Source organism: Trichosurus vulpecula, chromosome 4, assembly GCF_011100635.1.
Source record: "Trichosurus vulpecula isolate mTriVul1 chromosome 4, mTriVul1.pri, whole genome shotgun sequence".
NCBI lineage: Eukaryota > Metazoa > Chordata > Mammalia > Diprotodontia > Phalangeridae > Trichosurus > Trichosurus vulpecula.
Window position 1 is genome coordinate 253,131,195 of NC_050576.1, and position 121,896 is coordinate 253,253,090.

Genomic DNA, 121,896 nt, shown 5'->3' on the forward strand with positions numbered 1-121,896 from the left:
TTTCATAGCATCATTAAATCCATTGATTGTCAGGCGAAGAAAAAAATAACAAACTCCAAAATGCGTCTGCCAACATCTCCCAAAAAATATATAAATCTTAAAAATAAAAGCAACATATTCTGAAGCTGCCTTCCTCCTAACTTTCAGCCTGCCACACCTGGCAAGGGGGGGAAAATTCTGTCATTGGGAATCAAATTTTTGAAAAGTCAAAACATACTGTCAACCCCCATATTTCAAAAACTGACAGCAAGAAATGAGCCAAGACAAAACACCCTGGCCATGAGAGGTTCAGAAAGTCTTGGCACAGGTGAATACAAATACAGGCTGGAGGAATCCAAAATTAATTAGGAAAAATACATTTCCAGACTAAAAAGCAGGTGGCCTGGTAATGCCTCATCTAGCGAGCTTTGTGAGGGAAGAAGGTATTGCACACCAATGAATTTTCTAGATAACTGAAATTTCCTCTTTTAAGAAAGATAATATTATCTGGCATCTATATAACACTTTAAGGTTTTCGGAGCAATGGTACACATGTTATCCCAATTGATCTTCACAAGTATGATTTAGGCACTATTGCTATCATTCCCATTTTATAGATGAAGAAACTGAGGCTGAGGTATGTTACATGACTACCCAGGACACACAACTAGTAAGTATTTGGGGCAGAATTCAAACTCACATATTCATGACTCCAAATACTGTAGCCCCAACAGCTAAATGGGGATGTAGTTAATGTTTTCCACTTTCACTACACGATAGGAATCTAGTGTCTTATGTTTGATGCATGGGATCCCCCTTCAAGAGTGATAAACATCATTCAACCCTTTCCTAGTGAAAGGCAGCATCAGGTAGAAGCTGAAGCGCCAACTCCACCTTTGGCACTTTGTAGCTATGTGACCCTCCGCAAACTACTTCATTCCTCTGATCCCCAGCTTTTACAACTACAAAATAGGGATAATTCCCATAGTACTGACCTCACAGGATTGTTGTGAGGACCAAGTGAGTGAGGGCAGACAGGGCACTGTGCAAATCTTAAAGTTTTAAAGAAATAGCAGCAATGCTGATGATGATAATAAACACAAAAAATGACAATAGGAGGTTGATATTAAGAATCTCAATTATTCCCCCAATTGATAAACAGTCAAAGGATATGAACAGGCAGTTTTCAGATGAAAAAATTAAAGCTATCTATAGTCATATGAAGAAATGCTCTAAATCACTACTGATTAGAGAAATGCAAATCAAAACAACTCTGAGGTACCACCTCACACCTATCAGATTGGCTAGCATGACAAAACGAGAAAATCATAAATGTTGGAGAAGATGTGAAAAAATTGAACACTAATGCATTGTTGGTGGAGTTGTGAACTGATCCAACCATTCTGGAGAGCAATTTGGAACTATGCCCAAAGGGCTATAAAAATCCAAAGAGATCATAAAAATGGGAAAAGGACCCAAATGTACAAAAATATTTATAACAGCTCTTTTTGTGGTGGCCAAGAATTGGACATAGAAGAGATGCCCATCAATTGTGGAATGACTGAACAAGTTGTGGTATATGAATATAATGGATATGATTGTTCCATAGGAAATGATGAGCAGGCACACTTCAACTTACACGAACTGATGCTGAGTAAAGTGAGCAGAACCAGGAGAACATTGTACACAATAACAGCCACATTGTGCGATGACTAACTTTGATAGACACAACATTGCAAGGATCTAAGACAGATTCAAAAGACTTGTGCTGGAAAGTGCTATCCACATCCAGAGAAAGAGCTATGTAGTCTGAATGCAAATAGAAGCATACTATTTGCTCTCTTTTTTTGTTTTTTTGTTTCTTCTTTCTCCTGGTTTCTCCCATTGGTTCTAATTCTTCTTTACAACATGAATAATGTGAAAATATGTTTAATGTGAATGTATATGTAGAGCTTATATCTGATTGCATGCAATCTTGGGATAGAGAGAGGTGAGGGAGGGGGAGAAAATTTGGAAGTCAAAATCTTATGGAAGTGAATGTTGAAAACTAAAAATTAATATTTTTAAAAACAAGAAAAGATTATCAATTATTATATTGTGCTAAAATACATAACACATCTATATGTATATTATGGGATTGTGACTACATTGGAATAGGGAATTCCTGGAGGAGGGAACTGCCACTACCAATGCAGAACATCTCTCTGTAATCTATAGTCTTAGTAATCTGCCTGGTGAGGAAGGAAAGGAATAAGCATTTATATAGTATCTATTATGTGCCAGGCACTGCGTTAAGCACTTTTTACAAATATTATCTCAGTGCCTGGAACACTGAAAGGTTGTGGCTTTGCCCAGAGTTCCACAGCCAGTAAGCATAAGAAAAAGAATTCGAACCTACATTTCCCAACTCTGAAGGCCACTCTCTACTTACTAGGTCTACTTAATAGACCTTGAAATCATTGTTGACTTTCCTTTCTTCTACATTCAGTGAGTGATAAAATCCTATACCATCTTTCCTCTGTAATGGGTTTCACCCATCTCTCTTCATTCCCCCTATCTTTGGCATGACCCTAATCCATGACCTCATTACCTCACGGCCACTGCAATGGTCTTCTAACTGGGTCAGCTCCAGTCTCTCCAAACTCCAAATCACCCTCCACACCACTGAGCCAAATTAATCTTCCTAAAATACTATTTTGCACATACTAGCCATGCTCCAAAACTCTCCTCAGCTCCTCAGATGCCTACAGAAGAAAATAAAGTCATTGGCAGACATTCAAGGCCTTCTCTGCACAGTCAGACCCCTCTACAATAGCTTTGGCAATCACAACCAGCCAAAGCACAGAAAAGAACTTTGATGTATAAAAAGTCTTATTAGTGGTCAAAACCATGGTCACAAAGCCCAAATTCTTTACTCCACCAACACGCTAAAGGAAAGCTCCTTAGGCATTTTCCACAGTCAGGTAAGAGCCAGATTTGGATACTGCCTCTAATCCAGAGTTGTCCACAAACAAGTTACTTAAATTCTCTGAAGTCAGAATCCTCAGTTATGAACTGAATGGAATAATACCTGCCATCTTAACTTCTCAGAAGATCAAATGAGATAAAGTACCTTGTAAACCTTCAGGCACTATGGAATTGTTAGCCTTTTTAAAAAAAAACGATCTCCTACCTCATCAGCCATCACTACACACATCCTCAAGTCCAGTTACTCCTTGTTCCCCAAATGGGCCATGTTGCCTTTCTACTTCTGAAGATTCAGATCATCTTCCTTCCCGGAGGGCCCCATCTCCTTTCAGTGTGTCTAAGTCCCAATCTTTTACCTCTTCTCACAGGTGTCTGTGCCTACTTCTATCACTCTTTCAGCTATGCTGTATCACCTTCAATCGGCTACTTGCAATCTTCTACTGACCGGAAAACCAAATAACCAAGCATGTTAGTACTGTGAATCAACTAAATCTGAGTTAACATCTGAAAGACTTCCCTTCAGTACATGTATAGAGTAAAGTACCTGGCCTTTGTGGCCATTCGTAGGCCACTATTTCTTGGTCCAAAGCTCTTGTAAGAGAGACTACCTGGTGCAGTGGAAAGATGAATGGGTTTTAGTCAGAAGACCTGGGTTTGTACCTGCATTACCTAGGACAAATTATATAATCTCTCCAAGCCTTGGTTCCTCTGTTCCTAACCCTTTACAAATACTATCTCATTTAACCTTCATAACAACTCTGATATCCCCATTTTATGGATGAGAAAACTGAGGCAGACAGAGGTTAAGTGACTTGCCCAGAGTCACAAATTAGTTAGTGTCTAAGGTCAGAACTGAACTCAGGTCTTCCCAAATCCAAACCTGGCACTCCATCCACTCGGCCTTCTTAAGCTGCCACAATTAAATGACCTTTGAGATCCCTTTCAATTCTAGATCAATAAATTCTATGAGCACAGTGCAGCAGTTTCCATAGATAAGGCTGCCAAAATGGCTGCCCTCTAGATTCTTTTATTTAATAAATATTTAGTGTCTGCTTTGAGCAAGATCCTGGGCTCTGGATAAGTGAGGTCACAAATGCAGAGCTGGAAAGTGCTTCATTGACCACCTGATCTGACCTTCTCACTGAGGCCCAGATAGTGATTACTTTTCCAAGGTCCTACAATTAGTGAACAGAACTAAGCTCAGTACTCAGGTCTCTAGGCTCTCAGTTCTTTCCATTTACCTCAGTCTAAACCATCTTGGACACTTAACATCTGCTCAAGTTCAGAGATTCTCTCCCTCTTTTAACATCTTCATTAAAATTTAAACTAGGAACAATGCAATGTCCTTCTAGCTTTGAACTAGGTGGAAAACTCACTCTCCTTGTGCCAAGAAAGCACAAACTCATGTTATTTTCCCTCTAATTTGGGGAAAGTAAAAATTTTGGATGAACTCATGGGCCTTTGCTATTCCTCTGTGTCTCTAGGAGTCAAGAAACTTTGTTCCGCTCATTTCAAAATGTGCATTCTGACATTGAACACAAAGTTCTTTAGTCAAAATATACAAGAAAATGGAAGCCCAGGAGAGCAAAAATTAATTCAGGACTGGAAATCATAGAAGCATTCACATATTTGATAATATTTGTTCTGGCATGTGGAATTTGACATGAATCTCATAAAGAAATTGAGGGAAGCTCTATAATGTTCTTGGAAATCTTTAAAAGAACTGATAGGCATTTCTTTTAACTTATCACACCTTTTTTAAAAAGTAAAATATATCAGAATTTTTTTTTTTACTTCAAAATATTACAAGTGAAAGAGCCTTATATAACTTTAAGATAAAGTTCAAGGGCCACCTTCAAAAGGCATTTTCCAAAACCCTTAGTTATTAATTATCCTTCTTTCTATCACTGTATATTATATCATAATATTGTATAAGTAACCAGTATTTGCTTATCTGTGAATGTGTCATATTTCCCCCCACCCTACCCAGTAGAATGTAAACTACTCTAAGGGATGGTACTTATGGCCCCATGGCCACCACAGTGCCTAGCATGCAGTTGGCACTTAAGAAATGCTTATCAATTAATTTGTTGCTATAGTCCTTGAAGGTATCTGGTTAGACGATCCAGTGTTTAGCACAGTACCTGACACATCATAGGTGCTTAATAAATGCTTGTTGTCCCTCCTAGTTCTTAAATTCTATTACACTTCGATAGTCCAAAGACCAGTGATTTTGCTAGAGTCTTCTCTGCACTATACCTCTATGACTTAGCAGTTGGTCTTCAAGAGTCGCTGTGCTAGAAATTAAGGGGGTACCCACCAAATCATGATATGTGAATGGAATGGAATGCATTTGTATGATGAAGAAGGGGTTGCATCAGAGAAACCTGGGAAAACTTGTATAAACTGATTCACAGTGAAGTGAGTAGAAACAGAAGAGGAATTTATACATTAACAGCAACATTGTGAAGACAAACAGCTTTGAACAATTTAAGAGATGTGACAAAGGCAGTGACCAAATGTTATTCTATGGGACCAATGATGATGCATGCTACTCATCTCCTCACAGAGAAGTGATGGACTCACTTCTAAAACATAGAATTTCAGGTACTATTAATGTGTTGGTTTTATTTTTCCCAACTATCTATATTGGTTACAAGAGTTTTCTTTTTCTAATGGGAGGACACATATGGGAGAGAAAAAAATTAATGCTTTTTAATTTTAAAATAATATTTTAAATAAAATAAATTTTAGGTATTGTTGTGACTTTCTCACTGTATGGCTGATCTAATGGTGAGCTTCTCCAAATTTAGATAGGCTAGTCTTCAAATAGCAAACTCGGACTGTCATGCCAACTCATACTCTAATTTTCCCACTTGGTAGGATGTTCCTGAGTTCATCCTCAAGAACTCAAGATCATCTCCACTCCATGATGAGCCATCGGACAAGGACTTTAGTGGAAGAAATGTTGTGATGTTCTATGATAAATAAACGTGAGCAAAGAAAACCTAAATATATCTCTAATCTAAGAAATCCACCTTTCGTGTAATTTGTTTCAAGAAATATCATCTTATTAATGATTCATGTCCAAGGTGAGCTGTTACTCACTAAAGGTTAACAAGAATCATTTTGGTAAATTAGCAAAATCTCCAAAACAGGTCTGTTTATTTTGAGTGAAAGGAAATGGGACCCTAGCAATGCAGGCTATGCATAGGATAGGATTCATTTGATGAGTCATTTCCTGTATGCTTCATCATAAAATCCAACGAGGAGAAATTAAATCATCCTAATCTTGAAACTCTGCAAGCTGGACCCTCTAAGATATGAGTAGGCCATTGTTCAGCATCCTCCTGCCCTCTCTGACCTCTTAAACTCTACCCAAGCAAATCTACTCTCATTTGCTTTACTTCTAACTCATTCATCTCTTCCTGATTTATTAGTTCCTGGTCTGGTTTTCCACTCTTTACATGGTTAGCAGTCATGACATGAATGAAGAACTAGCAAAGGATATTTAAAAGAATCAGTCAGAAAGTAGAGCCAGAAGAGAACAGTCTACTAAAAACTCACAGAGGAGAAAGTGTTCAGGAGGAGATAAAGATCAGTATCAAATGCTACAGAGAGAACAAAAAAGTGAGGACTGAGAAAAGGTCAAAGGTTTTGGAAATTAAATAGATATTTATAACTCTGAAGAGGGTATTTTCCATTGAATGATGAGATAAGAAATCAGATAGCAAAGGACTTAGAAAAGGTTGTTGTTGTTGTTGTTCAGTCATTTTCCAGTCATGTCCAACTCTTTGTGACCCCTTTTGGGTTTTTCTAGGCAAAGATGTGGTTTGCCATTTCCTTCTCCGATTCATTTGACAGATGAGGAAACCGAGGTTAACATCGTTAAGTCATTTGCCCATGTCATATACCTAGTAAGTATCTGAGGCCAGATTTGAACTCAGAAGGATAAATCTTCCTGACTCCAGGCTCAGCATTCTATCTACTCTGCCCACTAGCCACACCGTAGCCCACCCAGCTGCCCAGAAAAGAACGAGAGAAAAGCAAATAGGGGTACCCTAGGTAAGTGGCTATCTCAAGGAATTTAGTTTTGTTGGGAAGGAGAGACGTAGAATAATAGATAGTGGGGATGGTTAGATCAAGTGAGGGTTTCTTTAAGGATAGGGAAAACAAGGACATATTTATAGGCACAAGGAAGCAGCCAGTAGACAGGCTGCTGAGAGAATGGGGTTGATAAAAGGGGCAATCTGTTGGAGACAGTAACAAGGGATAAGATCCAGGATGCATTGTCTTGGCAAGGAGGATCATCAGAGTAAAATCAAAAAATTATATAACTATCAAATGATTAAAAAATTGTTCAATGTTGTTATCTGAGAAGAGAGCAGTAATGGTGTGTTTTAATTTGGGATGTAGCATAGTTCCAAAATCAAGAGTTCCTAGGAGTTAACCTACCATCACTAACATCCGGTGAACTTTGACCTATCGAGGACATAATGGTAACACCATTCCACAGTTCCCCTTTTCTGTGTCTTCACTTGGTGTGTAGCCCAGAGCTTCTCTCTCTGTCTCTGCTTGTTCCCAAGGTTCTACTCGCCATGCTTTCCTTATTTCTTCCCCCTTTCCAGCTGCATAGCTGCTCAGAAACACTCTGGAACTCCCTTTTCCATCCTCCAACTCATCTCTTTTTCTTTCTTTTCCCAATATGACATCATCCCCACATTCCAGAAGTTCCACACCCTCCAAGGAGCCCAACATCCTAAAGCAATAGCTTCCTGCCTCAGTGCTTTAGGCACCTGAGGCTACCTTGGAGAGCTCCTATTGGGGACTAGCTTACCCTTATTACATCAGAAAGAACACCAAGATCTTTTTCTCCCCCAAAGACACTTATTTGGAAAGGAACGAATAAGATCAGAGTTAGAAAGGATTTTGAAATATCATCATATCCAGTCCTCTACCCTCAGTTAATTGACTACATAAACCATACTGGATATATCCCTGGCTCATACAAGGCCAAGGGAAAGAAAACCTGGATAAAATGAAGCTAATTTTGGATACCCGGAAAAGGTGCAGCAAAGAAAAGTGTGATGACGAACACAATGAGGGCACATCTAAAGAAATCCTGCTTTTTCTGAAGTTCTATGAGTAAGTTCAAAGATAAGAAAGTGAACTTACTATGCAAAATTCCAGCACAGTGAAAGTAGCTATTAAGCAGCTACAGTGTATGTTTGTGAATTGAACAGAGTTTGGGGCTTAACAAAATTGTGATTTCTGAGGGTCAAACTACCCAACCGCTGACAATTCTATTTGTGAAAGTTAGAGTCTAGCCACCTAGCTCAGAAAATCATTTTCAGACCACTGATTATCAAACCCCTTTCCTCTAAACCCATTCAACTCGAAAAGCAATTATTAAGCACATACTATGTGCCAGACCCCAGAATAGGTGCTGGGAATGCAAACTCAAAATGTAAAATGGCCCACTTGCCCTTGAGAAGCTTTGCATTCTACTGGGGTATGCTGGGAGTAGCTCAGTGCATGTACCTCTGTGACTAACATACCTAGGGCTATAAAAATGTTCATACCCTTTGACCCAGCAATACCACTGCTAGGGTTGTATCCCAAAGAGATCACACAAGCGGGAAAAGGACCCATATATACAAAAATATTTATAGTGGCTCTTTTTGTGGTAGCCAAGAATTGGAAATCAAAGGGATGCCCATCAATTGGGGAATGGCTGAACAAGCTGTGGTATATGAAGGTAATGGAATACTATTGTGCCATAAGAAATGGGGATGACATGGACTTCATAACAACCTGGGAAAACCTACATGACATAATGCTGAGTGAGCGGAGCAGAGCCAGGAGATTATTACACACAACCACAGATATATGGATTCTGTGAGGACCAACCCTGACAGACTTCGCTCTTCTCAGCAACACAAGGTGCAAAGACAACTCCAAAGGACTCACGATGGAGAATGCTATCTACATCCAGAGAAAGAACTATGAAGTATGAATGCAGATTGCGGCACACTTCATGCTAGCCTTTCCCCCCCTCCTTTTTTTCTTTTTCTCTCTTTTGTTTTTGTTTTTGGGTTGGGTTTTTTTGGTCCTGTTCCTTCTTTCTCATGATTCATTTCATTGATCACAATTCTTCTCCATAACTTGACTAGTGTGTAAATTAATTCAATGCGAAGTTATACGTGGAAGTTATATGGGATTCCATGCCGTCTTGGAGGGGGGGGGGAGGGAAGAAAATCTGGAACTCAAAATTATGTAGAACCAAGTGTTGTAAACTAAAAATAAAAAAAATTAATAAAAGAAAAAAAGAAAGTCAAAAAAAACAAAAAAAAATCCATCTATAAGTCTCTTAACCTCTCTGAGCAAACGTTTAATGTTCATTGATTCATTGAATGATTAAGCTTTCTGGAGTATTTGTAGATAAGCAAATGGCATAATTTGATGAGGGGAGAGCACTAACAAGTGGGACAGAGGGGAATCTAAGTCTTTGTAAACATGAAAAAAGAGAAACTAGAAGGTGAAACTAAACTACCTTGCATGTAGTTTACACTTATTCCAGAAATCTTTATGTAGGAGTGCTACACGGGTCCCAAAAGTCTCAGTGCAGTTTTAAGCTGCACTAAGATTTTTAATCTATTAAAGTTTAATTAATCTATTAAAATATAAGGGGGCCCTAAGACTTTTGGGACACTCTCTATGTACATTTCTCCCCTGAGAGAACATGAGCTTCTTGGGGGCAGAGCCCATCTTATTCTTTTATGTTTATCTCCACTACCTAGAAATAGTACCTGGCACATAGTAGATGCCTAAAAAGGCTTGGTAATCAACTGTTTTGATAGAAAGTAAAGGGAGATAATATTTGTCTTAAATGAAGACAAATTTAATCATTTAGTTTGGTGTCATGTCTGAGTCAGATACTAGATGTTTTTAAACCAATGATTTTGCGTTTAACCCAGCAGCCCCTGAGTGGGTTTTCCATCTGACCCTGGCTTTATTGGTGGCAAGGTGGAATCAGATGACAGGTGCATCAATGATGTGTCATTGGGCTAGGCCCCCTGGACAAGTAACAATTGAAAAACACCTCATTGTCAGGAAATAGCCCTTGGAATTTCTGTGGCTGAGCTAGGCTTGTACTAAGGGGAGCAATAGTACATGTTTGTGCTCAGTTTTATTTTTATGTAATTCAACAAATGTTTTTAAGCAGCTGCAATTTGGCAAGCCCTGTGCTAAGCTCTGATGAGACAAACAATAAACAGCCTCTGCCCTCAAGGAATTTCCATACTATTGTATATAATGCATGCAGAAAAAAGTACAAAGTATATTTTATTACTAATTTATACACACTAACTTCAAGAAGAAGAGAATTCTAACAAGATGGGGGCTGGGGAGAGCAGAAGTCTGGAAAGGCCTTGCATAGGCCATAGCACCTGAGCTGTGCTCTGAAGGAAGTCAGGATTTCCATCAAGTAAAGATAAGGAAGGATGACATTCCAGTCATGGGAGGCTAATAGTGCCAAGATCAGGGGACAGGAGTGGAATGTACTGGAAGTACTGAGAACAGCTAGGAGGCCAATAGAGAAGCAATGGAAAGTATATGTCTCATAGAAGCACTGTCTTTAACCTCTCACTTTCTAGGACTATAAATAGCAGAGTAGGTCTTGACCAACATTGGCTGAAAAGAGGAACAGGAAAAAGGGAAGAGAGAAGGAGGGAAGGTAAATTGAAAGAAAGAAGAGGTAGAAAGGGCAGTGGAGGGAAAGGGCTGTAAATATGGTCTAAATCCCTTTTGCTCTGATTAGACATTTGTGATACATGTTACTATGTTATCTTACTCATTTTAACTTTAAGCAAAGCATCCATCTAGACAACGTAGGGCATTCTCTTTCAGATTCAAACCACACTGCTTATAACAACAAGGCTGTTACTTTCAATTCAGTGCCATTCAAAAAGCATTTGTGAAACACCTTTGATGAGGTGACAGAGGTGTAGTGGATAGAGAGTCTGGCCTCTCACATAACTGGACCTGAGCCCTGAGTAACTGGCCCCCAGGTGACTTTGAGGCAGTAGCAGATAGAGCACCAGAGCAGCTCAGCCTGGAGTCAGCAAAATTTGACTTCCTCAACTATAAAGTAGAGATAATAATAGCACCTACCTCACAGGACTCGTTCGAGAAACAAATATTTTGAGGATCAAATGGGAAAATTTGGGGGGGAGCATGTAGCACTGTGCCTGGCACATAGTAAGGGCTATATAAATGCTTATTCCCTCCCTCCCCTCCCCTAAAGACTCTAAGACCTCCAGGTAACTCTCCAAGACTGTAGATTAAATGCTCTGTGTTAGGAGAAGTTTTCTCACTAGGAGCTTCCTACACCCCTGTACCCTACAGGCATAGGCCTGGACCAAATTTTATATATATATGCACACACGCATATACATATGTACATATATATGCACATATATACACACACATATGTATGTATATATACACATATATACAAATATGTATGTATAATGTGCATATACACACATACATCTATATACCTATATATACATTTACACATATACATATAAATCATATTTGTGTGCATGTATATATACATATGTATATGTATATATGTATGTATGTATATGTGTGTGTGTATATATAAAATATATGCAAAGTGTGAATGAGAGGTAGCCTGACATAGTGGACAAAGCCATAGCTGGACTGGAAGTCATAGGATCATAGATTCAGACCTGGAAGGAACGTTAAAGGTCATTGGGTCCAACCTACTAATTTTATGGATGAGGAAACTGAGGCCTAGAAAAGTGACATCCAAGGGAACAGTTGATAGATATCCAAGGCAAGATTTAAACCCAAGTCTTCCTGATTCCAAGTCCAGCACTCTATTCATTATACCACACTGCCCCTTTCTCTTAGGAAGACCTAAGTGTAAATCCTACCTTTGACACCACCTAGCCATGTGCCTATGGGTAAATGGCTTAACATCTTTGAATGGATGCTCAAAAAATGCTGCTTGGTTCACTAACTGACTGAGCTATAGGAATTCTATAAGACTATGAAACTTTAGATGGGTTGCAATCTATGTCAGTGGATAAAATTCATATACCACCGATATCATAGGTCCTGGACACTCATATGCATAAAGTAATGTGAGAGATACAGGAGAGACACAAAGTTAAAAGCAGATACAGTCCGTCATGAAAAATCTAGGATGGAGAAGGAAATGGCGAACCGCTCCAGTATGCCTGCAAGCACACTCCAAGTGGGGTCACAGACTCACCAGCAATGACTGATACAGCACAGACAACCATGACATACAGTAAGATACAATAAGGGCATTGGAGAAATATAAACCAAAGCATCATGTGTTATCTACAAGGCTATAGTCATTACTAACTGTGGACTGGAGGACTTCTTGGATGAGAAGACATTGGGCTTTAAAGGTCAGAAATTCAACAGGTAAAAAGGAAGAGGAAAGACATTAAGGAGTAGGGTGATCGTGGCCATAAAGGTGGGAAAGCAAAAGCCATGGCAGGGAGGACAGAACAGTCCAGTCGGGCTAGCACAGCAACACAAGAGAAGGTTAGAAAGGCCTCAAATGTGAGGAAAAATAATTTGAACTTTGCAGGACACATGAAGCCTCCAGGACACAGGATTTTTTTCCCCCAGGGTTGAAATCGTAACTCTACCCACTACAGCTAATTTTTTCTGTTTTACTGTTCAAAAAGGCAAATATCACCTGAATTCTAAAGAGGTAACCTGTTGTACCTCATGGTGTGTGACTTCCTGCAGCGAGTCCACAAACACTTTAGTAAACTTGATTATATTCCTACCACGTCCAAGGAGGGACTGTGCTAACTGAAAGGACTTGGCACATTGATGAGGGGCCGGAGAGAAAGCTGGCTAAGGGCCACACCTTAGAGGTCCATTCGGCCAAAATAATGATGTCTGGTATTTATACAGCACTGTAAGGATTGCCGAGTGCTTTATCAACCTCACATCATTTTATTCTCACAACAACCCTGGGAGGTAGATGTTATTATTGTCCTCAATTTATAGATGAAGAAATTGAGGCAGAAAGAGTTAAGGACTTGTCCAGGGTTACATAACTAGTCAATATCCAAATCAAGCTTTGAACCCACGTCTTTCCAACACCAATTTGAACACTCTATCCACTGTGTTACCTCTAGTTGAATGAATGAGAGCATAAAATTGAAAAAGCATTTATTCAGTACTGACTATATACCAAGCGCAGTACTAAGTAGTGGGTTGCAGATATAAAATTAAGATAATCCTTGCCCTCAAAGAACTTACCTTTTAATAGGAGAATTGCCATATATAGGAGAGTCCAGATGCAAAATGGATAGCAGAGCCTAGAAGCCCAGAGGGCCCACCTGCAGGGTAGAAGGCAAGATTAAGAATAACTGAATTATTCTGAATCATTTGAAGGACAATAACTGCCCCTCCTGTGCTCCTTGTAGGCTGGTTGTTAGTATCAAATGGGACAAATTAAAACACTGTGTGAATTGTAAAGCACTGTATAAATGTCAGCTATCATCATTATTTATTATTTTGACTCCATTAATATGGAGTCATAACATTAGCTAATTTCCACCCAACTAGACACCAGTCTCCTTACAGAAAGGACTGGGCAAACTATTAAGCAGGCAAGTTCATCTACAGCAACCTTCAACTCTACTATTTGTTTGACCTTGGGAAAGTCATTTAGCTGTCCTGAGCCTCAGTTTCCTTATTTGTAAAATGAGGGGGTTGGACTAGATGCTCTATGTTCCAGCTCTAGAAGGATGAACAAACAATCCTGTGAACCTCTCATTTTGAGAGTCACACTTCACATTCATACCATGTGAGGATCTATGGAAGAAATGGAGGATGTTTAGCCTGGAGAAGAAAGCTAATTGGCTTGCAACAGTGATCATTAATTACAGGGTGTCCCAAAAGTCTTAGTGTAATTTTTGCATGTTGTCTCAATCTTTAGATTATAAACTCTCATACAAATAAAGTCAGATCTAACTGGAGTAATATTAATTGCTTATGGGTAGGCCAACCCAATATAATAAAAATGACAATTCTAAATAAGTTAATTTACTCATTCAGTAATATACCAATCAAACTAACAAAAAAATTATTTTACATACCTAAATAAATAATAACAAAATTCATCTGGAAGAACAAAAAGTCAAGAATATCAAGGGAATCAATGAGGGGGAAACGTGAAGGAAGAGAGCCTAGTGGTACTAGTTCTTAAAGTGTATTACTAAGCCATAAATACCAAAACAATCTGGTATGGGCTAAGAAATAAAGTGATGGATCAATGGAATAGATTTAGGTACACAATACGCAGTAGTAAATGACCATAGTAATATAGTGTATGACAAACCCAAAGATTCAAGATTTGGAGATAAGATCTCACTATTTAACAAAAATTTCTAGGAAAACTGGAAAGTAGTTTAACAGAAGCTACGTATAGACCACCTCTCACACCATATACCAAGATAAGATCAAAATGGGTACATGGTTTAGACATAAAAGGTAATATCATAAGCAAATTAGGGAAGCATGCAATATTTTACCTGTCATGTCTATGGATTAGGGAAGAATTTATAAGCAGAGATAGAGAGCATTATGTGACATAAAATGGGAGATTTTTATTACATTAAATTTTAAAGTTTTGTGTAAAGAAAACCAATCCAGCCAAGATTAAAAGGAAAGCAGAAAACTGGGCAGGGGGATTTCACAGTAGATTTCTCTGATAAAAGCACTATTTCTCAAATATATAAAGAACTGAATCAAATTCATAAGAGTATGAGTCATTTCCCCAGTTGATAAATGGTTAAAGGATATAAATAGGAAGTTTTCAGAAGAAGAAATCAAAGCTATCTATAGTCACATAAAAATGCTCTAAATTAATATTGATTAGAGAAAAGCAAATTAAAACAACTCATACCTATCAGATTGGCTAATGTGACAGAAAAGGAAAATGAATGATGGTTGGAGAGGATATGGGAAAATTGGGAAATTGATGCACTGTTGGTAGAGTTGTGAACTGATCCAATCATTCTGGAGCGCAATTTATAACTATGCCTAAAGGGCAATCAAACTGTGCGTACCCTTTGACCCAGCAATACCACTACTAGGTCTGTATCCCAAAGAGGTCATAGAAAATGGAAAATATTTGTAACAGTTTTTTGTGATGGCCAATAACTGGAAATTGAGGGGAGATCCATCAATTGGGGAATGACTGAACAAATCGTGGCATATAATTGTGATGGAATACTGTTATGCTTTAAGAAAAGATGAGCAAGATGATTTCAGAAAAACCTGGGAAGATTTATATGAAATGATATGAAGTAAAGTGAGCAGAACCAGGAGAACATTGTACACAGTAACAGCAATATCATATGATGATCAACTGTGAATGACAGCTATTCTCAGCAATACAAAGATCCAAAACAATCCCGAAGGACTTATAATGAAAAAATTATATCCATCTGGAGAGAAGGAACTGTTGGAGTATGAATGAAGATGAAAGCATACTTTTATTTTTCTTTTTTGTTTGTGTTTTCTTTTACAACATGACTAACGTGGCTAATATATTTTGCATGACTACATATGTATGATCTATATCAAATTGTTTGTCTTCTCAAGGAGGGAGCAAGAGAATTTGGCACTCTTTTTTAAAAGGAATGTTGAAAATTTTTTTTATGTGTAATTGGAAAAAATAAAATATAAAAATTCTCCAAGAAGATTGTAAGCTCATTGAGGGCAGGGATTGTCTTTTTATTAATTGTATCCCCAGAGTTTCAACATAGTGCCTGGCACATTATAGGTGCTTAAAAAATATTTCATTGGATTATTGCATTGGATTGTCTAGACTTAAGATAGTGATAGGGAAAATGTTGATAATGCAGACAAAACTTAAAAGTATGTCATGCATTTGGAGGCAGCTAGTTCATAAACATTTACCAGCAGACTCCTGTATTTATTACCTACTTTGCAAGTTAGGAAACTGAGATCTAGAGAAGTTAAATGGCTTGTCAAATCACACAACAAGCATCAGAAGCAAGATTTGAATCCAAATCGTTGGCACTGTTTCCAGGTTCCTATACCACATTGCCTCTCCCTAGATATCCTCTAAGGCCCCTCCAAGCTCTATAACCCTATGAATTCTATCTTTCTCTCTTGTGATCTGATCATGATTCCAATGACACACAGAATGCATGCAAGGAGCCTCTCCCATGGCTCACAGTCTAAATTGTGCAGAGAAATGATATAACAGCTGTAAAAACTTGCTGAGAAATTCCTCTCTTGAGCTCCCCAAGCTATTCCTCTATTTACTAGGAAATGTCCCCAAAAGGTAGAGGGAAAACAAACTCTACTTGGAAACATGATGGAGTGGAAGGAGCACTAGATTTCAAGTCATAAAACTTGAGGTCAAAGCCTAGCTCTACCCCTTTCTATCTGTGCTACCTTGAACAGTCACTTTCCCTCCTGGATCCCCCATTTCTCCTTCTGTAAAATGAGGAGGATTGGATTAGACAGCCTCTGAGGGAAAGGGTTTTTACCTTTTTCGTCATGGACCATTTTGGCAGTCTGGTGATGCTCAGAAAGTCTTTCTGGAATAATGTTTATTACCTACATTCATAACTGAAGGAAATGCTAAATTCCAGTTTGAGATTAGTGAAAATAAAGAAGTCATTTTTTCCATCTAAGTTTATGAACCCCCTGAAATTAGGGAGGTGTGAGACTCAGTTTGAGTATTCCTGCTCTAAGATCTCTTTTAACTCCAAATCTATGATCCTTGATTCACCCTCTTTTTTTATTTTACCTTCTCCAAAAAGAGACCTTGTAAAATCACAGAAAACTTCAGGCTGGATATATTAAAATATTGCTGTTCTATAGATGCAGACAGATCCATCCACTTTCTACTAGAGAAAAAGTGAGCATCAGCAAAAAAAAAGGAGGAGGAAGGAAAAGGGCAGTTCTTAATTAGGAAAATATGTAGACAGTGAAATATTTACATGGGATCAGGACAGAGAATAAGGAATGGGAGTCAGTGAAAGGACTGACTTTTCCTGAATCAGATTTGCCAAATTAATCTTAACTCCTTATTTCTAACCTTCTGGGATGTTTTTAAAAATCTGCACTCTCCTTTATTATAAATCAATAGAGTATTATTGTCAGGACATAGAGCTCCCATCATTTTAACCAAGTACTTGTGGCATCCACCTGGAACAAGATTTGCTTTAGAGTGGAAACTCCATTAAAACAGGCACCTGTGCTATCTAATGCACTGCCAATATTTCATATCAAAATCTAGATGTGTGACCATACTAGCCAGCAAGACAGAGCACTGTTGTCATCTATGTGTTGGTCAAACAAATGATGGTGTGACCTGTTAATCATAGCCCATGTTTTGCAAAATACCTTTGCCGCCTACCCTGTATCAGCATTCATTTCCAGAAATGCTTTCCAAAGAAGAGGACAAAGCCAATCCAGCATGGCTCTCCACCAGCTTGAAACTCTTATAAATGCAGTCTCTGAGCCAGTAATAATCAGCCAGTCCCATGCAACTCTATAAGCCATGGATGGAAGCACAAAGAATTTTGGATTTGGGCCTAAGGGCTGGCAAGTGGTGGTAGCTCCTAGCTACAAGATTTTGGGAGATTAAAAAAAGGAAGAGCAAAAAAATAAATTTAACTCTTTGGATATCTTCTTCAATTTCTTAGTTTATATATAGTATGATGTATTTAAATCCTGATGCTTCCTAGCTTTGTGACCATGATCAAGTGACTTAACCCTTTTGATTCCATTTCCTTATCTTTGAAATATAGACGATAATGGGACCCATCTGACAGGGTTATTGTGAGGATTAAATGAGTCAGTATCTATAAAGTGTTTTGTAAAACTCAAAATGCTATGCAATGTCACATATTAATATTACTATTGCAGAAAAAACACTGGAGTTTCAGAATGAATAGGTGAATGGATGGATGGATGGATTAATGAATGAAAAACCTTTATTAAGTGGCAGTCGCTATGATAAACACTGAGCACAAAAATAAACTGGTCTCCTCCCTAGTGGAACTTACATTCTAATAAAGAGAGAAAACACATATAATGGTGTGCAGTTGAAGGCCAGATGGAAAGGTCCAAGAGTCCTTAGGGTGCATCAGCACAGGAAAAGGCCCTTTGGATGCTTAAATAAGCTCTGAGTGGCCTGGAGTAGACTGAGATCCAAGAAGTCTGCTCTAACATTGGTTCTGCTACTAACTATCTTTGTGACTCTGGGCAACTCATCTAACATCTCTAGGTCTTGTTATCCTCATCTGAAAAATGGGAGGATTGTATTCCACCTCTAACATCCCTTCTAGTTGTTAAGCTCTCTGAATATATAAATATTACTGCCCCATTAAGCTAAGCCTTCAAATACACATCAAAGATGTGATTTCATCACTTCATCATGAATTTCACCAATGAAAATCCAACACTAATTTATAGCCTAAAAGATTAGCCTGAGGCTTATAAACTTTAAGTGATGTCCCCTTAAACATTTAGCTCATAAGACTTAGAGACATGATTTGAATCTAGATCTTCCTGACACCAAGTCCAGGGCTCCGTGCACTATACCATTCAACTTAACCTTTTGAATTTAAATAATGCTGATGAAGATCCTTATTAGCTGAGCACCTGTGCTTATTAAACTATAGTCCAAACTGTGATCTGTGTTTGACCTCTGGTGTCAAACATTTTAATCAAAGACTGAAATGAAAATATAGACATCCTTACCAGATTTGCATATGGCCCAAAACTAGAAGGGAAAACTAATATACTGGATGGCAGAGTAAGGATCCAAAAATATCAAAAGGTTAAAAAACTGAATTGAATCTGATAAAAATGATATTTAACAGGAATAGATATATTCAGAGTTGGTTTTGAAAACTCAATTTCACAATAGTGGTGAAGCAAAAAGAACATGAGACTTAGAGTCAGGTAGAATCACTACCATGACAAAATGGTATATACAGCCTTGGACAAGTAACTTCACCTACTTAGATCTTGATTTCCTCGTCTGCAAAATAAAGAGACTATATAGACCAGTTGACCTCTAAGGATCTCCTCCAGCTCTAGTTCTATGACACTATGTTAATACACACAAGATGGGGAAGGCATAATTACAAAACAATTTGTCTGAAAAAGATCTGGAAGTCTCAGTAAACTGCAAGCTTAATGTGAGCTAGCAGTGTGATATAAAAGCAAAAAAAATGCTATTTGTGATTGCTCCAAGAGAGGCATAGCTTCCAGGACTAAGAGAATGACAGTCGCAGTGTCCTCTGCCCTAGTCAGATCATACATAGATCATTGTGTTCAGTTGTGGGTATCACCACTTAAGAAGGACATTGTTTTGATGTGGCTGCCAGTGCCAAGCAATAGAGTATTCCAAAGAGGATAACTAGAATGGTCATAGAAGCCCAGAACTTTAAGACTTGAAGAGACTCAGCAACCATTTAGTCCAATCTATACCTGAAAGGAATTCTCACTACAACATACCCAACAAATACTCATCCAGCCTTTGCTTAAAGACTTCCAGTAATAGGAATTTCACTACCTCCCAAGGCAGTCCATTCCATTATTGAACAATTCTAATTGCAAGGAAGTTTTTTCCTGAAAAAAAAAACTTCATAAAAACTCTAAACAGACAAGAGATGGATTGGCTGTTGTCCATTCATGAAGAGGACCAAAGTGACATCACCATGCTAGAATCAAGTTACGGTGTGTCCAACCGTGGCTGATCAGACCAATACAAACTCAGAATGTTCTACCGCAGGCCGGGCACAAATAGTTCATGTGAATATCTGGGGTGGATTCTCTAAACTTGCACATCTCAAGTTTCTTTTGAGCTACTTCAATTCCACTTTGCTCCTAGAGCACAGCACCTTCTCTGAGGTGCAGAAAAAGACATCCATTTTCAAACACAGCCAATGTGTGGCTGTAGCAACAATTCAGCTAGCAGCTACTGTGGGGGCGAAAAACCAACACAAGCCCAACAACAAGAACGCTGCAAGAACAGGTTCTTCTGATCTGGTTTACTAAGGAAAACTATAGTTAAGGGGTTAACAATCTTACTTTAATCCAACATACACATATCATTCACTTAGCTCAGGGGGAAAAGCCAATACCCTGAGCTTTAGAGCAAATACAAACAGAGCAAGTAAAAATGAATCAACAGACAGATTTCCGTCTGACAAAATCACAACATACAGCTACCAGAGAAGCATCAACATCTGAGTTTTCTCCAAAGCCAGGGAGCTCATAACAATGGCTGGCCCAGAGTCACACGCCACTCCTGCTGTGGCTCAGAGCTCCAAAGGAGAAAGCCAACCTCTGGGTTTATATATCTTGTCCAGGGTCAAAGATGAGTCACACATATGACTCACCCATGTGACCTAAAAGCATCACAAAAATGCGACTTAAACCCACATGGTCTAAAAGCCTCTGATGTCACAAACATGTCACTCAAACTCATGTAAACTAGGCTTTCCCTTGAGGCAAGGAGGTCATCAAGGACTCCTAATTTAATCAAGGAAACACAGGCCAAATTCTTCAAGGGCACATGGTTGAATAAGTGCTAAAAGCCCATCTTGATTGCCAATACAGCAGCTTGGTTTTACTTGATTATACTTATTTGTTAAAAGAGACAGGGCTTTATTTTAGGGGAAGTTATGGAGATGGGAAGGAGGAGTCATCATGATGATGCCAGAAATAAAAATCAAAGGAAGAATTTCAATGAACATTCTAAAAATACACAGAAGAGAGAAGGAAGTTCAGAAGGCAATACAAGCAAGTTGGTGGTGGAACCACCAAGATAAATATAGTATATACTTTAAAAAACCAAAACTATACATAATAGAGTTTAACAGCTAAATATGTAATCCTCCTTTTCTATTCTTTTGTTTCTATGGAAATAATTGTGATTGTTGTTTGCCAACTTCATAATAATTAAAAAGAAAAAAAATGTAAACTTGGTGAGGGTTCTTAATTCCATACTACCTAAGTTCACTTGAAGGAATTGGTTTATCCTGGAGCAGAGGGGGAGAACAGAATAGCTAACTTCAAGCAATTAATAGGCTGCCACATAGAAGCAAGATTAGACTTGTAATGCCTGGTCCCATGGGTCAGAACTAAGAGCAAAGGGTGAAAGTTGCAAAAAGGCAAAATTCCTAACAGAGCTATTCAAAAGTGGAATGGGTTGACTTCCCTGAAAGACTCTCTCATTGGAAATCATCCAGCAAAAAGTGGATTCCATTTGTCAGGTATGTTAAAGCAAGGATTCACTTGGGGTCAGGGCATGGGTCAAATACAGAGATGGTGAGGTCCCTTCTGAATCAAGTTTTGTGATACATGTACAGTATACTGACATGATGCTGTTTGTCTTTTATTCTCAGAGGGGACCAAGGTCATCACAAGGGTGGTGTCTTGACCTGCAGGTGAATTGGATTTAAGTGACACAAAGTCATCAGCCTCACTCTCTCCTCCAGAGTCGTTGGAATCCTGCAGAGAGACAAAAGTCTAAATGACTGACAATAGCAGTGGGTGACCTTAGCCTTTTTAAACTAAACTTTTTCTCGGGTCTCAGTTTGTCTGAAGCAACTTCCATTCAGTAATTAAGGGCTAAGTAGATTGTTGTTGAGAGGCAGAGGGAAGACCTGAAATCAGCAGAGACCTGGGTTCAAACTCCACCTCTGATATATAATCACTGTGTGACCCTGGGCAAACCAATTTATCTCTGTGACCCTGTTTCTTAATCTATAAAATGAAACAATGGTACGTACCTGGCTAAGTCTGGGTCAGCTCTGCCAAGTCTCATCCTGGGAGAGGCAGAACGTGCCTCCTCTGAGCTTCAATATGAAGCAGGACAGAAGGAGAGTCTTGGAGAACTGAAAAAAATCACACCTATTTACAGTAATGAAGACATTCATTGGTTTTAACAGGTAATACAGTACACTGGATCAGGGCCAGAGGATTAGGATCAAATCACAGCCCTGCCACTTACTACCTAGAGGATGTTAGATAAGTTGTTTCACTTTTCTGAGCTTCAGTTTCCTCTTCTGTACAATGAGGGGTTTGGACATAGATTCAATTCAAAAATTATTAATAATCATAGCTAGCACTGATATAGCACTTTGTCTTACAAAGTCCTTTAGCTGTGTTATCTCATCTGACTCTCACAACTACCCTGAGAGAAAGGTATCATGATTATATCCATTTTTAGAAGAGGAAATTGAGGCTGAGAATGTTTAAGTGACTTATCCAAGGTCACATAGCTAGTGTCTAAGGCAGAATTTGGACTCAAGTCTTCCTGCCATCAAGTCTGGTGCTTGCACTTAGGTGCAGAGCACTGGGGATACAAAGCTGGAAAAGAAATAGTCTCTTTTCATAAAGAGCTTACATCCCAAGGGTAGTTAATAGCTCTTGATGATAAATGATGAACACTAAAGAATGTGTTGAATGCTTACTTTGTGCCAGGGATAATTATTATCAACTACTGCCTTACCCTACCCATCCTTCTTGATTCCCCTCTTCCCCAAAAGTCCCTGCCCTAAAGAAGCCTACCTTCTACTACAGAATAAATGATCATTAATGTCAATCAGTCAATAAATAAACATTTCTTACGTGCCTTAGGCACTATGTTAAATGCCAGGGATACTATACATTTATTTTGTATACAACCCATATTTGCTCTTCTCTAAGCCACCCACTTAGAAAAGAATATAAACTCCTTGAGGTCAGGAATGGTTTTGGTTGTTGGAAGATTCACAGCACTTTTCACGGGACCTCCCACAGGATAAGCTGATCATCTGAAATCTTATCGTCCTGTAAAGTGACTCAGATTTTTACAGTTCAGCACATTCTCAATTCCTTCAGTTGCTTCTCCCCTCTGACTGCAGGGCTGAAGGACCAGGCCATAAACTCCTCCCGATGCCTTATTTATAGAGGGCTCAGACAGAGGTGGGAAACCTTTGGCCTCAAGGCCACAAGCGGCCTAGGTCCACGCTCAAGGACCTAGAGAGTCATTTGGGGACTCAAGGCCCCAGGTTCCCCACCCCGGCTCAGAACATTCCAGTAACTCACTACTTCCCATCAGTGGCTCTGCTTGGTATCCATCCAGGAACATTGATCATCCTCTCTGGTCTTCCTTTCTGTGCCCCATCCCACTTTTCAGCTTCTCTTTGTGTGTTGCGTCCCCCTATCCGCATTGGATTGTAAGCTCTTTGAAGGCACAAGCCATCTCTTTTGTATTTGCATCCTCAGCTCTTAGCATAGCACCTGGCACATAGTAAGCATTTAATAAATGTTTATTGAATTGAATTCCTGACCTTAGTCTGCTGAAAGTCTGTGCCGCGTGTTTGGGTTTTTCCTCCTTCGATATCAGTTGGGTCTTCTTGAAAGGAACAAAATTACTTCTAACAACCTTAACGGATGCTTCCCAATCTCCAAGGTCCTTTCTGGCTCTCACCCCAAGTTTGGATGTGATGATAGAGAGAAATGATCAATTATAGTAATGGAATGCTAATCAGTGTATTTAGCAATTGGATTCAAACACACACAGTGCCTGTGGAAATTATGTTAGCCGGATATCATCAGTGCTGCTACTTTGTCCAAAGGTTAAGTGAGTTTAAGTTGTCAAGAAAAGCATATAGATTCACTCTCTCCAAGTATCCAGGAGGCTTTAATGATTATTTATGTTCATTGTGCATTGTGTGGATGCAAAGTACTTGTTCAACATTTTCAGTGCCTGAGAATCCAAAGCCAGAATCTGGGATTTGAGCTCTAAAGATCCCGGGGCCAGCCAGCTCTAGTACATCTACATGGTTGGATTAGATACTCTCTGAGGGCTCTTCCAGCTCCAAAATTCTAGGAATCAGGTGGCTTTTTACCCAAGCCTCCTATTAAGCTTCTCCTTTCTAGGTAAAATTGAGAAAGAATAATCCCATCTTTTTTTGTCCTTTACATCCTTAGTGCCTATCACAATACCTCTGCTTGTAATATACTATATTGCCACAGAAACCTACTGCTTATGAAACCTTGGGTAAGTCATTTAACTTCCATGGGCCTCTGCTTCCTTGCCTCTAACATGAAGGCAATGGATTAGATGCCCTTTGAAATCTCTTCTCTATGATCTTATGAAGTTCCTACTAAGTGCCAAGCATTGTCCTGGGCACTCAAAGACAGTTAATCAGTTTCTGAAGGGCTTAATATGTGCCAAGCACTGTGATAAGCACTAGCAATACAAATAGAAGCTGAAAGACAGCTCTTACCCTCAAGGATCTTACATTCTAATGGGGGAAGATAACACAAAAGAGTTGAAAAGAGAGGCATGCTAGAGAAAATCCTGTGAAGATGAATCAGTAATGCATCGCAGAGAGAGCTGAAGATGACTAGGCCTCCTCTTTATATTAGAGGGTTTAGGAGAACCAGCCAATCAGAAGGTGAGACTTCATGGCCAGAGAGGCCTTCCAATGTGAGAAGTAGCCCAGAGGTAGAGTGAGTGTCCAGGGTGAAGCAGCTTCTATGACTTGGTAGAGAAAGGCAAAAACAAAACAGGACCTGCTCTCATGTTCACTGTTGTGTCCACTCTAAGCCTTGTCAAGTTGTAGCTTTGTTCCATGGACAAGATACTCCATCCCTCAGCTCTGAGCATTTTCTCTAGCTAACCGTCTTGCCTGGAATATTCTCCCTTCTGTTTGCCACATTCTGACAATCCTGGCTTCCTTTAAGTCACAACTAAAATGTCCACTTCTATTGGAAGTCTTTCCTAACTCCTTCTAATTCTAGTGCCTTCTCTCTGTTAATTACCTCCTAAAGATCCTGTATATACCTATCTAGTCCATCTTCTTAGCCATCTAGCTGTTTATTTATTTGGCAATCACCTACTCTGTGCAAGGCACTGTGCTGTATGCTGAAGATACAAATATAAATCAAAAAACCACCCATCCTCTCAAGGAAATTACATTATACTTGGGAGGATATCACACGTGGTTTGGTTTTCTTAATACTCTGTTATAAGAGAAAGTTAGAAAAGGGTCTCATTGGGGAATTGTAGCTCTAAAACTCAAATAACATCAGTAAGCCATTTTTAATATCAAATACCCCCAATGGATCTGTGATTTCATTAAATGAGTAATCCTATCAAGGGTATAAATCAAAACTCATCCATGCCTGCCCATTCCACTTGAATCCTGTCCATGTTCTCCCACAAGTCTCCACAGGCATTCTACCCAATCTACTGGGAGCTTCCTTGAATTCTCTTGACATCTCAAGGATACTAATGGAGGATGTCCACCTTTTGTCCTTTGCTTTGTTACCAACTCACTTTTTGGTTCAATCATTCATTTCTTTGATGGCATCCTTTACTCTCTTGTCTTTCCTGATTTCATATTATTTTTAATAATTTGGATTATTTTTAATAACTTTAAGTACTAATATTTCCCAATTGACTGGCACTTTGAGAAACTGCTAAAGCCCCATCTGATCCATATGTACAAACACATTAGTTTAAGCTTATTCTCTGTTTAAGCTATATTTTACATTATATTAAGTTGTAGTTCTCTTATTATCATTGTTTTGAGCACTTGATGACTGAGAAGAGTAAAATCTTTACCATGTTAAAAATCAATGATAAAAAGGCACAGTTATAAAACACCAGCTCACATTATAAACACATCTATTTCCAAAAATAACCACTTTGAATTCTTCCTCTAAAACTGTGTGTTTCCTCACAGCTGTGGATAAGCTGTCATGGACCACTGTCAGACAGTCCTTTATTGCTTGTGACAGCTTTCACTCTTGGAGGGTGGATTTGTAAGGCACATATTGTTGGCAGTGCTTTTTGCAATTTTGCCAAGATCCAAGTCCTATAACCCTCAATTTTTCTCCTTAATCCCCATCCCAGGCACTATTAGACCTAGGTGTGAGCCTGGATTCCAACAGGTGGTCTGGGTCATCTAGGGTTTTTTTTCCTTCAATCTTTTTTTTAATCTGTTTACTGTAGCCACAAATGGCCATCTATTTGGGTAGAGTGTGGTGAGGAGGGGGAAGTAATGAATGGAATTACATGCATTTCATTTCTATGTAGCCACATGTGTCCTATACAAGACCTCAAATAGGCTGAGAACTTTTTACCAAATTCTCTCCCTATGCTTCAGGGAACAATCATTTAAGTATTAAGTGCCAGGTCATTTAGTAAGTGCTGGGGATATGGATAAGAAACTGAGGTTTGGAGAGGTTAAGTGATTTGCCCATGGTCACACAGCTAGTGAGTACCTAGTGAAGACTTTGAACCTAGAGGTCTCCATTCTCAAAAGCCAACGCTCTATTCCCTAGGCTATATGCTCTCTTAGAGGTAAGCTCTCTTCTGCCCCCTCTTCTGTTCCTCAAAACTTAGACCCTTCCCCCTCTCCCCTTCTGCTCCTTCCCTCTATGTCCCAAAGTAAGGCCTGCCGCTAACCGACTAATCACTCTCACTGTGTTTCAGAGCATGGGCTTCATCCCCTACATCATCTCCAGGATCTTCACCAAGCCCTGAATATAAATGTGTCTCCACTCTACTGCTATGCCTTTCCATCCAACATGCTGTCACTCAATAGCCTCTGTGCAAAGGATCATTACTTTTATAAGCAGTTTAATTGGATAAAATAAGAGGGTAATAAAAATAAGCAATGAACACCTATATATCAAATATAGCAATAACATCAATTCCTCCCACCCCCAAAGGGTGTACTGGACTCCCTCACTGGCTCAAGCTTCAGGATGAAATAGACTGAAAGTTAATGTGCTTAATGCAAACCCTACCACTCTTCAGACACCAGAGGGGTGGGTTGAGTCACTCAAATAATCAGCATTGACTGGAAGCTTGACTTCTTGGTTACTCTCTAACAGCTGCTCAAACCTTTATATTTCCCTACCAGCTCTCCACAATGCACTTCTCTCAACTGCACTGAGCAGGAACTCAATCATGCTATAGACCATCAATATCATGTCAAGGTCAAGTCAATAAGCATTTATCAACTATCTACTTTGTGCCAAGCATGGTGCAAAATACTGGGGATACAAAGAGAGGTGTGGACTAAGGAGAGAGGTAATACGCAAACTATGTTCAAACAAGATATATGCAATATAAATTGGAGATAATCAACAGAGGGAAGGCACTAGAATTAGGGAGGATCAAGAAAGGCTTCTTGTAAAAGAACTGATTTTAGCCAGAATATAAAGGAAGCCAGGGAAGCCAAGAGACAGAGATGAGGAGAAAGAGAATTCCAGGCATGGGGGCAGCCAATGAAACTACCTACAGCTAAGATAGACAGTCCTGTGTGAGGAACAGCAAGGAGACCAGTGTCACTGGATCAGAGTACATGGGGAAAAGTAAGGTCCCCCAAAGCTGCTCACCCCAAAGCTGACAGTATGAGTGGCTATCTTCTACTGCTCAAGGAGTGTCCAGCACATGGGTGGACAAAGGTGGCATAAGAGTCTCCATGATGCTTCAATGTCTCCATGTCTCTTTCTCCAACCTTCCTGAAATGTCTCTCACCTGTATGGCTATGGTCAAGTCTCCAACCTCTCTGGGCTCTAGTGTCCTCATCTATAAAATGAGGGCATTGGACTACATGGCCTCTAAAGGCCCTTCTAACTCCTAATCAGTGATTCTTAACATGAGGTTAAATTTTCAGGGGGTCCAGGAACTTGGATAGGAAAAATAAATTACACCTCTTTTTCATCGACCTCTGGTTTCTTTTGTAATCCTACTTTATTTTATATATTTATTTGTAGGTTTCATGAAACTGCCAAAGGAGTCCTGGACACGAAAAAAAGGGTGAAGAATTCCTTCTCTGAATTCATAATAGTACAATCCTATTACTCCTGTGTCATCCAACAAGGGCCCTGGGAAATTACTTTCACATATTCTCATACTGCAAAAGCTTCTGTAGTCCAAGAAATCCCTAGAAAGTACACATCTGCTACATATATTAAAATAAAATATGTATATATGACAGAGTTGAGTTGGAGAAAGAAACCAGGTTAGATTTCATTTAGGAAACTGAATGATGTTTTCAATGACCTCAAACTCTTCAGTGGACAAAAAAATAATCTGTAACACCAACATTCTCCCAGTGATGCTATATAGCTATGAATAATGTAACATAATAATCATCTCAGTAAAATCAAGATTACAAGTAACTCAAAAGGTATTGGACAGACATAGGGTAGGTGTTAGGGAGGCTCCAATAAATCATTAATGATGGTAAGAGTGGAAAATGGCATAAAATACAACATCAAGATGTGTTATTTTCACTAAGAAGATAGAAACAAAAGACTAAAGGAAATTATCTCTGTGGCTTAAACTGAGAAAATGAGGGACTGGGCAGCCATGCTATAATATGGATCCACGAGAAACAGCAAGAAAGAGAGAAGAGAAAGAAAAATTCCCCTCCCAACCACAAGATCACAGATTTAGAGCTGGAAGAGACTTCAGAGACCATTTGGTCCAATCCCCTCATTTTGCAAATGAAGAAACTGAGGACTGGAGACCTAGCTCTAGAACTAGAAAGACTTTGGAGGCCATCTAGCACAATCCCCTCATTTTCTAGAAAATGGAATTGAAGCTCCTAGAGGTTAAGTGACTTAGGGTCAAAGGAGCATAGAGCTAGAAGGGATCTCAAAGGCTACTAGTCCAACTCCCTAATTTTACAGATTAGGAAATTGAGGCCCAAGAAGGTGAAGTGACCTAGGATCATACGTCTCAAGGTGGAAAGGACCTTAGAGGCCATCTAAGCCAATCCCCTGATTTTCCAGATGAGGAAACTGAAGCATTTCACTGAAGCGAAGTGACACATAATGACATACAATGTCACACAAGTGTTTAGGTGGCAGTCAGGATCTGACTCCAAAACCAATGCTCTTGCCATTGTACTCTCTGAGTGGCAGGGAGCAGCAGAAGAAAATACAACTTGTAGTGAAGGTTATCTGTAAAGGACCCACCATCTTCAAGACAAGTGACACTGGGGCTTCATAAATATCTGTGAGCCTAGAGGTGATTCATTCAAAGATTTCTCTTTTGTTTTCCTGATCCTTTGCCAGTGTTATGTCTCCCTGGGAGTCTTTCTCACAGTCCTATGCATCCACCATTTTGGATTGCATGGGTGGGAGATAAACCAAAAGGATGGAGAAAATTATCCAAAGCGTACCCTGACCTTTCACACCATAAAAGTTTCGAACAGAAGAATTACATAGAGTTCTCCTCCATGCAAGTCTAAAGCCTCTCAGATGCCCCATGGCTTCTTGCCAAGACTTGCCCAGCTCACACATTCACCCTTCTGTCCTTGAAACACCTCTCAATGTTGAGTGCACACACAATCCTAGATTAAGTGAAGCAAGTTTCTGAAACGTCAGCAAAATATCTCATTCATCTGTGGACACTGCCCTGCTCAATTCCACTAGCTAACTAATCGGAATTCTGAGAAATGAATTTCCTGCTGACACTTTCAATAAATAACAGCTAATCATTAGACTCAGTAACGAACTACACAAAAAACAAGCTAACGAAAAGAGAAAAGCCAATACTGCTTCCTTGAAAAAATAATGGATAATGGGTGACTGAACAGCACTTCCCAGACCACTACTGCCCCACTCAGGGTGCCAGACAAACACACTGGCAAAAGACTTGCAAGGGATATGAAGGGAAGTGAAGGCTAGAAAGAAAATCAGCTTGAGTTACTCTAATTAGGACCCCATTTCCAACAACTGACATTTGATTATCCACAGTAATGGCGGCAGACTTCATCTAAATAATTGAAATCCACATGTAATATGTTTCAGCCATTGGTTTGGACCTTTTCCACTAAACCATTTGCTAGAGATGTTCTCATAGCCTAGAGTTGTTATTACTGCTAGACTACATTTTCACCTTGTGGAACTAAAGGTTGTCCAGGTCTTTCCCCAAGACTTGATTTGTATATATAGGATCTTGGACTTCAGAGCTGAAAGGGAGATTAGGGACCAATTGGTCCAGCTTCCTCTGTTGATTATTACTAGGCAGTGTGGTTCAGTGGGAAGAATGCAGGATATAGAGTTAGAACCTCAGTTCAAATATTGGTCTGTTCAGTCTTGGGCAAGTCACTTACCTACCCTGGTCATTTTCCCCATCTGCAAAATTAGGGATTTGGGGCTAAATGACTTCCAAGGTCCTTTTTAGTTCTAAATCTATGATTCTATGATCTCTCCCCTCAGTTATAGCCTTCCTGGACTGGCAATAATATAGGGAAAACCTGGATTTTTCTAGTTACTTTATGAGCCTGTTACACATTTCTGTCCAGAAATAGGGGTTTATATTCAACAATGACTCATATTTATATAGCACTTTAAGGTTTGAAAGTGTTTTGCAGACATTAACACAATTGATACTAGGGCCATTTCTGTGATGGAGATGATATTTTCATCATTTTTACAGACAAGGAAGCTGAGGGTCAGAAAAGTCATGTGACCTTCCCAGGGTTAGATGGCCAGTAAGTCTCAGGTTGGATTCGAACTCAGATCATTCTGACTCCAATTCCAGCACTGTATCCACCATGCCACCTTCCTCTCCAGGATGTCACATTCCACACACATCCCAAAGTATATAGGCAACACTCCTCTAGTTCTCCTCCCCAAATGTCACTCAAGCAAAAGTCCCAGATATCCTGCCTCCGTTGCTGTTTAGCCTCATTTTAATATAATTTATATACATTAATATAACATTCCACATGTTTGATCCAAGTTAAAATGCATAGGCTATCATTTCCCCATAAAACGTAAGCTCCTCTAGTTTAGGGACCATTTCATTTTTGTCTTTGTGTCCTCGAGAGCTCAGCAAACAGTAGGTGTTTAATAAATGCTTGGTTATTGATTAAATAATATGATAATTTCTACTATTGCCTTTTCTGTATATATTCCTAATCTCTTGACTTTGTTGTCCAGTCCTATAGAGGATTGGTTCACAAGCAAAAAGGTAGACGTGAGGAAGTAATACATTTCAGCTCACCAATGAGCTTGGTAGTCAAATTGAAGAAGATTTAGAAGAAAATGAGAGAAAAGCAAGTGGAAGCACCAAATATATATGGCTTTAAAAGGAGTTTGGCTGAAATGGGGAGGAGAAATATAAGATAAGACCGAGAGGTTTTTTTTTTTAATTGGGGAGACTTTGGTGTGTTTGAAGGCAGTAATGAAGGAAAATGTGGCTAGAAGAAAATTAGAATTAGAGAGAGTGGGAATGACAGTTGCTGTTGTTCAGTTATTTCAGCTGTATCTAACTCCTCATGACCTCATTGGGGGTTTTCTTGACAAAGATACTGGAGTGGTTCACCATTTCCTTCTCCAGTTCATTTTAAAGATGAGGAACTAAGACAAACAGTTAAGTGACTTGCCCAGGGTCACACAGCTAGTAAGTATCTGAGGACAGAATTGACTCATGAAAATAGGTCTTCCCAAATCCAGGCCCAGCACTCTATCTACTGCACTGCCCTAGGAATGAGAGTGGGAACATTATAAAGGAGAAAACAGAGTGGGATAGAATCAAGGGTACATGTAAATGGGTTGGGTGACTCATGAAAATAGGTCTTCCCAAATCCAGGCCCAGCACTCTATCTACTGCACTGCCCTAGGAATGAGAGTGGGAACATTATAAAGGAGAAAACAGAGTGGGATAGAATCAAGCGTACATGTAAATGGGTTGGCCTGGGTAAGAAGACCTATTCTTCATCAAGACCCGGAGTGAAGGAGGAAATGGAGAGGGATACTATCAGAGAGGTGTGAGATAAGAAGAAAAAAGGTGAATGGCCTTGATTTTTTCAATAAAATATAAAGCAAGGTCCTCAGCTGAGCTAGAATCAATGGTATCATTTCTGGAGGAGTAAAAGGATTGCCTTGCTAGAGCAAAGTTCCAGTTAAATAAATTTGTAGTAGACTCAGTCAACATAGCTGCATCTCCCTCCAATGCCATTCAACTGCACAGAATGCAAGAGGAAGTGGAGGCAGTCCAAAGTTGGAGTTCAGCAAGCCAGGAATGGTAATAGGACAAGGGGCAAGAGATTCAAGAATAGAATATGATGTAGAGTTGAATCAGGTGACCAAATGATTGAGCTTGAGAAGGGTAGAGGATACAGCCAGACTAGACATGGTGGCTTGTAGAAGAATTGAGGACTACAGGGACAGAGATCACTGTGGGGACAAAGAATAGGTTTAAAATAAGTAGGACGCAGGGGTAGATGGAATAATCAAAGATTATGATTGGATAAGGAATTTCAGTATTCAATCATGGAAGTGGAACTCACATGTGTGATGACAAGAAAAAGGGTATGACCATCCATATAGACCTAAGGTAGAGTTGAGGAGTAAGCCACGGGAATTGAGCAAAGTGAGAAACTAGGAAGTTAAAGGATTTTTTCATCAAGGCCCATGGGATCAATGACTCTAAAATACATACATCCAGCCTTCATATCTCCCTCTGGAATTCCAGTCCCACATTGGACAAATGCCTGCTGGACAGCGCCATTTCAATGTCCAATCTGCAGTTCAAACTGTGCATGAAAAACAGAATTCCTCATCTTCCTTCCAAACCCACCTGTGTTCCAAACTTCCCTGTTTCTGCTGTGGGTACCACAATCTTCCCAGGAACTTGGATTTGCAATTTTGAAATTATCCTTCACTTCCTTCTCCATCAGGTCCCTCTTCAGTTACTTAGCAAATCCTGTCAATCTTACCTCCCCAACATCTTTTGCATCTATCCTTTTCTCTCCACTCACACAGCCACCCTCCTAGCTCACCTTTTGCCTAGACTATTATAATAGCCTCCTAATTAGTCTCCCAGTTTGCAGGATCTGCCCGTTCTAATCCATCATTCACATAGATAGAACATGGTACTTAAAATAAAAATGTAACTTCTATAAAAGTTTCCAAGTGGCTGCCACAGTCTATCTCTTCAGGAAGGGAATCCAAGATGAGGGCCAAGAATAAGTCCCTCCGGCCACTTAAAATAACATTTAAAAGCTTTACTTCTAAGTGAAAACAGGGTTTGGAGGATTGCCTATGAATCCCCATACACTTGGGTTGAAAATTAGCCTCACCAAAGAAAATGAATAGACCAGGCTCAAAAGGATACAGTTATTTTTAACAGAATAAAAGTTTTAATTTTTCAAGATTTCTCTACAGTGTTACATGCCCAACTAAGAAACAATCCCCTTAAATCAGGAAATGAAAACATCATTTTTGTGTCACAAAATCCTTTGGCATTCTGGTAAAACCTATGGATCCCTTTAAATACAAAAAATAAAATATATTGGATTACTAAAGAAATTAATTATATTAAAATAGTTGTCAAAATATTAAAAAACAAATTCACAGATACCCTGAAATCTAGTCCATGGACTTCAGGTTAAGAACCTTGTCTTAAATGGACTATATGGTCTATAAAGTATTTTGTACAGGACTTTTCTATCATACTATCATAGTTTCAATGGTTTTAGAGGCAGCAGGAGCTTTAGAAATCATTCCATCTATTTTACAGCTGGGCAAACTGAGGCCCACAGAGATGCTGAGATACATCCAAAGTCATACTGATAGTAATTAGCAAATTCAGAATTTGAATCCAGGTCCCCTGACCACAAATCCAGGGTTTTTCTTCCACTGTGCAGGGTCCTTGCTGTGTCTTATTCAATTTAATTCTATTCAATTTAATTCAATTATCACTTATTAAGCATCAAATATCAGTAAGGCATACTAGTTCTGTGACCCTGGACAAGTCACATTGTCTCAGTGTCTCAGGCAACTCTCTAACATTAGACATTACTAATGGTTAATCTGCCTCATCGGAGGAAGTTTCCATACCATGAGCTCTCTATGTCAGTGAAATCACAGACCTGTGATAATAAAGCATGCTCTCCATCTCCTGTCAGAACTGATGAATTCAGGGTGCAAAAGGAGATATACACTATATACACTATATATATATACACTTGTGTCCACATATGTATATTTTTATTAAAACAACCAAGGGGGGATTTATTTTGCTTAACAACATATATTTGTTACAATGGTTTTGTTTGTTTTTCCAATAAAGGTTGGGAGAGAGAGAAAAATCAGGTTTTGTTCATTAAAAATAATAAAATTTAGTTTAAAAAAAGAAATCATAGGTCTGGACCAACAAAATGAAAGGCATTGTGCTAATGCTTGAGACAGGAAATGATAATGAAATAATCCCTGCCACCAAGAAATTCACATTTTCAGAGACAAATATAAGACATGATAAGGAATGATTGACGCCATGGAGAGAAGGAATTCTGGAAATATTTAAGGAGAAAAGAAACACTATCACCTAGGGGATCAGAATAAATGAAAGGAGTAGTGTTGAAAGTGAACCTTGAAAGAAGATAAGAATTCTGAGAAGCTCAGATGAGGAAGGAGTGCATTCCAGGCATGAAGGACACGCACGGAGGAAAAAGATGGTAGGGTAAGTTCAGGACCAGTTGGACTGGAATGTCGAGTGTTTGAAAGAGAAGAATATAAAATGAGGCTGAAAAGACTAGTTGTCACTAGATAATAGAAGGCCTTAAATGCCAAGCTTTGTCCCAGAGACAATAGGGAGCTGCTGAAGGTTTTTGAGTAGAAAAGTAATAGGGTCAGAACTGTGCCTTTGGAAGATTATTTTGGCAGCTGAGTGAAGAAGGATGTAATCAAGGAAAGAAGACTACTTGGAAAGCTATTATCACAATTCAGACAAGCAGTGATGAGGACATGAACTAATGTTGTGGCCATGTGAGTGCGAAAGAGGCAACAGAGGTGAGAGATGCTTTGGAAATAAAATCTGCATGGCCTATTAACTGATTGGATATGGAAGTGAGGGGATAAGAGAAAGGAAAGAATCTCAGATTATAAACCTTTGTGACTGGAAGAATGGTCCTCTTGGAGGGACCTTAAAGACCATCTCAACTCACCTGTATATGAACAGAATGAAACCCTCTACAATAACTTCAATGAGTGATCATGCAGCTTTTGCTTGTACTCTCCCAGTAAGTAGGAAGCCACCATCTACCTAGTTTGGTACAACTAAAGCTATCAATCTATCAACAAGCGTTTGTAGTAGTTCTTGTCATTTACATTAGTTATGTTCTGTAAAGACAGTGTGAACACCAAATTTGTGAATAATGAACCATTGAACTTGTGACCAAGAGCACCATCACTCATGCCCAAACACAGCTTATCTAACATACGTATTTTCTCCTTAAGGCACATCACAACCCTCCTGCACTTACAAACTAGACAGCACTTCCGCACCATTCTTGGGGGGGGGGCATTTTAAACAGCAAAATCATCAACAAAAAGCACAAAAATTCAAAAAACATGGCACTAAACAGGCCCCCAAAATACACTTCTTTACAGTATGAGAGCTGAAACCAGAAGGCATAACATCATCTTGTTTGACTTCAGCTGGGACCATGCCTGTCAGGTGACTCACATTTTTCACCATTTTGTGTGCCCTAAAATGACCCCAAAAGCACTACAACTATGCATTTGGGGGTTACAAATAAAATTTAGCAAGTGGGCAAATTCACAAACATAGAATCCATGAATAATGAGGACTGACTATATTTAATGCATACTATGCAACAACCCCATGTCTGGAATTCTCTCTCTCCTCATCTCAACTCCCTGACTTCCCTGGGGTATCAGGCTACAATTATATCTATCTGCTCCCCAGAAATGGACATCTAGGTGGTTCTGTGAATAAAAATGGGCCCTGCACTCAGGAGAACCTGAGTTCAAATTTGGCCTCAGTGACCCTGGGCCATTCACTTAACCCTATTTGCCTCAGTCGCCTCATCTGTAAAATGAGATAGAAAAAAAAATTGCAAACCACTCCAGCATCTCTGCCAAGGAAACCCCAAAAGGGGTTGTGAAAAGTCAGATATGACTGAAAAATAAAAAGCTCCCATAAATATTAGTCTAGCTGAAATAGATTTTAGACTTAAGCTAAACTTCTGATTGCTGTTCCTTAATAGGAAAGGAGTGTGCCAAGCAATACATCCCAGGCATGGCTCCCTTCCCTCCAGATGCCAGTTCCACAATGAACACATATAGCAAAGAAACCCATTTATTCTAGGTGACAGCAAACAGAAATCATAAAAAGTATACATAGGAAAATACATATCATAAAATACAAAATGAATGAGCTCTCCCACTGGGAGCTAGATAACTCAGCTCAACTCAGAGAAAGTCTCAGATCTTACCCAAGGGGAAATTACTCAAAGTTTCTAGTGTAGCAAAGTAGGAATAAGGACATGTAGAGATTACTAACTTCTCTACATGTTACTTCTTCCCAGAATCTTTCTCTCCCTTTGACAATATGAAGAGAGGGTGGAATCATGATTTGTTTCCCTCAGCCTGAAAGCCAGAAGAACCTAGATCTCTCTTCTCTCCCACTTTCACCAACTCTCCTATGTGTTTTCATTGCTGTAGGGCATTGAGTAATCAGTCTCTCCTAGGGAGAAGAGACTCTCATGCAACTGATCCTTTGAACCAAGTGTTGCACTTGTGTATATCTTGTTACACATAGTTGCTTGCATATTGTCCCCCCCATTATACTATGAGTATCTTGAAAGCAGGGTTTATCTTTTGCCTTTCTTTGCCCAGTACTTAGCACAGTGCCTGCAACATAGTAATATTTAATAAATTCTTGTCTGAGTAACAGGCATTGTGTTAGGTGCTAGAGATTCAAAGGCAAAAATGAAATGGTGCCTGTCCTCAGAGAGCTTAACGTAAGAGAAAATACAATGTATACGTTTGTGTGTATACACACATTTTGCTTCTTCATGTTGCTGTATACACATACACACACACACACACACACACCTACACACAGAGTAATTTCAGGGAAATCAGGAACTTGTGACCCCCCAAAAAGAACATCCAAATTCTATGATGACTCCAGTACATTGGGCCAATTTAATTCTAAGGGGAAGCAAACATAAAGTTCCCTCCAGTCACCAAAAGAAAATTCAATTTATCCTTGAACTCCATTAATGGCTTGTTTGTCTCACCCCTGCAGCCTAAGTTATTAAAGATCCAAAGTTCAACATGTAACAATTTAAACATTGCCCAAGGATGTGATGAAGACTGTACATTTCATGTCCTCGAGTTGTTTACTCAGCCCCTGCACCAGAAAAATGCGATCATATTTGTTGCTCATTCCTCTTAAATTCATTTAATTAATTTCCTAGCATTCTCCAAAATCTCCTGTTGAGCAGATTAGTGCACACTCTCATTGACAAGGTTAAATGGAAAAGGTTTAAAAACATATATACAAAAATCATTCTCTCAGCCAGGTGATCTGAGGCTTTCAGAGAACCTTACAGAGAGACAGACAGACAGACAGAGGCAGAGAGACAGAGAGAGAGAGACCTTCCTTCCTTTCCAATAGTTGTGGAACCCTACTGATTGGCTTTTAAAATATCCAGAGACCATTTTTATCCTGACATGTATAAATCCATAAGCATTGACTTGCTATTATGTATAGTCTCCAAGACTTTCCTTTCTCTGAATGAGACTCTGAAGAGGGCAGCCAAATCCCAGGAGCCATTTCTATTTAGAATACTCCTAGTACAACTAGAGGTTAATCTAGAGAAGGTGACGTTAATGACCATTCAAGTACAAGGTAATGATAACCTAGCACCCATGCTCTCTTGCTCTTTAGGGTACCATACTCATCTATTCCAGAATGCCCTGGTTTCTTTGCCTTAAAACCTTACAAGTCTTTAAAGACCCAGGGATAGCAAGGGCTTGAAAGTTCGCACCGCACATTATCCATTTAAGTAGTAGTGACCCTTCCATTACCACCAAGAGCTATGCAAAATGATGGATGAGGGTAACAACTGAGCAGAGTTGAAGGTGGCAGACAATTGGCAGAACCTGGGGCAGGGTGTAGTGGAGGGTAAGCAGTTGTAACCAGGAAAAGGACAAGAAAAGCTCTGTCATGTTTTATTCCCTCAGCTTCCACCTGAGAGATGGCACAAAGAAATTAATGGACTTTATTGACTTTCTCACTTGGCAAAAGAAGTTGAGGAGGATTCATAGCCATGCTAAGGAGCCATGAGGAGCAACAGGAATTAGAATCTGGTGGTGTGTGGAGAGAAATCGAGACAGAGACAAAGAGATAAAGACAGACCACCCACTCCTTCCTCCTACTTTGAGCATCAGGAGCCTTAGAGTCAGGACTTATAAAAAAGGACTTCCACTTGAGTCAGAAATACTTGGGTTCAAATAGTTTCTTAGATATTTACTAGCTATGTGTCATTCTGGGCAAGTCCCTTAACCTCCCCCAGCCTCAGTTTCTTCATCTATAAAATGAGGGGATTGGGCTTAATGGATTCTAAGGTACCTTCCAGCTCTAAGATATAGAGTAACAGCTAGTAAAAATGTTAGGATCTGATGAGGATTTCTTTAAAGAATGGGGAGCTTTGGGTGTGTTTTAGGCAGAACAGAAAGAACTAGTAGATAAGGTGAAACAGCAGATTAGAGAGAGGATGAGGATAATAGCAGGGGCAATCTGCTAGAGAAAATGAAAAGAGACAGGATCTGGGGACATGTGGAGGAGCTTTTAATGGCATGGAGAAAGACCATGTCATCATCACAGAAAGATCCTGTCATCTAGGATACCTTGTATTAAACAACTAGAAGTGACTGGAAATCTATATGCATGTGGGAGAATAATTGGTGCTCATTCAAAAGTTCCTGTTATGTTTTCCTCATTTAAATAAAAGTTATTTCTGAATGTGAACTTCATTCTTGCAAGGGAAGAGTCAGTCTCAGCATAGTGGAGGGCATCATGCATACACTGGATGGAGTTTTTGGTAGGTGGGGCAGGAGAAAGAAAGCTATGAGCTAAAAGAGGAGAGCCCCTTGGAGGTACCTGGATACTTTGTGTCACTAACATACATATTACAGAAACAATTCAAGATTGCATTGGAGAGGGAGTGAAGAGGGTCCAAATCTGTGCTTTCGCTGGTGAAGAGAACTCCTAGTGAGAAAACTCCCTCCATCAATGCAGATGAATACCTGTTCTGCAACTTCTAGCCTTAGAGTGTTCCCTGGAGGTACCCTGAGGGATGAAGTGATTACCCTGAATCACACAACCAATATATATCAGACGCAAATCACACCCCTGATGCTAGCTCTGTATCTACTAACCCATGCTGCCCCTCAGGGGGGCATCAGAAACCATCTCAGTCCCATATACCATGAGAATACTGGCACTTTGTCTTCAAGAGCAGGAACTATTCTGGATCAGCTACACCTGAAAATCTATTTAGCAGCCTTGTATCACATGAATCTAGATAGCTAGCTGGTGCCTGGAACACAGCAGGTGATCAATAAAGGCTTGTAAGTTGATTGTTGTTTTGCATTAAAAAAAATAGCCAGAGTGGAAACCTGCACAACCCTTTAAGAACCAGAGGGTGTGGGGCCCTTCAAATCCACAGATTTGTATCTGTATCCACAGATTCCCGCTGAGACAATTGCCTCAAAGGAACTACTAGCCCACGGTCCATGTCCAGAACTAGCTCATTTCAAGCTGCCCCCCTTGTTTCCCCCCCTCATTGATATCTCCCAGTACCATTCCCCATCAAACTCTCTGACTTCCCAGCTCCCTTTCTCAAGACACTGACATCCAGGCTCCAATCTTCACTCCTCTCTGTTAGCACTCAATGCTATCTTCTGCTTAAATGATAGCTTTTCCCCGAAGACTCTAGAGACTAGAACTAGCTTTCCTCAGTACCATTTCCTGTAAAGTTCTTACTGAGAGTCATTAGACAATATTGTTGAGGTAAGTCATTTTTCAGTAGAGTTCAACTCTTCAGGACCCCATTGGGAGTTATTGGGTTTTTGGGGGGGAGGTTGGCAAAGATGTTGGAATGGTTTGCCATTTCCTTCTCCAGTTTATTTCACACACGAGAAAACTGAGGAAAACAGGATTAAGTGACTTGCCCAGGGCCACACAGCTAGAAATGTCAGAGGCTGGATTTGAACTCAGGTCTTGCTGACTCAAGGCCTGGCACTATATCATTAGGCCACCTAACTGCCCCAAACAATACTGTAATAACTTCATAATTGCTGCCCCTTCTTCCACTCTCTTCTATTTCTAATCAATCCTCCACACATCTACCAAAGTAATATTCTTAAAGCACAGATCAAACAATGTCATTTCACTGCTCAAGAGGCTCTAGTGGCTCCCTATTACCTCTAGAATTGAATTAAAATTCCTCTGGTTGGCATTGAAAACTCATTACAACTTTGCCTCATCTTACCTTTCCACATTTATTACTCATTTATTATCCTTACCACATTTTATGGTCCAGCCAAACTGGCCTTCATACGATTTCTCACACATGACATTCCATCTCCACTACCTAGCCATGTGACTTTCCTCAAGTCCATAGAACCATAGTACTTTAGAGTTAAAAAGGGTCCTTAACTAGCTAGAATCCAGTCTACCTCCTAAGTGCTTTGGATATCTCTGTTTCTGTATCCGTAAAAATGAGGATTATAAAACCACCTAGCTTATAGGGCTCTTATGAGAATCAAAGAAGATAATGTGGAGAGGATTATTTAGGGCTCTCAGACTCAGCCCTAGAGTTCTACTATTTTCTGGCACTGTGAAGTAAGCCAATATGATGTGAAAGGATATTTTGAAGAACTGGATTCATCCCCCAGCTTTGACACTGTCACCTCCCTACTGACTTTGGATGAGCCCCTCCACATTTTGGGGACCATTTCTTCATCTAAGAAATGGAGGGGTAGAACTAGATAAACTCTCAGGTACTCTTGAACTCCAAGTGCCACGATAATTTGAATTTCCCTAATTCTAAGAAGAGTGCTCTCATTCATTTTATGAGTACGAGATGGGAGAGGCATGGTGATGGTAGATTGTCTGCAAAAAAAGAGACCTAGGGAGGTTAGAAGACTGCAAACTCAATCTGATGCAATAGTGATATGGGAAAACTTCAAAAGCTAATATAATCTTAAGTTGTACTAATAGAAGCATTACATACAAGATTGGGATGGTGAAGGTGGAGTGTCCTCTGCACTAGTGAGAACAAAAGGGGAGTGCCATGTACAATTCTGAGTGTCACATCTTGGGAAGGATAGCAATAAGGTTAAGGGTGTCCAAAAGAGAAAAACTAGGGTGGTGAAGGGCTCTAGACCATGCCATACATGGGTCAGTTAAAGGAACTGAAGATGGAGCAAACTTGGGGAGATTGTGGGATGTGATTGTTGTCCTCAAATATTTGAATGGCTGTTACCTGAAAGAGGGATTGTGCTCATTTTATTTGGCTTCTGTGGAGAGAACTAAGCAATGGGTAGAAATTACAGAGGCAGATTCTGGATTTTTGCAAAGAAAAATTTCCTAACAATTAGAGCTGTCCAAAAGTGGGAGCAAGATAGGGAGAGGGAAAAGTTGAGTGAGCTGCCTCAGGAAGCAGTGGGTTGCCCCTCCCTAGATGTCTTGAAAAAAAGACTGGTTGTCCCTTTGGTAGTATGTTGTAGAAGAGATTCCCATTGGGTAGGTTGGACTAGCTGGTCTCATAAGAGCATTCCAACTCTCAAGATTTTGTGGTTGAATATGGGGAGATGAGGTCCTGAGATCAACCAAATTTGAAAACAATGGGTTCCAAGGTGAGTCTCAAATGTTTGAAGGAGACTGAACAATAAAAGAGGGGAAGGAAAATATAACAGGGAAATATGATAAACCAAGAAGGCAATAATTAGAGTTTCACAAGGGCAAAGGCAGCTGCCAAATACTAACAGACTTAAGGTACTCCACCATGGCACTATAGGAAAAAAAGGCCCAAGGTGAAATACATAGTTATACAGTATGGTGATTTGTCTTAATTGGTCCTGGATGTGTTCTGAGAGCTATTCTTTTATTAAGCATTTGTTAAGCACCTACTATGTACCAAGCATGGTTTTGACACTAAAGATACAAAGATATCAATAAAATAGTCCTTGCCTTATAAGAGCTTACATTTTCTTTTTTAATATTTAATTTATTTTCAGTTTTCAACATTCATTTCCATAAGTTTTAATTTTTCTCCCCATCTCTCCCCTCTCCCTCCACAAGATAGCATGCAATCCAATATGTGCTCTACACATACATTCCTATTAAACACATTTTCATTAGTCATGTTGCACAGAAGAATTATAATGAACGGGAGAAATTATGAGAAAGAGAACAAAACAAAAGAGAAAAAAAATCTGCTTCACTCTGCATTCTGACTTTCTTTCTCTGGATGTGGATGGAATTTTCCATCATGAATCCTTTGGAAAAGTTTTAGGTCCTTGAATTGCTGAGAAGGGCTAAGTATATCAAAATCAGTCTTCACACAGTGTGGCTGTTACCATGTAAAATATTCTCCTGGTTCTGCTCACTTTACTCAGCATCAGTTCATATAAGTCTTTCCAGGTTTTCCCGAAGTCCACCTGCTCATCATTTCTTATAGCACAATAATATTCCATTACATTCATATACCACAACTTGTTCAGCCATTCCCCAATTGATGGGCATCCCCTCGATTTCCAGTTCTTGGCCACCACAAACAGAGCTCCTATAAATATTTTTGTACATGTGGGACCTTTTCCCATTTTTATGATCTCTTTGGGATACAGCCCTAGAAGAACTATTGCTGGGTCAAAAAGTATGCAGATTTTTATAGCCCTTTGGGCATAGTTCCAAATTGCTCTCCAGAATGGTTGGATCAGCTCACAAGAGCTTGCATTTTCTTTAAAAAAAAACAAAACATGTACGTTATAGGCCTTTGGGACACATTCTACCTTGCCCAGCATCTAGCCCTAGCTGCCTTTCACAGGAGCATCTAATGGTTCCATGTACATGAGCATGTATAAATTATCTACAAATGAAATACAAAGAAATGAGGGGGCACTAGCTACTGGAATGATTGGGAAAAGCCTCTTATGAGAGCTGATATCTGAACTGAATTCAAAGGCAGTTAGATTTTCTAAAAGGAAAAAATGAAATTCTAAATGATGGGCAAAAAGATACAGATTAATTGAATATGAAAATAGGATTCTCACCCAAATCTCTGCCAAATGATTTGGGGGGGGGGGATCTTGTCCAAATGTTACCTTTTCTCAGCCTCAGTTTCCCCATCTGTAAAATGAGGAGGTCAGATTAGATTGTCTCTAAGGTCCCTTCTAGTTATGAATCTTAATGATGCAATATGGTGTAGTTGATAGACAACTGGACTTGGGGTCAGAAAGAGCTGGATTCAAATCCTATCTCAGTCACTTAGTAGCAGTGAGACCCTGAGCAAGTTGCATGACTTTTTATGAACCTCATTTTCCTTATCTGTGAAATGGAAGAGTAATAGAACCTACAGCACATGCTTGCTATGAGATTAAATGAGATAATATGCATAAAACAGTTTTCTATATGAAGTGAACCACTCTTCTCCCCTGAGGGGCAGGATGGCCTTACAACCAAGATTAGGTACTGAAATCCACCTCTGACACATACTGCGCAAATCACTTGGCCTCTCAGTGCCCTAGGCAACAAAATTGCAGAGAAGGTGCCAGCCTATCTTAGTAAAAGGAGTTCTCTTACCTGGAAATTCCCTATACCAATGAACTCACAGCCCCTGTTCCTATCTTTATTATTCTCTCAAAGGCTCTCTACTCCCTAGAAAAACTGTTCTTTACCTAGATCTGTTTGGGGCAGTTTGGTTTGGTTTTGGCTTATTAGTAGCCAAACAACTGTATTTTCTATTTAATTCATTTCTTTTCTAATCTTACGTATTTTATGTGTTTTTAAAAATGATTCCAAGAAGGGGTCCCACCAGAGGTTTCACCAGATGGCCAAAGGAGTCCATGACAAGCAAAAGGTTAAGGACTCCTGCTCTTCAGGACCTTAAGGAAATTCAAGGTGGAGGTGACCTGGTGGCAGGTACCTTTCTCAGGATAGGCTGCTAAAATCATAGATTTAAGATCTATCAGGGACCTTAGAGACTATCTAGTCCAAATTCCTCATTTTTGTGGTTGAAACTAAAGCCTACAGAGATTGTCAGGTGCTGAAAACCACCCAGGTAATTAGGAGCAGAGCCAGAATTTAAAACCAGATCTTCTGACTCCAACTTAAGCATTCATAACTTCAGCACCACACAGACTTACTGGAGGAACAAACTTTCCGTTTTAGGGGAGGATAACAACTTAACCTATCAATGAAAACTGAACATGTGGAATAGACCCATAGCAGGGACCATGGGTTAGATGGCTGAATTCCTGTAAGACAATTCACTGTGGCCAGGGATCTATGGGCACAGCTGGGGTTTGGAGGGCCTGTGCCCTATAGTAGTTATTTAGAGATACACAGAACTCAGCTAAGACACTGATTGAAGCAGGCCTCACTCCCAGCCCTCTCTTCCACCCAATTTTCATTAAATCCATTTCCTCTTACAGCTGGCATGCATTTATGAGCACTCACATCGTGCGGACATATTGGACAGGTTGGGGAAGAAAGTTTCAAAAGAGACAAGAAGGCATAATAACCCTGCCTTCAAAAGACCTCTCTGTACACATAAAATGACAAAATGTTATACAATAATATAGCTACAATAGCTAAATAAACATTTCAGTCTTGTCCTAAAGAACCCAAGGGAACATATTTATTTATTGAATTTATCATACTAAGTTTTTGTTGCACCAAACACTAATAAAAAGAATCAACCTTTGATTGGAAAGTGGACACCTTTTCAACATGCAGGTACATTTTAGTTTCTTTTTAATGGGATATTTCATAACCTGATGAGTAGTATGATTCAGTTCTACAATTCAATAAGTATTTATTAACCACCTACTATGTGCATTGAACTGTGGTTGGTGCTATAGCCCCAGCTCAACCTATACATGCTGCCAATTCGGAGAGTAAAGGACCAAGACAAATTGGAGATAATCAAAGAAGGCTTCCAGGGAAGGAGTGTTTTATAAAAGGGGCTTGGGGCTTTAACAATAGGGTAAAATGGGCCCTTAACACTTCAGTTAGTTTCCAGGACAGTAAACAAAGAAAGGTTTACCCATTTAGCATATCAATTGATATCTAAATATGCACAACCTTATTAATTTAATTTGATTTTTTCAAAATACATGCAAAAAAATTAAATCCATGAGGGTTTATCATCAGAACTCTCTGGAGTGCAAGATAATAATGCAAATAGTAACTCTGGAAATTTTTGCTCATTCACTTACCCCCCAAAAAATCATTTTATTTTAATATTTTCACTCACACAGCTGCAGTTTCCTTTTTATTCTGAAAACATCTACACACAAGGCACAGAGACAAGTGCCCTCTTCTGATTCTACAAGGTTAATGCAGGATTTAGATCTATTTTTTCTTAATCTAGAATTTTGGGGCATTTTCCTATCAAATCAAATTTTGAAAATGCCAGAGCACCTCTCCTGACACAGGATATGTGTGGATATGTGCCAATATGAATGATGTTCCTCTCACCAATTAAATGTTTCCCTCTTTTTCTATGTATAGGGATACAACCTATCCCTCTCTTAGACTAGAACAGGATTAATGTGGTACTGGCCATGGTCCTGATTTCTCTAGACAGCTGAGTGAACTCGCTCAACCCATATATGAATAGTAATGTGCTGAAGTCTCACGTGGGGTCAGTTTTTGAATACTCATTGCCTGGAAACCCCAAACAGGATTCCAGACTATTAATGTATTTAATAGAATCACTTGAGATTGATTCAAGTTTGCTGAATATCTTCAAGACTGCAGTTACCCCCAATAAATTTAAATGCCCTTTCCTCTTGCAGCAGAAACTTGATGTTCAACTTACATGAGCTAGCCAAAAGAGAAAAAATTAAAGGACTGGATATCCCATTCAACTTAATAGCACCCAATTTCTATATGATAATTTATTGTAACCACAGTTATACTGCTGCCAGGCACATGTGGTCAGGAAGAAAACACAAATTAAAAAGAGAAATTAGGCCACTTTATAGTAAAGCAGATTTTCAGCAAAGCCCTTAATGCTAACATAGAAGAATGAAGAGAGATTATTTGGTTGTAAATTGGAATGACTAATTTTTCACCTCAGTTACTTCAAACTGCCTCTTCATTCTTCTCCTCTGAGTCACTGAGGTATTTTGATAACACATCATTATTTCTATGGCCTCAGCGCTGATCTCTGTCATTTCACATAATCTCAATCCATCTTGTCTGCCCTCAGAAAGGAATTTTGACCTCCTGTAAGACCTATTAACTTTTCAAGAACTAAAATGGCTGTAACTTATAAAGAAGTTGAAATAAAAAGAAGTCCATGCAATTCACCTTCAAAGCAAAAGAACCTGACTCTAACACAAAAACATTTTTAATAATTGAAACAAAATCAAATGTCTAAAAAATATTAAGGCAATAAAAATCCACACTTTTCACTCTGTAGAAGGCTAGGATATAAAAGCCTAAGGAAAGATCAATCTATTGATTGAGAATCTTCTTGAACAAAAATAACAATAATGTTGATATCATTCAAAGGATGGTCTCCATCTGTCCTGTGGTCAGATCTCAATAATCTGTCCTAATTGGGGGATACAATTAGAGTACAGAATTGAACTCAGCAAGTGAGCTCATTTAAAAGGTGAATAGTTCTTATGTGAAGTTTTATGTCATGGCTTTATTTCTAAGGATGGAAGAGATGGCTTGAGATTGTGTGAAGTAACAGACAACAAAACTGAAGCCATAGAAATAATGATCTGTTATCAATTTCCTAGCCTTGTCTTTCTCCTTCAAGGAGAAGAAAGGAGACCATGAAACTTTCAGGAGCTTCCAAGGTGACTAATTGTTATGGTCCTGACCCTGGTGGGCATCAGGGACACCAAACAGGAAGTCCCATTGCCCAGCAGACAGAAAAAGCTCCCAGCCTCTGCGCAGCTGATCAGAAATGCTGTTCTCCATCCTATTCTGGGCCTCCTAAATCAGTAAGCATTCTACATAGTGGAAGATAAAAACACAATGTAGACATACTTGAATCTTTCCATGGTTCTATGATCTCATTAACAGATGCATCCCCCATAGGTGCAGATTGCAGCAGACAACAGAGAACACTGAAAACCACTGGAAAAAATTATGGGATATGATGCTGGCAGGAACTATTGTTAAGTTATGACTATAACTCAGACTGCACAGATCTTTGGTGAAAGAGTTGCCCATTGGAGTTTGTCTGTATTTTGTACAAACTCAGATAAGTTCTATTTCATTTTCTAAGTTCCATTCACTCCCTATTGCCTCTAGAACTAAATATAAACTTTTCTGGTTTGTAAAACCCTTTACAACCTGATTTCAAACTACCTTTCTAAGCTCACTATGTATTACTATCCTTCACATACTACAGTCAAGTCAAACTAATCCTCCTGCAGATTCTGATCAACACAACACTCCTGACACACAACATTCCCATCTCTGTGTCTTTGGACAAGCTGTGCTCTATACCTGGAATGCACTCCCTCCTTATCTTTGTCTCAGAACCATACCTTCATTCAAAGCCAAACTCGGATACCACTTCGTCCATAGCATCTTTCCTGCTCATACCCCAAGCTATTCCTGTCTCTCCCTCTCTCCAAAATTACCTTCCCATTGATTTTTCACTCATTTTATATGTATTTATATGAGTCCATGTTTCTCCTAATAGAATGTAATGCCTTCAAGGGCAGAAATTATTAAATTTCGATCTCTGTATCCCCAGTGCCTAGCTTAGTGCCCACATGGGAGGTATTTAATAACTGCATTTTGTGGATTAATTTTTTTCTTTAACTTGTCAATAAAACTTGCAAGGGGAGTTGGTGTCAGTACCTTGGGTGGTATCAGATGATGAGGTTCCAGAACTTTTGAATAAGGACTCAAAATCCTCAATGCCTCCCTAGGTGCCTTAGTGTTCTATGAAAATTTCTAACACAGGCATGCTTCAGTGCAAAAAGAATTGGATTTAGAACCGTTGGACCAATGTTCAAATTCTGGCCTAACTAGATGACCTCTGGAATAAGCCTTCTCTTCTTTTGACCTTCCTCATATCTAGAAGGCCCCTTCTAGCTCCAAATCATATGATAGTAACTTTAAACTTGCTCACTCCTACCTCTTAACTGGGCGACTTACTACCAAAAAGTAGCTTCTAGGTATTTTTTTCTCTTTTGTAAATGGAAATGCTTGTTTTGTTTAGTGTTTTTTAAAGTCAGAATAAAAAACAAAATAAAATAATTTACCTACTCATATAGCTACACCCTCAAAAACTCCTTGGTCTATTTCCTTTAATCTTCCAAGCTGTATAATGAATCAGAGTACCAAAGGATCCTAGAATTTGTGAGTTGGAAGGGGGCTTCAGTGGCCATCAAATCCAGCCCATACACAAAAGAAATCTCCACTATAATGTAAGCAACAAGTGGGTCATTCGACCTCTGCTTAAAGGCCTCCAAGGAAAGGAAACCCACTCCCTCTTGAGGATGCCCATTGCAGACAGCTCTAACTGCATGAAGGCTTTTTTTTTTTATTTAACATATTTAGTTTTCAGCATTGATTTTCACAAGAGTTTGAATTACAAATTTTCTCCCCATTTCTACCCTCCCACCCACTCCAAGATGGCGTATATTCTGGTTGCCCTGTTCCCCAGTCAGCGCTCCCCTCTGTCACCCCACTCCCCTCCCATCCCCTTTGCATGAAGGTTTTTACAAGCGGAGCACCAAACCTAAATTTGCCCATTTGCAACTTATCCCCGTGGCTTCTAGTCTTACACTCTGAGGCCAAGCAGAGCAAATCTCACCCCTAATGAAAGCATCTAAGTCTAATGGGGCCATCTTGGTTCCAAACACTCCTCAGTAGAGTCATATACCCTTCCATAATAATCTTTCTTTAAAGAGCCACAATTCCTTGGTATAATTTGCTAACTTCATTCATTATGGCTCCAAAACATCCCTAGGAGAGGAAACAACTAGAAATAAAAATTATCTCATTGGCAAGAAGCTTTTATAAAAAGTCTTTGTGGTGGTTATAAGAAGCACAATTAATGGGCCATGTCCCATTTTAAAAAGCCATTTGTCATGGTCGGGGTCAAAGGGTGGGACAGAAGATGCTGCATTTTCTGAGTCAAGTTCTAGTTAGGACATAAAAATCAACAAAGATAGTATGGGCCAATTTCTCCACAAAGAAAAGAGTGTGCAGATTCGGGGGGGGGGGTGGAAATGAGAGCAACAAAGAATACTAAGAATAAAAGCCAACAAGCTTACACCCAATTAGCAACCATCAGTGCTTAAGCAAAGGGGAAGGTACTAAATTAGTAGGCTAGAAGCAATGTAACACACAATTAAATCCAAAGTTTATCAGCAGATTAGACAAAGCTAAACTGAAAAATGAAAAGGCTATGTGCCTACCAAGGAAACTAATGGATCACAAACGCCAACTCATGAAAGAAAGGAATAATTCAATTCCCACTCTTTGAACAGCTATCCTAGGAGATGTAAATACTCAAACAGCTCCTGTCCTTCAAGGGCCTAAGGGGGGAAAAGAGGGTGCTTTAAGAGAACCAGAAAAGAGAAGGTACCATCAGAGTGTAGAAGTATTTACGGTTTTTAAAATAGGAGCCCTTTCTGGAAATCTTAGTTGGGGGCTCAGTTTTAAAAGCTTATGTATTTATTACTCCCTCTACCTGTTATCTCCTCCTTAGAAATTAGTTACATGTCAACCTGGGGCAATGTGTGGCTAACTGGCTTGTACAGATTCATATAACCAGTATGTATCCAAAATAGTATTTGAACCCCAATCTACCTGACTCAGGCCAGCTCTCTTGAGCACAAAGACCATGCTTTTGCCTTTGTTTGCATCCCTAGCATTTAGCAAATGGCTAGTACATCATTGCTATTCAGTCATGTCCAACTCTTTGTGGCCCCGTGGACCACAAATATGGAATTAAGCACCCATAATGTGCCAGGCACTGAGGATACAATTACAAAGAATGAAACATCTCTACTCTCCTGAAACCTGCCTTCTACCAGGAGAGACAACAAGTGCACATCTAAGTATAAAAAGGATAAACATAAAGAAAATATGTACAAAGTAATTAAATGCAAGGTAGCCAGAGAGAGAGGGCACTACCATGAAGGGTTTCTTGTGGAAGGTGCAGCTTAAGATGTGTCTTAAAGGAAAAAATAGATACTATGAAATAGAGATGAGAAGGGATTTTGTTTTATTTTGGGGGCCAGACCTATGACTTCACTAGAATAGGGAACTCCCAGTGAGGAAACCTCTATCCATGTAGGCAAGCACTCTGAGCTTTAGAGACTTGCCTGGGCCACTGAAAAGTTAAATGACTTGCCCAGGGTCATGCAGTCAGTTTGTGTGAGAGGTAGGACTGGAACCCAATGCTTCCTGACTCCAAGGCCAATTTGTAATCTACCAAACCATGCTGTCTGCCATAGAAATATGATCTATTCTGTCTGTTTTCTATTATTGCCAGCAGCCCACTTTCTCCCCTTTGCATAAAGAATCCGTACTACCATAGGTCCATTAGCTCCATCCTGTGACTTTTACTCTTTCCTTTTACAAGCAAACCCCAGGATTTAGTCATTATCAGTCCTTACTGGTTTCTAGCTGCTGCTGCCTCTTCTCACTGGACCAGATGCCACTTGTCATTCAGCAGAGGACATCAATGGTCTACTCTTCCTTAGGTTGCCATGGTGGGAGCCTGCAGGATTTAGAGTCCAAAAACCCTGGGTTCAAATGCCACCTCTGACTTGTTGTTGTTGTTCATCCTTCATTCCCAAAAAGGACCAAAAACATCATGAGAGTGATGCCTTGACTCATGTGTGAATTAGATTTAACTGAGGCAGAGCTGCACAAAGTCATCAGCCTCACTCTCTCCTCCAAAGTCATCAAAGTCCAGTGGCAAGACAAAAGTCAAGATGACTAGCAATGGCATAGAATGCAGTGGGTGACCTTGGCCTTTCTGAAGTTAGGTCTTTCCCAGACACTTAGTAGCTGAAATCATCCTCAGCAAGTCACTTCTGAGCATGTTTTCTCATCTGTAAATTAGAGAGCTGTAATACCTGTGGTCCCTACTTCCCAGAGCTGTTCTAGGGCTAAACACAGATAACAGAGATAAGCACTTTGCAAACTTCCAAGCATTATATAAAAGTCAGGCATTATGCTGACCTGCATTGCTAGAGGGAGTCTCCTCATCCAGGGGTCCCCCAAATCAATAAAATCACTCATCCAGTCCTTAACCTAATACCTTTATTATAATCAATTGCAAATCATGTCCCCTGAGAAAGGTACATGAGATCATTTGGATACTCAGCAGCAGATACATTCCCATGTTGTATACCAGCCCCTTCCAAAAACAGGTGGCAGAAACAGATGGAAGAATTAGAACTTGGACCACAGAAGGGGGATAATGCCAAATCCTTGACATCTTGAAAGCATAACCCTACACAACTGATCCTATGGGAGCTTAATAAAATGAAGAGATTGAAACCAACTGTCTCTTCTTCCTGGGTATGGTCTTTCCCTATCCCATCCCCAGTCAATCAAATTCAAATAGAAAAAAGTGGTATAGTAGGACTAATGTTTATTCACAGTCAGTCATTCAATTAACACTTATTAAGCATGTTTGGTGTGCCAGGCACTGTGCTAAGTACTAGGGTTACAAAGAAAGGCAGAAACATAATCCCTGTCCTCAAGCAGCTCACATTCCAATGAAGGACAGGACATTCAAATAACTATGTGTGCACACATATATATAATAAGCATTTTATACATGTAAGCATATACATAAATTTATGTTAAATATGATTACATGTAAATATATAAATATGTTTTATAAATGTAGGCATATATGTGAATTTGTATGTTTATATAAATTTATATATAATGGTACATAGATATTTGCAGGTCCTTTCCCTCATTAGAATGTTTAGATAGATGATAGATAGATAGATAGATAGATAGATAGATAGATAGATAGATAGATAGACAGATAGATAGATGATAGACATAGATGGTGTTTTATAGAGAGAACTATATATGTGTGTGAATTTTCACTCTGTGTGTGTATAAAGTCCAACATATATATATACATATATATATACATATATATGTTTATCCAGATAGGTATAGATATAGATCCACTATATATAGCTGTAGCCAGAATGGACTTTGTTTTCTTTGAATGACTCAGCTCGCCTCGTTGAGCTTCCCTGGACGCTGGGGCTTGCTCTTCTGGGGCAGGACCAGAGCTTCCTGTGTGATGAGTCGTGGCGCTGGCTGAGGAGAGGTGTGTTAACGTGGTCTACGCTGGGGGAGGGGCCAAGTCAAGAACCAATGGGCCCTGGTCGTTCAGGCAGCGCTTGATGATGTCAAAAACTCTATAAGAGGGGAGAGGACAGCTTGAAGATCCTCCTTTCCTTTTCCGGTTGGAGCCAGAGACACCTACAGCCGAAGCTGAGCTGCCGGTAGCAGAGCTGACTAGAGGCTAGTGGGTAATCTTCTTACCGTAGAGGGGAAGCATGTATACGATTTTGCCTTATACCATCTCGCTTCTCTGTGGCCTTCTGGTTACCCTTATAAGGAGGACTTATTGGTCCTGGAAGCTTTTGATGAAAATATCAAAATGGGGACGCTGGTTTGTGGGCTTGTTATTGTGGAGTGTAAATACATGCTTTAGTTCTCCTGCCTTCTGCCTAGAGAATTCCTTATATCTTGTGGTTCCGGACCTTTTAGGCACATATGAGATTCTCTTTAAAATCATAAATTCTGCCTTCCTAATATAATAGCCAAGGTGAAAGATCTTAGGATCATAGATTTAGAGATGAAAGGGAATTTAGAGGCCATTGAATCCAACCCCCACATCTCACAGGTGAAGAAACAGAGACATAACTAATCATCTTTCTACCTGGTAGGTGGCAGTGGGAGAAGAGGGCGGGCTCATCTGGAGCTCAGTCACCAGATAGAGTAAGCATGCCTAAAATGACCATGTGGACAGGGGAGGAAGTAGACCATGGGGCAATGCTATCAGCATCGTCTAGATTTCTTGCCCTGGAGCAAAGCCAAAGTGCTAGTTACTGCTCTGAGGAGGGCTCAGAAAGAATTGAAGAAGTCTCTGATGTTAGACTTGCCCTTAAAAGAAGAGGTAGGTCAAGTAAACACAAAGAAGAGGAATGATGGATCAATTCTCAAGTGCAGTCCCTGACGCCAAAGGAATTCTACCAGGCCCTATATTTATCCTTGCATTTGATATGCTCTGAGATGCTAGGGGTCTGCTCACTCTATTTGTAAAAGGATTCCATTTCCTTTGTACACCTCAATATAAAACCACTCAGCCCCTACCCACCTTGGGCCACTCAGAAGCTGTCTAATTCTGGACAGAGCCAATTTCCTGGGCCATGACTACACAGACAACTTCACTTCTTAGAACCAAAACAAAACCAGCCCCAAAGGGGGCAGTGAAGAAGAGCCACATCTTTCCTTGTATTCATTTTTGTGTGAGTGAGAATTTCAGCAGTGGTTTGACTGATATCAACCAACCCTGAATTTTGAGATAGCTATGGTTATATTTCTATTCCTAAAGATTCGGAATGAGACTGACAGTCTTCCTCTTTTATATGAGACTATAGAGCTAGGGCTGGAAACAACCTCAGGAAACTGAGGCCCAGAGACATAAAGTAATTTGTCCAAAGTCACACTGGCAAATCACAGAATTTGAAGCCAGAGCCTCTAATTCCAAATCTTCATATTGGCTGATCTTCACCCAAAGCTTTTCTTGAGCCTCTCTAGCTAGGTGACACATTAGACAGAGATCTGGGCCTGGAGTCAGAAAGACTTGAGTTCAAATCTGACCTCAGATACTTAATAGCTGTGTGACCTTGGGCAAGTCATTTAACTGCTGTTTGCCTCAGTTTCTTCATCTGAAAATGGGGAAAATAATAGCACCTATGTCCCAGGACTATTGTGAGGAACTGATAATTGTGAGGAAATAATGATCATAAAGTGCTTCGCATGGTGCCTGGGAGGTGGTGAGTGCTATATAAATGTTACCATCCTCATCCTCATTTAGCCCATAACAATGATAATAATGGCACGCCTTTCTATACCACTTTAAGGTTTGGGTTTACATCCTTACCACCTACTAACACATAGCAGGTACTTAAGAAACATTTCTTGATGGATTGATTGACAAAGGATTTTACTCACAAACAGCCAGTGAGGCAGGAGGTAGAAGCAATATGAAGCCCATTTTAGAGATTAAAAAAAAACTGAGTCTCAGTCAGAGAGGCTGAGTAATTTCACCAAAGCAACACAGCTAATGAGTGTCAACAGAAGGATTCCAACCCGGGTGTACTGGCTCCACATCCTGTCCACCCTCCCAGATGCTGCACTACCATGCTAGCCCAGGAGTCTCAGTCTGGGGCACCTGAAACAAACAAACCAGTAAGAAGGAAGAGAAGACGTTTTGCCAAGGAGCACCACCCCGCCACCCCCCACCCCGCCACCACCAGGTTCAGCAAAGACAAACAGGCAGGGCCTGCTTCAAAAAACAGGAGAAGAAGTCCTTGAGCCTGAAGGTAAATCCTAGCTCTTTTACCTGGGAGCCAGGTAAAAACAGCGGCATCTGCATGTGAAGAAACATTAAAGTTATTCTCACACTACCTGGTCCACTGAAAAGGATTCTGCTGGAGTGGCAAGCGGACATGCCTAATGGTATCTGCTCAGGGCAGTTTTTATAGACCCCATCTGTTATCCACATGGCTGCTGAACACAATGAGCATTCCTTAAAGACTTTTATTTCTTTTTTCTTTTTGTTTTTGGCAGACAGAACCCTTCAACCATGGGCTCTCCCACCAACTCTCCAAAAGGACGCCTACTGAACTAAATACGCTGCCTTGCCTACAGAGGCCAAGAACAAACTTCTGACACACATAGCACAGAACAGCACCAGGTGATGGACAGCTGAAAATCTCTGAGGCCATTGGCTCAATGAACCATTCATACTATTGTTCATCTTTCATTTTCAAAGAGGACCAATGATATCACAGGGTCATGTCTTGACTTGGGCATGACTTGGATTTGAGTCAGGCAGAGTTGCACAAAGTTATCAGCCTCACTCTCTCTTCCAGAGCCATCAAAGTAAAGAGACAAAAGTCAGGATGACTGGTGATGGCCCAAGGTGAAATGGATGACCTTGAATGTCTAGCCCAGCTCTAAGGGCTCCCCAGCGCCTACTTTAGCCACCTTCAAGGCTGTTGGAGCAAATGGTTATCAACTGCCCATTCCACTTCGGGGGGAGGAGGGAGGAGTCTTCACATGCTTGGGGTGAACATCCTCCTGACTCACTGATGAGTTTGAGGCCTGTTGATTACTCTCACCATGGTTTAGCCCATGTGCCAAGATGGTTTTAACGGGGTTTTACTGCTGTACAACCTACAGCTTCTTGGAGCCACAGATAAAAGTTGGGTGAAGGTAGACATTGAAGGTGGATGAGCAGACCTTAAAAGGGTTGGGCAAGCCTTCACAGCAGAGGTACTAGTCCTCCCTGAACATACCATACTATAGGGAAAGGGGATAGAAATGGGAAAATATAGCCACATTCTAAGCTCTCCCTAGAAGTCCTTTAAGCTTACATTTTGAGCTCTCCACCACTGGAGATACACCACTCAAGTGTCATGATTAGAGTTCAAAATACGCATCTAATGACAAAAAAAATCTAATTTGGGACACTTTATGGTAAACCCTCTAAAACGGGAGTTCTTAATCTGGGATTGATCCATGGTCCAGACTTCAGGGGGTCTGTGAATTTGGTTATTTTTTAATATTTTGATAATTGTATTTCAATGTGGTTAACTCCTGTTGTAATCCTATGTATTTTATTTGATGCATTCAAAAACATAATTCTGGGAAGGGATCCATAGGTTTTATCAGACTGCCCAATGGGTCCGTGTCACATAGAAAGTTAAGAACCTCTGATCTATAAGTTGGGAGTGGCTGGGGGAGAATACCTGTAGTTTTGGCAATAAACTGAGGACTGCAACCAGAAATAATGCAAAAGAAAAGAAATCCATGATTCCATCATCATAGAGATCGTAAGTCATTCCTGCCTTAGCAGATAAGTCCTAGGGAGTTGCCTAATGATCACAAAAGATCAAATAAATAATTTCAAATACATGAATTTGAAAAGCTTTCACATTAACAAAATCAATGCCATTAGGGAAGCTGTTGTTCAGAACAGGGATCATTATCAAATGTTTTCTGATAACTAAGCTAAGTAGAAAATTAACACAAAAATGGAAGACCAAGAGCCATTCTTGATCAGATAAATAAGTAGTCATAGTGATGGAATCCTAATAAAGCTGCCCCCCAATATTCTAATGTCCTTATAGGCCCCACTGAACAGCAGGCCCACTGCCCCTACCTAGCCACTCACCCCCCCCACACACACACACACACTCAATATTTTAACTTCTCCATACATGTCTCACTGCTCACTAGAACAACAGGTGTATCCATGAACTCATCACTGCCTCTTGGGTAAAAATCAATAGGAAAAAATAGATGATAATAGCTAATATTTGTATCATGCTTTAAGGTTTATAAAGCATTTTACAAATATTTCATTTGGCCTTCACAACAACTCTGTGGGGTATGTCCTTTTATAATCCCCACTTTACGGATGAGGAAATTGAGGCAAAGATGGTTTAAGTGACTTGCCCAAGGTCACACAGCTAGTAACTATCCAATTCTTCTTGACTCCAATTCTGACACTATCTACTACATCACCAAGATGACTCACTTCAGTGATTTTGACTTTGGCATAACACAAACCACCTGAACAGAAAAAGGAACTAAGCGAAGAGTTCTAAAAATAGAACACAATCCTGGCTCAGGAGGCAGGATATAGCAAAGATGGAAGAATAGAGGACTTCAACTATTTGGACATCCACTGGATCTCTCTCTTTCTCTCTCTCTCTCTCTCTGTTTGCCCCTGTCTCTCTCCTTCTCCAAAAACAGAACAAAACAGCTTATAATTTCTTCACTTGTTTTAATAAAAATCTCATCCCTCAAAACAGTAACCAATAAAGGAAAATATTATTTTATATCTGATTCTCACTAACCAAGAGAAGAACTGGTTGCAAGGGTAGAAATGAAGAAAACCTTGGAGTGACCACTCCCTCTCAGAATTTGCAATAGAGGAATAAAGAAACATTGAGCATAGTTTGAAATGCATTCTATATTCTTGGAAAGCAAAGGGGTTCAGAGGAAGGATAGATAGAATCCCTTAGATTTCCACAAGTAAAAACAGTCCAGGAGGAACAGGAAGCTCTCGAGAATGAAATTCTAGAAAAACAATTCCAAAAAGAAGGAAAGAGGGGAGTTGTCTAGCAAGACTGACAAAGATGCTCAAAAAACCCACTAACCAACTTGGATTTTTTAAAAGATGCATAAAGAGGATAGAAGTAAGGGCAAGTTGCAGAGGTGATCACATAAACTCAGCATAGTCCTATGAGAATAGCATCTGGTATGCTAAAACTCCGAATGAAAAAATAGGATAGACTGGCAAAGAAGGTTAAGGACAACAACAAAGGTTGGTTTGTTTTCTAAACCATGTTGAAGAAAAGAGGATCCTTGGATTAGACCATTCCTTGGATGGGTGAGATGATGATAATGTACAATAGGGAAAATGTATAGCTGTTTAATGTTGATTTTGCTTCTATTTTCTTTACCATCCTTTACCAAGAATGACCTCTGAATTGCAGAACAGAATGAAAATGTCTAGTAGGACACTGATACTCAAGATGATTACTAAGACCCAAAGGGAGAACTTAGTAGTCATTGATTAGTTCAAATCTCAGATTTAACTACTTCCTCAGGTACTGAAAGGAAAAAATGGCAGATGTGATTGCTAAGCCAGTCAGTGATATTTTAAAGATCAAAGAGAAGAGAGATATATCATAGAAGTTGAAAGTGTTGTCTCAATGTTCAAAAAAAGGAAAAGAATTGAATCTGCAAACTATAGGCCAGTGAGCTTGATCTTAACTCCTGAGGGAAAAATCTAGAATTGTTGATGACCATCTAGTAAAGGAAGGTGATCATGAAGAACTCGCACAGCTTCGGCAAGAACAGGTCACCCCAGACTTTCTCAGTGTGGTCACAGACCCAGTATGTTAGAAGAATGCTGTAGCTATAACTTACCCAGATTTAATCAAAGTATCTGATACAGATTTTCATGCTGTTCTATGGATGGGAAACAGAGAGATGTGGTCTAGAGAATTATACAGTTAGTTGGGCTTCACACTGGTTGAATGGCTAGACAGCCAGGGAAAGAGAACAGGAAAGGAATAAGCATTTATATAGCACCTACTATGTGCTATCCACTGTGCTAAGTACCTTACAAATATTTCATCATTTGATCCTTACAACAACCCTATGAGGTAGGTGCTTTTTTTATCCCCATTTTAGAGTTGAAGAAACTGAGGCAAATGAAGGCTAAATGACTTGCCCAGAGTCACACAACTAGTAAGCATCTGAGGCTGAATTTGAACTCAGATCTTCCCAACTGCACTACCTAGATGCCAAGGGAACAATCATGAATGGTTTAAGGGTAATTTAGATGGAGATCTCCAGTAGAAATGCCATAATGACCTGTATTTGGCCCTGTGTTATTATTTAACATTTTTATCAGCAACTTGGAAAATGGCCCCATACCATCCTGAACACAGTTGGAGATAACAGAAAGCCAACACACTAGAGGACAGAGAGAGAGGAAACTCAAAAAAGATCTGTCTGAAACACTTAGCTGAATCTGCTAAAATCAAAACTAAAGAAGACAAGCACACAGTTTTACACCACATTTTTTAAAAATTGACTTCTTTAAATTAAACCTAAATGCAATGTGAGGAAGTTTAATTAGCAATTCATCTGAAAAAATATCTGGAGGTTTTAGTGGACTTTATGTGTCAATAGGGTGATATGGTTACACGAGCCCCCACAAAAAAAAAAAAAGCTTAACATGATCTTGGGCTGCATTAAAAGAGACATAGCTTCCATGAATTCAGACATGAGAGTCCCACTGCAGTCTATCATGTCAGACCATATCTGCAGTACCATATTCAGCCCTGGATCTGTTATTAGGACATCGATAAGCTGGAGCGTGCCAAAAGGAGAGAAGCCACGATGGTGAAAGGGCCTCCACTTTGTGCAATAGGGATCAGTTAAAGGGCAGGACTAAAAGCAATGGGTAGAGATTGCAAAAGGGGCAAAATTCAACTTTATGTAACGAAAAACTTCCTTGAAATTAGAGCTGTCCAAAAGTGAATGGGGCCACCTCAGGAGGTGGTGGTTCCCATTCGTTTATGTTTTTAAGCAAAAGTTGAGTGCCCCTTTCTCAGGTGTGTTAGAGAAGAGCTCATTCTTCAGGTATGGGTTAGACTAGATCATCACTGAGGTCTCTTCCAGCTCTAAGATTCAGTGATATGTATTTCATGGCTAAACATCTTAAATTCTACCTTTGAATCACTTTTAAACTGGTTCCAAATACTCTCTGCCCCTGCCCCCAGAGTTCCTCCCAGAACCTACATGTTAAGAAGGACATTCTGGCTAGCCATGTCTTCATTCTTCTCAAGGCTGTACTTCTCACTAATCTCTGGGAGTTTCTTTATAGTGCCTGGGCTTGAACCTCCACCCACCTAACCCCCACTCTCTTGCTTTTATGTGTTGTCTTTTATTAGAATGTAAACTCTTTGAGGGGTGTGTGAGGTTTCAGAGAAGACTAGCACTGGTGTGACTACTTGATTAGTGCTTTTCAGGGCCTCTCATCCACCTCTGATGTCCACCAATACTCATCCAACTCTTACCTGTGGCTCTAAAAAGCTGTTGTAAAGCCATCTCAGCAGATGGGCTAAACCAGGTTGAGGGTAACCAATCAACAATCTGAAACCTATCAGTGAGTTAGGGGGATGACTACCCCAAGCATGTGAAGATTTCCCCCAGCAGAATGGACAGACGAGAACAATTTACTCCAACAGCCTTGAAGGCAGCTGAAGCAAGTACTATCTAGCACTTAGAGCCTGATTAGACATCCAAGATGCTAAGGTCATCCACTCCACACCTGGCTATCACCAGTCTTCTAGACTTTTGTCTTGCCATTGTACTTTAATGACTCCAGGAGAGAGTAAGACTGGTGACATTGCATGGCTCTGCTTCACTTGAATCCAAGTGAAGTTAAGTTAATCCAAGCACAAGTTAAAGCACAGATAATGTTAATTTGTGGTTTTCTAAGTCTATACGTGATCAGCAGTCATCAATTTTTACTGAAGTTTGACAATGCCAGATGAAGTCAACCACATCTAGTTAATGTTGGTTCCTACAGAACATCACTAATCAACCTCTTCACTGGTTGGGGGTGAGTGGGTAAGCAGTTCTACTGAGTTGACCCAAAAGAATCAGAAGCTGTAAGATTTCATTTCTGCTCCCCACTGATTTTCTGCAAAACCTTGGCAAAATCTCTGGTTTCTTCCTCTGTTAAAAAAAAAATTTTCTAAATCCTTCCTTACCAAGCATTTGCCAGACAGCAGACTTGGGGAACTGGAAATTAACAATGGTGTCCAGACATACCAACAATAGAAAACTTTCATTTTACAAATCACAGCATCTCTCCCTTCTGATGGCTGGGGGTGGGGGAAATTGGAGGAGGAAGTTCAGGTTCACTTGATAGCTGTGGGAAAGAGCTGGTTAATTAGAATTCACTGCTTGACTAACCAGAACTTCAGTAAGCTCATAGGGCAAAACTGACTCTTAAAGAATTTTCACTCATTCATTTAAAAAGCATTTATTAAACATCTGCTCTCTACCAGGCATTAGTGAAACAAAGATACAAAAACAAACAGTCCCTGCCCTCATGGTGCTTACAGTATGCTGGGGAAAGGACAGGCACTCCAGTGTTTCTGTGATTTCATCAACTGAAAAGTTTCCTTTGGAAGTTTGCAAATCATGACACACCCACACCTGACTATCTTGTGCAACTCTCTATATGTCCTTCCATAAGTTCTCCACAGAGCGTCCACCCGATATGGACACAAATACATAAAAGTAAATACAAAATACATACAAGGTTATTCCTGGGAGAAGGGCACTGATGGCAAGAGGAATTTGGAAAGGAATTTGCATAAGGATATGACACATGAAATGCAAAAGTAAGGCTGTACTATGCAGAAAGGAGAAATGATGCATTGGGCCACAGACTGTGCAAATACAAGGAGAAAAGAAATGCAATGTTGAGCAGGCAGAATAGCAAGAAGGTCGGTTTGACTGGAAGAAAGAGTAATGTGCAAAAAAAAAAAAAAAAGAAAAAAAGAAAAATGGAAAGCTAGGTGGGAGACAGATTGTGAAGGACCTTTGAAGTCACACAGAAAAATTTGCCTTTTTCCTAGAGGCAAGAAAGAGCTACCATAGCTTCCTAAGTACAGAGGTATCATGGCCAGACATTAAAATTCACCAGCCAAAGTGAAATCAAAGGCAGATTGGGTATAGAATGGGCAACTGTTTCTTCTTTCCCAAGTTAATGAAGAACAGGGATAGGAATGTTAATTAAAACCCACAACCAGTCTCCAATTTTAACTAATTGTCAACCTCCTATGGCATTGCATGGAATTCAGGTGCGTAGTTTTTTGTCATTTATGTTGTCACTTAAGTAGAAAGCCATTCAATGGGGTTGGTGGCAATTCAGTATGCAATACCTGAGTGGGGCCCAGATGGCACCCTACTGGGCTTTCCCAGCTGGTCTGGGGAAAGGGCTGCCCTCTTCTAAGGAATACGCAATACCCCTCTCTAGTCCCTAGAGGGTGCTCAAAGCCTGAGCAAGTCCCCCAGCCTGACCAAGCCTGAGGGACTTTTAACTTCCCCATTCTGCTGACGTTCATTTTTAGCACAAAGCCAGAATTTTTATTCTTTGTCAGAGCTTCTGGTTTCTGAATCTAGAAGGTGAAATCAAATAATAAAATTTGGAAATCATTACAGTTATTTGGCTCTGGTCCACATTCTTTAGTGGCAATTCACTCACAGCACATGAGTAAATATAGCATTAGTATACACAGAATTAGGATAAAAAGAAAATAGGCAGACTGTTCTCCATCTGATAAACATCATATTTCTCCTTTTAATTCCTCTCTCCTTCCCAGAGCTTCTGTACAAACAGGGAATGTCTCTGCATGTGCCCATGAGAGGCTCATAAATAAGGGGGGAACAGGAACACCATTCATTTTATCTCTGATTCCCTGGTCTGGTATAAAAAGACTTAGAGTGACTCACAGTCCGTTACAGCCTTGGGTAGTAGATGATCATGATGTAGCATTTTCTTCCCATGTACTGAGAACTGACCCTGGCTGCTCCAGCATCTTGACTGCTGTCACAATGCTTCAGATGAATTCTCCTCTCTCCAAGTCTCAGTGAGAGAGGCCACAAAACATAGTGCCCCTCTTCTCCTATAAAAAGGATTACTATGATTCCAGGCTTTCACTGCATGTAGAAGGGTCTCAGAATCTGCTCTGTCTAACCCACTCTGAATCATCTCAAGCCCAGAGAAAGATCAGAGAGAAAAGGAAGCAATGTTTCACAGTATACCCCCTCTTAAAAAAAGGTATAAACCTACAACTTGGGTTTTCACTCTTCAAGAACCAAGGATTAAAGAGAGACCTTACAGTTCACCTAAACATAGCTCTTCATTTTACAATAAGGAAAGTGAATTTAAGCCAGGGAGGTTGTGAATTGCCCAAGGTCACACACAGAAAGTCATTGGCCCACCATCTGTTAGAGACGATACTAATGATCAAGGAGAAGATTATGTAGCAGGAAGAAGAGAAAGAGAAGGAAATGTGGTCTGAAGAATATACAACATAGGGAAGACACTTCTGAAAATTGGAGAGAGAACAAAAATTAGAATCTCCCCTTTTAATTAGAGGATCTCAGAATCATGCATCCTTCAGTTCAGTCATGTCTGACCCTTTGTGACGCCATTTGCAGTTTTCTTGGCAAAGATACTGGAGTGGTTTGCCATTACTTTCTCCAACTCATTTTACAGATGAGGAAACTGAGGCAAACAGGGTTAAGTGACTTGCCCATAGTCATAAAGCTCATAAGTGTCTAAGGCCAGATTTGAACTCAGGAAGATGAGTCTTCCTGACTCCAGGCCCATCACTCTATCCTGGCACCACCTGGCTACCCAACAATAACAATAAGTGGATTGAGCATGCTATACCTGGAGTCAAAAGAACTGAGCTTAAATTTCACACACACACACACACACACACACACACACACACACACTAGCTGTGTAACCCAGAGCAATTTATTTTTCCTCTCTGAACCTCAGTCGTCTCATCTAGGAAAGGGAAATCATAACAGCTGGAGTTGACCGCACAAGGCTGTTGTGATGATAAAGTAAAAGAACCCTTGCAAAATGCTTTGGAAATCTAAAAGCCCTCTACAATTATAGATTGTCAAGGTCATTAGGAGGCAAATGGGCTGACTCTCCTAGAGCTGCTTTGTTGCTTACATTTCTATAAATTTTTCTACCCATTCTTTTAGCAAAGAGGTGGCTTCATTCCAGAAGTTTCAGTTCAGCAGCTTCTCTAAATAGTAAATTGCCTTCAAAATGACTCTGTAGACATAATCAAATACCACTTCTAGGCTATTATGAGGGCAGCTAGGTGGCACAGTGGGTAGAATGCTGGGCCTGGAGTCAGGAAGACCCGAGTTCAAATGTGACCTCAGACACTTACAAGCTGTACGACTGTGGGCAAGTCACTTAACCCTGTTTGCCTCAGTTTCCTTATCTGTAAAATGAGCTGGAGAAGGAAATGGCAAACCAGTCCAGTGTCTTTGCCAAGAAAACCCCAAATGAGGTCACAGAGAATCAGACACGACTGAACAATCACATGCTTTTATGAAGCTTATTTTTCATGATTCTGTGAGGTTGAGAATGCATAAAATAGCATTATCCTCATTTTACAAAAGAAGAAACTACTTCAGAGAGATTGCACAGGGGTGGGGAACCTGCGACCTCAAGGCCACATGTGGCCTTCTAGGTCCTTGGGTGCAGCCTTTGGACCAAGTCCAAGTTTTACAGTCCAAACCTTGTTATTAAGGAGATTTGTTCTGTGAAGTTTGGATTCAGTCCAAGAGCTGCACTTGAGGACCTAGAGGGCCACATGTGGCCCTGAGGCTACAGGTTGCCCATCCCTTGACTATAGGATACAAGCCCCTTGAGGGTCAGGGACTGGTTCAGTTTTTCCCTTTGTATCCCCCATACCTAGCATGACACCAGGCACTTAACAGGTACTAAATAAATGCTCACTGACTTGAAATGAATCAAGTGTCTTACCCAAAGGCAAACAGTTGTGTGACTACCATTAACAATGCCATGTATAAACAAAACCAGGTCTCCTGGCCTAGTCCAGTGCTCATTCCACTAGCATGCCACAGCCTCCTGGCTGACTGAGGGGAGGGGCAAGAATGTCGTTAGGACTGGAGGGTGGCTGTGGTCATTGTCTTTAAAACAGACACACCTGGTCAGGGAATTAAGGCAAAAGGAGGCTACAACTTGCCAAAGATCACACAGCTGGTAAATATCAGAAGTGGGATTTGAACCCAGAAGACCCCTTCTACATGGATGAAGATACGTAAAGATATCCAAGTTTCACAATGAAATGCCAAAAGTACTATGGAAGGGCCAGATGTAGAAAAACAAAACATGGCTTGTGCTGTTAGGTCCAGAGAGGCCACAGGGTGGCACCAGAGATCTTTGGTCAAAGTGCATAACCTGGTAAATATGAGACAGAGAGGTAGAGGAAGACAGAGAAACCGAAAGGCAGAGACAGAGGCAGACAAAGACACTGAGTCAGAGGCCAACAAAAACAAAGAAAAAGAGACAGAGAAACAAAGAGAAGGAAAAACAGACAGACAGAAGGAAAAACAGACAGAGAGACCAACACAGACACAGAGACCAACACAGATACAGAGAGATAGAGACAGACACAGACAAAGACAGAGGCAGACAGAGACAGAGAGAGAAAATCCTCTGGCATCAGAAAAGTTCCAAATTGAATCTCATACAAAAATTTCTTGTCCTTGCCTGAAGTGGGCTGCTGCCAGGAAGAATACAGAGCTGGACTCTGAGACTTCTCCAGCTCTAACTCTATCCTTCCCTCACCCCTAATGCCAGCCCTGAGCGATGGCTTGTATGTGTGTGATAAAGCCTAGTTCTTCCTCATCTCTAACCTCACCTTTAGATGTAGCTGAATTATTCTACTTGCATCAATTCATGGCTTTGCCTGGACTCCTGAAATATTATAACAAGTGGACTATGGGTATGAAGCTCTATGTATGTCATGATAGATAGATAGATGGATAGATAGACGGATGGATGGATAGATAGACGTTTGTTCTGCTGAAGCTTTTATTTTTATTATAGAGGAGAAATAAAACCAAAGGATACCAATAATTTTAAAAACACATAAAATAATAATAGTGGAAGGACACATCGTCCCTGACCATGTCCACTCTGCTCCTAGAGTTGCCCCAAGGTACTTGCAGTGAATCCAGAGAAGATGAGTTTACATCAAGTGATTCATCAACGAGCATTGATGAAGCTCCTACTAAGTGTCAGACGCTATAAATGCTAAGAATACAAACAGAAGCAGAAAAAAAAAAAAACAGTTACTACCCTCAAGGAACTTACAACCTACTGGGGGAAAATAACATGCAAGAGGAAGCTGAAAGTGGGCAGGGGGAGGTACCTGCCAGGGGAAGTCTAGCCAAGTACTTCCAGGTAGGAAATGAAGACATAGCTGACTTAGAGTGTTCCTTAAATGGAGTTCATAATTATTATTAATAACAATTAGTAATAATGAAGTATTGTTTACATGGGAATTTATGGTGTAAAAAGCACTTTACATATACAGGGTGACCCAGAACTCTTAGTGCAATTTTAACCTATTAAAGCTTTAAACTGAACTAAGACTTTGGGGACATTGTGTATTATTTCACTGGGTCCTCAACAAGAACTCTGTTAAGTAGGTGTGTGATTATTCCCATTTTAGAGATGAGATATTGAGGTCCAGAAATTTTAAATGTCTTGCTCACGATCAGACAGCTAATTAAGTGTCTGAGACAAATTTCAAACTTGGATCTTCTTGACTCTAAGTTGATGATGATGATGCTGAGAATGACAATGATGATATTAACATTTATTTAGCACTTTAAGGTTTGCAAAGCACTGGGTGTGTGTGTATATTTGTGTACGTGTATAATTTCATATGATCCTCACAACAAACCCTGTGAGATACATGCCGTTATTTTCCCCATTTTACAACTGAGGGAACTAAGTCAGAGAGGTTAAGGAACTTTCCTTGGGTCAAACAGCTGGTGTCAGAGGTAGGAGTTGAAACCAGGTCTTCCTGATTCCAAATCCCCTCTCCACTACCAACATCTTTCCTCTCTCCAAAATACATAGCCAGGAAACTTGAATTTCTTTTTTAAGTGATTTTATAGATGCTCCCAGTCTCCACTAAGTAACACATTGCAGCGTTCATTGTTGGGGTAAATAGCGCGCCAACTTTCAACAGTTCTATGAATCCTCACCACCCACCCTGCTGCCAAGAGAATCTGTTCTTGCATGAAAATTGGTGCAGTAAATTTTAGCTCTGAAAACAAGATCTTCAACGTGAAACTCAAAGAAGGAAAAACAGTATCATTCTCATCTGTCCTTACCAAAAGGCCATAAACATCAACTTCTAGCTTTGTATGCAGGGCTAATTTTAAAGGACAGAGCACAAGAAAACTGGAAACCAACATTTGTGATGGGAAAATGGTAGTATATGAATGTCATGAGTATTATTGCGCTGTACAGAATGACGAACACGAGGAATTCAAAGAAATTTAGGAAAATGGGTGGGATGCAGAAGAAGCATGTGGGAGGAACTCTTCATTCCACCCTCCGATCAGAAGGGCCCTAAGGACAGAGGTCCCAGGTGTGATAATGTGTGAGTACGAGGGCTGATTTGATCTTGAAGGATGACAGGTCTGCTAAAGGTAAGGTGAAAAAGTCCAAAGGAGGCCTGCTAGGTGGGAAATGAAGGGATAGCTGGCCTGGGCACCCTTCTTAAATGGAGATTCTGGGAGAGGCATATGTAACCCATGGATTCAATGTATTCTCAGAGGAATCTCATCTGACATTTACTACATCATTTAATCTCTCTGGGCTTTAGTTTCCTCATCTGTAAAATGAACGGGGCAGACTAGATGGTCTATGAGATCCTGCCCAGTTCCAAATCTGTGATCATACGAAGTAAGCAGAATACGGTCAACACGATGACTTTGTTAAACCACTCCTGTAGCATTGCCAAGGAAGCTCCAAATGGGGTCACTAAGAGTCAGGCCCTGACCGAAATGACTGAACAACAACAAAGCAGATGCACAATGAGGTATATGCTGTTAGAAAGAGTAACTGTTGATTAGTTTTGTTTAAAACTGCCCTTCTTTGTTACAAGGAAGGGTTTGGTTGTGTCTGTGTGTTGGGTGTTAGGGATGGGGCACCACAGGTAAGAAGCGAGGGTACAGTGTGGTTATAATCAGCAATTGCTCGAGGCAGGATGGCACAGTAGAGGGAGTGCTGGATACGGAGTTCAAACACCCAGGTTTGTACCCCAGTTCTATTACTCCCTATATGACCTTGGAAAAATCAACCGTTCTATGCTCTAGTTCCAACAGCTGTAAAATGAGGAGAGTGGACTAGATGACCTCCAAATGGCCATGAAGGTCCCTTCCAGACTTAAGTCCATGAGCATAAGACTATGGCATAAAAACAAAAGCCACCAGTAAAATCTATTTTGATGAAGGGTTATTATTATGAAGCCAAAATAAGCCATAGAAATACTGAAAGGACAACACCAAAGATTCAGTGCCTTAGGAAGGAATGTGTTGCCCATTAACGGGGCTTTCTTTTCAGCTGAAAATCTCTAGATGATTGAAATCAGACATAATGGCACCCAAACAAATTCAGCCTGGCCAACGCACTCCATTCAAAAATATTTTCTGGGCAGACAGACTGGCTTCAAAGGAAACAACACGAGAATGTTTCCCACACAGTCAGGGCACGTGCCTTGCATCCAAATGAAGATGCAACGCTACCTTTGTAGCCTATAATCTGCTTCTTTGCAATGAGTATGCGAGAGCATACTCCATGCAGGACACTGGGGTGTGCAAACAACCCCAGGCTGGCAGTCGATGACAAAAAGAAGTCAACTCTCCCAGAAAGTATTTGATATGGAAAATGCCTCAAAGATTAATTGCTGCAGCATTATGCCTTTAAAGAGATATACACAGACCACATAAAGACATGCATTTGGGGTCTTTTTTCCTTCGCACTCATAAGTGTTTACGAATGGGAGCAGTGTGATGTATATGATAGAATGAGCATCGGAATCTGAAAGGTAATTTGGAGTTGTAAGTCAAGCTGGGGACCTAATCAGTAAATAGCTGTTCAGTTGTTTCAGCCGTGTTCGACTCTTCACGGATAGCCCCCCACCCCCACCTGTTTGGGGTTTTCTTGGAAAAGATACTGAGGTGCTTTGCCATTTCCTTCTCTAACTCATTTTACAGATATGGAAACTGAGGCAAACAGGGGTACGTGACCTTCCCAGGGTCACACAACTAGTAAGTATCTGAGGTCACATTTGAACTCAGGTCTTGCTGAAGAGGTATTTGTTCTCAGGTCTTCCTGACTCCAGGCCCTGTGCTCTATCTACTGTGCCACCTTAGGCAAAAAGTTAGGTTCAAATCTTACCCCAGACACTAGCAGTTTGACCTTGGTCACTTAACCCTCCTCTTCCACCATATCCTTATCTATAAAACTGGAATAAAAAGGGTACCTACCATACAGCATTGTGAGGCTCAGAAGAGATGGAAATTAAGAGCTCTTCTTAGAAGCCAAAGACCTGGGATCAAACTCTGGCTCCACTACTTACTCATCTGTATTTCCTTGAGCAAATCATCCCTTCTCTCTGGTCCCTTCCCTCATTTCCCAGCCCGCACTAGCCAAGTTGCCACTAGTTAAACCATCACTTCCACCACCTCCAGGGAGCCTGGATTCTGCCCCAGGCTCCTTCAGCTCTAATGGCTAAGCTTTTGCCTTATGTTGCTTCCACCACTCTATCTCCTCCCACAGTATAGGACGCCTCCATTCCAGCTCTCCTTTCTGTGCTGTCTTCCCCTATAAGAATGTAACCTCCTTGAGAGCAGGGACTGTCTTGCTTACGTTTATAACCCCAGCACTTAGCATAGTACTTAGCACATAGGAAGCACTTAATAAATGCTTCATCTGTCTTTCAACTTGTAGACATAAGGGCATTAGATGACCTCTAATGTCCCTTCCAGCTCTCAGCCCCATATATGACCTGGTTTTGAATTTGGATTCTGCCACTTACTACTTCAAATAAGCCACTTAATCACTTTGAGAATCACTTTTCCCATTTGTAGAATGAACATGTTGGACTAAGTCAGCGGTATCAAATTCAAATAGAAATTGAAGCTACTAAGCCATACAGAAATATCCCTGAAGGCTCTATCTTGATTTAGAAAACCACACATTTATATATTCCCTTTTTTATTAATACATTAACACATTAAAATAAGATAGGAATTACATTTTATTATGGCCACACTCAGTAATGTTGCAGGCCATGTGACTGATATCCTTGGATCAGATGACTGCCAATGTCCCAGTGCTCAAGTCTAGGAGTTTCAAAAGAAAGAAACTAAATTAGTACCAAATGCAGGTATACCTCATTTTATTGCACTTCACTTTATTGAACTTCATAGATATTGCACTTTTTACAAATTGAAGGTTTGTAATAATCCTGTATCGTACAAGTCTATCAGCACCATTTTTCCAACAACATGTGCTCATGTTATGTCACTGTGTCACATCCAGGCAATTCTTGCAATATTACAAATGTTTTCATTATTATGTCTGTTACGGTGATCTGTGATCAGTGATCTTTGACGTTGGTATTGCAATTCTTTTGGGGCACCATGAGCTACACCCGCATAAGATAGCAAACAATCGATAAATGTGTGCTTCCTGCCTGCTTCACCAACCAGCTCCTCCCCCATTTCTATTCCCTGAGACATACAACGATATTGAAATTAGGCCATTTAATAACCCTACAATGGCCTCTAAGTGTTCAAGTGAAAGGAAAAGTCAATCAAAAGAAAAAGGCAAACTTATTTTAAGAAATTGTCACAACCACTCCAAGCTTCAACAACCACCTCCCTGATCAGTCAGCAGCCATCAACACCAAGGTGAGACCCTCCACCAGCAAAAAGATTACAACTTGCTGAAGGCTCAGGTGATGGTTGGCTTTTTTTAAACAATAAATTATTTTTAATTAAGGTATATACTTTTTTATACTTTGAACACTTACTACAGTGCAGTGTAAACATAATTTGTACACACACTGGGAAACAGAAAAATTAACGTAACTCACTTTAGTGCAATATTTGCTGTATTGAGGTAATCTGGAACCATACCCACCATATCTTCAAGGTATGCCTGTAACTGGTAATATTAAGGTATGTCACGGGTTAAATTCTGAGGCCAAAACAACATGAAACCAAGTATTTGAGATGTTCTATTTTCAAAGTCTTAAAGCTTTAAGAACAACAGACCGTGCACATTAAAATGGTGACCGAGAGATTTTGGAAGGTTGGTTAAATGTCAAAATGTCAGGGCACACCAGGATAAATGCCAGAATGGCAGCTGCTCAATCAGATGAATAAATGAAAAAGCACTTATTAAGTGCCTGTTGTATTCCAAAGTCTGGGGATATAAATATAGATGATGCTTTGTGCCTCTTGATTCAAGTTATAGGGTGCCAAGGCTTATGAATACAAGGACAACAGTGAAACGGTCTTTGCCCATATTTTGATATGCTGCTCACTTTGCTGGATTATCATTTCCCCTTTTTAATTCTTTATTATAAGGAATGTCTCTCTAAAAGAAGAGGGGGTAGACAGCATTGGGAAACAAAGGTGATGTGAAAACAAAAGATGATTTAAAAAAAAAAAACAGTCCCTGCCCTCAAGAAGCTTACATTCCACCTATATAGTGGAGGGATACTGATAAGTAAATACACCATAAATAAAAAAAAATTTCAAAAGTACTAATAACAGGAAGGACCAGAAAAGGTCTAGTACAGGAAGCAGTATCTGACCTATATGTTGAAAGAAGCTAAGGATTCTACTAGAAGGTGAAGGAGTACATTTCAGGAAAGAGAACTTATGTAAATGCATGGAGGTGGGAGATGTGATATATACAGGGACTAGCTAACAGGCCAACTGGACTGAAATGGAAACATCAGAAAATGGGAATGAAAGGTAGGCAAGAATCACGTGGAGGCACCATGGTGAGATAAAAATCTTAGAGTTTTAGAAGGGCCAGTCTTGGACTAGCCATAATATTAGGAAGATTCCTGGATAAGTAGATGAGTTCCACAGGAACAATAAAGTCTTAGACATATTACTGGAGTCCCACCAAGAATGAGAGGTGCAAAGAAGAAAGGGAGTGATGTGACAGATAATTAATTGGACCCCTGTTTTATTCCAATCACTACTGATCAGTCTGATATGATTCGACAGGCGAAGTGATTATAAGTTCATATAATTGGCCCCAAAGCTATCAACTGTTGATTGTAAGTTCACTTGCTGAATCATAATGAAGCTAACTAGAGGACCTCCACCCTTGTTCTTCCTTGTTACAGTGACGAAACCCAGCATGGTAGAGGTGACTCAATTACACGGAAAGTCCCCCAACTCTTTTTGTTGCCCCTCCTTCCCTCATCATCTCTCTATTGCCCAACATAGGGGGATAACCATGAGCATTTGACCTAGAGGTGGCCCTGTTTGCTGGCCTGTGGCCTGCAGCCTATCTTTCTACCAGCCCATCAGCCCATGTAGATGTTTTGACATCTGTTTATCTGCCCAGCCCAGCTGTCTGCTCATCAACTTGGCAGGACCTCCTGAAAAATCAAGATAGGTCAAGATCTGTTCATTAGCCCATTCATCAACCAATGGGATTCTGTATTTGATGTAGATACTCCTGGAGGGTCAACGGCAAGGTCTATCAACCAATGAGATGCTGCATTTTCAGTTTGCTTCATCTGTATTGTTTCAGTATCAAGTACTATAAAACTAAGGCCTCGAAGGAAGGGGGCACCTCAGATCAAGAGGAAGATCTGAGGTCCACTTCATTAGAGGGGCCCATGGACCCTTTAATAAAGTGCCACTGGCTCAGAGTTCTGCCTCAGTTTCTTTTATTGTAGGATGGACAATTTTGGACCCCACAATGAGCATTTATTAAGGGCCTACTATGTGCCCCAGCACTGTGTTAAGTGACTTACAAACATTATCTCGTTTGATCCTCAGAACCATCCTGGGAGATAGATGCTATTATCTCAATTTTACAGTCAAAGAAACTGAAGCAGACAGCAGTTGAGTGACTTGTCCAGGGTCAAACGATTAGTGTCTGAGGCCAGATTTGAACTTGGGTCTTTCTGACTCTAGGCCCAGAACCTGGGTGAAGGTAGATTTGCAGAATATCCCAAGATCATAGGATCATAGATATAGTTAGAAGGAATCTTAGAGATCTAGTCCAACTCCCTCATTTTGCAAACGAAAAGAGTAAGGCCCAAGCAGATCAAAAGACTTCCCCATGGTCAGAGAGGTAGTAAGCAAGCCTGGAACCCAGGTTCTCTCTCAAATTGGTACTCTCTCCACTGCACCACTACATCATGACACTGTTGTATTATTAACCAGTATTAACCATTTCTTTTGCCCTTCAGTCTCCAAATCACGACCAAAGAAAGTACAGGTGAGGCTCAAATTAGTTTTATTAAATTGTGACACAAAACACCTGTTATAACTTCAAGCCTTTACTAAAATGAGGACAGAAATGAGGCCAGAGCACTAAGTGAAAAGGAGCCAATAACAAGCAGTTACATCTTAAACATGTTCCAGGTTATATATATTAAGCAGTGATCGAAGGAAACAAAACAACCCCTCCCCATCCCAGAAAATATATTAAAGAACAATGTTAATTTCACAATTCACATTTGGTTGGTTTTAATCCTAACACCTGTCATTTGTGCAGTCCCCAAACACAAGAGAGATTTCTCAAATGGGGAATAAGCATTGCACCCCTACGTCTCTGTGCAACATTTATGGCAAAGTTTAGGGGACAAGATCTACCTTCCTGTTGTTTCGACCGAAGTCTTCAGATCAGATCTTAGACCATTGATGTAGCACTAGAGAAAACACAAAGGAACCCAATAATGCCACCACATCAATGGTTCTTTAAAATCCCCCCTAAAATCTCACCAGAATTCTGTTCTCCAACTCAAAAACAACTCTGTGCTAGAGTCAGAGCTTAGTACTAGAAGCAATATTAAGAAAGCTTCGGGATCTAGGGCATACATTCACTGACGTTGCTTTCAGGTCATAGCAAAACTAGGAGCATGTGGTATGCTGTCTACCATACTCTGACCTAGTCTGGATAAGGCATTACTAAGCAGATGTAGCATACACAAATCCAACTGCTACCATGCATTGGGAGGTACCCCTCTTTTCACAAAGGTAAACATCAGCAAACGCAGAATTACCACTTAATTCCTGCAAAATGGCACCCTGAGAAACAGAGAAGACTTGCATGTGGTTCTAAAGCAACAAGACAACAAATGACCTCCCATTTTATAATGGGATTTCTGTCCATAGGAGAACCTAGAATAAATGTTTCCCATCCAGATTCACAGTCGAGAACCATAAGCTGGGCTCCAGATGGGATTTGTTCTCAGATAGTACCATCCATCATGACACTTGAGGCTCTGTGATTTTGTTTTCTATAAAAATACATCATATAAAGAATAAATATACACGCAGTGAGATAACATTGATTTTCACTAGTGAGGGGGTCACTAACACACACAGAGAAAGAGGAAAGAGTGGATTAAGAGGATTATTTGGAATGCAAAATAAGGTTTTTTAAAAGGCAACTGTCAACACTATGGCTTCTAGCACTTAGAGAAAGGAGAAGGGAATGTAGTGGCCAGTGGTTTCTTTCCCTACACAGGGCTTGAAGTACCTTTTTTGGTCCAAACCTGTGATTTCATTGGTGTAGCCTAGGATCACACAGCCAATTATATTTCTGAGGTTGACCTGAATCCAGGGTTTCCCAACTCTGGGTGAACCTCTGGGTGTTATCTACGATAACATGTTGCTGACTCTGGGTGAATCATGGTGAATCTAAGATAACATGTTGCCAGTCTGAATTAATCCTTCAGAACTAAAAAAAAAGTTTTAAAAACAAATTTACAATAAAAAATAAAATTCCAACAAGTAAACCACATTTTCTTATCCTTTTGTGGGCCTGGTGGCAGTGTTCAATGGCTTTGAAACTTAATCATATTGTGTGAGGCAAGGAGTACACATTAGGAATTTTGAAGAGTTAATTCTGGTTCAGTGTTTCTCCCTTACTCACTATGCCCCAGGCTAAATCAGTCAGGCTTTGCCCACCAAGCAGCATAAATAACAAAATACGAGGATATGCCATGGAACTCATTAATGTCTAGAACAGGACTAGAGAAAGGCTCCATATATCATTAATAAGGCTTGTGACTTTGGAGTACAGTGCAATCAACATTCAATTATCTGCCATACCCTCTGCCAAAGGATTTTTGACAGTTACAGTCCTTGGTCAATCCAAACACTCCACTGAAGTCAATGGCTTCAATCTTCCAACCTCCCAGACATTTTTTACTCCAGCAGCTGAAACCTGTTCAACTAAAAGGGTCAGTTTCACCTCATCTGTCTACTCTCTTTTGTTCTCAAGCAGAAAAAACTCTCAATGTAGCCAAGCACCCTAAAGAAGGGTCACGAATGGGAGGTAGAAAAGCAGCTTGGACAAAGCTCAGAGTAAATAATCAACCCGGAATCATCAAGAGTTGACAGAACCATAGGTTAATTTCCGAAACCAATTTTTTAAAATCTCACAATACGGGGAATAAATTCTTATTTTTAATTTTGAAAAGAGCTGGAGGAAACCTTAAAATGGCATTCTTAAAATGATCACAACCAAGGAGCTTCCTGATCCAGTGGGAATCTGACTCCATATATTCCACAGATACAAAGCAGAAGCTTGGAAAAGTACAGTCCAAAACAGGACCCATTAACCTAACTTTCTCACTGAGGTGACATGGTGCCTTTAAGCAAATGTTAATGTCTCAAAGGTAGAATTAGATTCACAATATGGGCTTATACCTGAAAGTGGGCAGGCAATTCAGAACCAAAAATGAAATGGAACAGGGAAACAAAGTCCTCAGCTCTGTAAAAACAAGCAAGTTCAATTCATGACAATAGAGGATACCCTTTCCAACATATCTCATTGGCAGATGTATAATCATGATCCCTCTGGAACACAGAGGTTAATGAAAAGAATGTGGAAATTAAGAATACTGCAAACATTAAAGCTAATTCCCCCACCCCCAAATTACATTTAAATATAAGTGAAAAAAATATGTACATAGTAGAGGGGTGAGGGTGGGAGCCATCGTTGTCACTGTGGGAAAACTGGGTTAATTTTCAGGAGCAATTTTATGGTGGTCTGGTATCTGATCAATATGGAGTCAAGGTCCATTTAGTATTGGTCACACTAAGATTACATGCAATAATAATGTTGGCATAAAGGATTGCACAAACCTACTTAGCTCCAGGTTGTCGATCTCTGGACCAGAACGCAAACTATCCCAGGACGAACTTCACCAATTTCTTCTCTCTTGGAGTTTGTGAGCACTCGCTAAAGGCACTTGTAGTCTGGGCTTTAAGCAAGCATATCTGCAGGTTTTCAAATGCACTACTATTGTGGGAGGCTAATGGGTATGTGGGTGAAGGCACACACACACATACACAGCAGTGGATGGAGAACTGGCTTGGAAGCCAGGACAGTCTAGGTTAAAGTACTGCCTTTGATATTACATTTCTCTGTGACCTTAGGCAAGTCACTTAATCTCTTAAGACTAAAGAGTTTAAGAGAAGGGCCAGCTTCATTGGCAGAGGGGGTTTCCTCACCTGCCTACTCTCTAAACCAGTGAAATCACAGGTTTGATCTTTATCCCTGTCCTATGTGGGAGAAGGGACTCCTCAATGAGCTTACCCCTCAAAATGAGGAGAAATTGTCAATCTGGGGGGCATTAGCTGTTTTTTGAGAAAACATTTAGCCATATGTTTGGGAACCGGTGAAGAAATTCAACATCAAAATGAATGGCTAGTACAATTGGCGGGAGGGGGGGAGGTTGGGGTCCCCTTGCCTGTGATTCCATCTTTGTATGGGACTTTGGCTATGGAAACTAATTCTATTAATTCAGTCTGACAATATATAATCTTAAGACTTGTTTAGGGCAAAAAGGCCCTAACTCTCTGGTTCAAGGTCACAAAACCAGAAGTAAGACCTGAATCCAGGTTCTTTTGACACCAAGGCCAGAACTCTATATACCACGCCATGTTGCCTTTCAACGATAATTTTTTTAAATAAATATTTTTATTATCTGGGAACTTCAGGAGGAAATATTAGGGTATTTTTTAAAATAACAATTTCAAGCTTATGGCTTAGTCATTTTTTTATTTCTACCTACAAGTTTTCTTTAAACTTCTTATATTAATCAGTATAACTAATACTATTAGTTAGCCAGTTCATGTGAATGGAACTAGTAATATTGAGTTATAGTGTCTTTGCCAAGGTACCTCCAATATGGCCTCTCAAACGTTAATATCAGAAGTCCAGAGTTAAAATCTGAGGGAACAAATGGCTCCCAAATTCTCTAAGGAGAACACATGTAGATATGAGGGATGCTTTCATCTGCCTTCTAGGAAGTAAGCTGACAGTAGGGCTGCCCACTCAACAGGAGCCTCTTAAGGACCATCGATCCATTTACGCAACTTTCTATCCTCGTTTAAGCAGATGTGAAGGCCCTTTTCTAGAATGTAAGCTCCTTGGGAGCAGGGACTGGTTTTACCTTTGTTTGTATCCCAAGGGTTTAGCACAGTGCCTGGCAGCTAGTAAGCACTTAATAAATGCTTACTGACTGACTAAATGATCTGCAGGAAGGTTCCATGGAATAGAGAGTCCTGGAATCTCTAGCCTTTTAATTTGCCCAGTACAAGAATGAGCTGCAGCACCTATAATTCTTCACTGTGGTCACTTTCTTTCCAAAAATCTTATACAGCTTTACCAGCTAAAGTTATAAGGAAAAACCAAGACAAACAAAAATGTTTTTCCTAAGTAAATGATAGGATTCAGAAAAGCTCCCTGGGCACTTCACAGAATTCACTGCAGCCAGGAAGGACAAAGGAACAAAGCAACATGGACACGTGAAATATGGACATTATGCCTGCTGGATAAAGCACATGATATCCAAGAGAAGAACACAATCTTAAGCTACTTCCTGTTTTAGATAGAGGAGACCGCATTACATAACACCTGTGATTTTCTTTCCATTTAAAAAATGTCAATGATCTAACCTTTTAAATGGGCCAGTTCATTTGACAACTGGTAGGCCCTGGCACCGTAGCAATGAACAAAAGTTGAGATGCTAAAACATCACGTCCTAATGCCACTTTGTAAACAAAAATTCTCTATGTTCAAAACGGTTTTCCATTCTTTCAGAAGACCCTTGAAATCCACTGACTTTCTTTGACCAAACCAGGGGTCGTTAACCTTTTTTTTTAGGTAGATGCCTTCGGCTATCTGGTGAAACCTAGGGACCCCTTCTCAGAATGATTTTTCAAATACATAATATAAAATACATAGGATTGCAAAGGAAACCAATTATATTGGAAAACAGTCATCAAAATATTTTTTTAAAAATTCACAGACTCCAGCTTAAGGATACATCAAACTAAACACTTCCAGGACTTCAGACTGACAATCTTTCACACTCAGAGCATATGTGTGAATGTGTTCACACACCACACACACACACATACCCCACAAATACTAATATGAATCTGGGGAGCAACAGGACTGAAACCTTAAATCATTTTATAGTAAATCAGGGCTCAATTAAAAAAAAAAGAAGGAAAGAACGAAAACTCAGCAATTCTCTCATCCCATTGCTCAAAGTACCACCAGGAGGCTACATGATCTGAGAGAATGTAGTTCCTAGAAAGGAGGGGCGCAAGCATGAGAATTTACAAACCTTGTGCAGACTTGTATTAATTCCAAGATATGCTACCAAGTAATTTTTGTCGTTCTTTTTAAATTATCATGCATGTGTAATTCATTGCACAGACTCCAAGTTGGAATCTACCTTTGGGACTCTTCCAATGGGCAAGGAATGGAACACGTATGAATGACAATGAGCAGCGCTTGGCAGAAAGATTGGAGTCTGAAAGAGTAAGACTGAATTGTTACAGGCAATTGTTACATGCCCAAACTGCTGGCTCTTTTTTAGTGCAAAGAAACTAGCTGGGAAGAAATTATAGCTAGCAAGAGCTAATGCCTTTCATCCAACCTTCTTTTAAAAAAAAATTTTAAAAACAAGGCAGAAGAGGGACAAGTGAACCACATCTTTGAGCTCCACTGGGAGCCTACATTCCTTAAGCCTCATCCTTTGATTTATAGATGAGAAAAACAGGTCCCGAGGGGAAGTTACTTATTTAAAGTCAAACAAGTAGAAAGAAAATTATAAGTAAATAATGAATAAGTACATTTCCAGTACATGGAGCAGCTGGAAAGTTAGAGACAAAAACTCAATTCTATTTCATTCGCAAATGCATAAGAAGAGTGCAATCCATCTTTTGTAAAATAAAATTAGCATCCAGCATTTTTCTTCATAGGGTTTTGAAACAAGAAGCCAGGCAAGTCCTTTCGGAGAACTCAAACAAAAACTAAACATCCTGGCATACAATAGGAGATAGAACTTGCAGATTAACAGAAATCACCAGCACAAGAATATTACATACATAGACAGACCTTTAGCAGCGAGGAAAGGACTTACTGGTCAATGGGAAAGACCCAAAATAACTCTCAACTTCTCATTTTTTTGAGGCAGATCTATAATGCTGGTTTTCTTAAAACAAAGAGGATAGCGACCTCTAAAAAGGTCACATAGTTGATCATCCTTCTGTCTCTAGAAAGAAATACCTATCCCTCAATCCCTCTACCATTTTTGGTAGAAAGCAGGTCCCTAAGCTATCATCCAATTTGTCCCCAAGTTCAAGTATTAAATGAAGAAACTACAGTACTCTGAAATTGATCTCATATTCTACTTGAAGGAAAATGGAGAAGGATGAGAACAACTATAAGAAAAGCTGAGGGGCATGTTTAATTGAATAAGCAACAAAAGGTGAGAATCGGACAAATGATACAATCTAAATTAAACTTTACAGAGAAATCTTTTTTTAAGGGAACTTATACCTTGGCCCTTTTTATTTTAAAAGGAGCAAAAGGTTAGAAAAAAGCAACGAAGGTATGGTCTTTCTGAGATATGAAGCAAACAATTTCACCCAACACTAGAAAGCACTACAGTAGTTACTCAAGCACCTACAGAAAAGCAGAAGCAGGGGGAGCAGTCAGATGGGAAAGAGGAGGTGCAGGGAGATGCCTAAGTCAGTGATCAGACATGCACAATATTCTAGAATGATTGTGGTCATTCCAGAGAAGATAAAGTATAAAAGGAAAGGTGGCCAAATACTGTGCATTTAAATGCAGAAATGGTGAAAATTAAAAGACAGTTTTTATCCTGCTTTATTTACAGAACAAAACATAGTGGGTATCCCCTAGAACATTGAGTAGGTCCAGCCTAGCAAATATAGAGGGTGAACATGAAATTGTTTATAACATCCATGAAATAGCCCAAATCTTATGGCTAGGAACTCCCACTTAAGTGCATATTATTACACAACATAATACAATCCTTGGATTCAAAACTGATCAAAATTTTGCCTATTTTCTTAAACAATCATTCATATACTTTACCATTTTTTAAAAAAGCTCAGAGGTTATTTAGGGTTGTTTGAACCTCAAAAAACACCCACAGCACAGCTGAGAACTACACAAAAACAAGCTGATTAAAGTTGAAAAATATGTATCTAAGATGCAGAAGGTAGTGGTAGAGAAGTGGAAGGCAGGCAGAGATCAGAAACTGAAAATGAAGCCTGGTCACAAGGAGGGTGAATTAGATGTGCTGGAGTGCAATGAAATTCACACAGTGGGCAGACCCTTACAGTTCTATGAAGAGATCACATTATAACAGGAATAAAGTGTCAGGAAAGACTTTGAAGCCATTTATACCAATCATCCTAGTCATACTGCACCAAGATGGTAGCCCACATAAAGGCATGGAAGAACTGAAACCTACACTTACCTGCACCTAGTCAATTTCCAAAGCTACTTCTCATACCGTAAGGCCACATGCCTTCTGAAGATTAGCTAAACAACACTAACCTGAAAACCCATCATGACCCAAAAAGCTCATTCTTTTTAAATCAGAATTTAAAGCCTCAAGGTACCATTAGGTTTATAGACATCTACATGGAAGCAGAGGCATGTACTCATGTCAAAAATGGCCACAAAGCAGGACAGGTTGACAGAAGGCAAAAGAAGCAAGCAAGACAAACTGCTTTATCTGAAATGACAATCAGCAGTGGGCTCCACTATAAGTATCCCAGATTCTCCATCTCGTTCCTGTACCGCTGCTCAGACACCTTGCTCTTGTGTTGTTTACTTTCTAAATGCTGCCGAAATTCCATCTCTTCACCAGCCCCAGCGTTACACATGGAGCAGTAAAACTGGCCGCTGGGGGTGACACACATGGCAAGGTCACGGGGAATCCACTGTCGAGATCGAGGATTGAAGTAAGGCCCTATTGAAACAGACACAAAAGGATAAAGAAAAACAAGACTGAGATGGCTGGGCAAGGTTTCATAAGTACATGGTCAATAAACAAAGCCATAAACCTTACATTTGTAAATTCAACTTAACTAGATAAAATGTGCAGGGAATTATAATAGCTAGCATTTATATAGTGTGAAAGAGGAGTGTTTGATACGTATTATTTCCTTTGATCCTCAGAACAATCCTGTGAGGTTTTACAGATAAGAACACAAGACTAGGATCTTGCCCAGGGTCACATAACCAGTAAGTACCTTAGGGAGGATTTGAACTCAGGAGCCTTATGGACTCCAGGTCCAGCATGTCATCCACTATATCACCTAGTTGATCCAAAACAAAAAATCTAGCACGTGGATGCTATATATATATATATATATATATATATATATATATATATATATATATATATTCAGAGCCTCATCGTTATATGAAGATGACCCCAGGCTACTGAAGACTTTGCCAGGGAAACACAAGTTCCTTTCGGTCCTATGAAGCTAGCAAAGCTTCCACTACAGTCCTAGTTAAAGTCCATGTCTCCTGCCCGTGAGCCAACCTATGAAGCCTTTGGCTATGGTGATCCAGGAAGCAAAAAGACTACATTTTAACAGCTCATGTTAAGAGTGCTCTACCATTTACAAAATGCCTTCCTGACAATAACCCCTGAGTCATGGCTTCACAGTATGTAGTGCAAGTATTAATATCCCTTTTCTACAGCTCAGCAAACAAAATTAGAGGGGTTATAGTCACCCAGCTATTAAATCAGAAGAATTAGGCCTTCAAGTCTGGAGCTCACATCATGACACCAAATTTGCTCCTTGTACAGAATTATCCAACCTCTTCCTTAAAAGGATACATTTCATCCAATCCTCAAATGTCTTAAATGTTTTATTACACTAAACAAACAAAGGAAAACAGAAGATGCTGGAGAAAATACTAGAGGACTAAGCAAGGACTCTTCTCAAGATGACAAAAAGTTTCTTCTAATTCCTATAAGATTTGCTCCTTCTATCTCCACACTCCCCCCAAAAAATATAAATGCTTCACATTAATATGGAAAATGCCGAATGACTTGATTTTTTGAACAGATGGGCTCTGGGGGTCATGGAATTCTTCTTCCTGATTAAGCAAATCCATAAGCAATATCAGATGATGAACTATAAGACAGAAGATAAGAGTCTCTCATCAAGAAAATAGATGGTAGCAAAGAGCCTTCCAGATGGTAAAAATGTTTCTGCAAGGCAGGGAACCCAGACTTACAAGGGAGCTGGCAGCCACCCGTAAGAAGGGGGCAGGTCAAAGAGGGAGAGGAGCAGAACTTAGCCTCACTAGCTGCTTACCATGGCACTTTCCTGTAACAATAGAAACAGCAAGTAGCCGAGCCAAGCCAAACCAATCACCTGGTCCCTATGAAAGGAGTTGCAGCCTACCCAGATATCTGCTCCTCTCCAGACTCCCTCAGGGAGATCAAAGCTTGAAAGGTTAGAGTGCAAATCTAACATCATCAAGATTTAACCAACAGATCTTATCTTCACAAACCACTGGACCCAAGATTTTCTTATCTCACCTTTTTTCCAACATATCATCAGCCTACACCCTGTCTTCTTCCTAAGAATTGAGGATAAGGACTAGACTGGTGATTTCATTGGTTAGAGAGGCTGAGAACATTGACTTGCCCAGGGTCACATAGCCAATCTGTGTCAGAGGCAGGATTTATAGGATCATTTTACAGATAAAGGAACTGAGACCAAGATAGGTTAAGTGGCTTACAAAGAGTCACAAAAATCAGTATGTAGCAGAGGCAAGACTTAAAGGATCACAGATCACAGGATCATAGATTTTAGAGGTATAAGAGATCTTAAAGGCCACTAAGTCCAACCCCTTCATTTTATAAAGGAAACTGAGGCTGAGATATTAAGTAACTTGTCCAGAGTCATACAGCTAGTAAAGGTCTGAGGCAAACTTTAAGCTCAGATCTTTCCAACTCCATGTCCAGCACTCTTCCCCGAAACACCTTGAACACAGGTCTTCCTGGCATCCAGACTAGATCTCTATGCATTGAACAATACCAACTCTTTTTCCTTCTTCATCTGTTAATTTTTTTCTATATCCTCCCCACTCACTATCCTCACTGTCCCTGCAAAGACACCATCATTGGAAATCTAGAGCGGTGAGAAATGACTATAAAGCAAAGGATCCAAATTCTAAGACAACTAATCAATACTTAAGCATATAGCCTGATGTCCTCTTCAAAGTAGCTTTTTGTGAGACTATTTCCTTATGTGGACAACAGTGTCACTGCCCAATACATGTGGGGGGACTTCTCTTCAAGAACTGCCTTCAGTACCTCTAACCCAGTCAAATATTCTTCATTATTTCAGCTGACCACAGAAGCTTCTTCCAACTCTCATATTCTGTCATTTACCTCTTCAGAATGGTTATGACTTAGAGAAATAGTCAAATGTCATTTGTGGCCAAATCTGGTGACTCAAGTTGATTTAATATCCCTGAGGAGTCTCAAGAATGAGACATGGACTCAGAGTCTCACTCCAAAACAGGCTTTGAAAGAAATACCCAAACAAGCCCTCTCCAGAACTGTTGGGAGCAATGGTAAAGGCATCTTTGGAACAAAGGCAGAAGTCATTGAAAAGAAACATTCATTAGGTAACACGGGAAGCTGAGGCTGCAAGTCAGGTGGGACCTTGGTGGGACCTTCAGAGTTCATCTAGGCCCACCCCTTCATTTTACAGATGAAGAAACAGAGACCCTAAGAAGAAAGGTGACTGGTTTCTATGCTCACTACCTCTACCTTCCTTACCTCCCACTCACTTCTCAAACCAGTGCAATCAAAACAGCTCTCTCCTGGATTATTCATGATTTCCTTAAATATCTAACACAATCCCAAATATCTAACCCTATCCCACTGTCTGGAATTATACATATGCATGTGTATATATATATATATATATATATATATATATATATATATATATATATACACACACATATATATACACACACACACATATGTGTGTGTGTGTATATATGTATATGTATGTATATGTGTATATATATGCATGTGTGTATATCCATTTTCTATCAGATTTTCTAACCATATCTCTAACCCTAATCCTATATGTCCAACCCATGCCTAAAGTCACCTTCCATTTAATCTGTAAATACCTTATATGTTTATATAGTCGTTTCTGTGTTGTCTCCCCTCCCCCATCAGAATGTGAGCTCCATGAGGGCAGAATTCTCAGCACTTAAGATAAAGCCTGGCACGTGGAAAATGCTTTATAAATACTTGTAGACTGCTTGTCCGATCTCTGAGCTACTCAAACCACTGGCCTTTCCTCAGTCCTCCTCCTTCTTGACCTCTCTACAGTAGTTGACAATGTTAAACATTCCCTCCTCCTGGATAGCCCCATCTCCCTAAGCTTTCATGGCATTACTAACTTTCATCTCTCCTCAGGCTCCTTTGTAGAATCATCATCCACATCCAACCTCCCAAGCATGGATATAGCCCCATTCAGGGCTATGTCTTCAGCCCTGTCTTCTATCTCTTCACCATCTCTCAATGAGTAATCTTACTGGTTCCCATGGGTTCTTATCATTACTTTGCAGACTTCTAGGTCTTTATATCCAGCCTTCACATCCATAGCCCCGTGTGCGTGCATGGGGGGGAGTGGGTGTGTGTGTCTGTCTGTCTGTCTGTCTCTTCCAGTCACAAATCACCAGCTGCCTGCCATCTCTGTATCTCCCCTGGGCAAAACAGTATGCAATTTATAGGCCTGGAGAGTTGCCTAAGGCAACAAAGAAGTTAAGTGACTTGCCCAGGGCTACACAGCCAACAAGTATCAAAGGTAGGACTTAACACCATGTCTTCAAAACTCCAAAACTGATTATCTATCCAGTACACAAGGCTGCCTCCCTACATTCATATGCATAGATAAATACACAGATCATAAAACTAGACTCAAAAAATCAAATTGCAACTATACAAATGCAAGAGCTAGCTTAGCTCTGAATGACCCAAACTGGTTTTTAATGACTCTCTCTCTCTGCTTACACTGGGAACCACTGACCCCCATTTCCCTATCAATGTATTCTCCAAAAGACTAATGATGGAAAATGCTATCCACATCCAGAGAAAGAACTTTTGAGTCTGGATGCAGATGGAAGCAGACTATTTGCTCTCCTTTTCTTTTGTTGTTTTGTTTTTCTTTTTCTTATTTCTTGTCATTCCTCTCATTAGTTCTAACTCTTCTCTACATCCTGACTAATGTGAAAATATGTGTAATACGAATGAATAAGCAGAGCTTATATCAGAATGTACGCCTTTTTGGGAAGGGGGGAGGAGGAGATGGGGGAGAAAATTCAGAACTCAAAACCTTATGGAAGTGAATGTTAAAAACCAAAAATAAACAAATTAATTATTTTAAAAAAAAAGAATGTTGTATATACCAGCAGACTTAGTTGCTTTGTTAGTCAATTTTGCTTAATTGTTTTTCTTTGTTAAAGAGTATATGCTGTTAGGGGAAGAGAACATATCAGAATATGCCTATGGAGGTTAAAAAGAAAATCCTGAAATAAGCTGATCCAGCCCATTTGTATAGCCAAGCGCAAATCATCCAGTTGGCAAATATTAGAGGAAATAGATAAGGAAACTGATAAGGAAACCACAATGTGAATGGTTAAAATGAAAGCAATGAGAATTCTACAAAAGAAAAAAAGCAAAGCACATCCTACTTCTCACCTATCTAAGTCTGTGAGTCAAATATTCCAATTTTCTTCAGCAACTTTGTGGTACCAAAGCAATTTCATTTGCATAAGAGGTATGAGTTCCTTGAGAGCAGGGACTGGTTTTTGAACGGATGAAATGAGATATTTGTAAACCTTAAAGCACCATATAAATGTTAGCTATTATGATATACAACAATATTTAACAGGAATAGCATTATTACTATAATTATTATTAGTTCACATTTCTTTTCATCTCCAGTGCTTAGCATAGAACATAGCACATGGTAGGCATTAAATAAATGCTTATTGACTTGGAATTTCCTGCTACTGATGTAAAAAATCCCTTTGTAACTTAACCTTAGAAAGTTGCCTAATACTGAAAAGTTAACTGACAGGCCCTCAGTCACACACACACACACACACACACACACACACACACACACACACACGGAGGGAGAGGGAGAGAGAGGGAGAAGGAGGGAGAAGGAGGGAGAAGGAGAGAGGGAGAGGGAAAGGGAGAGAGGGAGAGGGAGAGAGGGAGAAGAAGAAGGAGGGAGAAGGAGAGAGGGAGAGGGAAAGAGAAAGAGAGAGGGAGAGAGGGAGAGAGCACACCAGCATCACAGACTGGACTTGAACCCTGGTCTTGCTTCAGGGCTACCACTCTACCCACAATGCCACAGCAACAAAGGAATTATTACTCCAAAAATTATCAGGATGTATGATAAGAGACAAAAACATTTTTTTTCTGACAATTTCTCTACCCTGGCTACAGGCAAATTAGGAGGAGACATCTAAGGTACCTGTATTATTTTGAAGAGCATATGCATTCCTCCTATTTTGCATCATTTTATATTCATTTCCTTCTTTCCGGGTCCTCCGTTGACTCACCTCTGATGAATCCCTGAAGAAGACAAATGGGAAAAAGGGGGTGTTGGGGAAAGGGCAGAGAAAGAGATGTGACTAGAAGCCCATTCAAAGCAGCATGTCCTGTCCACAAGCCCCACACACTAGGTTGGCAGTCTTAGATAAAGATGAGTGATACCTACAAGGACAAGTTGTTCTGGGCCTCCACCAGTCTCATCCTCCTGGCATGATTCTTCCCCTTGTAGTGAGCCTGGGCCACAGCAAGGGAACTAAAGGAAGCATCACAGAGCTTACAGTAATCGTTCTCAGTGGCCCTAATCACTCTGCTGCCCGGCTTGGAGACATCCACCTGACAACAGAGAAGCAACAGGGGAAAATGGCATCATCTGACAGAGGACTTGCAAGGAAGCTGGCTTCTTCGGCCCCTCTCAAAGGCCCTCCTTAGCATTGAACAACCACCTCGGGAATTACAGTATCATGGATTGACAGCTGAAAGAGACATCCAACCCCTTTATTTTATAGATAAGGATTTTGAGGCCAAGATGGGGAGAGTGACCTTAAGGTCACGTAGGTAAAGAAGCCCCTGGGCAAGTCTCTCCAGGCCTCACCTGATGAGATGAGGATCTCTAAAAAGAAGATCTGAGACTAGATAGCATCTCATACCCTTTCCAGTTCTAAATCTATGATTTTATGGTCCTAAGTGGCAGAGTCAAAATTCGAACCCAGATCCTTTAACTCCAACTAATATCCCTCTATGCCCCCTGTGGAGTCATCCAGGATTCTCAGCTCCCTTCCTAGGAAATCTGGAGAAGTGTGACAGTTCAGCATAAGCTACTTTCAAGATAAAAGGAATAAGATTTTTTTTTATTCTCACTGGTAGGAGGTCTTGGCTCTTTAAAGAAGATCATTTTCTAATTGTGATTTTGTGTTACTACAATCCTTCACTTATATTTATATATACTATATATATATATACACACACACACACACACACACACACACATACAATATATACTATATCTATATATACATATATATGTCTATATATATATATAGACATATATATGTATATATATTTTAATATGTGAATGTCTGATTATGCTTCCCACTATGGAAATAAGAAAAAGAATTGAAGTTGTAGTGGAGTAAAGACTGAGATCAGATATCAGTCAAAGCTTTGAAAATAAGGCCTAAGAAACCTCACCAGGAAAAAACTAAATAAATCTCATCCCAGAACTAACCGGGAGGGTAAGCAAAGGCAGCTAGGTGGTGCAGTGGATAGAACACCTAGCCTAGAGTGAGGTTCAAGTATAGCCTCAGACACTTACTAGCTGCATGACCCTGGGCAAGTCACTTAAGCCTGCTTGCCTCAGTTTCCTCATCTGGAAAATGAGCTGGAGAAGGAAATGGCAAACCACTCTAGTATTTCTGCCAAGAAAACCCCAAATGGGATCACGAAGAGTTGGACATAATTTAAACGACTGGATGATGGGCAGGGGGTAAGCAAGAATGAAAATAAAACAAATACGGTCTACAGCTAAGGTTTCACTGGCCAGCAACCAATGTGGAAGTCCCCTCTACCAATGAGGATCAGCAGCTTACTCTAACTCATGGTCTATTAAGAGTGTCTGGGGCACTGAGGCATAAAGTCACTTGTTCAGGGTCACACAGCAATATGCAACAAAGGCAATACTTGAGGCCACTCCAAAGCCAGCCCCTCTATCCACTACACTGTGTCATCTCTCACGATCAGTGACTAATCAAAAAATATTTTCTGAATGCCTATTGTATACAAGACCCTATGGTCTATACCCCGAGTAGATCAATGACAAAAAGAACAGCCCCATGTAGGCAAAAATATTCATATAACAAATACCTGTGGTAGCAAAAATAAAGTGGATGCCCACTAGGGAAGAGCTAAACAAATTGGGGTACATGAGCATCACAAAATCTTACTGTGCTACAAAAAACAACGAAACTGATGAATACAGAGAAGTCTGAAAGGACACATGAACTTACGCAAAGTGAAATTAAGTGGAGAATTAGGAAAACAATACACATACATATACATACACACACACATACACAGGTCTACAAAAGTATAAGTGAAAAGAACAACAAAATCATGAAGCCATGCTAATGAATCCACTACAAACATTACATAATTTCAACTGGGTTCTCACTTTAGCAAGGCAATCCTTTTTTCACCTACTTAAGCAATTCACTATCCTACTCACCATACTGGCTCTTCCAAACTTTTTCAACCCTCTTCAAACCTCCCTTGCTTCTCTCCTTTCTCACCCACTCAAATGATAATAATGACACATTTCACTGAAAAATTTGAGGCCGTTTACTGAGAGCTCTCTCTTCTGCCCTCCTCTTCATCTCACATCACTCAGATCCCTTCTGCCACTCTCTCCCTTCTACCCTTTCTCACATGAAGTTATTCCATTACTGCTTCCGCCATTAGTAGCTATGATATCTTGGCCGAATGACTTAGACATTTCAACCTAAGTTTCCTGCTCTGTAAAATGGAAACACTTGCCAAATTGACCTCAGGGCTTTCTGAGGACCAAAAAGGAGTGTAAAAGAACAATCCAAAAGTGAAGTACATCTTTTCCTTTCCCAGGCAAATCCCTCTACGGGCACAAGGGATCCCATTCCATCCTGTTTTCTCCAGCAGATTTTCTCCTCTATCATCCCCACTCTCTCTTTATCATCAATCTCTCTCTAAGGGATGCTTCCCATTGCCCATGTCTCTTTAATTCTCCAGAAACCCTAGTTATTGTCCTACTTCTCTCCTCCATTTTCTAACAAAACTCTTTGAGAAGATCACGCATAACTCCACTTCCTTTTCTCTCACTCTTACTTTGCTTAAGTCTGGCTTCTGCTCTCATCATTCAACTGAAACTGCTCTCTCCAAAGTTATTAATGATCTCTTGACAAATCCAATGGGCTTTTCTCAATCCTCATCCTTCTTGATCTCTCTTTATAGCCTTTGATACTGCTGATCCATTGGAGATTTTCTCTTCTGTAGGTTATTAGGACACTGCTCTCTCCTGGTTCTCCTGCTTCTCTGACTTCTCCTTCTCAGTCTCCTTTGCTGGTTCTTCATCAAGGTCATGCCCACTAACCATGGGGGTGGCATAAGGCTCTATCCTGGGCCTCCTTCTCTTCTCCCACCATAATATTTCACATGGTGACCTCATCAGCTCCCATGGTTTCAGTTTTCATCTCTATGCAGGTGATTCTCATATATATTTATCCAGCCTTACCCTCTCTCCTGACCTCTGGTCTTGCATCTCCAACCGCCTATTGGACAACTCAAACTGGACATCCCATAGATATCCTAAACTCAACATGTCCAAAACTGAACTCATCATCTCCTCCATTCAACACTCCCCTCCTTCCTACTCTCCTATTACAGTCTAAAGTACCACCATCCTCCCAGTCTCCAAGACTCACAACTCTGGAGTAACAACAGTCTAATATTTTAATGAATATGTGGGAAGCTCCTTGTTCAAGAAGACATAGGTTGAATTTTTAGCGTTGCTAAAAGTGATACAGTGATATGTGTGTATACACATATTTCTCTGGCCTCCATTTCCTCATCTGTAAAATGAGGAAGTTGGACAAGATAACCTCTAGGATTCCTTTCATCTCCAAATCCATTAACTATGTATGAGTAAAAAAGGCAGTGAGCCAGAGAGTAAGAATGAAAATCTACCAGTGTTCAACCCAAGTGTTACATTGGTACCCTTGAAGAAGAGAGAGAGATGGGTTGGAGGAGGAAAAAAAGGGGTAGAGAGGGGAAAAAAAGAAGACCTCTAGACATTAACAAGAAATCCACAAGATGCAAAGGTATAGGAGCAGGGATGGGGAGGGGGAATCAACTGGCATTATTAAATGGAGTATCCAAGTCATTGGTAACCTGGATCCATCACAATGCATCTGTCTAGTAAATTGGATGGGGGTTCTAGATGAAGAGATTGGCCAGGTGGCTGTTATGATCGGAGAAGAACAAAGAAAGCCCTGGAGGTGGGAGTCAGAAGAGTTATTCCAGTCTTGCCACCACCACTTAGTAGCTGTGGGATCTTAGCCAAGTGACTTGAACATTTCAGCCTCTGTAAAATGGAAACGACCGCCAAACTGACCTCAGGACCAAAAGAGGTGCAAACTATAAAAGGACAATTCAAATGTGAGGGGCTATAGCTTACTTAGCATTTGGCACCATAGCATATCTTGAATTCAGGAAGTGCTTAACTGTTCTTCTCATTCATCCAGCATGAATGGGCTAGGCACAAGGAACTGAGGGCCAAACTCAGGGTATGGCAGTGGGGACAGGAAAGGAGGGCTGTTGATATGTTTTTGGAAAACTTACAAGCCTTGATAGTGACTGCCTAAGTGGATCAGAGAAGACAAATATGGTCCCACAGTTTCAAATCTAGGTGACTTGGAGATGATGGCATAATTAACCAAAAGTCAGGAAAAATGGTTTAGGGTTTGAGGGCAGGAGGGATGATGAAATCAATTAGGGGAATCCGAAAAAACCTACCGAGATTCTTCTGTACCTCAGTCATTTCCTCTTAGCATTTGAGGAAAGCTATACTAAGACTTAAGCAGCTCTATTCATATATCTGCCCAATGTTCTTTAGCTATGCTAGATAAATTTCAAGTACTTGTCACTTAGGATAGAAACATGTTCTTCACAGAATAATGCAATCAGAGAATTAAAGGGCACATCAATGGGCACTAGTCCAGCCCATTCCCCCAAAAGGAACTCCCCCCATACCAACTGACAAGTGGACAAGTCTGCATCCTGTGCCAGCTGAACGACATGCAAGTAGCAGCAGCACCTGCTCTGACTTTCTGGCTGAACCCACAGTCTACCTGAGACATCCCCAAGGTGGAAACCACTCAACTTAACCAGTCAACCTCTAAAGGTCCCATCTTGACTCAAGGTCCTCTCTTGACTTGTGATTCTACATTGTATTTCTCATATTTCCTAAGAAACTCATGAAATTTAGTGGTTCAGTTTTATAACAACTCATGAGGTTGCCTGGTTTGGAGGGTGTCATTTCATTTTAGGGAGTGGAAAATGGTGTGGGTGGCTAGTATTATTATTCCTGCTTTATAGCCTGCAAATTGAAGTGGAAAGAAATAGAACTAACCCCCACCCAGAAAAAAAGAACAGGAAGCTGCCTGAAGGCAGGAGCTATTTCACTCTATCTTACACCCCCCAGATCCTGACACAGTGCCTGGCACAAAGGAGACACTTAATAAATGATTGCTGATTGACTGATTGGCTGAAGGATATTTTACCCAACAGTCTATATGACAAATCCAAGGCAGATGAAGGAACAGACTCCTCTTTTGTCCAATTCTCAAATTTACACCCTTGAGCTATTCTTCAAAGATCTCTGAATTTTGGCTGAGAGATGAATTTGGATTTTTGTTCAAGTTTTTCCACTTGATATTGGATTCCAGAAGGAGGTTAAATCAGGCTTCCTGCTAGGTAGCCAGCAAAAGGGATTATTTGTGATGGAATGAGGTCCTCCAATTGCACATTCAGGAACAGCCTGGAAATCACTCCTTCTTCTCAGTCTGGCAGACTGGATTTACTTAACCTAGGAAGTGGAAGATTACAGAGAGACAGACTCCCATTAACTATATTGTCATCACATCTGGGTCCCACTCAATGTAAAATCTCCACTACTAAGGCTAGCAAAACTTTGCGTCCATCAAACCCAGGCCCCTGAATGAGGAGGGAGAGACAGGACCACATTTCAGGCCACCTGTCTGATAATGGGTCTGCAGAAAAAATTAAACAGCTCTCATTCTTGACTATCCATTAATCTTCTAGCTCCCATCTGCCACAAAAACATCTGCCAGGACTGTTCCTCATCGAATAAGACAAGAAGATTTTGTTCCTAAGAAAGGTGAGAACTTTCTGACCAACATCTCTTCCCACCTTACCTGGGGGAGAGCTGGCACAACAGGAGGGGGTACAGGCTCCACTATATTGCTCATTCTGGTGGAGGGTGGACAGCTACTCGCCGCATAGTAATTCCGGAGTTTCTTACTATGATTTTTACCCTAGAAATAGATGGCATAAGTCATTGTCACCAGGAAAGTTTTCAATCATGTGAGTCTATTTTTTTTAATCAACACCCAATCATTCATTCACCCAGCATAAATTAAGCACCTACTATGTGCCAGGTACTATGCTGAATACAAAGGACAAAAGCGAAGCACTCCATGAACCCAAATACTTCTTGATCTAGGGAGATACAATATATACCAAGATAAGTGGAATACAATATTGACAAAAAGTAAATACAAAGTAATTTCATGTAGGGAAATTATTTAGGGAGGAACTTCAGTTGTCTTCTGGCCCCAAGGTTCTTAACCTTTATGCATCAGAGACCCCTTTTTTCAGAGTCAGTCTGTTGAAGCCTGTGGGCTTCTCCTCAGAATAATAATAAAATAAAATAAAGCATAAAATAAAATACATAGAAATGAACAACCACAAAAGTCAATGTTTCAAAGTTAAAAAGAACAAGCATGACTCAAAGGAACAGATATGAGAAGATGCCTCCACTCCATTCCTCAGCAGAAGTGTTGCACATTGCACATATTTTCAGTCTTTTTCAATGTACTGACCAGTTATGCTGATTTTTTCCCCTCTTATTTTCTTTAAAAAAAAAAATTGCAATATGAGATGGCTCTCTGGGAGGGTAGAGATGCTGGAGGAAATTATGATAATGTGAAAAAACAAATGATTTTTTAAAAGCTTATTTTTAAATATAAATAAAATAAAATACATAAGATTGCAAATGATAACAATTATATTGAGACAGCAAAAAAATTAATATATTTTAATTTAATTTTAATTTTATTTAAAATTTAATAAAGACCCCAGGTTAACAATCTCTGATCTAAACCAATACCCTCATTTCTCAGATAAGAAAACTGTGTCTCAGAGAAGGGAAGTAGTCACACAGGTAGTAGCTGGAGTGGGATCTGTACCCACTGAATCCAGCCCTACTACACAGATTTCATGCTTTCAGCACCATTAAAAAAAAATTAACTCACTGAACTCCATACAGATTCTAGCATGAGAATTGGTTAATTCCTGATCTGAACATAGCCAATTACTTTCCTTATTGTTGTTCAGTCATTTCAGTTATGTCTGACTCTTTGTGCCTTCATTTGGAGTTTTCTTGGCAAAGATACTGGAGTGGTTTGCCATCTCCTTCTCCAGTTCATTTTACAGATGAGGAAACTGAGACAAACATGGTTAAGTGACTTCCCCAAGGTCACATAGCTAGTAAGTATCTAAAGCCAGATTTTAACTCAGGTCTTCCTGATTCCACAACCAGCACTCTATCCAATGCATCACCAATAAAACAGAAAAAGTGCCAGAAAGAAGGTGTTGCACCAAAACCAGGAGAAATGAAATTTGTAAAACTCTGAAAATACATTGAGTTGTCCCCTAGATCCCTGTACTTTCTCTAACTTAATGACAATCACACATTACTGCCTGGATAGGAACTAAATGCCATTCTCAGTTCTCTCTAACAGTTTCAGAAGATCTCAGAGTAAACCTGAAAGGCTCGCAGAGGCCATCTGATCTAACCTCCCCTCACATTTTACCGAGAAGGAAACTGAGGCCCAGAGATGAGAAATGACTTACCCAAGGTCACATAGGGGTAGGATTTGTCCCCTGGTCCTCCAACTCCAAATCGACTGCTCTAGACATTGCACCATGCTGTTATTAGGCCAGGATTCCAAAGTAATTGATATTTGGCCAGAGGATAAAGCCATCTGACTTTCAGACTGTTTTGGTTATGCTATCATCCCAATTTATCAGTGTTCTTCTAACACGTGCACCAATGGTTAGAGTAAGAAAGGATACAAAGTGATGTGGAGGAGGAGGCAGAAGCCTGAGCAATACTTTTTTTTTGTTTGTTTCAGATAATGCAAGGTGACAAAACAAGCCAGGTAAAGGATTCCCTCAAATGTGTGTATTTAAATTATCAAAATCTAAGAATGACTAAGAGGTTTATGTTTAAAAGTTCAGTCTGGATCGAAAGTCTGGGGGGCAACATTAAGGAGTCCACTATTATCAGGACTTAAGTAATACTGACTTCTTATATTTGAGGAACATTTCAATTAGTATTCAATTTCGTATTATTTGTTGCTCCTTTGTTTATTCAACAGTGAGTATAATGAAGAGTGCTAGATTTGAGAGTTAAGAGAAACCTAGGTTCAAATCCCACCACTGCCACTTTCATTTATCCATTCCACAAGCATTTATTAAACTCTTATTGCTTACCAGGAACTGTGCTATGTGCTGGAAATACAAAGACAAAAGAAAAAAATCCCCACCCTCAAGGAACTAACCAGCTGTGTGACCCTGAGGAAATCACTTAACATCTCTGAGCCTGTTTTCCTCATCTGTAAAACAGGGATGATAATCCCTAAAATATCTACCCCCTAAGAGGGATAGAGGGCTGGCCTTGGAGTCAGGAAGACCTGGTTCTGACACATATTGATTATGTTTGTGCCTTCTCCAGCCCTAGTAGACATCCCTCTAGGACTAAGTTACAGTCACATCATAATTTGGCCCTGATAGAGGGAGTTTTCACACCAAGAGTTCCCTACCATCAATGAAATTAAAGGAGGAGTTGTTTTTTTTTTCAAGTATCTACCTTCCCAGCTTGTTTGGATCCAATGGAATAATGCCTCTCAGCTATTAGCAGCAGCAACAGCAGCAGCTAGGGAGGTTGTTAACCCTGTCTACAAAACATTTTTAGTGCTTGATTTAGCCACCAAATCCTTACACTTCAGTAATATGATCTTTCCACTGTACAATGATCATATATTATCTTACATTTCTGGAGCATTTTAAAGTTTACAAGGCACTTCTCCTACAACCACTTAGTAAAGGATGGAATATACGCATTCTCTCCCTCTCTACCACTCTTCTCTTTTTTCTCCCAAATCAATCTATCAACAAACATGAACCTACCTGCTAAACATCATTGTGTTAGACTCTAGGATTACAAAGACAAGGGGGAAACAGACCTTGCCTTCAGGGAGTTCACGTTCTTTTGAATTGGGAAACTTAGACACAGCTGCAGCAACCAGCCAAAGTTCATATAAGTAATGGGTGACTAGGGTGGGATTCAAATTCAGGGTTCCCACCCCAGCCCCCAGCCAACACTAGTACTCTGTGACTATAACTCTGTAACTCTGATTTTATCCATTCAACGACTCAGATAAAAAGCATAATTAGTACTAAATATGAACTTTGACCTCTCCTGCTTCCACTGCAGGACTATGACAGTTTTTTTTTTTACAGGATTGGTTTATTTTTTTTCTAGCATTGGACACACACACACACACACACACACACACACACACACACACACACAGAGCCATGCTCAATCCCACCATTGGTGGGTGGTGGGTGAAGTCTGGGTACACCAGAGGTGGCCCACCTCATATGACCTAGCAGAAGTCTGTTAGAAAGAACCCATGCTTTCCAAACTTTGGTGATTTGGTGTTAAAAAGCAAATGTTAAATGTGATTTTATGTTCAAGCAGAATTTTTAACCTAGAGACAGTACCTAGCTGCCTTCTTTGATAGACACTACATAAAATAAACTGGCTACATTAAACATTATTCCTTCTAAAGGTAACTATTTTTCCCCCTGAACACTGATTTTTCTTTTCATCCTTCCCTTGAATACCACATAACAGAACTGCAGATAAGACAAGTGGCCAGTTGTTACCTAATTACTAAACATTATAAAAACTAATATGTGGTACAGTGGAGAGTATCAGGTCTGGAGTCAGGAAGACCTGAGTTTAATTCCATCTTCAGACATTTACCAGCTGTGTGACCCTGGGCAAGCCACTTAACCCCATTTGCCTCAGTTTCCTCATCTGTAAAATGATCTGGAGAAGGAAATGGCAAACCACTCCAGTATCTCTGCCAAGAAAACCCTAAAATGGGGTCACAAAGAGCCAGATATGACTAGAACGACTGAACGTAAATACTAACCCACATTTGAGAAAGCAGAGAAGACACTTTAAAAGGGACTGTGTCCTCTCCAGCTTACTATTAACAGCATGATATCACTATCTCAACTTGCTCTTGACAGTAACAAATAAGACAAGAACACTGGCTTTGGAGTCGCAAGACCTGGATTCAAATCAAAACTTTGAACAAGTCACTTTACCTTCTTTGGACCTGTTTCATCATCTATAAAATTAGGAGGTTGGACTCAGTGATCCCTCACATTCCTTTGCAACCCTAAGTCTATGATCATTATGGCATGGTTTATAGACCTGGGTTCAGATCCTGCCTGATACTAAGTTGCTGTGTGACAATGACACCACTTAACATCTCTGGGCCTCAGTTTCGTTTTCAGTTTAAAAAAAGACAGAGCTAAACTGAGATTGTTGGGGCCATTCCAGCTCTAAACCTATGATCCAGTAGCAGAAATGTGAGGCTCATATCAGACTGCTTGCTGTCTTGGGGAAGCGAAAGGGGAGGGAAGGAGGGAAAAAAAAATTTGGAACTCAAAATCTTATGAAAGTGAATGTTGAAAACTCTCTTTACATGTAATCAGAAAAAATAAAATACTATTAAGGGAGGGGGGAAAGAAATGCAAGTTTCTCAACATGCTTCTTGGGGGTTTCCCCCAATGTGGGTTCATAAATTTCCTCCTCGGAACATCTTCTCTCTGGACATTTTTGCTGATAAGACAATGTTGTTGTATAGCACACTAGGCTTGCCCCTAAGGGGCAGCAGCCTGCAGATAGATGCTAATAAAAATGAAGGCATGGTTTGTCTCCAGTGATTTGATTTTTAAATTAAGTTACAACCGAAGCCATGATTTTGTAGCTATAAATATAAATGACCTCATTTAAAAATAAAACAGCCTGGAAGAATTTGGGGGCTGGCTGACCAATATAAGAATCCCTGAAACAAGGCAAAAGCTGCTAACTTTATGCAAACTCCATAGCAGCCACCAGATCTGGCCCATCCAAAGAAGCAAGAAAATGTTCCAGAAGTGTTCATTAAATGCTCCAGATTGTGGAAATATGATATGTTAAAATATTGCAAGACACCACTCATACTGGACAAATGGCTTTCCCTTCTGTCAGTGAGGCAAATTTCAATTAAACAACCAATAAACATCAGTTAAGTGCCTACTATGTGTACTTATTAAACACCTACCATTTGTGATTTCCACATTAGAATTAATGAGCTAAGATTTCTGGGGGAAAGGGTAATATGTGCATGGCTTAAAACTAACATATATGATGCCAATGAAAATTTTTATAAACTACAGCACAGCATGGAAGCTAGAGGGCCAGCCTGGGGGGTCGAGGCAGCCTCTGATCCATCCTGGCAATTAACTCCTCCATGCCCCATGCAATTCTCCTGGGCCCTGACTTCCTCCTTTGTAAAATGAAAGTGTGGAGGCACAATGGCCTCTGGGGTCCCTTCCAGCTCAAGATCTTTGATCCTAAAATGACAAGGTATAGAAAAGGTGCTGTTCTATGCCATAGAAGGAGTTTCCTATAACAATGAAAATCATAGGTCTAGACCCCTTCAAAAGAAAAATTCCATAACAAGTCATAGAAAGTAAGCTCTTCTACTCCACTGGAAAAAGATAAAGGACAGATTTTTAATAGCATCCCATACAGAAGGGTCCTGGGCTTGGAGTCAGGAAAACTTCTTGCACTGACTCAGAAATTCCATAGGACTTAACTACTATGCCACAGAGGAACTACAATTTAAAGTGGTGGAAGGAATTCCCACACTGGGAGATGTCTCAAGTCAATAAAATCCTCAGCCCTTCCACCTATCTTGCATAAGACAAAGAACAAAATCAGATGGCCTGTCCCATAGAAAACAGGTAAGTTTAAATTGGCTTTTCAGAAATTCTGAAAGACTTTTTCTGTCTAAAGAATAGGAGGCACAAACCCAGGGACTTTATAAACACAATACGAAATACTTTTCACACAAATAAAGTCAGATCTAAATAATTGGAAAAACATCAGGTGCTTGGGGGTAGGCTGAGCTAATATAATAAAAATAACAATTCTACCTAATTTACTTATTCAGTGCCATACCAATAAAACTACCAAAAACTGTTCTATAGAACTAGAAAAAATAATAACAAAATTCATCTGGAAGAACAAAAGGTCCAGAATATCAAGGGAATTAACGAAAAGAAATGCTAGGGAAGGTGACCTAGCCATACCGGACCTTAAATTGTATTACAAAGCAGAAATCACCAAAACTACTTGGTACTGGCTAAGAAATAAAGTGGAACACAAGTCATTCCCCAATTGATAAATGGTCAAAGGATATGAATAGGCAGATCTCAGAGGAAGAAATTAAAGATATCTATAGTCATATGAAAAAATGCTCTAAATCACCACTGATTAGAGAAATGCAAATCAAAACAACTCTCAGGTACCACATCTCTCCTCTCAGATTGGCTAACATGTCAAAACAGGAAAATGATAAATCCTGGAGATGTGGGAAAACTGGAACACTATTGCATTGTTGGTGGAGTTGTGAACTGATCCAACCATTCTGGAGAGCAATTTGGAACTATGCCCAAAGGGCTATAAGATTGTGCATACCCTTTGACCCAGCAATACCACTACTAGGTCTGTATCCCAAAAAGATCATACAAAGGGGAAAAGAATCCATATGTACAAAAATACTTACAACAATTCTTTTTGTGGTAGCAAAGAATTAGAAATCATGGGGATGCCCATCAGTTGGGGAATGGCTGAACAAGTTGTGGTATATGAATGTAATGGAATACTATTGTGCTATAAGAAATGAGGATCAGATGGACTACATAAGAACTTGCAGAGTCTTATATATGATGATTAGCAGAACCAGGAGAACATTGTATACAACCAGACACATTGCTTCTGTGATGACTAACTTTGATAGACTTGGCTCTTCTCAACAATGCAAGGTTCTAAGACAGCTCCAAAAGATTCATGATGGAAAAGGCTATCCACACCCAGAGGAAAAATTATGGAATCTGAATGCAGATTGAAGCACACTATTTGCTCTCTCTTTTTTTTCCTTGTTATTTTATTTTATTTTTGGTTTTGTTATATCTTTCTCATGGTTCATTTCATTGGTTATAATTCTTCTTTACAATTTGACTATTGGATAAATAAGTTTAATGTGAAGGTATATGTAGAGTCTATATGACATTACATGCCGTCTTGGGGAGAGGGGGGAGGAGAAGGAGGGAGAGAAAATTTGGAACTCAAAAACTTGTGGAACTGAGTGTTGTAAACTAAAAAAATTAATTAGTTTTTTTTAAAAGCTGCCCAAAAAAAAAGAAATAAAGCAGTGGATCAGTGGAATAGGTTAGGTTACACAACACAGTAGTCAATGACTACAGTAATCTACTGTTTGATAAACCCAAAGACTCCAGCTTCTGGGATAAGAACTCATAATTTGACAAAAACTGCTGGGAAAACTGGAAAACAGTATGGCAGAAACTAGGCATATACCAAGATCTTACACCACATACCAAAATAAAGTCAAAATGGGTACATGATTTAGATATAAAGGCTGATGCTATAAGCAAACTGGGAGAGCAAGGAATAGTTTACCTGTCCGATTTATGAAAAATGGAAGAATTTATGACCAAACAAGAGATTGGGAACATTATGAAACGCAAAATGGGCAATTTTGATTACCTTAAATTAAAAAGGTTTTGCACAAACAAAGCCAATGCAACCAAGATTAGGAGGGAAGCAGAAAACTGGGAAAGAATTTTTACAACCATTATCTCTGATAGAGAATTGAGTCAAATTTATAAGAACACAAGTCATTCCCTATTTGATAAATGGTCAAAGGATATGAACTGGCAGTTTTCAGATGAAGAAATTAAAGCTATCTATAGTCGTATGAAAAAATGCTCTAAATCACCACTGATTAGAGAAATGCAAATCAAAACAACTCTTAGTTACCACCTCATACGTATCAGATTGGCTAACATGACAAAACAGGAAAATGATAAATGCTGGAGATGTGGGAAAATTGAAACACTAATGCATTGTTGGTGGAGTTGTGAACTGATCCAACTATTCTGGAGAGCAATTTGGAACTATGCCCAAAGGGCTATAAAATTGTGCATACCCTTTGACCCAGCAATATCACTACTAGGTCTGTATCCCAGAGAGAGCATAAAAATGGGAAAAGGACCCACATGTACAAAAATATTTATAGCAGCTCTTTTTGTGGTGGCAAAGAATTGGAAATTGCAGAAATGCCCATCAGTTGGGGAATGGCTGAACAAGTTGTGGTATACGAATGTAATGGAATACTATTGTGCTATAAGGAATGATGAGCAGGCAAACTTCAAAAAACATCTGGAAAGACTTGAATGAACTGATGCTGAGTGAGCAGAACCAGTAGAACATTGTACATAGTAACAGTCACATTGTGCAATGACTAATTCTGATAGACTTATCTCTTCTTAGCAATGCAAGGATCCAAGACAACTCCAAAGGGTTCATGATGGAAAATGCTGTCCACACCCAGAAAAAGAACTATGGGGTCTGAATGCAGATTTGTTGCAGTTTCATGATGTGTTGGTATGGAACTGTCTCAAAGAATTCTGAGTCAGACCACCTCTAATCCAAGTACAGGCATTTATTGAGATTGACACCTCTCATGAATTAGGCTTAAGTTCCAAGAGAAACCAGCAACTTCACACAAAGCAAGACAAATTTTTATAGTTGGTTGTTGTCCTTCATATCAAAGAGGACCAAAATGACCTCACTACGCTAGAGTCAAGTTTCAATGCATCCAACTGTGGCTGATCAGACCAGAATGCTCTACCATAGATCAGGCACAAATAGTCCATGTGAACATTTGGGGTGGAGGGTAAAGATGTAATTACATAACACAAATTATGAATATTAAAAAGGCAGGAGGGGTTTGTTAAGGGAATAGGTAATTGGAGAGGGGTCCCAGCCACAGTGGAACTGTGCAAGTAATTACTCACAATGCGTACAGAAAAACTCACGGGGCGGGGTGGGGGGGTCATGTATGCTAATGATATTATAACAAGCCTCTCTAAGTCACAAGTTCACCTAAAGAACAGTTTTCGTTATTACTGAACAGGTGCCTACTTAGGGAAAGTCCCTTCTATTGTTTTAGGGTCCACATCCTGCTTGGGCATCCTGGTGGTGCTGCTTTCTGATTGGCTAAGTATTGTGGTCCTGAGACTAGATGGAGGTGATTGTGATTGAGTACATGGACTCACCTGCTGTTTCTATGGGAACTATGAGGAATGGGTCTGGGGGGCAGTGGCTGGGATACCATCACGTGGACATGCCTTCTGTTTCTGGGATAAATATGAGTTCATGGACACACCTGTTGTTCTAGTGAGCAGTGAGGCATACATGAAGAAGTTGGGATATTGAGTGGGGGCGGGAGGAGTGAGTGGCTAGGAAGGGGCAGTGGGCCTGCTGTTCAGTGGGGCCTATAAGGAAGTTAGAATATTGGAGCTGGGGGCAGCTCTACCAGGATTCCATCAGATCGAAGCATATTATTTGCTCTCCTTTTTTTTTCTCTTTTTTTTTTTGTTTCTTCTTTCTCATGGTTTCTTCCATTGGTTCTAATTCTTCTTTACAACATGACTAATGAGAAAATAGGTTCAAAGTGAATGTATACATAGAGCCCATATCAAATTACACACTGTCTTGGGGTGGAGAGAGGGGAGAGATGGGGAGAAAATCTGGAACTCAAAATCTTATGGAAGTGAATGTTGAAAAATAACCTTAAAAAAAAAAAAGAATAGGAAGCAGCAGAAGTAGATTAGAGTACTTGACTTAAAACCAAGAAGACCCAGACTCAGATCTGGTTTCAAACACTTTCTAATACTCTGAGCCTCAGTGTTCTCACTTATAAAATGGGGATAATAATAGCACCTACTTCACAGCATTGTTGAGAGGATCAAATGAGACAATGGAAAATGACCACTTCAAACTTAAAGCAGCACATAAAGAAGCTGTTATCTCCATCAGCTGCTCCAGATGTTCTCTGTGCCTTGGTTCTATTTTATTAGCCTACAGCTCTGCTTTTCTTCACATTTCTTATTCCAGTAACTCCAGCCCAGTCTCATCCTTTTCCTCAGCCCTCTCATCATTCTGCCCGTGGCTCTGTGGTCAGCAGACCTTGAACCACTATCTGGAAGCCACACAAAAGCCTTTATCTCTCTGACCCTGTTTCCTCATCTGTAAAACCAAGATGGCACCTGTAATACCTACCCTGCAGTGCAGTCATGGGGATTGAATGCAGCGACATATGTCAAGTATCTGGTGAAATGTAAGGCTCTGGGTCATGTTTTTGTGCTTAACATGTTTTTGTATCATGGACCCTTTGGCAACTTGGGAAAGTCTAAGGACCCCTTCTCAGAAAAATTTGTGTTGTCTACATTCCTAATTGGAACAAATAACCCATTTCAGCTACAGGTTAATGTGAATAAAGATGTAATCTTTTTTTCTATCCAACCTCAAAGACCCCCTGAAATCTATCCACACACCCCTTAGAGGTCCATGAACTCCAGGTTAAGAACTCCTACTCTATATGAATATCAGCAATTATTATCGTTATTACTAATTTGAATTGGTCTCCCTGTGCCTACAACAAGTAAGGGTAATATTATAGAGCCAGAGCTGGAAAGGACCTTGTAAGTCACCTAATCCAATCCCTTTATTTTACAGATGTGGCAACTGAGGCACATAGAGGCTAAATTACTTGCCCAAGGTCAAACCTAGATACTAGGACTACAAACCTAGGCCTCTGCCCATGGTACCACTCTCTCCATTGCCTCCCTAGAACATGCTGCCCTACTCCTGTCACTTTCTAATTTAGAAATACTAAAGAACACCCTGATTATTGAGACATTTACCCAATAATCTGCTTCCTGTTTTTTGCCCTCCAAATTTAATTAACTAATTATATCAGACTTGAAGTAGCCAGGGACCAGTGCTATCATTAATGTGATCACCGGCCAATTTTAGTGCTCATTGAACAGCAGACACACAATCAGAATGCTAGAGCACAATAAATCAGGGGAAAATCCGAACTAGGGCCCATTTTCATTGCTGTCTGTTTCAGGCTCGCTGCTCAACACCATGGTATATGAGGTATACTGAGTTCCCCCATGTGTTACCAGCAGCTTCCACTATTGTCCGTCCAAACTATTTATGAAAAACTAAATCTACAGCTACATAAAAGCATCTTGGCAAGTAGAGACAGCTGGAAAGAATTCGGGACTTGGGGTCAGAAAGACCAGAATTTAAATTCTTCCTCTGATACCTAGTAGCCATGTTGCTCAGGCCAAATCACTGCATCTCTGAGCCTCACTGTTCTCACTGGTAAGACGAGGATGATGATATCTGTAGTAGCCATCTACACTGGGAGGCTTGAGTGAGATAACATGTAAAATGCCTGGTGACTCTACCAATTGTTATTGTTAAAACATGTATAAAGCAACCTAAGTTTTTTCCTATGAAAGCAAATTACAGAATTTTAGAGTCAGAAGGGGCTTTAATGGCCATCTAGTTCAACTCATACCAAGTAAACAAAGCCTAACATACCCAATGGGTTATCCCACCTCATCTGAAAGACCTCCAATGAAAGTCATATGCACCATGTGTACATGCAAATGTCCCTGCATTCCTGTTTGATTTTTAGGAGACCAGAGACTCTCAATAACTCCATGCCCATTTAGGCCCTTGATACCTCTCATCTGGACCGTTTCAATAGCTCCTACCTGGTCATCTTGCCTTTAGTCAAATCATACTATGCCCCAACCCTATTGGTCTTCTTGTTGCAGATATGAAGTGTAAACTCCTTGAAAGCAGGGACTGTTTGAATTTTGGTTTTGTATCCCCAGCACCTATGACAGTGACTGATATGTAGTAAGTGCCTAATAATACTTTTTGACTGATTGAGAGGCATGATGTCTTTCCCCTACCCAAAACCATCAGTGGCTCCCCATTGCAACAGAAGGGATTCAGCCTCCCTTCTTAGCCTGACCTACTTCTGCCCTCTTTTAAGTACCCTTCACCAGAGGTGTCGAGCACAAGGCCTGTGGCATATAACACCCCCAAGTATGGCCTGAACCAGAATAAAAAGTGAGAAATATTTAACAAAACAAATAAAATACAATAAAACATACATATCAATGTGTTTTTCTCTAAGTCAATATGCAATGCACCTGGATCCTTATGTATAATTTTGTGACCCCAATCCTATCTGAAGGTGGTGTAGAACACTACTGCCTAACCCTACAGGCAAGAGGCTGAGTGATATAGTGATTAAAAGGCCAGCCTGGGAGACAGGAAGCTCTGGGTTCAAGTCCTTCCTCTGGTGCATATTATCTAGGTAATTACGGGCAAGTCATAGGGTAATTCTATAAGGCTATAAATTAGACATGTTGTAGGAACCCCATCCATAGAGGTCACTGCCTTATACAGGTCACATGAGTAGTAAATGACAAGCTGGGATTCAAACTCAGGTCCCCAGAGGCCAATATCAGTGCTCTATCCATCTTGCCACACTCCCCTATATATCCAGGAGTGAACACACTCAGACCTGACATCCCCTTCCCTGAGGGCCAAAACTCTGATTTTATCCACTCAACAATCTGAATAGAAAGGATATTAGCTATAAAATATGTAATAAACAGGTTTCTGACTTCTCCCAATTCCACTATAAAGCTATCTGGTTTTCAAAAAACAATGATTAGTATATGAAAAGTGGCTTTGTTTACTGTTTGTTAAATTCAGAATTTTTTTAAAAGCCTAAATGTTCAAATATTTTTAAAAAAGCAAAGATTGGCTTATTTTCCCTACACCCAGAAAATTACAATTCAACTACCACCACCACCCCAAAAAATAAGACCACAAAGCTACACGTAGACTTGCCTATTCCCTATTTCTATACATGGTCCTCAGCTTCCTCCTCCTGTTCTTTCACTCGTAACATTCTTTATACCCTTTGCTAGCTCTGAGTTTTTGACAAACCAAATTATCTAAAGCTAACATTGGCCCAAAATATCTTTCCCTGGGTTTAGTTATTTCAAGGCAGTTGCTAAGAGCTGTGAGTAAGGCTATGAGGGATGATGCTGCTCCTTCATTTGGCTCCTGCGGACTCCTGACAGAGGAAGCCTTGGGTTTTACGTGTGTCATCTTAGCACACTGAGCTGGAATGGGAAACCATTCCAATGACTTGTCATTGCTCCCCAAATCCCCCACCTAAAGATTTAATTTTTGAGTTTCTCTGATAGGCAACAAATAAGAGACATCTGACCTGGCTTTTGAATGTTAAAAAAAAACTGTACATATTTCCTGAGCACCTCTTATGTACTAAGCACTGGGGTCAATGCTGAGTGAAGCCCCTGCCCTCAAGGGCCAGAGGATTGTGGAAGCTTTCAAGCCTACGGGAATTCGAAAGTAACCCAGTCCAACCTTCTCATTTTATGGATGAGGAAAACCAAACCCTTTTCCAAGGTCACACAGGCAGTAAATGACAGAGATAGGATTTGAATACAGAAACACTGGCTCAAAATCTAATCTGCTTCCCAGTATACCCTACTGTCTCTTGCTTCAGGGTGATATGACCCACACATATAATACCCAGTGGCATGAGATAAGCAGGATGAGAGAATCAGAGTTAAAACTAGAAAGGACTTTAGGGGCCATATAATCCAACCTCATTTTTTAAATGGGGAAATTATGGCTCCAAGAGAGGAGGTAATTGCCCAAAGTTAATTCAAACTCAGGTCCTCTGCCTCCAAAAGTCATGTATTTTCAAGGGCACAATAACGCCTCCATAAGGGAGATACAAATATTGTGCTATGAGATTGCAAAGAAATGAGAGATCATTTCAACTTCAGGCAGGGAGAAGGGATAGGGAACAGAAACAATAAGAAGTGCCATGCAGAGGTGGTCTTATTTGAGCTGAGCTTTAAAGGATGAATAAGATTTCAATAGGTAGAGATGGAGGCAAGGGAGACATCCTAGGTGTAAATTCCATTCATCCAACATTTATTAAGCCAAGTACTGGCAAGGCACCAGGACAGCAAAGACAAAGATAGCCTTTGCTCTGACCCCGAGCAGCTCTCATTTTACTGGAGGAGAAAACACCCACATGGAGAGGTAAATACAAACTAATTTCAGGAGAACTGGTGACATTAACTAGTGGGAGAAATCAGAAAAGGCTTCTTGGAGGAAGTGGCATTTGAGGCAAGCCTTGAAAGGCTCTAAGGACTCCAGGAGGGAGAAGGAGAAGGGATAGAATTCCAGGGATGCAGGGAAGAGTCTACATAAAGGCAAAGGCAGAGGGGAGAGAGAGACAGTCATGGACTAGGAACAGCAAGTGGACCAGTTCAACAGCAACATGCACAAGGGCTTGTAATATACAATCCACAGAGAAAGATAGGTTGGATGTCAAATGGTGAAGGACTTTAAATGCTCAATAGAAGAGTTTGCATTTTATCCTAAAGTGCTAAGAAGCCACTGAAGCTTCTTGAGCAAAGGAGTGATGTGCTCAGAACCATGCTTTAGAAATATCAAACTGGGAGCGATGTGTTTGGCAAATTTGAGGGGATGGCCAGGCATAGAGAATCGATTAGAAGGCTATGCCAGTGGCATTAGTAGGAGATGATGAGGCTTAGGGTGGCTGGGGTGTTCCTGGAAAGAAGGAGACGGATGCTAGAGAAGTGGATCTCAGTGGTATCTTAGGTGGGAGGGTAGAGGGAAAAGTCAATGATGATTCTCAGAGTAGAGTCCTAAGTGGCTAGGAGAATGACAGTGCCCTGGAGAGGAAAAAGGGAAGTCAGAATGAAGGGCTGAAAGAGGAAGAGAAAAAATTCTGGCTTGGATATGACTTTAAGATGCCTGTTAGACTTCGGAGTAGAGCTGCCCAGCAGGCGATTGGACATGGGGGATTAGACACGTAGATATGGGAGTAATATCTATGGATAGCTGGAAAGAACTTTGTGAGTCTTAAAAGCAAAGAACTGGAAGACTGGAGGTAAGTTCTCCATCCCCTAAACTCTTAGAGCATGTTGTCAGCAGGTCACTTAGGAAAGAGCACAGGCTCTGGAAGAGATAACCTGGGTTTGAATCCTGTCTCTGTTACTTAAGTCTGGCCAACTCAATTCCCTTCTCTGGGCTTCAGTTTCCTCATCTACAAAATGAATGGGTTGGGCTAGATACCCACCAAAGTGCCTTCCATCTCTAATTCTCCAGGTTGTATCAATCTGCCTAGAGAATGATAAATAAAGATTCCTATCATGGAAAGCCTTGAATGTCAGAAAGAGGATTCAGAATTGCTTTAAGGACAGTGCACAGCCACCAAAGGCTGAGATGGGAAGGTACCATGATCATAGTACCAATGGTCCAAGGAGATTAATCTGGCTGGTGTGTAGGCTAGCCTAAGGAGAAAAGATGGAAGCTAGGAGACCAGTTGGGCAGATGTTGAAATAGTCTAAACAAGAAGCCATAATGACTGACATGATAACAGGGGGTGAAAAGTAGATGACAGATGTGAGAGCCCTTCCAGAAGTCAAAAAGCTATAGGACATGGCAGTGAACACTTGTCAAGAGCAAAGATAAAGGAGTATAAGCGGCAAAGGGCTCCAAGGTTTTGAGCCTGCGAAAACAGGGTTAACAGAGTCAGTTAAATCAAGAAGAACATTTTTAAGGAAGAGGTCACATTTGAAGTGTTGGTGGTACCTCCTGGTGAAGATATCCAGCAGACAGGAATTTGGGCCAAGGGCCTAGAAGAGAGTTTAGAACTAGAGACACATATTTGAGAATCATGCAACCTCAAAATTAGAAGGAACCTCCAAGGCAGTGTGGTACAGTGTGGTAAAGCTGGGTTCAGATTGAGGATGACCTGGGTTCAAATTGTTCCTCAAGATACTTTTGCACTGTGGGACTCTGGGCAAGTCACTTAAGTGATTCATAAGCATAATCTCTATACATGAGCTTCCTCATCTGGAAAATGAAGGTATTAGGCTCAAGGGTCTCCAAGGCTCCTTCCAGCTTTAAATCTATGATCTTGCTAACCCAAGCCACCCCTGACCAAGAATCCCCTCTACTACATTTCTGAGAAGTCATCATTCAGCCTGGGTCTTAAGCTCTCCAGGGAGCAAGAACCCACTACCTCCCAAGGCAGCCCACTCCAAGTATAAAGGATGGTTTTTCCTTAAATCAAAGTCCAAATCTGAAACTTGTAACCACTGTTCCAGGTTCTGTCCTCAAACGCAGAACAGGGCTGATTCATATATTATAGGACAGCCCTTTAAGGACTGGAGGTACTTACGTAAAGGTGATCATTCAAGGTCAGGGAGTGGATGTATAAGGAGCAATGAAGGTCAAGGTCAGCAATCTGGAGAATGCCTGGGGGGTAGGAAATGCCTAAGCATTCAGTTCATAGGAAGAAGCAGGAGGAGACAGAGGAAAAGTGAGAGAGCCAAGGAAATTCTGGGAGCCCAGTATGGTGGAGGCCAAGGAAGCACAGAGAAAAGACCAAATCCCAGCAGAGTAGAAGGCATACTTCAAGTGATTGAGGAGTGAGGGATAAGCAAGAGGAGGGCAGATTCTTCTTTCTAGATATTTGGCTACAGAAGAAAGAAGAGGAAGAAAATGGTAGCTTGGAGGGAGAAGTTTTTCAGTTGTTTTCTTTCTTTCCTTTTTTTTTTAAAAGATTCAGGGAAAACTGATTCAATTTGAAGGAGCATTTGTAGGAGCCTGTAGAGTCAAAGGGATGGAAGGATTGCCTGGGGGAGAAGGGTTGGGGTTCAAATCCGGACTCTATCACTCATTACCTGGGTAATGTCTCAATCTTTTCCAGACCTCAGTTTCCTTATCCTTCAAGTTAGAAAGACTAGATCGGATAATCTTGAAGGTCCCTTCAAGTTCTAAATCTAAGATATGAAGATTAAAATACAAGGGGGGTAATTGTGAAGCCAAAAGCATGAGAATAAGAATTGGGCTTGTGATTTTGCCAAATGAAGAAACTTCTTCTCCGCTGGCATCTTCTCTGCAATATCTAGGCAGAAAGAGTTCCCTTGAGCATGTTCAATGACTTATCGAGTCACCCAGTGAATAAGTCATGGGCAGGATTAGAATCGAGGCCTCCTTAGCTTCAAAGTTGCCTCTGAGTCTGCCCTGAGTATGAAACTGGGTTTTCAGAAACTCGGAAAGGCCTTTGATATCTAAATAGGAGGCAGCAGGTAATAGATAGAGTGCTTGACTTGGAATCAGGAAAATCTAAGTCCAGATCCTGATTAACCCTGGGCAAGTCACTTTCTGGACCTCAGTTTCTTTAACTGTAAAATTAGTATATTGACCTAGAGAACCTTCCAGTTCTCAATCTATGATCCTATGGTCTTCGTTTTTACCAATGAGGAAACTGAGGCTCAGAGAAGTGATATGATCAGAAGCATAGTCACAAGCTAGTTAAGTGTCTGAGTCTGCCTTGCTCCAAGTCCAGTATTCTACCCCCTATACCACACTGCCTCTCAAATACCCCACCCCACACACCTCAAAAACTGCCTTTCCACCTGCTACCTAAATAAATGGAAAAGATTGGCCATATCATGGGGGAGGCAACATGTACACAGAAGATATCTTTGACGATGGGCACCATGCTTTTGCTTTTCCTTGTATCCCAAATGTTGAGCCCAAGTGCCTCTCACAAAGCAAGTTTGCTTTTCGAGAAATCAGGAGTGGCTGATGAACAATGTGAGAAATGAAATCAGGACAGCCCTAATGAAAGCTAGAGGAGGGGCCTACATTTTCCAGCACTCTCTCTTCTCTCCTTTCTCTTCACCGTAGTCCATAAATATTGTTTAGGGCTTTGCCAAATTTACAATCAGCTGTCATCAGCTTTTATCTTACTCTTCTCTTATTCCAATCCTCCTCCTATCACTAGATAAAGACAATACCTATATGTCCCTACAACTTCTCCTTTAAAAAAAAAAAAGGATACTAATTTTGAAAGCTGCCAGACTGGGTCAAACTCTGTACATCAAATATGAGATGTCAGCCCTTCCTAGGACCCCGGTTCAAATCCCTGCATGAGTGACTCGGGGTAGCCTAAAATAATGCTAATGAAAGGAAGAGTGGGATGGAAAGCTTCCTATAAAACAGGTATAAAGCATCTCTTTAGGAAAAAAAAAAAGAAATAAAAAAACAGAAGAAATTCAAACCCCAAGACCTCATTGATCACCATATTCTGGATTGTCTTTGTGTTGTTCTTGCACGTGTAGCAACCTTTTTTGTGTCACGGACCCTTCTGGCACTCTGGAGAAGCCTATGGAGGCAGCCCTTCTCAGGACAATGTTTTTAAACACACAAAATAAAATATAGAGGAATACAAAGGAAACCAATTCTACTGAAATACAGTTATCAAAATAGTTTTTAAACAAGTACTCGTGGATCAGATGCTGCCTGTTGAGAGGCCCAAATATCTTAAAATGTCTTTGCCTCCAATGCACCCTCTGCCCTAAAAGAGTTATTAATGAAACTCCGTCTTGAGGTTTCTGTGCTATACTTACCTGATAATGAGCTTGAGCCTGCTGGGCTGAGTTCAAGGTGACATTACAGAGTTTACAGTACAAGGGCCTACATAGCTCCTCCAGTGCAAAATCCGGCTCCACGGCCCCAGCCCTAGTGAGCTCCTGTGCCCTAGCCAGGGGCAAAGTGGCCTCCAGCCCCAGAGGTCTCTGGGGGGACAGCAGAAAGGTGGTTCTTGACCTGGTTGCCACTGACATAGGAAGAGGGGGTGAGAGCTGCTCAGGGGGAGGAAGTCCGGCGTGCTGCAAGAGGATCATTGGGCAGGACAGAGGGCATACTCCGGGGGCCAGTGGCGAGCCTGGTCTTCAGATCTGAATCAACAAGAAAAAGATAGTCAGATGGTAGCATTTAGCAAGACAGATAGCACTTAAATGCTTTGTTTATGAAGTACCAATTATGTTCTGGGCACTTAAAACAAATACTTTGTTCATACAAAGACAAGAACGAAACAGTTGCTGCCCTCAAGGAGCCTCCAATCTACTGAAAACAACATGTACACCCACACATAAGTAAATACAAAATATACAAAGTAATTTTGGAGGGGCCAAGCCACACAGGGCAGTTAGGTGGCACCATAGCGCAGAGTGCTGGGTCTAGAGTCAGGAAAACTCATCTTCATGAGTTCAAATCTGGCCCCAGACACTTACTAGCTGTGTGACTCTGGGCAAGTCGCACAACCTTTTTGCCTCAGTTTCCTCACCTGTAAAATGAGCTGGAGAAGAAAATGGCTAACCGTTCCACGATCTTCACCAAGAAAACCCCTAATGGAGTCATAAGGAATCAGACACAACCGAATAACAAAGCCATGCTAAGAATTCAGGTGAGGGGAATTAGGAAAGGCTTTTTAAAGGAGGTGATTACAAAGGAGAAGAGGGAGAGTATCCTATCATTTCACAGAAAAGGAACTGATTAGCACGATCATGAGGGCTGAAGAACCACCAAAGAAAAGTCAGCATGCTGTAGCAGAAAAGCTACCAACTCTGAAGTCAGAAGACCAAGGTTCAAATCCCCCCTTCGCCACTTATCACCTCCATTTCCCCATCTGTAAAATGAGGGGCTTATGGGGCAGCTAGGTGGTGCAGTGAGCAGAGCACCGGCCCTGGAGTCAGGAGGACCTGAATTCAAATAGGGCCTCAGACGCCTGACACACTTACTAGCTGCGCGACCTTGGGCAAGTCACTTAACCCCAATGGCCCTGCCTTCCCCCTCAAAAAAAAAAAAAAAAAGAGGGGCTTAAACTGACTACTGAGGAGCCTTTCAGCTCTGGAGCCACAGGCCTATTATATCAGCCCGTGACTCTGGGAAGATTATTTTATGTCTCTGGGCCTCAGTTTTCTCATCTGTAGAAATGAAGGCTAGAACTAGACGCCCTCTGAGCGTCCTTCCAGCTCGTTATGATCCTATGACCCCATATGACAACTCAGCATTTACATATCATTATTTTTCCTCTGATTTGATAAACCATTATCTGGGCCGGCTCTTTCCTCTTTCATCTGTCAGGGAAAAACCCTATTTCTTTCTTTCCTTCCTAATAAAAATCCTCAAGGTTCCGCTCTTTGTGGAACTTTCCACTTTACCAGAGACTAGGGTATGGCTACTTTCAACTCTTAACCCACTTGAGCATAAATGAGATTTGATTTCAGTCCATGCAGTTCCATCAGCTGTCCTACTGGCCCTCCAACATATTAATGGTGCTTTATCCACGGCTAATTAAATCTACAAATCACAGAGCTGAAAGGGACAACAGAGGTCACCTTGACTAGACCACCCTCCCCCTTCCCCCAGGCAAAGCAAAACACAAAAATCACTCTAATCATCATCCTAAGGACCACAAAGATAATTCTGAATCTCTGGCAGATGACCTCATTGTTCTCTAGGTTAACTTAATGTCAAAATGGTTGGAATTAACTCGTCAAGTAGGTTAATATGGAAAACAGGGGTGAAGCCATTCTCAAGCCCTCCATAGTGCAACATATTCAGAGTTGGGTAGCCACGACCTCTTTCTTAGCTAGGGGTCAGATATGGGGGAATGAAAAACACTGCCTGGAGTCAGTCTGTGGCGAGACAAAATGAAACGTATTCTATCTAATAAACCAATGGTTCCTGATTACTTTAGTCACTGACACGTTATGGCTTAAGAATATATCCTATAGGATGTTTTTGCCTTGAAGGATTACGATTTTTTTTTTCTTTTCTCCAAGGGTAGACAACCTGTACAGAACAGGCTGGGCAAGTTCACAGATACATAGCACTCAAGAATTGAAGGGCACTTTAGAGGTCATCAGTCAATCAGGCAACTAACATTTATTAAGTGCTTAGAGTCTGCCCTGCACTATGCTAAGCTCTGGAGCTACAATGACAAAAAGCAGTCCCTATCTCTTTTCATTTACCTGCTCTGTGCTCAGTTTCCTCATCTGCAAAATGGGGATAAAAATATTTGTGCTACCTGCCTCATGAGACTGTTGTAAGGACCAAATGAGATAATGTATGTAGAGTGCTTTGAAAATGCCATAAAAATGTCACCTATGCTCATTAGACCTCCCAGACCTTTCATCCTTATCAATGCCATGGTTAGTCCTATATTTCCAGCATGAACCATAAGTTATCTTTTGGAACTTCAAGTTTCCTCAAATCAGAATCTTGGGGACCCTCTGTTCATCACTCCATTCTTTAGCCGTCCTCAAAACCTCCTTCCTCAGTCACCAAAGTATGGATATTTTAAGCATCTGAAACATAAAGTTGAAATTTTCCATCTGTCTTGCAATGTGGGCATATTTCAATTCAGATAGGCTTATTAAATAAAGACACAATTTTGAAATGTCAAAAGCCTACCACCTCACTTGATAAAGCTATGTAAGACTAAGATGTTCTCAAAGCCAACGTGACCTTGGACAAGTCATATAACTTTTCTAGGCCTCAGTTTCTTCACCTGTAAAATTAGGGAGTCAGACTGAATGACCTATGAGATTCTTCCAGATCTAAATCTATGATTCTATAAAAATTTTCAAACAAAATTATAAGGAAAAAAATTAATGAAACAGAAAATCATGGAATTGGGAAAAGAGGAAAGAAAGTATAACTACAAGCTGAGAAATTAACATTATTCATTACCTGTGATCATTTTTATTAGTTATGAATTCCAGCTCTACCTACTGACCTTTGTGACCCCAAATAAGCCTCTTCCCCTGCGTGGGCCTCATTTTCTACACCTTCAGAATAAGGTGGTTGGACTACATGGTCTCTAAGATTCCCTCCAGTTCTCAATTCTACTATTTATAACAATACTTGTTCCAATGGCAAGAGGTGTGTATGTGATGTGATGTGATGTGATGTGTGTGTGTGTGTGTGTTCGCGAGCGAGTGCAAGCACTCCAGACACAGAGATTTAAAATAATAGCATGTCAGATGATTCCATCAAGCTAATCCTCTGAACTAAATCAAGCAGAAACCTAATTGAACAGATGGAGGACCATCAACCCAAAGGCAGAAGCAGATGAGGTCTTTTTTTTTAATGGTAGAAGAACTAAAAAGATTGGCTAAGAAGGGGAAAAAGTTTAACATTCCAGTAACAGTGAAAGAGTGGCAACATATGATATTGAGAAGTCAAGTTCACAGTGAATGTTAAAATACAAAATGTCATCAGGAAAGCTGTCTCAATCCTAGTCCGTGACAACTATAATGCAAAGTGAGGCTACAAACAGAAAGGGTCAAAACAAGGGCAGGGTCAGGCTGTGGGAATTTCCAAAAAAGAAACTGAATTGCTAAAGAGTAAGTTCAGCACAAGCCTTCATTTTTGTTTTTTTTTTGTTATTGTTTTTTTAACTCATTCCTTTTTGGGGAGAACTAGTGGAAACTCTAAGATATGTTGTCTCCCAGTGTGGTCAGCTTCTCTTGGGGTGGGGGGGGGGGGGCGGTCCTCTCAGCCTGCAGAGGTAGAGTGGGGCCTGCTTGCCTCAGGAAGAGTCAGTCACCCTAATCCAAAACAGCCTTGCCAGAATAGGGATTTTTTTTTTTTACCCATTGCCAGATTTATTTTTAACACTTAATGTGCAGTTGGATTTTAAAAAGAAAATAAAAAGATTTCATCCGGCATATTGGCAATGTCACTTCTAAAAATACATACAGACAGGACAACTAAATCCAAGGTTGGGGAGTTTGAACAACGTAACATTAAAACATAAAATATCTAACACTGAGTGTTAAAAGAAAGCATGGGAAAAGAAAAACAGAGAGCCTTTCAGCACATAGCACCTACCTTAGTACAAATACTGTACTGGGGGCAAAGGGCATGGCATGGTAAGTTAGATAAGTTTTCGTCAGCTCTTAAAGACTATCGAATCTAGTAACTGAGGGAGAAAAGATTCAGAGACTTCGCGCTGAAGGGAATTTAGGGTTCATCCAGCCCAATCCTCCCTCCTCGCCTCTTCCACCCCCTTACCCCATTTTACTAGGATGAAAGAACCGAGGCCCAGAGAAGTTAATTCAGTCAGGGGTGGGAACATCGCTACTGCCCAGTGTAAATGGAAGTGCCTTACGGTACCCACCCTCCCAGCTTCCAAAACTCAGGGCCTTTACTTTGAACTGAAGCCAATGAATTTTTTTTTCCCCATTCGGTCCCGAGGAATTCACCCAGGGTGGGTGAAAGAAAATACTGGTCCCCGCCCCAAGGAGTCCAGGTATGATTAGATTACTCTGTCGGGGAGCCTAGACATAAGAAGGGAAGAAGGGGGAGAGAAGGGAGGCGTTACTCAAAGGTCACCACAGGCTGCCCAAAGTAGCCTAAGCGTTTCAGACCAAGGCGAGGAATGGGGAGGCCAGTCTCTGGAGAGAGGCCGTGGATCTCGCAAGGACAGATTTTCGGGAAAACAGGGTTCCAGTTTTAGCAACAGTGGCTCCTACCCACAAGCAGAGAGGGACGGTTGACTTCTTCCACTCCGGTATTATTAAAGCAGGATAGGTTTCAGAGTCAGACCGCGATTTAAATTCCCAGGATGTCCTAGGGGCTATGCAAACACACACCTGAATCCAGTGAAGCAGCCACCCAGCAGCCTGGAGGGGGGGGGGGGGGGAAGCCCAGCACCACCACCTCACCTGGGGGGTGGGGGTAGAAGAGCAAGCAAACACCACGCGCAAGCCGCCCGAGACAAAACAAAAGTCACGTGGAGCGCCCGAGAAAAGCCCCGGCCCCTCGGCAGCGTCCATCCCCTTGGTCCGGCTCATCCGGAGAGCAGTGCCGAGCGCCGAGCCCCAAGCCCAGTGATCCCCCGTCTGCATCGCACTTACTGGGGCGCCGGGGGCCGGCTGCGGTTCAGACACCGAGGCTGAGCTGGGGACCTCCGTGCGCCCCGAGCCGGACAGCCCCGCACATCCCCGACCAGGTGAGGCGAAGAGCTCTGGGCGCCCTCCCCGGCCGCCCGGGGCTCGCGGCTCCGGCTCGGGCTCGGGCTCCGGCAGACTCGGGAAAGCCAGCGCCACCGGACACGGATGGAAACAGCTGCAGGAAGTGACTGCGGAGGAGCCGGGGAGGAGGAGACAGAGGAGGAGACTGAGACCGGCTGACTGGGGAGGGGGCGAGCAGCGTCGCGGCGCACAGCACCAGTGAGGGAGGGAGAGAAGGCCGGGCTGCCGCGTCAGTGGAGGGGGAGAAGGGGGAGAGAAGGAGGGGAAGGAGGGGAAGAAGAGGAGGAGGGAGGGGAAGGAGGAAGGGAAGGGAGAGGAGGAGGAGAAAAAGAAAAGGGAGGAGAGGGAAATGGGAAGGGGAAAGAGAAGGGAGGAGAAGGAAGAGCAAGAGCCGGAGCCGCCAAATCAAAGAATGGAAGCATAAGGCCGCCCTGGCAGTGACCAAGACCCTCATCCTGTCTCTGAGCCTGACTCCAGAGCAGTCTCGGCAGCCCGGGGCCTAGGGCTCCAACTTTGCAGCTATTTTGAGACTGTAGAACGTAAGCTCCTTGAGGGCAGGAACTGTTTCCTTTTATGTCTTTGCCCAGAGTCTAGCACAGTGCCTGCCACAAGGATTTCATTCACAGGGAAAAACTGTCACCCTAAGTGCCAGGATTAGGGAGTAAAAAATAATAGCTAACTTTTATCTAGCACTTTAGAGCGAAGTTTGCAAAGCACTTTGCAATTTTTTTTTTCATTTTATCCTCACTACAACCCTGAGAGGTAGGTGCTATTAATATCTCCATTTTATAATTAGGGGAAAGGAGATAGACAGGGTTAAGTGACTTGCCCAGGATTACACAGCTAGTAAGTGTCTTGAGGTCGAATTTGAACTCGCATCCTTCTGACTCTAGGTCCAGTGTTGTAAAAATAAAATGCAACAGACCCCCTTCCCAACAAAAACTTTTATAAAAACTGACATTTCTATAACTTTCTGAAGTTTGCAAAAGCTTTATGTGAACAATTAAGGCAGGACCTGTAATTTCATTAGTGTCAGGAACTCCTGCTGTGGAAAATTTCTCTACCAATAAAGACTGTCAACTATTCTACAATAGTACCCCTATTTATTTATCTGTTATTATAATCATCTGCATTTTATTTTTTCTTAATTTAGTTTTAGTTTACAACATTCAGTTCCTCGAGTTTTTGAGTTTCAAATTTTCTCCCCCTCTCTCTCCTTCCCCCTCCCCACCCAAGACAGCTTGCAATCCTATGTAGGTTCTACCTATACCTTCACGCTAAACATATTTTCACAATAGCCAAGTTGTAAAGGAGAGCTATAACCAATGGAATGAACCATGAAAAAGAAGAAACAAGACAGAAACAAAAACATCTCCATTTTATAAGTAAGAAAACTGAGGCTGCTCAGAGAAGTGAAATGATGTATCCATGGTCACGCAACTAGTCATGAGTTAAAGCTGGGATTTGAACCCATTTTTCTCCTGATTCCAGATCTGACAACTTTCCACTTCATTTCTTCTTATGTGTCTAACAATATTAACTTAAAGATGTTCAGTATGTGTACCTTCATGATAACTGTCGATTTGGAAGGGGTTTTTTTTTTACCTGATAATTTTTTTTTTCCTGATAATCAACAAAGGGTTGAATTTTACATTATTGCAGCAGATCCTAAAGAACTTACCTGCTGCCTATAGACCTGTCTCTGGGCTAAAGTGCTAGGATGAGATTTCTATTAGAGCCCAACAACCCTCCCCTGATCCTGCCTGGTATTCCCTAAAGTAACTGAAAATTCCTTCTGTGTCTCAATCTACAAAATGGATGTCTGACCATAAGTGGATAAACACCTCTAAGTTGTTTGATTATACTTTAGGTACATATCCTTAGAGCTGGAAAGGAACTAAGATATTTAATACATGTCATGGTATAGTATATAAAATTAATATTTTATATGAAATATTTCATGGGTTTGCTAGCCTTCACAACAGCTTTTCTATTCCATTCAACAAAGATTTATATGAGAGGTACTGGGGAAGGCAAAAATGTGATAGTCCCTTTCTTTGAGGACCTCACATTCTGCTTCTAATTTGTGACAAGAATAGTCATAGTTTTATTTGATTGTTGCAGACAAAAATTATTTATGTGCCCAACAAGAAAAGGGATAGATGCAATAGTCAAATTGAATTGTATTGGGTTTCTTTAGTCAAGAAACTCATAATATGATTATGATAGTCTAGATAACATTACTAAAATTTCCATTGGAAAAATATACATATACATATATATGTATGTATGTATTGCAATCTCCTTGATACTTTGAGGCATCCATGATCTTACTAATGTGGATCCTCCCTCCAGCGCTACCGATCACAAACCATCTATGCCTGCCCATGGATTGCTTTCAATCAAGAACTCATTCTCCCATTTTCCTTTTCTCCCTCTCAGATGGATGGAAGAGGTTGAAGAAAGATTTGGATCAAAGACAAGAGAGGGAAATCCCTCTTAACAGAATTTGATTTTTAGCATTCTGGGGTACCACCCCAAATTTATTCAATAAACTAGAGAAACCTCTTTCCCCATAAGCTTTGTCTCCTTTCACTTTCTCAAACCCCCTAATCTCGGATGTTTAAATAAGCATCAATGGTACTGGCTATAAAAATGTAATATGTAACAAATAATACTCATACATGTGTAGTCATTTCAACAATGTATCACAGTGAGGAAGACCACAGCCAGATTCACCTCTAACCATCAACTTTAACTGCTAACTCCTGACCAACTCTAGAAACCCAGTCCTACATTTCAGCTCAGAATGGTAATCGTTCTGTCAACAATTCCTCAGAAGGTACTCTAACCTTCTCTGTAGCATGAAGTAAACAGTTCTTTCTGGAAATGTCTCATTAGTCTTTCTCAAAGACAACAGTTAACTCCCTGCATCTCTCAGAAAAGTCTTCTTAGCCTTCCTCTCTGTAACTCATATAGTATCTTTTGGGTTACTTAGCTACCATATCTAAAGCAGAACTTGAACCCAGATCTTCTTATTTCCAAGACTGAACTTCTGCACTGCATCATTTCCCAAATCTCATTCTTATTGGACTTAATTCCAAAACCTTTCATTGTTTTTAGTTGCTTCTGCTCGGTCCTATCCAAGTCAGAATGCTTCATTGTCAGTTTTGATACACCTGCAAAACATTTTGAAAATATGAAGTAAGGTTTCAGGATTTATTCTAGTGTCTGGAACTTCTTTTTGCTTAGGAAATCAGTTCCTTCCTAAGAATTCCATCTCTTCTGTGTATTTCCAACAGGGTCTTCTCTTATTCATCCTGCTTCATTTTGAAAGAGGAAGATTCCTTTTCTATCTAGCAATTAAAACCCTTCTAATTTTTGTTAATGTTAGCCATAGCACCAAGCACCAGAGGATGCTTTGAGATATCAATCTAATTCTCTGTAGTGTGCATCTTAGGCTTGCAGAGCAGCTTCATGGGTGGTGCTGACGTCTTGATGTTAGTCTAGGGTTTGTATCTGTATCATCTCCTTAGATGTCAAACATACCAGCTCTACATTCCACTCTTGAGTACACTCATGTCCAACTGGTGCACAGTTGTAATGGAATGTAGCCTTGTCCCTATGACTTGGTACTATTAGTGGGAGGAAAGTGTCCTCAATTTGTTTTCCTAGCCTATTTTAAGATGTTTAGGAGGGCATTTTCCTCTGCCTCAAACTGCTCTATACACAATGAAGTTCTTCCTGAAATAATTTTACTCTCTTCAGAAGCTTATGATAAATAATCTTCAGTTTCCTTCTTTCAGGTCTGTAGTTTCTCTGACATCTAACAACTCAAAATAATAACAACCACAAAAATATAATCATCTAGCAATTATATAGTTTTAACATTTGCAAAGCACTTTGTATATATAATCTCATTTGGTCCTTACAACAACTCTGGGAGCCAGGTACTATTTTTATGCCCACTTTACAGAGGAGGAAACTGAAGACAAAAAAGCTAAGTGACTTCTTCACAGTCACAGAGCAAGTGTCTGAGGCAGGATTTGAACTCAGGTCTTCTTAACTCCAACACTCTGTCTAGGAGGAACCAGCTAACTAGTTCTTAACTAAGACAGCCTAACAGCATCTACTTTTCTGACTTCATTGCTCACTCTACTCCTAGCCTCTGGAGAAGTCTATCCTTCAAGACAGAAGGTGCAGAGGCTAAGTTCACTGCAAACTCTACAACTGCCAAATTGCATCCCTAGCCTATCCAAGCATTCCCTGACATCAGGGTCTTCTGATTTTGAACCACGTATGAGATCAAAAGTTAGTCTCTAAAGATTTTCTATTAGTCTCAATTCTCCACATCATTTGTATGCCACTGCTGTTATTTTTTTTAGTGGCATGCTGTATCTAAGTCTTGAATGTTTCCTCTCTAAATGGGGCTGGCAGCTCTCCTGAGAAGTTTTGTAACATGGCTTCTGATTTGATTCCAATCTCCCCTCCCCAGACATTAAGTCACCTCCCCTGCTGCTCGCATACAGGCTTCTCCTAACATCTTCAGACAAGTCATTCTTCTACATGAGAGCTTTGAACTTAATCCTAGATCTTCCTTGTTTGTAAGAGATCTGGTGACCAGTTTCTTGGTATTTTCCCCAACTTCTACCTCTCCACAGATGATAAAACACTGTTTCAGCTAAGTTGCAGGCCATACATATGGCTTTGTCTCTCTTTATCGGGTTCAATAAGTGCTTTGCATCTCCCCCAAATCGTTCACTACACCATGAATTTACCTTTAAGGTTCTTGTTCTCCATGCCATGTGGCATTCTTAGTATCAGAAATCCATATGGTGATTCAGTCCTAAAGCTTCTCCCCAATGCTCCAAAGATTTAACATCTACTCCATTGAGAGAAAGGGGTTGTTTTGTTTTTTGTTATTGTTTTGTTAAAATGATAACATAGACAAGCAACAGATACCAGCGTTTGACATGGAACTATTCAAGAGGAATACAAAACAACGCAATATTGGCATAAAAATAATGGTACAGTGAAAAAATTGGCTCTGATCAGAAGGGATTCCCAGAAGGAATGACAAAATATTAATATTAATAATAATAA

General features: G+C 40.4%; 1 protein-coding gene across 4 annotated transcripts; it reads right to left on the reverse strand.

The window, feature by feature from the left end:
• Window positions 1–73,044: 73,044 nt before the first annotated feature.
• Window positions 73,045–116,839, reverse strand: ZMAT3 (zinc finger matrin-type 3). 4 transcript variants are annotated; one of them, XM_036754551.1, is made up of 7 exons: window positions 116,677–116,839; window positions 111,376–111,705; window positions 92,697–92,816; window positions 86,903–87,069; window positions 86,657–86,757; window positions 85,870–85,972; window positions 80,999–81,084 (listed from the first exon to the last, which is right to left on the reverse strand). In XM_036754551.1, exons 2-6 carry the CDS (start codon window positions 111,649–111,651, stop codon window positions 85,887–85,889), a joined length of 750 nt encoding a protein of 249 aa, XP_036610446.1. In that variant the 5' UTR covers window positions 111,652–111,705; window positions 116,677–116,839; the 3' UTR covers window positions 80,999–81,084; window positions 85,870–85,886. The 4 variants fall into 4 exon arrangements, with proteins under 4 accessions (XP_036610443.1, XP_036610444.1, XP_036610445.1 ...); XM_036754548.1 differs by lacking the exon at window positions 85,870–85,972 and having other exon boundaries at window positions 73,045–81,084; XM_036754549.1 differs by lacking the exons at window positions 85,870–85,972; window positions 116,677–116,839 and adding an exon at window positions 116,293–116,382 and having other exon boundaries at window positions 73,045–81,084.
• Window positions 116,840–121,896: the final 5,057 nt, after the last annotated feature.

Excerpts from the sequence above, each read along its gene's own strand:
- ZMAT3 (XM_036754548.1), bottom strand. The coding sequence starts at position 111,651 with ATGATCCTCTTGCAGCACGCCGGACTTCCTCCCCCTGAGCAGCTCTCA. Across the intron at positions 87,070-92,696 it reads TTGTGCCAGCTCTCCCCCAG|GTGGATGTCTCCAAGCCGGG; the intron begins GTAAGGTGGGAA and ends CTCTGTTGTCAG. Across the intron at positions 81,085-86,656 it reads TGCTCTTCAAAATAATACAG|GGCCTTACTTCAATCCTCGA; the intron begins GTACCTTAGATG and ends CTGTTTCAATAG.